General features: G+C 54.4%; 1 protein-coding gene and 1 long non-coding RNA gene across 6 annotated transcripts; one reads left to right on the top strand and one right to left on the bottom strand.

Moving 5' to 3' along the window:
- The first annotated feature begins 19601 nt into the window (after positions 1–19601).
- LINGO1 (leucine rich repeat and Ig domain containing 1) lies at positions 19602–92658 on the top strand. Of its 4 annotated transcripts, XM_079128876.1 has the most exons (3): positions 19602–19771; positions 32159–32244; positions 90469–92658. In XM_079128876.1, the coding sequence occupies exon 3, from the start codon at positions 90481–90483 to the stop codon at positions 92323–92325; it is 1845 nt and encodes a 614-aa protein (XP_078985002.1). In that variant the 5' UTR covers positions 19602–19771; positions 32159–32244; positions 90469–90480; the 3' UTR covers positions 92326–92658. The 4 variants fall into 4 exon arrangements, with proteins under 4 accessions (XP_078985002.1, XP_078985000.1, XP_078984999.1 ...); XM_079128874.1 differs by lacking the exons at positions 19602–19771; positions 32159–32244 and adding an exon at positions 75350–75475; XM_079128873.1 differs by lacking the exons at positions 19602–19771; positions 32159–32244 and adding an exon at positions 85199–85222.
- A 42-nt stretch (positions 92659–92700) lies between these two features.
- LOC306654916 lies at positions 92701–119272 on the bottom strand. 2 transcript variants are annotated; one of them, XR_013762128.1, is made up of 3 exons: positions 119074–119258; positions 110884–110938; positions 92701–92814 (listed from the first exon to the last, which is right to left on the bottom strand). It is a non-coding gene; the product is annotated as an uncharacterized lncRNA (long non-coding RNA). The 2 variants fall into 2 exon arrangements; XR_013762129.1 differs by lacking the exon at positions 92701–92814 and adding an exon at positions 109678–110461 and having other exon boundaries at positions 119074–119272.
- Positions 119273–136576: the final 17304 nt, after the last annotated feature.

The following is a 136576-nucleotide window of genomic DNA, read 5'->3' on the forward strand; positions in this document are numbered from 1 at the left end:
GACAGGAGGTGGGTTTAGTGAAATGGAGGAGAGGGGCCTCCTGGGGGGAACAGGAGAGAGGAGCTGGGTGAGAAAGGCCCAGAGCGGGTGGGGAAGGAGCGAGCGTCCCACCAGAGCAGAAGAGGCAGAAGGCCGAGCAGCCTGGCTCCTGACGATGTCTCAATTCTCTCTCTCAAGATCGGTGAACCAGAGCCCCCTAAGGCTCTCGAACAGATGCCAGCCGTGGGAAATCAGCCAGTGGATCCTCCAAGGCCCAGCTCGCCCCACGCTGCCAAGAGCCAAGTTGGAGGGGCCTGCAGGCTTGGGGGTGGTGGGCCAGCTCGCATATGCCCTTGAGCCCACATGCTCCCCAGAGTGGGGCTACCCCAGCCCTGTCCTGCCCCAAGGTGGGCTGCGGGAGGTGTCCCGCCTTGCGGAGTCTTTTCCCAGAGAGGGGGAAAAATATAAAAGCTGGAATGCAGAGCGGAGGAAGGGAGGTGAAGGCTTAGCTCCCTGGCAGGCGCCAGCGCAAACCCAAAGAGTGTCAGAAAGCAGAGTTTCAGGAGAAACTTTGATTTAGAGAACAAGGTTTTGGCAACAGACTGCGATCACAGAACAGAGGCAGCCCGCCACGCGGCGCGGGTGAGCGCTCTAAACCTCATTAATCTGATGCCTCCGTTCAAAGCGGCACCTAATTAGAAGGAAGTGCGACTCTCTGCTGGCTGGGTGGCCCATTGTTCCTGCTGGACACATCACACCGGTGACTTCAAAGTCATCTCCTCACATCCCTTGGCCACTCAGCGCCAATTAACCAGCATTTAGAGCCAGGCTGATGTGGCGGCCTGCCTGGCACTTGGTGCCTCTGCGCGTGTCTCCAGCTCCTCAGGCAGACACCAGGAGGAGCGGGGCGTGTGTGGTGATCTGCCTGGCACTTGGTGCCTCTGCGCGTGTCTCCAGCTCCTCAGGCAGACACCAGGAGGAGTAGGGCGTGTGTGGTGATCTGCCTGCCCCAGGAGGGGCGAGGGCGCTGCTGTCTCTGGGCTCCTTCTCCTCCCCCCTACCGTGGGGCTGACTGTCCCCGCCCCTGGGTGCCCGTCTTAGGACTACTCTCTAGGCACTTGCATTCTCCTTCTGTCCCCCAAAGGCGGACTGGAATGCTTAGCCAGAGGTCAGACTTGGTTTGGGGATCCCCACTGGTGTCTCCCCAAGTGCTCTTCATGGATTCTGTCTCCTAGGAGATGTGGGCTCCTGCCCTCCCCCAGGCTTTATCCCCGCCCTCCCCTGTGCACACAGGAAGTGCTTGCAAAGTCTTGTTGACCAGTGCAGCATCTCTCTTGGTTGAGTGCCGACTGAAAGGCTGGCTGGTGACTCCACCAGGACACACACATCAGGATATTGGGATGGTGGAAAGATTCAAGGGACATCTGGAAGGCCCTTCAGTAATGATATTATTGCAGTCTGGAGCAACTGGTCCAGGGAGACTGGATTTTTCTCTGCCTTCTAAGATAGTTAATCGCAGTTGAATTAGAAACAGACAGGGTACAAAAGGAAGACAGGGGTAATGAGCCTGAAAGAGCCACAGACTGACTGTCAGGATTCCAGGATTCCAGGCCCGCTCCTGGCTTTGACTGGCCACTCCTCTCGGGTAGGTTATTTGTCTCAGTTTCCCAATCTGTGGGTGGGGATGATAATTCTGTGTGCTGCTTAGAGTGAGGTCAGATGAGAGATTAAATGGCAGCCTGCACTGGAGTACTGGGGGAATTGAGGACACACTTCTCCCAGGGCTGTGCTTGTATTCCCCTATAGGTGGGGACCTTACCCCCTTTGGAGCACTGACTGGCTGGTTGCAGATGGTTATGGCTGTTAGAACTATCATTGTATTAGTTTCCCGGGGGTGCCATAATTACCACAAACCTGGTGGTTTAAAACAATAGAATTCATTCCTCACAGTTTTGGAGGCTGGAAGTCTAAATTCAAGATGGCGACGTGGCCACACTCTCACTGAAGACTCTAGGGGAGGTTTTTTCCTCTCCTCTTCCAGCTTCTGGTGGTTGCTGGCAAACTTTGGCATTCTTTGACTTGCAGAGGTATCACTTCAGTCTCTGCCTCCATCTTCATGGGGCCTCTCTCACCCCTGTGTGTGTCTCTGAGCAAATTTACCTCTCTTCTAAGGACACCAGTCCTTATTCCAGTATCTAATTATGTCTGCAAAGATCGGGGAATCTTTTCAACCCAGAACCTTCATTTTCCTTCTGAGCCCAGACTTCCATTCCATAGGTCTTCCCTCCCCCCCGCCCAGCTCAGTTCTGGCAGCCTTCTCTGTCCAGCAGGAATCCAGTCTCCTCGTGTCCTTGGCCACTCTTCAGGGCCCACTGGACTGCTGATGTCGCAGAAACTTTTCTGGCCAAGTTGCTGTCCTCCCTCCTTGTCCGTCGCGGGCTCTTCTTGCTCGCCTTTTAGATGCACAAATTCCCATGGCTTCACTCCAGGACTCAGCCTGGGTCCCACCAATTACCAACCGCCTTGATGTCTAACACCGTAAACCCCCTCACCTCATTATGGGAAATTTCTTTTGAATGGCCTTTAAAAACCATCTCATTACACAGAAAGAACTGTAATTACCTCGCACAAGACAGAGATTCTAGACGAGCTAGTGTCGTTGCTGTCAAAACCATGGGACCCGGCTCACCACAGTCCAGTTGGCTGCTAGAAGAGAGCGCCTCCCTCCCTCTTGCCACCCTTCCAGCCCCTTTTCTACTGGGACCTGGGCACTCAGATCTCTGTTGGTGGCCCCAGAAGGTCAGAGCTGCCTGGGACACTCCTGGTGTCCTGGCCGACCCCAGTGGTCAGAGCATCTCTGGGCACTCTCAGGCCCACCCTCCTGGAGGCTGATGGAACTTGCCCAGCGGTTCCCAAGTAGCACAGCTGGGTGGGATTCTGGAGCTCAATAGGTCCAGTCCCCTGCCCTCAGCCCACTTGCCCAGTCCTTTTGCCCAGCTGCCTCCTGGGAAGGGCTGGAATCAAGCTTTCTCCTCCACCTGTTTGGGGGATTTCCTTGGCATCTGGCTAAAATCCCTGCTGCCCCAGTGCTGACCTGGTTTTAAGCTCCATCTCTTCCTGGCAGTGCGACTGTGGGCGAGTCACATGATTCCTCTGAGCTATTTTCTCATCTGCAGAATGGTCAGGATCATTTCTGCCTCAGGGCGGTGGTTCCAGGTGCTGGTGCTTGGTGTCGGGCACAGAGCAGGAAGTGAATCGAGGTGCTTCCCTTTCCTGGGGGTGGTTGGCCAAGGAGGCCTCTTTCTTTCTCCTGTCTGTATAATGCTGGATCTGGTGGCCACTGAGGGGAACATGTGATATGAAGAACTGGCTCCTCAGTGTCCCTCCGTGGCACAGGGTGGTGTGGTTTCCCCTCCTCTGTGCCCTGCTCTCCTGCCCCAGCCCAGGGGGTCCTGTGTGTGTATATAGGGAGATGGTTGCAGGGATGGCTGCTTCCCTTTCCTTCACCCTGGTCCCAGACATGCCAGGTCAGAGCTGGGGCACAGCCAGGGCCACCCCTCAAGCTCCACCTGCCTCCGGGGCTGCGGAATGTCCTGGGAGGGGAGAGGCTGCCAGGGTGTCCCCCACTGTGCTGTGGGGCTTGGTTGCCACCCTGACCTTTTCAGCTTTCATCACCCTGACAGGCTCTTGGGACTACCTTGGTCCTCACTGACTGGTCAGGTGGACCACAGCCGGAGGATGGCAGCAACAGAAATGTCAGCAATGTCCACAGAGCCTGGTAAAGTGGCCCCCTTGGGGTGGGGTGGGACTGCTGTCCAGTGATGGGACAGCTGATGGGGAGACCCAGAAGCCTGCGGGTGAGAAGTTGGAGGAGGGTCTGAGGGAGGAGACCCCTGAGTGCAAGCACAGTCTAGCCCAGACCCACCCGGCCTGTCAGCACACTGCACCTCAGCACAGACCCCTTCCTGACTGCCAGCTTGGTCCAGGTACCCTGCCGTGCACCCGCTGGACGGCCACCACAGAGGTCTTTCCACTCACCCTGGGTCCTGAAGAGGCGAGATTGAAGGAAGCATGTTGGCATCTTTGCCTCTCCGAGGGTCCTGCAGGAGTGCTGGGCTCACTCCTCCAGCTCTGCGGAGCCTCCGAGGTGCCCGGGTCCGGGCGGCTTTCTTCAGTGCAGGAATGAACAGCACAGCTGGGCCTCATGGCTGGGCTTCCTCATTGGGCCAGAGACTCCTAGGGGCAGGGACCCTGCCTGGCCCCAAGACTGAGGCTCACAGGCGGAGTGTCTCTCCCTCCCTCCAGCTCCCTGGTCAGGGATGGGCAGGGCTGGTGGAGAGCAGGAGGCACCGAGCAGTTTGCTGTCCCTGCTCTGCACTCAGTCCCCAGCCTTGGTGTCTTGGTCCCTTCCTGGTGTGCAGATCCTCTACTGCTCGGGACTGCAGGAGCGCAGGCTGCATGGGGCTGGGGAGTCAGCACTGCTTTGTGCAGAAGTGGGACTTGGCAGGGTGGAATCTGGACAGACAGGGGGATGAGCAAGGACATTTAAGACCCAAAGGTGTGAGTGGATGTCTGTGGCCTGCTGGGGCGAAGATGAGAATCTGGATTTCTGGGAGACGATTGTAGGGATTAGGCTGGGAGATGCCAAGAGCCCCGAATGCCAGGGAACAGATGCCATTTGGCTCCTCGCTCTGCCAGGACTTCTAGGAGAGGTCACAGTGGTTCAATGCCATGATTCGAGTCTGCGCACCCTGTGTGGGAGGCCTAGCCCTGTCCCACCACCCCTCCCCACAGCCAAGTCATCCTGAGTCCTTGACAGGACTGAGCCAGGGCCTGCTTGTGCCCAGCACTGAGATGGGCATGATCAGAGGGCCAGCTTGGATTATTTTTCTCCACTTTCTCTTCTTCCTCCTTTCCTCTCCTTCCTCCTGTTCTTTTCTTCCTCTCTCTCTCCCTTTTCTGGAGCATCAGAAGACGTGGGCACATCCTGCTCCTGCCCACTGCCTGCCACCTGCCAAGGTGATTTGCTGCAAGAACACCCAGCCCCTGGCACAGTCTCAGTAGCAGCAGGTCCTGCTATGCTCGTCCCTGGCTGTGCTGTCTCTCCAGGGGATCTGCATGGCGTCTGGCATAGCTGCAGCTCTAGGCATTGGCCAGGGAGGCAGATCGGTGTCTCACTAGGTGTCTACGCCTGCCAAGGCCTCCTCTGAGACTCTGGGTATAGTCTGGGACTGGTTGAGAAAGAAGGAGGGTGAACTCTGGTCTGCTCCTGAACCTCAGGGGGGATTCTCGTTTATTGAGCGTCTACTATGTGCCTGGTACTGTGCTAGACATTGGGGATACAGTGAGCAAAGCAGTCATGGCCCCTTTCCTCAGGAAGCTCCCAGTTTGTTGCAGTGGAGATGGGGACAGACACTAAAACAAAGAAATGGATGTATAACTGCAAATCGGGACAAAGGAGTGAGAGACGGTAGAGGTGCGGAGGATACGGGCTCACTGAGACTCAGCAGTCTGGGATGGCGTCTCTGAGGAGGTCTCAGACAGAGGAGGAGAAAGGAGCTGTGTGCTGGGAGTGGGGAGGGCATTCCGTGCCTGGGACAGCCTTGGTGTGTGGAGGAGATGGACGGACCCTCATGGCGTGGGAGGAGGGCAGTGGGAGGGCAGGGTCCGGCCGAACTTGTGGATTGCGGTGAGGTCGGTGGGAGGGGAGGAGGAAGCTGAGGGAGACTGCGCACAGCAACACAGCTTCACTTCCTGTGCTGTGTCCACCAGCCACCCTGACCTGTGACCTCAGTCCTTGCTCACCACAGCGGGGAGGCAGAAAAGATCCTCACCACCCTGCAGATGAGGAAACAGCTCAGGAGGATCATGTGACACCCACTGAGCCCACTGTGTGTCCAGGGTCAGTGTGTCAAGGCTCAGGACTCAGTGTGTGTCCTAGGTCGTAGCCCAGCGTGTGACCAGGATCAAAGCTCAGCATAGTTTTCTAAGTACAGGCTTCTGGGCAGGACTGAGGCCCTGCCTCATCCACACACCCTGTGAACTCTCTGCTTGTCTCTCCGTGGGCCTGTTGCTAGCCAAGTGCCTAAGACTGATGTCACCTGCTCTGAGCTCAAATCCCTGGCCAGGAACCTGGTCATGACGTCTACAGTGCTCTAGAACTTGCCACCTACGAGGTGCCTGAATGGTCGGTATTATTGTTGCCATGTTACATATTAGGAAACGGGAACTCAAAAGGGTGAAGTGACTTTCTGAGGTCACCCAGCTGGTTAAATGGTAGAGCCAGGATTCACACTCTGTTCCTTTCTTCTTTTCCAAGGCTGAAACTCAGTGGGAAGGCCAGCTGGGCCTGAGGATGAACTAGCTCTTCCCCCAAGGTCTGAGGCATAGAGGCAGGACTTGTCCCCCAGCAGCTGGGCACTGGGCAGAGCCTGTCTGAAGGGCCGCCCAGAACCCAGGGATTGAGCCTTGCCTTTTGTTAGTGGGTAAAGGAATCTGTCAGCTCTGAAGGAGGCAGTTTGGGCTTTGTGGTCCTGGATTTGAGAGCTTTGGAGGGTCCTTCCCGGCACCCTTGTCATTACCACAAGTGGCTTCTTTGCTTCCTGGAAGTGGGGGAAGGAGTGCCACCCTTTCCTGCTGTAGGCCCGAACACCTCATGTTGCAGATGGGGTAACTGAGGCCCAGAGAGGGGAGGACACTTGTGTGAAGACACACAGTATATTAATATATTAATGGAGGGGTTGCCCTTCACCATCAATATCCTAGGCGTTCTCTGTCTCTAGCAGGATCTGAGAACCCATGTGGGCATGAAGGGATCATGTCCTATGAGTGGGACTGTGCCAGCTGTTCTCTTGGGTCTTTCTGACATTTCTCAGTGACAAGAGTCCCCCATCTGTGAGTCATTTGGAAGATTTCATGGGGAAGTGTTCCAGAATTTGAGTGAAGTCCTAGCAGGAAGAGGACAGAGGGAGTGTCAGCAGGAGGCCATGGTTGACCTGAGGAAGGATGAGCCCCTTGCGAGCCTTATCGCACTGTCTTATGAAACCCCTGGGGATCTGTGGGATGGACAGGGACAGCTAGCTTCTCAGCTGGCGAATCTGAAATTCAGCCAGGCAAAGGGATGAGCCTTGGTTCCCAGGTTCCGTTCCCATTTGCATCTGCCTGATCCAAAGCCAGTGGCTCCTACCAGTCCCTTCTGTGTGCCCAGACCATGTCATAGAAGGGAGGGAGACTGTTCCCCGCCTTAATAAGCTGCTGGGAGAATGAGATTCAAGTCAGAAAGGAGCTGCATGGTTGAGGTCTCAGTGTTGTGTGGCACAGATCACAGCCACACCGGGGCTCATGAGAGATCCATGCAGCGGAGCAGCAAGGAAATGGGGTGAAGATCAGGTAGTCAGAGGGCACTGGGGAAAGCCTGCAAAGCCAAGGGCGTGTGTGCCTGGTGGGTGGCACAGCCGAGGAGCTGTCCAGGGTGCTGAACCAAACCATGCCTATAGAGTGTCCACCCTTCTTCCTGGACACCTTGGCATGCCCAGAGCCTCAGTTTCCTCACCTAGAGAAGTAGACTATTGACACCTGCACCACGGCCTTGTTTAGAGAATACAGGGGGCCATGGGTTGTGTCACCAAGCATGCAGCCTGTGGCTGAGGCTCTCCAAATGGAAGTAGTAACCAAAGCACATCACACCTCCTCCCCAAGCCCCTGGGTTGGAGGCTAGAATCATCTGTAATGCCCAGGCTCAACCTTATGATCCATCAGGATGTCAGGCCCTGATATCTTCTATGGAATTGGGAGAGGTGGCTTGCCTGGGGCATTTCCATCCATCCTGATATGTCCCCAGACTGTAGACCTGGGTCTCTCATGTTGCAGACAATTGGGGAACAGAGAGGGCAAGACACTTGAACCAAGAAACACAGTGTGTTAATACAGGAGGGGGCTGGAACTCCAAGGTCCTGCCTCCCATGGCCAATGGTCCTTCATATCGTCTCTTCCAGGCTCAAAAGCCTTGTGGAAACTATACACCTTTGAGAGTGCAAAGGAATGATGCTCTGATGTGGGGCTCTAGGCACTGTGACCCCTATTCTCTTGGGTCTCCTGACCCCTCTACTGGCCTTGGCCCACAGGTGGCTGAATTTCCACCTCTCTTTGACCATCTCCCCACCCCATCCCTGGGCAAGCCTTCCCAGGCTCCATTGGCAACATCAGGTCTCCTGAGTGCCTCCCTGCCCCAAGGACATGGGATTCTTTGGGGGCAGGCGTGTACGGGAAGAAGACTGCTGAAAGCCTAGGAGAGGCCTCCCTCTCCCCGGCCACCATCACCTCTTCTCAACCTGCCCAACCACCAGCCCTGGGCTTGCTGCTGCAGCCATGTGCAGCCTCTGACCAGCTCTGGCCTGGTGCTGGAAGAATCCTTTCCCACCCTCACCCTGCACACCCAGATTCAGCAGCAGAGGCCACTTGAAGTATGCTGAAAAATACAGCTGGGAGCCCTTGACCACGGGTGACACCCCCTCACCTGCCTCCTTGCCTGCAACCGGCTCAAGGCCCAGACCCCAGTCAGCCCCTCCACCAGCCAGTACAGCAAAACTGGGAGTTTAGTACGAAGGCAGCCTCGGCCTCAGCTCCACCCTGATCTCTCTGGGCACACAGTGTTCACAAGGAGCCTGGCACAGAGGAGATGCTCAAAATGCTTTAGCCATCCTTGTCATTAGTAGCGATGTGAGAGTCAATGTCAGTAGTTGAACAGTCCCATTTCTCAGAAGGGCCAGATGAGGCTCAAGTCATTGAAAAACCACCATCTCTGTGAAGTCTTCCAGGCTCTCCCCCTTTTTCTGGAATGGGCTCCTCCTTCCTTTGACTTATTTATCTCCAGTGCTGTGACTTGGGCCTGGCACACAGTGAGGTGGATTCCAAGGTTCAGTGCGGTGACTGGAAGGAGCAGCTCACGGGGCTACAGGTGTTGTGTGGACACCCGGGAGGCCCATCTGCCTCTGCTCTGGCTCCACACTGGCCTGCTGAATTACTGAGTTAATGTGCATGGCAAGAGCTGGGTCTCTGCCACCCTATGACCTGGACCTTCACTGCATCCTTGCCCCTGCCCCCTGGGCAGCCTTCTGACCTGGTCACATCACTACCAGTGGGTTAGTGGTTACACTCAGGTCAATAAAAGTTGATTAAGCACTTAATGTGTTCCAGGCACTGGAGGTGCTGGGAGGACCAGACCCCAGGAGACACCACCAGGGTGGGACATACTGTGTGTCAGGCACTGGGCTAGTGCTTTCTTGAGCTGTGTGCTCAAGGTAGGGGCTGCTCCTATTGGCTGACAGGAGAGCAGGGCTCAGAGAAGTGAAGAGACTTCAAGATCCTTAGCCAAAAATGGGAATGCATAGAGGAGACGGGCTGGACTTGAGAAGCTGCTCCACACGGCTCCCATCTTGGAGGCTTCCATCATGGAAGCATGACTGTACTAGGGCGGAGCTAGGCTATTCTTGGCTTTCCCCAGCACATCTCTGGGGCCCTGGGGAACTGCCTCTGAGGAGGTTCTTCCCTTTCTTGACTCTTGGCCCCCCTCCAGCACAGAGCAGCCTGAGGCCTCTCTGTGTAGCACCCACAAGCTCAGTCCATGAGGCCTGCTCCTGCCTACAGGGACTCCCTGACCCCTGGTCCTTCCCCTCTTGTTGTGGCTGCTCTCCGGGGCTCAATCCAGTTCCAGTTCTCCAGATGTGCTCACTCTGACCCCTCTGGCCCTGCCTGTGTGCCCCCTCTACTGGACCTAATTCCCCTGCAGGCAAGGGGCACCAGGAGCCAACGCCCAGTGGCTTGCCATGCAAGTGGTCCCCCTGACCACTGCCTTAACCTCTCGCCTACAGAGGCCAGAGCCCCCCCTATGACCACACCTCCCTCCCCCACAATGTCTGTCTTCCCACCTCACCTGGGAGGAGGACATGCTTCCCCTCTGGAGGCTCATCCTGTCCCAGCCAGTGACCCACCCCTTGTTGGGCACTCTCTTTCCACAGCTCCTTCCACAACTCTGGAGGATGTCTCCAAACCAGACTGTTGCTGGTCATCCTCCTGGAACTCTTGGGCAATATCACTGAGTCTCGGTTTCCCCTTCCATTGAGTAGGTTATACTGATGCCTGGAACATAATAGGCCCTTGTTTTAGTCAGCCATTTTGCTACTGTGACTAAACGATCTGACCAAACAATTCTAGGGGAGGAAAAGTTTATTCGAGGGCTCACGGTTTCAGAGGTCATAGTCCATGGAAGACCTGCTCCATTCCTTGGGGCTGGAGGTGAGGCTGGACATCATGGTGGAAAAGTGTGGCAGAGGAAAACCGCTCACATGAGATCAGGAAGCACAGAGAGAGAGAGAGAGACTCCACTCGCCAGATCCAAATATATACCCCAAGCCACGCCCCCAGTGCCCCACCTCCTCCAGCCACATCCCACCTCCCTCCAGTTACCACTCAGTTAATCCCATCAGGGACTAATTCACTGATTGGGTTAAGACTCTCACAACCCAGTCCTTCCCCTCTGAACCCTCTCGCATTGTCTCACTTGAGCTTTTGGGGGACAAAACCATAACAGGCCTCAACAACAGCTCGCTGAATCGATGAACTGCATCACCAATTCCCAGCTTATCTGCCTCGCCTGAGTGTAGTGCACCTCCACGTCGCTAATGGACTTCAGAGGGCCTTGTAAAGTTTGACAGTGGTGTTTAGACATGAGGCATCCACAGTGCTGAGCAGGATACTGCTGTGGCAGGGTTTTATACCCCAACCCCTCGCTGCCCCCATCTCCCTTCTGCCCCTGCCCCTCTTCTCTGTCCCTTTGTTCTACCCCAGACCCCTTCGCTCTCTCCCGGCCACTGCCTCCGTCCTAATGTGGCTCTCTGCCTCGCATCTTCTGTGTAATTCATCCTCCACCCAGTGGCAGCAGAGTGATCTTTCTGAAGCACAAATTGGACCCTGTCACTCTCCACTTAAAACTATTCAGGCTCCTGATGGTTTTAGGGATAAGAGCTGAACCCTTGGTCATGTGGGGCACTCTCCCTCTCCAGCCATGCTGGAGCCACTGGCCTTGGCTCCAGGCGCCCCTGGCCTGTAGTACCTTCCCACTGCTTGCAGACCCTGCTCCTCCTCCAGGTTGCCCTCTCCTGAAAGCCTTTCCTGTCGCCCACCTGCTACCTTATTCTCCAGCCCTTGGGTTCTGACTCACACAACCCCAGGGTGTCTGCCCTCTGTGGCCCCATGGGACTGAGCCCCCTGCTGCAGGGTCTTGGGCATTTTGTATTCTTAGTTCACAGAAAGTGTCAGAGGTGTTTGCTGGATGGATGAATGAACCAGCAGCTCCCCAGGGGAGACCCTGGGCTGGACCTTCAGGCCTACAGTGGGGAGTGGGCTACCCATGGGCCCCTCCTGCTCTGGGTGGCCCTCCTTTCTGCATGTGCTGCTGGACCGTAGGCATCTTACCTGTGATTGCCCCCAGGTTGACCCTCCCGACCCAGCCATGTGGGCTGCACAGGAGCTGCACCTGTAGGGAGGGGTCCGAACTGTCCCAGGGGTTTGCTGTAGATGGAGGATGGCGTGGGAGCCCTGAAGTCAGAGATGCGGACGAAGAATCGCCCCACTCAGCTAGAGCCGTCTGACTCTCACACCCATGTGTGCAGATCAGCCCTGCCCCTCCTGACTTCTGGGACTTTTTAATGGCCTGAGTAGTAAAAAAAAAAAAAAAAAAAATCCTCCACACTGCCCTGTGCCAGGGACCCAGCATGAGCCCACCTCCATGCTGCTCTGACCTGGCCCCAGCCCTACCTTTTGCCCTGGTCAGTCCTGCTGATGGTTTGGCCTACTCCATCACCTACTCTCAGAGACCCATGTGCTGGGATTCCTGGCTCCCTGGCTTGGCTTTACAGGTGCCAACTGCCTTTCTCTGAGCGTCACCCTCTCTGTGGCCCTAGCCCAGGCCTGACATGCCTCTGCTCGTGGTTCCCGCCAGCCCCTACCTCCAAGCCTGCAGATCTGTGCAGTCCTGGGTGCCCAGGCCTCTGCGTGTGTGTGTAGCAAATGCTGCCCCACTCCACAACCACCGCAAACCAGGAGGGCCCAGAGTGGGGGTTCTGGCTGCAGATGCCTAAGAGGGAAGAGACCCGGGGTGGGGCTCAGGGAGGGTGCCCTAGGTGGACTTGTGAGGGTGAGGAGGACAGGAAGGTCCTTGCCAGTGGGCAGGACCAGGTGCCCACTCTGTGCTGGGCTCTGCCAGCTTCCTACCCACCACAGCCGGCCCTTGGGTGGGTATGATTAGGTCCATCTACTAGATGAGGAAACAAAGGTTCAAAGGGGCTTCAATGTGTCCAGGGTCACCCGGCTGACCAGTGCCATTGCTAAGCCTGGATCCAGGTCTGGCCTCTTTTTTGCCTCCTCAGTGAGGAAGCAGGGGAGAGTCTGGGGAGGAGGGGGAGGGAGACTGGTGCCTGCCACGAGAGGCACAGCTGCTGACAGTGACTTTCCGGGGAGGGGTGTGGGATGGGGGGGCCTTCTGAGATGGTCCTGCCCCCCCTGTGGGAGAGCCCTCACGTCGAGAAGGTTCCCAGCGCCCCTCCCTGGGAGGCAGGCAGTTGCCTCTTCAGAGGATAATTCCCCATTATACAGAGATATTTAGCCTAATAGAAGCCGACAGATCATTCAGGGCAGTAATGTACTCCGGCTTCAAGCGTTTAGTTTCCTCGACCTGAACTCCCAGATTAAAGGCTCCTTGCCTGTGCCCGCCCCGCACCGGTGCCTGTGACCTTGACTACAGCGACGGGGTAGGTTTCTCCCTCCCTCCTTCCCTCCTCCTCCTGCTTTGCTGATTTCCTCCCTCTCTCCCTCCCTTTCTCTTTCTTGAAAAAAAAAAAAAAATAGAGAGATTTTCTTCTTAAATATTCAGTCAGAAAGCTGTTGCTATAAGCCCTGCATGCTCGGGGACAGGCTGATTATGCTCTGTTGCCAGCTAGGCACGGGGACACCTGGCTGGCCCAGAGCACTTGCTCAGCCACATGGGGCACCTGGACCCTCTGGCCAGGCAGATGGCCCCTACTCCCCCACCCACTTCCTGCTGCAGGCTGCCCACAGGGCCCTGGCTTGTGCTCACCCAACAGTTGGGGGATATGCTTGGTGATTGGTGATTCCTCTGGCCTGGGCATCTGGGGTTGGACTCAGGGAACCCTAGTGGCTAGATTTGAGGGCAGATGGCAGCAGGGGCTGCATTCAAGGGCCTGCCTTGATCAAGAGGGCCACTTCCAGAACTGTCTGCTTCTGGCCCCTGCAGGGTCCACTCGTCAGTTTGGTCTCTGCTGCTATCCTTGTGCTATCTCATCTCCTCTTGATCTCTGTCTGTTCACCCCCGTGTCCCCCTCTGCTTACCAGGCTGCCTATTCGAGCTGCCTTGTGCTTCCGCAGAGGCAGTGGGGGGCGTGGCAAAGCATAACATCTTTGGAATCAGTCAGTCCTGGGTTCAAATCCAGGGTCAGCACTTAGACGCTGTTTCCATTCAATTTGATCATGTGAATTCGGGCCAGTTCCTTCATCTCTCTGAGCCTACATTGCCTGCCTGTAACGTAAGGAACTTGCACTTGGCTCCCAGGATTATCTTGAGGGCTCCATGTGTGCTGAGATGCCAATGGGGAAGGCAGTGTCCCCACCCGGTCAGCCCCAGCCCCCAGGGAGACTCTACCTCTTGCCCAGATGCCTTCTTCCTGTCCCTCTGGCAGGAGAGGGGAAGTGGTCAGGAGAGGGCCTGGCAAGAGGGCCTCTGGCTTTCCAGGCTGTGGCCACTGTGTAGGAGTGAGGGGACATGGGTGCTGTGTGGCGTTTCAAGATGTAAAGCTGCTTCTCCCGACTTGGGGCGGGAGCTCTGAGCCTGTGGCAGGTCCTGCCTTTCCTTCTGGAGCTCATTTCTGGTGCAAAGCTCAGTATGTGACCCTGATCTGGTGTGAAGGGATCAACTTATGGGTCTGTGGCAAGACCACCAGGGGAAGACAGGGATAGGAGCAGGGCCCATGTAACTGGGGGAGAGAAGCCTTCTGGGCTGGGCTCCCCCTCCCATTTTTTTTTTTTTGTGGGGGGGTGAAGAAAGAGAGCCCCAAACCTTCAGGGCTGAGGTGCCCTGGCAGCTGGGGAACTCTGGGGAGCTTCCTGCTCCTCCTAGGCAGGGATGGCACAATAACCTGGATCATGGATGATGGCCTAGGTCTGAGGCCATCAAGAGACTCTGGGGGTGATAAGCTCTGGGGCCCAGAGCTCCCTCTCTGGGCCTCGATTTGCCTTCTGCTAAGTGAGATCTATCATCTTGCCCTGTCTGCCTCACAGATAGATGCGAATGTTCTGTGCTCTATAATGTAGTAATGGTAAGAATGATTATTCTGGGCGTTCCTTTCCTTCCCTTGACTCTCTGTAACACCCACTTTGACCCACACAATCAAGCCCTGATTCATATGTGGACAGAGTTAAAGACACTCGTGGCAAGAAGCAACTTCTCCATTTAGCAAATTCCTACCTAATACACGTGGTCTCCAGACCTCTGTTGCATGCCTGTAGGGACAAGGACCTCACTACGCCACACGCTGGAAAGAGATTTCTCTCTCTGAAATCTTTTCTCACTGGGTTTGCTCTCTGGGCCTGACATTTGTCATGTCACTTTGTCAGGGACCTGAAATCCTGACCAGGGGACATAGGCTCCTCTTCCTGATAAGGCCCCTTTGAGCAGACCCCATCTTCTGGACAGGTGCATTGATGACTGGACATGAGACTCCAGAAGTGGCTGGACCATCTCAAAAGTGGCTGGTCACTGTAGCCCCAAGACCTCTGGGCCACCAGATGATTCTCACAGGCTACACCCTATGCAGCGGATCCTTGGAGCTACTCAAAGGACCCCTCCCGTACCCTAAAACCCTCTTGCTACTCTGCTGTCATAGGGCAAGTAGAGGACTCCGGACAGGGACCCTGCCTCCCTAAGTGGCCCCTTCCAGGATGGATTTACCTTCAAGACTCCGTCCTAGTCTCTGCAAAACCAGTTGTTCCAGGCAGGCCCAGGGAGCAGTATTGCCAACGCCATGAGAATCCTCGTGGGGTGCCAGTCCCAACCCCTCACCCACGTTCTTGGACGTGACTTTTTAATGAGTCACTGAGCACCCAGCCCTTTCTTCTGTCTTGTCCACGAGAATGTCATGCGTTCTCCTGGCTGGAGCCATGTCATCTTTGATGAGCAGTTACCCCAGCAAGACTGGGAGTGAACTCAGGCTGCCCACGCTGCTAGTGTCCAGTGTCGCGTTTCCACAAGTTCTTATTAGAACGATGCGAAACTTATAGTCTAAGCCCAAATGAGCTTTTCAGCTCCTTTCTGAAAACAGGGCAGGTGCTAATATTTATAAACGCCCGTTATTGACGTCCATCGTTCCTCTGAATCTTCATCTCAGTTGTGTGGGAGGATGGTGGTTGTTCCATTCACGATGAGGGAACAGAGCTGGGGAAGGGAAATAACGTGTGCAGTTCCCCACAGCCAGCAAGGGGACGGGCTGGGACTCAAATCCAGACAGGTCTTCCCCTGGCTCGTGCCTTTCCCACATGCTGCTCCCTGTCCTGAGCTCCTGTCCTGTCCCTGTGAACAGTCTTGTCTCCTATCAGCCTGAGGGTGAGGCCCAATCTCTGCCCCTCCCTGCGTGCCATGCACAGGACTGGGGAGCAGAGCGGGGTCTTGGGGGAAGGAAGATGTTCCCCCAGGGGATGTGAGACTCAAGGAGGTGTGGGCGGCTCCAGGGGCGGCTCATCTGCTTGGTATTTTTTAATAGTTATTTTTAATTGGGGGGGGGGGTCTGGTTGTAAAAGCAGTACACTCTGGCTGAAGATCTGAGAGTCATCCTTGATTCCTCTCTTCTTACCCCCACCCCCTCGCATCCAACTGGGCCAACTGCAGATGGTTCTTCCACAGCACACGTTCCTGGAGCTTCTATTTCCTCCCTCTCTGCACCCTCAAGCCTGACCTCCTTGTCCTTGGGCAATTGTGGGAGCCAACCCACTGGTCCCCAGCTCTTGGGGAGCAACCCCGGTTCCACTGAAAAGCTCCAGAGAACCTGTAGCAAGGAAGGAGACATCACCACACTTCCCTGGTTAAAACCCTTCAGTGACTTTTTGTGGCGCTTGGGATATAAGATCCAAAGCCCTTGCCTTGGCCCTTAGGATTCCAGCCTCCTTCTCAGCCTCAGTTCCCACCGTGTACATTCACAGGTGACCTCTTCAGGAAGACAGTCTCTGATCTTCTGGCTAGAGGAACCCCCATCCCCATCCCAAGTGTTCTCTCACCTCACCGGGTCTTACTATTGTCATCGCACTGGTCATTTTTTGCAATTCTTTATTTATTTGCTTATCATCTGTGTCCTTTGTCCTCATGACAGTATCAAATTTGTCTGTTTTGTACCCCAATGAAACCCCAGGCCCTCTAGTACACCTACCATTTAGCAGGTGCTCGTGTTTTGTAAATGAATGAAAGAAAAAGTAACACAGAAGCCGGCGCAGTGGTGCACGCCTGTAATCCCAGTGGCTTGGGAGGCCGAGGCAGGAGGATTGTGAGTTCAAAGCCAACCTCAGCCACTTAATGAGGCCCTAAGCAACTCAGTGAGGCCCTGTCTCTAAATAAAATATAAAAAAGGGCTGGAGATGTGGCTCAGTGGTTAAGCTCCCCTGGGTTCTATCCCCAGTACCAAAAAAAAAAAAGTAACACAGAAACATGTAAAAGAGAAACAGGAGATGATGTGATGGTGGTTACTGGAGCAGTTAATGATATAACAATTGTGCGCGCGCATGTGCTTGTGTGTGCGTAAGCTGGAAGTCACCTGCCTTTTAATGACAGGCTTGGGGTGCTTGGGCCGGAAGTGCCACAGGCATGGGAGACACACATGCATGCACACATGCCTAGTTCCTTCAGCAGCCGTGTGACCTCTGGCGAGGTCTTTCAGCTTTTGGCCTTGGTCGCTCACCTGTGGACCACAGCTGCCTGGCTGGAGGCAGAGGCCTGGATGCCACCGTCTCCGGAGGTCAGACTTTGCCTGTGGCTGGAGTTCTGCAGGCAGGGGGCCCAGAGCCTGCCCGCAGGAGCCAGAGGTGTTGATTGAAGTCTCCCTCCACACAGGGCTGCTCCCTGCTGCCCTCTGAGGTGAGGATCTCTCCCGGGCAGAAGAGTACGGTCCCAGGCCAGGAAATTGGCAGAAAAGCCAGAGACACGAGCTGAGCTGCTGGAGGGTGGATTACATTTACAGTCAAGGTCTCTTGGCTGCATCAGTAACATCAGTTTGATAAGTTTTAATTTTGTGTGTGTGTCCTTGTTTTTTCAAAAACTTCCCTTTGATGTAGTCATTCTTTGGCTTTTTTCTTTGACTTGCTATAAAAAAATTTCCGTGAAATAAAAGAGAAAAAAAAACAACAACCTGGTACATTCCTGTTTCCACCGCTCCAAGGCAACGACTGTTCCCTCCAGGCCCCCCTGTGCTTTTCCTGGGAAGACAGTAATGGAATGTGACAGAACATTCTGGAAGTAGATGTAGCCGTTGACCTCAGGTGAATGATGTCATCTCTATGTGCCTCAGTTTCCTCATCCAGACGATAAAAGGGAACAATAATTGCTCTTCGTACGGTCATTGTAGGAGTTAACAGTAGAGGGGGCCTGGCACTTAGCAAGTGCCCTGTATGTGTTCGTTAGGTACGATGTGTGAAGAAAGAGAAATGGCAGGGTACCTCGAAGCCACCACCGGGGCAGGACGGGCTGGCTGTGGAAGTCTGTTAGAGTAGAAATCACAGGTTCCAGCCCTGACTCTGCTCACACCTGGCTGAGACCAGGCGCTTCTCCAGGTCACGTGGCTTCTCCAGGCCTCAGCCCCTCACCTGTGAAATGGAGTGCGCCATGCTGCAGCCACACGGGTGGAGGTGGCAGGTGTGAGCGCAGCAAGCAGAGCCCGGTGCACCCTGCACCTCAGCCCCACCCTCACCCATTTTCTGTTTCCCGCTCAATATTATTAGGGGATCATGGCTCTGCATCACACAGCATCATTTTTAATGGCTGAGTAATAGTCTTCTTTTTTTTTTTTTTGGTACCAGGTATTGAACCCAGGGGCACTTAACCACTGAACCACATCCCCAGCCCGTTTTTATATTTTATTTAGAGACAGGGTCTAGGGCCTCGCTAAGTTGCTAAGGCTGGCTTTGAACTCCTGATCCTCCTGCCTCAGCTTCCCGAGCCACTGGGATTATAGGTGTGTGCACCTGGCTTGAGTAATATTCTTTAGAGCAGAGCCATGATTCCCTTTGTCCCCTCTAGTGTGGGATGTGTAGGCAGGCTCCAGTGTCTTGTTCTGTTAAATAATTCTGCAGTGAACAGGGGGTCTTTCCTTCGTAGGAAGATCTCCCAGGACAGCCTTGGGGACTTTCACTGAGTGCAGGCTAGGGGCAGCAGCTGGGAGAAGTAGATTCCTTCAGGAGTGGCCTGACACCCTTCCTCAGGGGCAGCAGTGTGGGGATCAGGGCAGGGAGACTCCCGTGTGACAGTGAGTGCTAAGCACCAGGAGAAGGGCAGTGGGGGTGGGGGATGGGAACTGGAGGAACCAGGCTCTGGACCTGCCTCTGTTGCCCTCCTGCTGTGTGACTATGGGACAGTCCCCTCTGCTCTCTGTATCTCAGTTTTCCATACACTGTGGCTAGAGGTACATAAGAGTTGACCAGAGCTGTGTTGTCCATTATGGTGGCACTAGCCACATGTGGCTGTTGAAATTAAAATGTGAATTAACACAATGAAATAAAAACTCAAATTAGTCCCACCGTCCACATTTCAACACGTGCAAGTGGCCGGCAGCTGCCACGCAGGACAGAGAGCAAGACACATAACATTTGCCTCATTGCCCAAAGTTCTGCAGGGCAGTGCTGGTCTGGAGAGGCTTCCCGGTCCACTCAGCCCTGATGTGCTCTGGTTCTGGATCTCAGTCATTGTGCCTTTTTATGAAGCCAGGGAGAAATTGAGCGACCCTGAGCTCAGAGGACGAGTTAAGATCTAAAGAGTTCCGTGACTTTCCAAGGCCAGGACCTCTGGAAGGTCCTGGTGTGAAACCACCACCCCGTTTCCTTCCCAGAGGCCCCAGGTGGCCTGGGAGAGAGGTTGGGAAAAGCGTGGGATCCATGAGATGACCCCCAGCCAGGGACGGGCCCAGGGAACTGATGTGAAGGCAGAGTCCAAGGCCCCTGATCCCAGGGCCCGAGGGCACTTAGATGCATAAGACTCGCTGTCCATGCTGGAAACAAACCTCGCTCCCTGGTGCAGCTTAGGACCGTCCACCGTGGGATGTTTCCAGCAGCCTAGGCTGGAGAGCCCAGGTCCACAGGGCCGCTCTGGCTGCCTGGGCCCTGGGCTGAGTTCCCGCCCTCTGCAGAGGCTGTTCCCCAGCCTGGAGGGATCTGGGGAGGAGCACTGAGACGCCAGCACGAGGAGCTGACAAGCTCGGCTGAAGTGCGGCCCCATCTGCCCGACTTCCTGGGCCCAGGTGCCCCTCTGTCCTGGGTGGAAATGCGGCTGCTCACTCTCGTTTCCCCTCCTCTCTAGGATCCTGTGGCCATGACCTGGGTGCCTTGAGTCTGGCCTGCGCGGCCTCCTGCCCATGTCTCCAGGGCTCTGCCCTCTCCAGCCCCAGACCAGCTCCTGAGCCTGCTCTTCCCACACCCCGTTCCACAGGGGACCCCTGGAGCTTCAGGACAGCAGAGCACAGCAGCAGTTACGGTAGGTGGCCTCCCCGTGCTACCCACCCCTGTCTTGAAGGAATACCTGAGCCTTGTTGGTCACTGGAAGAGGAAGGACACCTTTCTGAATACTACCTGTCACAATCTTATAGGTTGTAAGTAGCAAAAACAAAAACAAACTGTTTCAATAAAATGAAATTATCAGCTCATGTAACCAAAGTGGTATGCTGGGCTTCAGGCAGGGCTTGATCCAGTGGTTCATGTGAGCAGGATCTAGTTTCTGTCTATATTCCTTCATGCCTTTTCCTTGGTGATGGCTCTGATCCTAGTGACATTTGATGTGCTATGTTAGAAAGATGTTGCTTCCGGGGCAGCGTGCTTCTAGGTATAAATCTGGGGTTGAGGGTGAAGGAAAAAAAAATCTGCTTCCATGCTAGAACAAATAAGTCCAAGGGTTGATCTCCTGGACCTTACTGGCAGTATTTGAATCATCCTAAACCTTTAACTGTGTTCACAGGACTTGATTTGGAGTCAAGGTCTGACCTTCCCTAACCATGTGATCAGTAAGGAAGAGTGTTTCCCAAAGGACTTTCAAGGACCCTCTGACAGGAGAAGGGAGACTCCCCTCTCACTTTGGAGAGACAAATAACAAATGATCATTATAGGTGGAGTCTGCCCAGTTTGGACAGCTAAGGCCAGTCCTAGACTGAATATGCTGTGTATCTTTGGACAAATCCCTATGCCTCTCTGAGCTTCTGTTTCCTTACCTGATAATGTTCTTAACTAGCTGGGGTGCTATAAGAACTACCTGAGATGATGGATGAAAAACACTGGCTTCCAGCAGGAACTTAGTAAATCCTTCTTTTCCCCTTCCTGCTTCCATCCCCAGGGAGTTCGGGACATCTCTATTTCTTCAAACTTGGAAGGTGCTCCCGGGGACACGTTACTGGTCAGAGTTCTTAGAAGCAGAGCCTGAGACGAGGAGTCGTGTCTGAGATCTCTCGAGGGCAGGGTCCCAGGGGACGTGAGGAAAAGAGACTGGGGCAGGAATGAGAGCGAGTCAGGTCATGGTCATTGGAAAAGTCCAGCCTTGGGCCTTGGAGCAAAATTCACACCCCAGGATCACAGACAAGGGGTCCTCGTCCTGCACTGGTCAGCATGGGCTGCGGGTCATTGTGGGGGGTCCCTGTGTGGCTCAGGCAAGGCGACCCCCCTTTGTGGAAGGCAGTTCTCTGGGTAAGGGGGAACGGTGAGCTGCGTGGACCACACCCAGCCCCTGGGGAGGGGGTTGTGCTAGCTGTCGTGGGCTCTGTCCAGGCCACCAGTTAGCACAAGGTGGCAGAAGCCCGTGTCTGCAGCCTGTCCTGTCCTGGAGTGGCCAACTCTCTTGTCTCCTCTGGCTTTGTTCCTGCTGCCCCAGCCAGGGATGCCAGCACCTTCCAGCCTGGGGTGTGGTGATGGGGTGGGTCCCCTGCCCCTTCTCCTCCAGTGATTCCTTTTCTCCTCACGAACCCTTAGCCATGTGGTTCCCCCTACCTGTTATGCCTTTCCTTGCTCTCTACTCCATCCTGTTTTTCAAGGGCTATTTCAGGGCCCTTCTTTTCCAGGAAGCTTCTGCTGACTGTTCCAGCCAGTGGTGTCCAATGGGAAGACCAAGGCTCAGTGTGCATTTCCTCACAAATACCCTACTGCTTCCCGCTTCAGTGCCAAAATGTGTTGCTCTTTTTGCCTTGACTGCTAGGAAGCTCATAGACAGTGGGAGGTCCATCTCTGATAAGGACTCAGGGTGCAGTTATCCAATAACCTTATCTCTTGTTCTGCCTTCCTTCTTCTAATTTTTAACCTTGTCCAGATTTTTGCTCTTACTTTTTAGCTTGTGCTGCTGATACTGTTCTCAGCAGCCTCAGAATCTTTGGAAGGAGGTGGGTATAAATCACCATGAGTGGAGGTGAGTGAAGCATTGAGCTCAGCCTATAGCCAAATGCTAGGCCTTGGCCTTTCTAGGGGCACCTTGGGTGGGGCCTCTCCCCAGGCCAGGGTGGGGCCTGTCTCCAAGAAGACACCAAGGCCTGACCGTGGTGGCCCTGGTACAGGCCCACCGTGCCCTCGTGGGCTGGGAACAGCGTTGTTCTGCTTTCAGTCCTCTTCCCTCCTCCCTCCCGGTCTTATCAGAAGCTAATGAAAGAGGCTGGAAACCCAATCCTCTGGTAATTAAATTTACTTAACGGGTATTCAAGTGGAGTAATGAGAAGTTTAATGCAGTGATTAGATTTTTCTTTAATTAATTAAAATGAGAGCCATGTGTCTTCCCAGCAAACCAACTTGACCCCGTGCTTGAGCGCGGCAGGCAGAGGAGTGGGTGCTTGGCCAAGTGGTGGGGGTCAGGGTGACGCTGCCCCCGCCCTGGCGTGACTGTCCTCCAGAGTCAGCCTGGCTTGGATGTCCACTCAGACCAGTCGGCTCCTGCCCTGCTCCTGCTCTGAGCCCTGCGAGTACCAGGGACTGGGTCACACAGGGCCCAAGGATCCACAGTCCTGGCTCCAGGGAGCTGACAGTGAGCCTGCGGGGAGGCCTCAGACAGGAGGGTCAGCAAGGGGTGCTGGAAAGCAGGAGGGACTTCAGGCACCGGCAGGAGGAGGTGGTTCCAGAGGCACACCTCACTGCCCCCAGCCAGCCTGCATGTTCCGCCAGGCCTGTGTCAGTCCTAGATCATCTGGGCTCACAGACGTGGCGGGGGGACAAGGAAGAAATCTGAGATGACCCACAAAGCACGTCTCCCTCTGGGCTTGGAAGTACCTCCCTGGGAGGCTGACCGTCCTCGCTGGCTCCTGAAGGCCAGGGGGGCTGCAGGGACGCACTTCCTCCTGGAGCCCCTTTGCTGTGGTCAGGCGGTGGCCAGGGCAGAGGGAAGCTGGGAATCCAGCTGTGCTGTCTGGAGGGGCCACAGGACCTAGCCAGGGTGAGGGCAGGCAGAGTAGGACCCCAGAAGACAGGCCCTGGCCCCCCAGAGAGGATGTGTTACTGTCAAAGCAGGAGAGAAGCTGCTGGGGAGTCTTGGGCTTCCCTGGTAGAGGCAGGAAATGTCCTTCATTGAGCTTGACCCTGGCCTCACGCTGAACCCTGACCCTGGACAGACTGGACCATGATCCTGGTCCCGCACTAAGCCCTGACCACAGCCACCCACGGAGCCAAGAGAGGAACAGGTGCTGGGGTGGGAGGAGTGGACGGGCCTGTTTGTCCATCCTGCCAGCTCTGCTGCCTGTGGGCAGGACTTCTGTGCCAGACCCCACTCAGGAAGGGCCAAGATGAATCAGGCACAGTCCCTGCCCACAACCACAAGGCTGGTGGGGGAGGCAAGAAAAAAAAATCACCAAAAGCACCAGGGATAAGAGCACCAAGTGATCAGAACTCAGGAGGGGGTGGCCCAGGCATGGGTGGCCCATGGCTCTGCATTGAGAGCCGTCCTGGCCACAGGTGGGAGGCGAAGGTGCTAGAGGCTGAAGCAGGGCCACTGAGGGTGAGGAGGATGGCAGCCTTCTAGGACCTGGTTCATCAGCTTGTGATGAACCAAGGGACTCGTGCATGAGGTGTGGTCACATGCTGGGCACTGGGCTGGTAAGGACACTGTTCGAGGAAGCCACGTGTATCCGTTTCACACAGGAGGAAACAGCCGTGGGGGCCGTCCAGCCTGCTCCGTCTGAGGCAGCCAGGTGGGGTCCCTTCCAGTCTTGCTGGCTGCAGGCCGCACGCTGCTGTTCCCAAGGTGAACTTGCTCTGTGAGCTGGAGCGCTCTCCTTACCAGTCCTTCTCCCTGGCCTGGGTGGACAGCCCCTCAGGGGAGGCTGGGCTGGTCAGACTGGCCTCTTCCAGCTGCAGCTGGAGTCATCAGAGTGGGGGAGATGAGGCGGGCCTTGGCTGGGCAGGGACCAGGCACAGGCTGAGGGACCAACCAGGAATGAGCGTCTTCTGCTTCCTTCATCTTCCCTCTGACCCCACACACCGCTGCCCTCCTTCCAAGGCTTCGCCCTTTCTGAAGCCATCCAGGAAGCTGTCCACCCCCACCTAGTGAAACTGAGGCTCTGAGAGGGACAGGGACCTGCTCAAGGTCATGGCTCTGCCTTTCGTGTTGCTGTAAGCCAAGTGCCTGAAATCCAGTATCTGGAGTTGACTCTTTGAATACAAGGTTTGTGTTATATCCCGGGGGCGGGGGACCAGCAGTTCACTGTGCTCAGGTGGGGACCCCGGGACCATGGTGCCCCCTGGGTGCCCACCTTCCCTGGGTTCCATGCACTGTGAACCTCTGGCTCTCACCCTCAGGCCATCGAGGTGGGTCACCAGTCCCCAGATGAGGCAGCCAGGTGGGGGAACTAGGCCAGGTCACACTGTGACTGCCAGGCAGGGCTGCCCAGGTCCTCAGCTCCAACCAGCCCCTGTGTGATCTCCCTCTGTGCCAGGGTGGTAGGCAGCCCCCACCCCCGTCTCTGTCTCTCTTCCAGGGCCCCCAGCCTCTCCTCCCCACTGCATCTCCTGCTGCTTCCGGCCTTGCCCTGCGCTCTGGCCAAAATCAGTGCCTCCTAGCACCCCTCCAGCTGTCCCTGTCCCCTGGAGGGCCTCCCCCCTGCTCCCTCTGCCCACATCCCTCTACCCTTTTAGTGTGGGTCCTGATGCCCTATGGACACTGTCTGCCCGCCCCCCAGGCTGCCCCTTCCCCAGGCCCCGTCTGCAGCTTCCTGCCTGCCCCCTCTTAGGACCTGGCCTCCCTCCTGACTTGGGAGCTTCACGGAGGGCAGGGGAGTATTACTTACCCCCACTTCCTGGCCAGTCACTGCCAGGGCCTGGCACATAGTAGGTGCTCAGGAGGCAGCTGGAATCCTCCACAAACCTGTCCCTTCCTTTGCCCGCGGCTCCTCCTCGGCTGCCCTGGGTCCTCTGGCCCCTCGAGGGATTAATCTCAGCCCCACCCACCAGGTGACCAGCTCCAGGACACTTCTGTGCCCTCCACTGCCCCAGGGCCTTGGGGCAGGTGCAAGGCAAACGGGCTCAGAGGCCAGTCCGAGAGCCCAGCAGGTGCAGGGGCTGGGGATTCCTGACCCTGCGCGAAGCTTGGTGGAGGCTGCATGGGACGCTGCCTGGGCCAACGTAACCTGCTCTGCTAGTGACTGGCTGTGTGACCTTGAGCAAGGTGTGTAGCCTCTCTGCCTGGATTGCCTCACCTGTCAAATGAGGTGACCACTGACCCACCTGAGGGCTGCCGGGAAGATTAGAAGGGTCAATACCATGCAAGGCTTGTAGCACCACCACTGACAGCCACACTCCCTAGATGTCATCTGTCACCACTGTCACTGAGCAGTGGCCCCATGAAGGCAGAGTGTGTGGTGTTGGTGCTGGTGGAGGGTTCAGGGAAGGTTTCCAGAAGGTGGGGACACAGGAGCAGCAGCTTGAAAGACGAGGCACAGAGAGGGAGAGGGCGTTCCAGGAGGAGGACAAAGCGATATTTACTCAAGCAAAAAAAAAACTGCACCAAAGTAGGAGTGTCTCTGGTAACACAGGAAGGTCCCCTTTTGTCCTTACATCACCCTCTGCCAAGGTCCCACTGATGTTGGTCTGGTGTGTCTCCTTCCAGAACTTTTTCTCTGTCTTTACAAACATTTATCATGTATTATTTTTTTAAAAAATAAATGGAATTGGATTTTGTACATCACCCTACAACTTCCATTCTTCACTCACCGGTGTATCGTGGGCATCTGTCAATGTCACGGCACCCAGATCTGCCATGTTCTTTTTAATCGTTGTGTAATATTCCATTGTTTGAACAGAGTGTAATCTATGTAACCAGTCCCAGGTTGATAGATATTTAGGTTGGCTTCCATTTTTCACTCTTGCAAATAATGCTTCAGGGAGCTTCCTTGTCTATCTATCTTGCTGACACACGTAGGCATTTCTGTAGGATAGATTTCAAGATGTGGAGTTGCTGAGGGAAAGGTGTGCTTGTTAAATTTTGACAGTTACTGCCATATTGCTTTTCCAAATGATTGAGCCAGTTTAGACGCCCACCCTTAGTATCTGAGAGTGACCATTTCCCACACCATCCTTCCCACTGAATGTTGTCAATATGGTTACTTTTTGCCACTCTAGAAGAATCTCTCTCTGTGGTTCCAGCACTCACTTTGCTTCTCCCCGGCGAGGCCACGCATTTTTTCCTGCAGTTATTGGTCATCTGTATTTTTCCTCTGTGAATTGACTGTTCGGATCCTTTGCCCATTTTTCTTTTCTTTTTGCCTTTTTCTTATTGTTATAAAAGAGCTTTTAGTATATTAGGAATTTTAAAACTTTTGCCTGTTACACGTGCAGAAATATTTTCCCTAGTCGGCCATTTGTCTTTTTAACTTTGTTTATGGTATCCTTGGCCATATAGAAGCTTTAGATCTTTATTTAGTCAAATCTGTCAGACTTCTGGGTTTCCAAGTTCTGCATCTGGCTTGGCGAGGCTTCCTGAAAGGGTTTATAAGTGGAACGGGGATGAGGTCAGATTTGCGACTGGGAGAGGTCATTCTGATTTCCGATGTGTGGTGATGGATAGAGGGGGGACAAAGAGCAAGAGGACAGATGCAGTGAGACCCTTAGGCCCAGAGGGGGCTGCGGGAGGATTGGGGAGAAGACGAGTTTGAGGAGTGTTCTGGAATTGGCTGACCGTGGACATGAGGCCGAGGAAGGGAGAGAGGTTGAAACTGGGGTGTCTGGCTTGGGGCCTGTGTGGCTGGGGCCGCCCCCACCCTGAGCTGGTGCGCACACACGTCTGAGCTCCAGGAGCATCTTGAAATCCCAGAGACGGGTGCCTCTGTCTGTGGCCTCATTGAGGAGGGTGTCTGCTCCTTGTGGGGTGTCTGCTCTGTGGCAGGTAATGTCCGAGTCACTCTCTGCCTCGCTTGCTGTCTCTCTTTAATCCCGGCTACCTTATGAAGCATGTTTTGACAGGTAAGGAACCGGACCCAGAGACACGAAGGAACCTGCTGAAGGTCACAGAGCTAGTAAGTGGCAAAAAGAGGATTTTTTTTAGCCAACTTAGATCCAACCATCCACACACAACTCCTGCCAATGGCATCTAGGAGACTTTCATTCATTTCTAATGTGACCAACCTAATGTCATCGGGGACTCTTGGGGACCATGGCTGGAGCTATAGAACCTGAGTTTGATATTCAGCCCCATTCCTTACGAGGCAAGTCATTTCACATTTCTGGCTTCGGTCTCCCCTTTCCAAAAATGGGGGCACTGATAGTACCAGCCTCCTCGGCGTGCTGTGGAAGTGTGCGTCGGCGTAGAGAGTGATTGGCAGGGCGCTTCCCTGGGCGCTCCCTGTGACATCACGACGGTAGCGGCGATGGCGATGGTGCTCACTCAGCTCCCCAAAGCAACTTCTCCCACCATTAACCTTTGAACGTCTGTCCTGTTTTCAGTCCAAAAACCTTTGGTGGACTCTGAGTTAAAGCCCAGCCAACCAGCAAGAACCATTCAGAGAAAACCATTCCGTTGCCTTCTGGGACTTGTCCCCCGAGCCATTCCAGTCAGGCGTTTTCCAGCCGCCTGTGCATTCCTCCTCCACTGCCCGGCCTCTGCGAATACACCAGCAAGTTCACATTTAAACCCCTTCCTCCCTCAGGAGGATCCAGGTGTACTTTAGAGCCAGGGGTGTGAGCTGACCCCAGCCCTGCTGACCCCACTCCAGCCACGAGCCATGCCCAGATACCTGACCCTAGGACAGTCATTCTCAGCATCACCAGCCCAGAGACTCGTCCACAGGGAACAAAGTAGAAAGCGGCTGGGGGCAGTGGCACACACCTGTAATCCCAGCAGCTCGGGAGGCTGAGGCAGGAGGATCGTGAGTTCAAAGCCAGCCTCGGCAACTTAGTGAGGCCCTAAGCAACTCAGTGAGACCCTGTCTCTGAATAAAAAACAAAATGGGCTGGGGATGTGGCTTAGTGGTTAAGCACCCCCAGGGTTCGATCCCTAGTACCAAAAAAAAAAAAAGTCAGAAAGCACAGCAGAATCCAGAGCAGGGCTCCTCCTCTTGAACTTATCTAAACAAATCCTGTGGCCTTGAGACCCCATGGATGTAAGGTGCCCACGCTGGGTGAAGACCTGGGGCCAGTGAACAACTTCTCCCTTACCCACAGAAATCACCAGACTACCACGGTGGGTCCCGCATCCTCTACATGAGTCCCCAGGTATTTCTTAGGAAAATATGAAGCCATTATTGCCATTTCCTTGTAGGACGTTGCTTTCAGTGGTGGGGCATCGGCCACACCCTTTAATTCTTAACCAAAAAGGTAGGAGAGCCAGTTCAGTCCTCCCCAGGGAGCAGCCACGCCCAGCAGCCCCCCACCCCAAAGCCTCTGAGGGGACTCTATGGCCGTCTTTTGGAAGCCCCCCGTCCCACAGGTTCCCAGGGTCTCACTGAGCCTGCCTGTGTCCCAGGGGCGTCTTCACTTTAAATAAGCACTGCCCACCCCACCCAGTCCCCGCCACAGCTCGCCAGCACCCTGCACACCACAGTTTACAGCTACCCTGGCCCAAGTTCAGCCCCAGGCACACAGTGGGTGTACAGAGACAAACACTGGAGTCCGCATCCAGCACTCACCGAGAAGCTTCTCCAGGCTGCCTGGAAAGCCCTCATGGTGGAAGAGCCTTCCAGGGACCAGGGGCAGCTGGGCTGTCCCGGTATTTTTTGGAGGAGGAGTGTATTTCACTGCAGCCAAGTCTCACTTCTTGGAGAAAGTGAAAACAAATTTCTGGGTGTTTATGAACGTTTAACACTTTCCCTCGGTTGCTGCCAATGCCCTGTCGTTGTGGGGGGCTGCCTCTTTCCCCTGTTCTCGTCACTAGCCCACTGGAGCACACAACACTTAAGAGTGTAATTGCCAAAGTAAAGCGCCAGCAAGTTCACAATATGAATGTACACTTAAGCTTGCAGCTCATGGCCACCACAGGCCCCCGCCCCCGCCTGCCCAGGCTACCCAGGGCAGGTGGGCAGGGGCCCCAGGGCCTTTCTGAGAACTGGTTCCAGACCCGAGTCAAAGAGAAAGTTCTGAAGAGGCCTCAACCTTCTGAAGTCAAGTTCGGCTCCTTGGATGTGGGCCAAGGCCCCCACTGTCAAGGAGATGCCACCACCTGCCTCAGTTCACACCTCCTTCTCCATGTGGGATTGTCCTGCTGGCGGATCCCAGTGCAGGGCCTGGAAGCTCCCCCGCTCTCGTGGATAGGGAACCCTTCAACTTGGGGACTAAGATTATCCTATTTCCCCTGAAATCTCAGTTATTTAGAGGCTCCCACATGGGGCTTGAGCTCAGTCACACAGAAAATCATCCAAACATGTCAAAGCAAACACACACAGTTACGGGCCCCCAGGGCCAGTGGAGGTGTGGCGGGACAGGCGAGGCGGGGCCACTCACCCGCGGGTGGCGCCCTTCCTCTCTCCTCCATTACCATATGGACTCCCATTCCATGTCCAGCGTGGGAGCGGAGAAGATCTGGTCCACACAGTCACTCAGGGACCCAGGAGGCTGGAGCACTGCTGTCTTGTAGCTGCTCTACCCTCTGAAGCGTGGTCTGCAGTCACTGTGGGGAAGAGACAATGGTAGGGGTCAAGCATTGGCTCCTAAGTGCTTTGGCCCAGCATAAAGCATGTGACTTTGGTTCCCAGCCCATTGGCCAGAGCTTTTCATATGGCCTGACTGTGGAAGAGCTAAGGAAATGTGGAGGGAGTATGCTGACATTTGACGCACAGTGAAATAAATTCTCTGGTATGAAGGTTGTTGTAGGAAGAGCCAAAGCCATGGCTTCCTGGTCACTCTCTTCACCAAGGGTGGACAAGTGGCTGTTGTAGGCCATGCAATGTCCTGATTATGACCGCAGACTCTGACTGCAGAACACCTGGGATCCAAGCACGACTCAGGACCTCATTAGCTGTGTGACCTTGGTTGAGTCCATCTCTCTGCCTCGGTTTTCACCCCTGTAAAATGGGAATATCGGTAGCATCTGTCTCTCTTCAGATGGTGCAAAGATGAAATGAGTTAATATTTGAATGGTGCTCGGAACTGTAGTGGGCACATGATAAGGGCTCTATACGTGCCAGCCTCCCCCACCACTACGTTCCAGATAGAGTTCTAGGTATTGGGAGAATAGACGGTAAGTCCCCTGCTCTCACATTTGATGGGGAGATGGAAAACAAACAGGTAAATAATTAAATGAAGACGACAGTTTCCACTAGTGATGGCACTAAAAAAAATCACATGAAAATCACTAAAAAAGGCACATGAAAAGATGTTCCTTATCATTAGTTATTAGGGAAATGCAAATTAAAACCACACTGAGGTCTCATTATACATTGTTACATTGACCTTTTAAAGTGTTAACACAACCAAACTAGGTTCTACCCAAATGTTCTTCAGCTAACTAATGAATGGATAAACAATGAGTACTACTCAGCAATAAAAAAGAATGTGGTTCCGGCGTTTCAACAGATGAGTAGATAAAGAAAATGTGGTATATATCCACAATGGAATATTACTCAGCCATAAAGAAGAATGAAATTATAGCATTTGCCAGTAAATGGATGGAACTGGAGACTATTATGCTAAGTGAAATAAGCCAATCCCAAAAAAACAAAGGTCGAATGTTATATCTCTGATATGCGGATGCTAACACACAATGGGGGGGGGGCAGGGATAGAAATTCATTGGATTAGGCGAAGGGAAATGAAGGGAAGGGAGAAGGATGGGAATGGGGAAGACAGTAGAATGAATTGGACATAACTTTCCTATGTTCATATATGAATACATGACCAGTGTAACGCCACACCATGTTCAACCACAAGAATAGGAAGTTATACTCCATGTATGTATAATATGTCAACATACATTCTAATGTCATATATAACTATAAAGAGCAAATAAAAATTTTAAGAAATTGGTAACACCAAGTCTTGTGGAAGATAGAGAAACTAGACCTTCCTAGGTTGCTGGTAAGGATGAGGAATCATACAACTACTTTGGCAAACAGCGTGGCAGTTTCTTACAAAGTTAAAAAGATGCTCACCATACAACTTGGCAATCCTACTGCTAGGTACCTACCACAAGAAATAAGAACTTAGTTCAGGCAGAAACTCATTTGTGAATATTTGTAGTGGCTTTATTCATAATCTCCCCAAACTGAACAACCCAAATGTTCTTCAGCTAACTAATGAATGGATAAATAATGCGTACTACTCAGCAATAAAAAAGAATGTCGTTCCGGTGTGAGACGGCACACTAAATCGCGAATGCCTTGTGCTAAGTGAACCAAGCCCAACCCGAGGCTGCAGAGAGATGCCCCCCGTTTAGACACCAGAAAAGCAAAACTGCAGGGCCAGAAAACAGATCTGTGCTGCCAGGGACTGGGAGTGGGACGGGACTGCAAAGGGACAACCCTTGGGACTTGGGGTGTGATAGAATTGGTCCCTACCTTGGTTGTGGTGGTGCCAACTTGGCTGCGTGTCGTTGTTGAAACTCAGAACTGCACACGGGAGAGGGCGAATTTTACTGTGGTTTTAATTACACCTCAGTCAGCCTGCCTGGAGGAAAGCTCACTGTGGGATTGTTGAAACAGGGATGTGATAAGTAAGTAACGGGGCAGGGCCGTGTGTCATGGCGAGGACCCCCACCCTCTGGGGTCAGCAGGGCTTTCTGACCAGGTGCCTGGACTGAGGCCTGGCTGAAGAGGAGCCAGGCAGAGAACAGCAGGGGGCGGGAGCCTTATGGCCAGAGTTGAGTGAGTGGGAGACAGGTCAGGGCGCAGGGGTTAGTGCCCTGCAGGCCAGGTTAAGGGCTTCTGGGCATGGCAAGTCCCCAAGGGGGTCTGCAGGGTGAACAAATGGGTCCCCAGGAGAAGAGCCAGTCAGGGCTGAAGCAGGAGGATGGGTGGGGGTGCAGGAGGGGTCCTTAAGGGTGTTGTGGGGCTGGCGAGGCAGAAGCCAGACATCCTGGGGACTAAGAACATGTACCCAAAGCTTCCAGAGGCAGGGCGTGGACTTGATGGGCAGCAACGGAGCCTCAGAGAGAACAGGGTGAGGCCGTCCTGTGAATTCCAGAGTGTGACCAAAACTTGCAGAAGTGGGGCTGGCCCATGGCAGACATTGAGACATGGGGAGAAGGGAGGGACTTGGACAGGTAGACAGGGCCTTGGGTGTCAGGCCAGGGAGTTTATGCTCCTGGGCTCTGGTCAGTCAGGGCTGGTCACTCTAGGGTGCTGAGAGGCCCATGCTGAGGTGGGAGGCAGTGCTGAGCCCCATCAGACTGGGCCACAGGATTGACTCAGCAACCTGTGCTGAGATGGGCCCACCAGGGTAACAGGAAGCCATATTTATTGCACTAACCTTCCTGCTCTTCTCCACAGTGCATGCTGGGACCGCGTTGGACAGGCTGCTGCTCCCCAGGCCCCCAGAGGCCAATCTGTTTGCCTCCAGGCACCGTCTGACCCAGGTAGGGTGAGATCAAGGCGGGCTTTCATGCTCCATGCCTCTATGGGGTGGGAGGGCTCAGAGCATAAGGAGCAGGTCCCCTGACCCATGCTGGCCCTATGAATGAGCCCCGGCCAGGGGCAATGGTGGGGGACACAGTGTGGGCTCTGAAGGCCCCTGCAGCAGGGAGCCCCCTGGGGAGGAGCTTTCCTCCTCTGAGAAGGTGGGCCAACCCTGCAGCCATCTGTCCTCACCAGCTGCATCCTGGGGCGCTGAGAGGGGCATGTTGTTCCTGCAGCCCATCTAGGCGCCTACATGCTCAGTGTCTGTGGTTGCTCAGGATCCGTTTCCCGACCCACATCTGCCAAGTACTCTGTAGGAGTTTTGCATCCGGGGTTCCCCCTGCTCTGCCCTCACTCCGGCTTTTCGCTGCCCTGCATCGTGGTGCCACACGGCTCCTGCTCTGGAAGTTCCCAGCTCCCTGTGGAACTCCTCCTGGAGGGGATGCTCCTTCCTGCACCAGGAACGCGCCCATCTCCGCTTCTGGTCCCTTATTCCTGGGTATAGCAGCTGAAGGCCCTCTTTTGGGTCCATTGCCCCCTAAGGGATGGAGTGGGAGTTGGGGTTGCAGAGAAAAGTACACATTCCAGTTGATTTTGAACTTCAGACAGACAGCAAATCAGCTTCTTTTGTGTAACTATGTCCCAAATATTTCTTGGCACATACACTTGTGTTTGCTAAATATGGTAATCCCGTGGGGGCTGGATCTCCAGTCTCCCTCTTCACCTGGCCAGTTCTCTCCTGGGTCCACCCAGTCTCCTCAGATGTGCTGCCTCCAGTGAGTGTGGCAGGTGTGCTGGGGCCAGCGGTGGCCCAGCCTGCTCAGGCCCTAATCAGTGGGCACTTCTTGGTGCCCTGGTTTCAACAGGCCGTCCCCAGGGCTGGTGGGGGCAGCAGCTTTGGCCTCGGGAGTGCAGTAGGATTCCTTGTCGTCCCTCTGGCTGTCTAACAGCAGAGTCGAGGCTGCGGAGGTCATGGAGTGGGGTGGGCTGGGCCTCTCTGTGCCTGTGAGCAGGGCTGTGAGGCGGGTGCGGGGCTGTGACAGAATCAGGAATAGAAAACTGTTCTGTGGGTTTGGAGCCCAGAGTGCTTTGGCTTGGCTAAGTGGGGGAGGCCACATGGACGAGGCAGGGCCACAGCGTGGGGCGTGGAATGCTCTACTGGTGTGTCCATGAACACTGTAGGGACAGAGGAGGTGTTTTCTCTCCAAACAGAATCATTTTTCTGGTTACTAAGGTATAAGTTATCTATGTGTTATTAATCTACCAACCTACCTACCTGTCTGCCTACCTGTCTACTTACCTACCCATCTGTCTACCTACTTATTTCACCTCCCTCCCTCCCTCCCTATACCTGCCTACCTAACCTATCTGACCTGCCTATCTACTTCCTAACCTACCTACCTACTTACCCTGCCTATCTACCTTCTAACCTATCTACCTAACCTACCTACCTACCTATATAACCTGCCTATCTACCAATCTAACCTATCTACCTAGCTAACCTACCTACCTTCCCACCTACTTACTTAACCTGCCTATCTACCTAACTATCTAACCTACCTACCTACCTATATAACCTACCTATCTACCTGCCTATCTACATATTTACCTGACCTACCTAACCTACCTAACTTCCCTACCAGGAAGGCTTTAGAAGTGTGCAGCCGGAAACCTTCCCATGATCCTTTCTCTCTTCTTAGATAAGTCTTCTTCCAGATTTTTCCTATGCACTTATAAACAGGCCTGAAGGGAAAACCCGGGCTCATGCTAGTCCCCCTCCACTCCACCACTTGACTGTTTCACTGAATGACGTGTCGTGTAGACCATTCCAGGCTTGTCCAGAGTTCTTCCCTATCCTTTTCTATGTGAATTCTTCATCAATTATTCATGCTGTCGGTGGCCATTTAGGCTGTTTCCAGCAGTTGGCTATTTATAACCCTAACTCGGGAAACTCTAGTCTGAGCATCTGTGTGCTCTTGCATTGTGGGTCCGTCAGTGTTTCCGGAAGTGGTCTGCCTGGATCGGAGGGCATGTACATTTCCACATTTGATCTGTTCTGTACAACCAGATGAGCCCCAAAAGGTTGTGCTGACTGAGGCTTCCACCATGCAAGGGGTATTTGCCCTTGCCAATCATGGGCATCACCAGCCACTTACAACCCTGCCAATCTGTAAAAATACTTTCGCTTTACATTTCTTTGATCATTTAAGGAAATGATCACAGAGCGCAGTTGTGCGGGCTTTGAGGCCATTTCTATTTCTTCATTTGTTAGTTGCCAGTTCCTGTCAGGTGCTCTGCTCATTTTTCTTTGCATGTGTCCACTCATTCAGTAAATATTTATTGAGCACCTACTACATGTTGGACAGTGTTTTGGTTGGAAACCTAACAGTGTACAAAACTGACAAAAAAAAAAAATATATGTATATATATATATATATATATATGCCTGCTCCATGGAACTTAAGTGCAAGTGGAGGGGAGACAGCCAAGGAAGGAGGATAAGTATGTGAAATGCAGCGTGCATTTGAGATGGTTGAGCGCTAGGAGAGAGGAAAAGAAGCAGGGGGATGGGAAATGTGAATCTGGTCATCAGGGCAGACCTCGCTGAGGGGTGGCATGGAAGAGAGAGAGTTGTGTAGATGTCTGGGAGAAGTGTGTCCCAGACGGTGGGAGCAGTGTGCATGAGGACTGAGTCAGGAGGGCCTGGGCTGGGGGCACATGTGAAGCCCCGATTATCTAGCCCTGCCTCACCCAGGGGAAAGGTCCTAGTGGCTGCAACGGGGTGAGCATGGGAGGCTGGGCATGGCTGGGGAGGGATCAGCGGGACCTGTGGACCCGCAATACTTGGCTTTTACTCAGAACGCAGCGGAGAGCCGCGGAGTATTCTGACTTAGTGTTTGCCCAGATCCTTGGGCAGCTGTGAAGCAGAGAGATCAGTCTGGGGGCTGTTGGTTGCAATGCTCCAGGGAGGACATCGTGGGGACTTGGACCAGGGTTCTGGATGGAGGTGGGGAGGACTGGGCAGGTTCCGAGTGCAGGTTCCAGGAAGAGCCAATGGGATTTGCTGAGCGATTGGATGAGGGGGTGTGTGGGAGAGAGAAGGGAGTGGAGGATGACTTCTAAGGTTTTGACCCGCATACAGATTGTGTATCCCCTCTCTGAAATGCTTGGGACCAGAAGTGTTTTGGATTTCTGATTTTTTATTTTCAGATTTTGGAATATTTGTGTATAATGAGATATCTTGGGGATGGACCCCAAGTCTAAACATGAAGTTCATTTATGTTTTATATATACCTTATGTAATACTTCTAATGATTTTGTGCATGAGATGAAGTTTCGCAGTGTGTGAACTTTTTCATTTGTGGTAGCACTTCAGTGCTTAAAGAGTTTGGGATTTTGGAGCATTTCAGATTTGGGATTTTTTAAAAAAAATTTTATTCTTTTTAGTTATACATGACAGTAGGGTGTATTTTGACATAGATTTGGGATTTTCTGATTAAGGATGCTCAACCTGTAGTGTAGGGTGCCCCTAGCAGAGATAGGAACTGCAGAGAACAGCGGGTTGTGTATAGGTGAGAAGGAGCTCAGCTTTGGATGGGACCAGCTGCGCAATGGGTGGGGCCCAAAGCACAATGGAAATATGTGGCCCTTTTTTTAAAAACAAATTTCAGAATTTCAAAGTGGTGGGTGATGACAGAGAATTAAACCAAGCCTGGGTTCAGGTTGCACACCATGATCCAGCCAGGTCTGGACATGTAAGGGGGAGATGCCAGCAGACCTGTACTGGAGCAGGTCACTGACCGGTGGACATAGGAGACAGCAGTTCAGGGGACAGGTGTGGACTAGAGATACAAATTTAGGCTCCTCAGCTTAAATAAAGTATTTAATGTCATGAGATGGATAAGAGTATTGAAGGAGTGAAGGTAGATAAAAGAGAGAAGGACCAGAGATCCAGACCTGGGCTGCCATCAGCTAGAGACTGGGAAACAGGAGGATCAGAAAAGGGGGTGGTAGGACCAGGCAGGTGTGATGTATTAGAAGCCAAGGGCAGGGAGTGTTTCAAGCATGTCAGCTGGACTGAGAGCTGATCCTTGCTTCTGTGACACAGAAGTCATAGGTGGCCTTGGTTTCAGTAATATGGGGGGAGGGGCAGTGAAATGTATCTTATTGATTTGTAAACACAAATTGATGCATAAGAGGTTAAGGGATTTAACTCTTTATCTATTATATGTTGCAAACAGTTATTTACAAGTTTGGTGTTTGTGCTTTTTTTCCTCCTTAAATTTGAGTTTATTTATTTATTTATTTTTAACTCCTCAAAAGGTTAATATTGGGCTGGGGAGATAGCTCAGTGGGTAGAGTGCTTGCCTTGCAAACATAAAGCCCTGGGTTCAATCCCCAGCACCGCAAAAAAAAAAAAAAAAAAAAAGAGTTGTTCTGGTTGTTCAAATCTACAACTCTTTTTCTTTAGAGTTTCTGCTCTAACCACTGGTTTTTAAAAAAATGTCCTATATTGTTTTGTAGTTGCTTAGAAGATTTTTAAATATTGAAATCTCTATTTCCTCTGGAATGGGTTCGTGTGTGTGGTTTGAGGTAGGGATCCAAATGCCCAGCCAGTCATTGCGACGGTATTTATTAAGTGTTCTTTCCTTGCTGCCCTGGATCGCCGTTCCTGCCATCTGATTAGTGTCCCCATAGGCTCATGTCTGTCCAGACCTCGCTGTTCAATTCCATTGATCTTTGCCTGGGGAGAGATTTAGGAAGTGAGATAATAGTCTCAGTGATCCACCAGGCGTAGCGCGAGGAGGCGGGGGAGTGGAAACTGACAGTCACCTTCAATGCAGGAAGAGGCAGAGGGAAGCTGGGGGCTGGGAGGGCTCTCCGTATCTCAGGACTCCTGTGTGCCAGGCATGGGGGCTTTGCTGTTCCGCTTGGTCAGTTTGCACCCAATTCTGCAAAGTCAGCGTCCGTTTTCCCGTCCACACGTGAGGTTTGGGAGGTTTCATTTCTTGCCCAGTGGCATCACCTCATTGGTGTGTCACTGAGACTGGAAGGCTTTTGGCGTCCACGCCTGTATTTGTCCTCCTTAGGTAAGGGGTTGGTGAGGAGCCGTGCTCAGTGAGGTTGAAAGGGCCGCAAGACAAACTACCCATACCCGCCCCTTGCATCCCGGCCTGTCTTTGGCTGGGTCTTGAAGGTTTTCCCATTTCCAAAAGCAACCTGTTAAAACCAAATATTCCTGGCAGAGAAGCTAACATCTTAATTATCAGTTAACGCCTCTGCAGGGATTAGCAGCCAGCCAGCTGAGGACACTGAGTAGGGGCCCTGTGATGTGCATCTGGGTCAGGAAAGGCCTGAGGGAGGGAGGGGTGAAGGGAAGGGACAGACACTCAGCAATTCACAGCTTCTCCTGGCCCCATGGAGAGAGGGAGGTGGCACTGGGCCAGTGTGGTGCGGGGGGTGAGGAAGCACAGTGGCCGCCTCTGTGAGGAGACCTGGGGCCCGGGTTCAGAGAGGAGCTGGCATCCATTAGACACTCATGGCGCCGGGTGCCAGAGAAGGCATGCCAAGTGCTGGTCTCAGGAAGGTCAGAAAACCAGCTGCCCGTGAGCCACCCTGGGCCCAGCCACTAGCAGTCACTCAGAGCTGGGACCTGTCTCTGACACCCACACACCAGATCTGTCACCCTTCCCTGAGGAGGAAGAGAGCTAATGAAGCATCTGCAGCCTCCTCTAGTTCTCTGAGAGCCAATCGACCCTGCCAGGGTCAAGGCACAGTCTGTGACCATAATCAGGTTCAAGATTCAGGGTATGCACAGGATTAGGGCTCAGTCTGACCTTAGAGGTCATGCAGGAGGGTGACTGAAGATGGCAGGAAGCCCAGGTGGGTGTCAGGTGACCACTTCCTTCCCACCCTGCTGCTGCTTCCCCCACCACTGGGCAGGGATGACCAGGGGATGCCTAATGCTGGAGCTCTCTCCTTCTTTCCTTTTCTCAGGAGGACTAAGCAGTGCCTTTGGGGGTTGTCATGTATCTAGAGGTGATAGCTGCCCAACTGCTTTCCTCACTGTGTTGGACTCTGGCTTGGACTTCCTGGGACCAAAAGCAGTTCCCCACTTCCCCTCAGTGCCCCTTTCCCCTCCCCTGCCAGTCGACCCTGGCCTTCCATATTGCTGACATTCAGACCCTGAGACACCAGTCACCTTACTCCTAGCTTGAGATTGGACAAGGTCCCGGGTGACCCCGTAGCCAGGTGCTATTCTTGCATCTTGGTCAGGAGGACATCCCAAAGGGGCTGCAGAGCCTGCTGAGGAGGGAGCCCTGTGGGAGGGGCAGCAAGCAATGAAGCCAAACCTCGGGTCTGCTCAGGAGCAGAGGGACGTGCCCAGAACCAGTGCTGAGGGAGAACTTCCCAGGAGGGGGACTCTGAGCCAGGGCTGGAAGTGTGACGGACAGACAGGACCCGGGCTGGAGTGGCTCAAGCAGTATTCGTCTGTCAAAGGGAGTTGAGGCCATGCCCAGCAGGTGGATTTGATTCGGAGGTCCCAGGCATTTGGAGGATACCAAGACAGCAATGGCAGAGCTGTCAGCCTTCTGTGTTCACCTTCCTCTGCCCACCAGGGCTGGCCACTGGCTGCCCTAAGTCACATTGCATCAGAGGGCCTAGCTTCTCTTCCCAGTTCTGCCTCCAGCTCGCCATAGGACCTTAAGGCAAGTGACCTTGAACCTGGACCTCAGTGGTCTCACCTGAGACGTGGGCTGTGTCTGGAAGAGAGCCTGCCTGAGGGAGTTTGCAAAGTGCGCAGTGTGGCCTGGAGAGCGTGTTGCTGTGGTCTCTGTTGTGGCTCAAGGACCTGCCTTGGGGGAGCTGCTCTGGGGACATGGCCAGACTCAGGTAGGGCCCCGCCTGCAGGAGCTCCCACTCTTGTGAGTAGACAAACATGTAAACTGCAGGTTCAAAATAATTTTTAAAAGGTTAAAAAATGTAGGACCCAGGCAGGCATATGGCTTGTGGATATGTTTTGTTCCATTTTGAACAATTTGGGTTTTAAAAAATTGAGATATAATTCACATACCACAAAATTCACCATTTTGAAGTGTACTATCCAGTGATTTTCCTATATTCACAGGATTGTGCAGCCATCGCCACTAGCTAATTCCAGAGCACTGTCATCACCCCGAAGGAAACTCTGTCCCCGGGAGCACTGACTGCCATTCTGTTCTGCCCAGGCCCTGGCAACCACTACTGCACTTCCCTGTTTTGGGATTTGCCTATTTTAGACATTTCATATAAATGGAGTCAGATCACATGCAACCTTTTATGCCTAGCTTCTATCACTTAGCATAATATTTTTTAAAACTATTTTTAGTTGTAGATGGACACAATACCTTTATTTTATTTATTTATATGTGTGGAGTGAGAGAGAGTTTGTGGCGGGTGGGGATCAGGCTCTCCATGGACCAATGGAGATGTCCTCCCTCCCTTCCTCTGGTACTGGCCTGTCCCCCACCGCTCTCCCCTCCCCGCGTGCCTTTTACTCTGGAACCACAGTTTGACTGGCTGGAAAGATGGGGAAGGAGAAGGAGGAGGAGGTGGCGGCAAAAGGAGGGGAGACTTTCACCCTTCCCCAGCTGGGAACTGGCAGAGTTGGAGAACCTAGGACAGAAGCGACCCTAAGCTGGGACACTTGCTCCACCTCCCATCAGCTTTCCTCCCTCTGCGCCCCGATGGGGGCAGGTGAGAGATGGGACAGGCCTGGCCAGGCACTCCAGCCTGCGGCAGAGACAGGCAGAGGCAGAGTGACGGCCAGACCAGGCGCCGCGCATGCCCCCAGGTTTCTGCTCGGCTACCTAATGGGTAATTATACCCTGACATGCACAGAGGCGAAGAAGGGATTTTCTGTGAAGCAAAATCTCCCGTGAAATATTCAGGCCACGCTGGGCTTCGCTTCCCAGCCAGTCTAATCGCTGCTGCTTGGCTTGGCCACGACTCCAGAGGCCACGTGTGCCTGAAGGCTACATGGGGCTTTTCATTTCCTTCTCAGCAGAGAGAGGTTCCTAAGGAAGAACCCGGCTTTGGGCCTTAGATGCTGCGTGTGCGGATGTGTGAGAGAGAGGGAGACAGACGGACAGACACCACGTCACATCTGTGTTCCCACCTCTGTGCTCTGGGGTGTGCTTGCCTCTCTCTTGTCTGCGCACACTGGATGGGTCACCCTGGCATCCAATGCGCATCCTCCCGGCCGAGTCTGAAGGTGCTCCTCAACTGTGCCCCGGTCCTCAGATTAGGTGTGGGTCTCCAAGTGGTCGCCCTGTGTGTGAGTTTAGCCTGTGATGGGCCTTTCTTGCAGCGGGTGGGTTGTGACTCAGAAGCCTGGCAAGGCCTGTGGGCCCAGGGGCACCAGAAGGTGGCTGGCCTTGTGCACAGCTGAATCAATCTGCCTCTCTGTCCTTACTGTTTGTTTGATTTCCACCACATCTTGAGGGCGTGATGGGGATAGGAGGAACAGATATTCGCTTCTGAGAGTTCACTGAGCTGGGAAATGTCTGTCCCTGGTTTGGCACTCCCAATTTCTTAGCTATCCCACCTGTCTCCTCCAGTCCACAAAGCTGCCCCTGTGCACCATGGATCACACTCCTAAAGCCTTGCTTTGGCCCTTCACTCGCTCCTTCACATTGCATGATAGACAGGACTAGAATTATTGTACCCATTTGGCAGAAGATGAAACTGAGGCCCAGAGAAGCAAAAAGAGATGTATCTGAGGTCCTTGGAGCACAGTGCAGGGAGCAGGATCACTAGTCCCTACTTTGCCCTCAGCCCCAGCCCAGGGCCCTCAGTGGGAAATGAATGATTTAAGCTGGAGGGTGTCCCTTCTCCACAGAAGCTCTGCTCCCCTCTGCCATCCCTCAGCAGGGTCCTGGAGAGATGGCCTCAGGGCTCTTTTCATCTCCAAATAAACAGACAGGGACATAGGAGGCAATAATATTGACGTCCATCACTGATATTTCCTTATTGTGGCTGTAATTAGCAATTCTTCCACAGGCGAGGCCCAATCTGGCAGACAAATGGAGAAGCTCTGGCTTATTAATGTCACCCATTAATGTCACACTGACAAGGCTGATGATGGGGGGCTCAAGTAGGGAGAAGGAGAAGCAGAGGGCTGAGCAGGAGAAAGCAGCCCCCCTTCACCCTACCACCCCCCACAAGGCATTTGCGTGCCTAGAACATAGCCGGCCGGAAGCCCCCTTTATCCCGTCTGTTGCCAGGTTGCCTCCTTCCCCCTCCCATCCCTATTCTACCAGGATGGCTTGAAGAGCCACTTCCACGGCTCTCAACCGAGGCACCTGCATCCTGGGAGGGCAGCGTGGAGGGCCTCCCAGGTCACTGGAGGTGAGAGTGTTCCTCAGCCTCTGCCCTCCTCCTCTAGCAGGGACGATGCCCTCCCCTCCCTTGGTCCCTGCCACACTCAGATCTGCACCCCCTTCCCATGGCGCACTACACAAGCCCCCTCCACATACTCTTAGGAACATCACGACAGCGATTAGTGCTTCCAGAGCCAGGAGCCTCCTTGTCCATCCACTTCAGGATCACCCCAGGGAATCCTCGGGCCTCTGTCCTCTCCCCAAACCATACTGCCTGCCTCTGTGCTCCTCCGCCTGGATGCGCTGGATCCTTGGGTTCCGTGAGCAGAGGAAGCCAAGCCTGACAGCAGCCAGGCAGGCAGAGCTGCTGGCCCTCACCACCCTCCCGCCTGCCGACTGCCGCAGGCCCAGCCAGGAGCTGCTGTGAACGAAGGATGAAACAAACAACAGCAGCACTTCGGCTTCTTGAATGCTTATTATGTCCCAGGCCCTGTTGAAAGCAGCTCGGGAGGCTGAGGCAGGAGGATCGCAAGTTCAAAACCAGCCTCAGCAACTTAGTGAGGCCCTAAGCAACACAGTCAGACCCTGTCTCTAAATAAATATTAAAAAGGGCTGGGGATGTGGCTTAGTGCTAAGGTGCCCCCAGGTTCAATCCCTGGCACCAAAAAAAAAAAAAAAAGCATCTTTACCTTGTGGGGTAAATACACCCATCATGTTCATTTTACGGATGAGGAAAACTGAGTTGCAAGGAGATTAAGTGAGATGCTGGAGATCCCTGAGCAAAGTGGTGAACGGCATGGATCAGGCTGTGACTCCCTAGTTCTCCCACTGAGCCTCTGCCCTCCTTGGCCTCCAGAATTAGCCCCTCTGTCCTTTCCTCCACCTATGGAAGGTGTCCTCTGTGAGCTTCCAGGACAGGTGGCTATGCCCCAGCTCCAGCCCAGTCCTGAGCTCTGCGTCACAGGCCTTGCGTTCCCTCCTGTGTCTCCGTGTGATCCACTGTCCCCAGGGGCACTGCGTGCTTTCTGAGAGCGAGTTGTCCATCACACAGCATACACCTGCCATGGCATTTGCTGGACCAGGGGCCAGCCTGTGACTGCAGGGCCACAGAAGCAGGGAGAGCAGCCCCTTCAAAGGAAAGTCGTGTCTCGGCTCAGAGCTGGGACCTGCCAGGGATGTCCAGGTGTCCGCATCACCCGTTCCTTCAGCACACTTGCTGGATGCTGCGTGTCCTCTGGCGGGCCTGTGGAGATGAGCAGGCCCTGGCCGTTCCCTCAAGCAGCCCATAGTCTACTCAGGAAGGAAGCTTGACCCACACGGGGGATGGGGACTGGTCAGCAGGCGTGTGCACCAGGGGAGGAAGGGTGGGGAGCCGGAGGAGGCTGCCCAGGGGAAGCGTTGGAACAGACTCCCTGCAGAGGAGGTGTGTTCAGTGATGGAGAGTGACAGGTGCCACGGGCAGAGGAAACAGCCTGTGCAAAGGCCCTGAGTCTGAGAGCAGGCCTGGGGCCCACTGCAGGGCACCCTGGAAGAGGGTCACCTCTGGGTTGCTCCTTGCCTGCCACAGGTAGGCTGAGCAGTGGGCAGGTCAGCACTGGTGGGTGGGCACTGTTCCCCAGCATGGTGACCAAGCAGGCTAGCCATGGAGGGAATGTATGAGGACGAAGGACGCCCTGCCCAGCTGGGGGCTGCCGTGGGCTCAGGAAGCAGATGCACTGGGCAAGGGCTGGCCCAGAGGACAGTGTGACTGGCTGCCTCCTCCTGTGCTGGGCCCCATATCCTCCAACAGGCAGAATGAAGACAGAGGACCAGAGAGGGAGGAGTCGTACAAGTAGTGGGTGAACGTAAGGTACCCCTCATGCTCAGTGGGGTGTTGGGGTCCTTAGCAAGGGGCAGGACTCCAGCTCTCAGGAGTTGGGGCAGAGCTGGGGTGTCCAGCATGCATGGACTGGTGTGGAACAGGTCCTCCCTGGAGAGATAGTGTAGCGCCCGCTGCCCCCAGGGCAGAGGCCCACACAAGGAGCCTGGAATGGGGGCAGAGGAGGGGTTTCCTCTGGTCTCCCCTCCAGGAAGTGTTCTAAGAATCTGGCATGGACGCCCAGTGGCTGCTCTTGGGGAAACCTCTCTCACACATATACACGGGCCCAGAGTAGCCCAAGGGGAACTGAGCAGTCTACTCCCTGCCCATGTGCAGGGTACATGTGTGCCACTATGGGCAATCTCAGGCTCAGGTGTATACAGGTGTGCTGTGCAGGTCTCTGTGTGGAGGGTGTCCTGGTGTGTCCAGCTGTGTCCACATAGCTGAAGGAGCGTGCCCCTGGGAGTGTGATTCTGCATCCACGTGTGTGCACAAGAGCCGGGCATGGCCAGCAGCTCATGGGCACCAACCTCCTCCTCCCACCCAAGCCATGGCTCCAGAACCTGCTGCTCTTGGGCTGGGTCCAGCTCTCCCTGGTCCCTCGTGGGATGGACCTCATGGTTCCTGAGGTCTGGCCTTCCAGGGACAGGTCAGGTCCAGCCAACTTCTGGGGAACAGGGTTCCTGGTGGTGAGCACCATAATTAGAAATGAACACCAGGGGGACAGATGGGGCTGGAAAGGGCCTTCCAGATCTTTTTGTGCATGTCCCTTCCCCACTCATCCCCACTTACCTGGCATGAGATTCTGACAGGTAGCTACCCCCACCCCAGCCCTGCCACTTGTACAGTCCCCACATGGGGAACTTACTGCCTTCCAGAGTGGCACCAGGAGAACCTGGGAGACATTGCCCAGAAAGGAGGCATCAGGAGGCCAGAGGTGGGGTTAGGGCTGGCCACACCCCCTGACCACCCAGAGCCTGAGCCCCACCTGACAGCCAAGCCTGGTGTTCCAGCTCCCAGGAGCGAGGCCAGACCCGGTCCAGGGCCTTTCACTTTCCTGTCAAGAGCATATTTCAGCTATTAGTGACAGTGGCCAGGGATTTGGGAGGATTTCTCTCTCATTTCCCAGAGCTTTCAGCAAGCCTCCTCCCTCCCCTCCTCCGCCCGCTAGGACTGAGAACATGCACTTCACACACACACACACACACACACAAATACGCAAGTGCGCGCGCTCACGCACGCACGCACGCATGCTGCTCCTGTGTGGCAGAAGAGAGAGAGAATCTGGGTCACTCTCCCAGGGAGGGCTCCTGGCCCCTCCCCACCTTCCCAGCAGATGTTTGTTGTAAACTCCAGCTGTGGTCTGAAGGCTGAGGCTGACCCCAGTCCTGCTGGAGACACCCTGCAGTGGACCCCAGGCTTGCCCCACCTAGCCTCTTCCTGGGCCTCCCCATCCAGGTGACCTCACCCTAGGGGCCTGAACATCACCCCCATGAGACCCCAGGACTTGTGAGTCATTTTTTGCCACACTGAGCAGATTGTGTGGAGGGTTACAGAAGCCCCGCCCGCCCCCGGTGCTCTAGCTCCAGCCCCTGGGGTTTGGGGGATGAGGGGCAGAGGCCCGTATCCCCTCCAGGGAGGCTATATCCCTGGAGCTGGGGCCGTGCAGTGCGGTGCCCTGCGGAGGGCTTCTGACTGCAGAGGGCTTCTGACTGCAGAGGAGGACCCCTGGCTGTGGCATTCCAGGCAGGGTGGCAGGGGGCGGGTTCTGGGCGACTTGTCTGAAGGAAGGGGCTCCTGAGAGGAGGAAGCAGAGAGACAGCTAGCCATGTCACTGCTGTTTCAGGATGGAGCTTGGAGTGGGGACTTGGTTCAACCCTGAGTGGTTAGGTGGGTCCCAAGTGCAGGGTGGATTCCACTCCGCAGTGAGCCCAGGGAGACTCAGTGGGTCAGAGGGAGGTGATGGCGTTTCCTGTTGGAATGAGGCCTGTTTAGCTGGACCCTGGGGAATTAGTGTGGTGTACGGCACACAGGGACCATGGAAGCCTCTGCACCCATCACCCACTTCCATCTTACCCACAGTTCTCAGGGGACCAGCACATCTTCCTTCTGCCAGGGCATCCTGGTGTCAAGAATGTTTGTTGAATGAAAAAAATAGGAAATTGATTTGATAAGTTAGATTTAAGAAAGGACTTCCTGATGCCACTGGTCCAGGACTTGATGTTAATGGAGGTGAGCCAGATGCTCAAAAGGCCCGTCAGGTGTGTGGAGGGGTGGCCCCGGGAAGGCCAAGTTTCCTCCACAGGCCAGTCCTGCTTTCTGAGTGTGGCGATGCCCCGTGCAGGGGCTCAGTCTGTCCCAGAACCTCCACATACAGAGCGCTCTGCATGCCCATCTTTTTCTGAGCAGTGTGTGTGTCCTGTGTGGGATCAGCTGTTGACATGTTGGCATCTGTGTGTGTGTGTGTGTACTGAGTGTGGACCTGTGTGATCAAGCTGAGGGCCCATGCACAGGGTGGCTCAGGAGTGGGTTCATGAACTTCTGAACTATCTTAGAGTCTGAAACTAGCGACGGTCCAGGGGTTACTTTGGAGCTACAGAAGGACAGGCAGATTCCAGCTGGGGCACTGGGGAAGCCCCAGACACAGGAAGGAGGTCCTTGACCTTGAGGTGGAGGGCAAGGAGGTCAGGAGCGGGCAGGGCATCAGGAGAGAGTAGAAGGCATTGGGCTGGGTGGGGGTGAGGGTGGCTTCTGTTCTCCTCAGATGGGACCTGGGCAGTCTGCCCCTCCTGAGAGCCCATGGAAAGAGCTTCCTGCCCCCTTGTCCTCGAAATCCCCAGCCAGCTCCTCTTTCCCATCACTCCCCGCAGCCCCAGCCAAGCCACGCTGCGCCCAGTGCTCAGAGGCCCCTGGGTAGAGCCGGAGCACCAGGGGTGGGGAGGTTGGGACAGCTAGGGAGGAGGGCACAGGCGCTGCCAGCACAGCATCTCTCCTTGGCTAACCTGTCCTGGCTCTGTGCATGCGTCGGGAGCCCCCAGGACCCTGCAGGCTGGGGACACATGCAGGCACATGTGGACTCACGTGCGCTCTCTTTGATCAAAAGGGTAAGAAGCCGGGAAAGGTCTAATTCAGTCTGTCAGCCTTGTTACTAGGTGTGGGGCCAGAGGTGGTTCCCGCCTAGTCCCCACCCTCTAATCTCACCTCTGTCCAGGCCACGCAGGCCCCGGGCTGGCAGGGCATCTGAGCAGAATGGACTGAGCCCATCCTGGGGCAAGAAGAGCCCGTGAGGGCGGGGTGGCATTCCAGCACTGCTCTTGGGAGGGTCCCTGAGACCTTTTGGGTCAACGCAGCCATTGTCTGGGCAGGTCCAACAATAGTGGAGGCGGGTGCCGTGCCTGTGTGGTGAGGGCCATGCCGTCCCAGCTTGCTTCGTGCCGGCTGGAAAGGCCAGAAGGGAGAAGCAGAGGGTGGGAGGGAGGCGGGAAAGCGGGGCCGGCTCGGGTGTTGTGAGGCGCGCCTGTTGGCCTGATCCCCCAGCAGCATCTGAGGCTCCTACCCTGACCTCAGGATGGCAGCAGCCAGGGAAGAGGACAGACACCTGCACTGCGTCTCATTTGGAGCCTCAAATCTCAAATGGCAAGGCAGGCGCTGCTATGTCCATTTCATAGCCTCACAAATGGACCCAAATGGTGGCCTGTCCCCGTGGGGGTGTGTCCCACAGCTGAACACCCTCCGCAAGGAGCCACTGTCTAGGTACAACTGGGACCAGGTCTGGGAGGGTCGGATGCTTGTCTACAGACCCCAGTCTTCCCAGCCTTCTCTTGTTCCCCAGGCTAGGAATTTCTTCTACAGGTCTGACCACAGTCCTTCACACTAACTTCATCCAAGGGCCCCTCTGCCTCTGCTCTGTCACTCTGCCTTCTGGACCAGCCCCTTCAAGCTGGTGGGCCTCTGAGGGCAAGGAGTGAAGCTGGCCGCCCCCCCCGGCTCTCCCAGCCAGGCCTGCTTGGAAATCCGTTCACCTCACCCTTCCAATGAGTAGGAAGATGAGGGAAGAATGTCGAGGGACGGGCGGAGCAAGGAGAAGGGCAACCTCTTCCTCCCCGACCCTCTTCCCAGTGCCCACTGGGTACCGAGAAGGGAGTCCAGTCGTCAGCACTTCAGACCACGTCAGGGTTTGCTCAAGGTCACTTGGGCCATTCTTACACAGCCACTGCCCGTCTCGTTTCTCGTAACTCATTTGCCACACGAAGGGCTTCATTTTCTACTCTGTTTGCCCATAATCACCCCAGCTCCGTCTCCCTCTCTCTGGCCTGTCTCTGCGGTGTCCCACACTGTGGCGAGCAGGCAGCCCAGAGCCCACTGTCCCTCCCTGCTGCCTGTCCCGGGAAGAGCTCTGCACTCCAGGCAGGCGTCTCAGGCCTGCTCTGTGCATTACCAGCTCCCAAACCAGAAGCCTGCAGAATGGAGGGGACGCTCAGCCCCCACTCTCCACCTTCCCCACCCAGCTAGGAAGGTCTGGGCATCGCCCTGTGGCCAGATGCTCAGAGGTCCCTGTCTTGCCCATGATGCCTCCCACACAACAAGCTCCAAAATGACTCTGACCCCCAAACCGGCTGACCTCAGAACAGGGCGAGCAGGAGAGCAAGGCGGTTTTTAAACCAATTCATTCTAAGGTATACAAGACTGGCAGGAGCTTTTCCCGTCTGTGGTGTCTGTAGTTTGAATAGAGGAGGAAGCCATGGTATTAATAATAATCCCTAACAGCGTCTTTACTGTGTGCCCAACACTGTTCGCACACTGGACGTGTATTAAGTCCTTTAATCAATCTATGAACCCAGATGGATTTCTAATGAGTTGGAAGATGAGGGAAGAATGTTGAGGGACGGGCAGAGCAAGGAGAGGGGCAACCTCTTCCTCCCTGTCCCTCTTCCCAGTGCCCACTGGGTACCTAGAAGGGAGTCCAGTTGTCAGCACTTCAGACCACGTCAGGGGTTTGCTCAAGGTCACTTGGGGGGACAACGAAGGTTCTGCTCCACCCCAAGACTGAGTTCACCATGGGAAGGTGGGTGGCAGGTGGGGCATCCCCCACCCCAGGGTCTCAGGATGCCCCTTAGAAAGGCCTTTGATACTGAGGCCATCACAGAGTCCCCTGAGGAATCAGAGGGGATGTCCTCAGTGTTATGAGAAGCCCCAAGGCCCACAGTGGCTGCATCTCCACTGGGATCCTCTGGGGTCACACCTGGGACTCCGCTGCGGCTGGGCATGCCCCAGAGCCCAGGTCTAAGCCTGCTTCCTCTGTGCCTCATGTGAGTGCTGTAGGATGAGTGGAGCTTGGAGGAGCCCATTGTGCAGGTGAGAAGACTGAGGCTCAGCAAGGAGACACAGCAGTGCTGACTCCTCTTCTCCAGGTCAGCCCGAGCAGCCCCCTGCCCCACCACTCCAGGAGTGGGGTGGGGAAGTGTTTACTGACCCTGGCAGGACAGGATGTTCAACAAATCAACATGCCTCCTGAGCTCCATTTTGGGACTTCGAATCCTGCTCCTCCTGTTGCTATCCCTGCAGACGGTCTCCTGGCTCCCCAGGGCACCCCGTCCAAGGTCAACTACCTGCTAGTACAGTAACCGATCCAAGAGTCTTCCATTATAAGTCACCCACCTGCCACACCCCACAGCCCACTCCATCCAGCCAACCATGATGACCACTCTTCCATCTCTCTGTGGGGAGCTGACTGACCAGTCCCTGTTTCTTCTCACCCCCAACCCCATGGCAGAAACTTTGGTGGCAGAACCTTTGGGACTGTGGATTCACAGGTGACATAGTTCTGAACTGACCTCAGCTGTCAACTGCTGTGTGCTCTGGGGCAAACTGCTTCCCCTCTCTGAGCCTCTGTGTCCATACCTGGGATGTGAGTCTGGTCAGATAACCTTGAGATCAGTGTGGCAATATGTGGGAACTGACAGGGTGGATCCCTGCTTGGGGGTCCTCAAGTGGGGGGATTCCAGGTAGGGCATGATGGCACTTGCCTCTCGGCCAGTCAGAGGCTACTTCTCAGAGCAAGTGGCATTTGGATTGGCGAATGGCCAGACTCCTCAGGGCTTAGGGCCAGTGGTGGATGGTGTCCCTGCAGAGGGCCTGGCAGCTGGGCACCTTGGGGTTTCTTACTTGCAGACCTGACCACATCAAGCCCTGCTTTCGGCCTCCAGCTGCTCCTGATGTCCTCCGCCAGGAGGCGGGAGGACTCCAGTACACCCCACTTTCCCAGGCCTCCAGCCCCTGCCCTTGCCCCAGGCTCCTGAATGAATTTCCTGTAATTCCCTGTAGTCTGACCTTTGTGGCTCCTGGTCCCTAATTTACCTCCATGACTATAATAAAATCTGACCTGTCACAAAGTACAACCTCACTCCCTTCCAGAGCCCGCGGGGCCTGTGCAATCTGCCTCCCCTTCTCTCCCAGGGTCCCATTCTTCTGTGGTCCCCCAGGTCTTCACATTGGGCTCAGTCACATTCAGGACTCTGCTCCAGTGCCATCAGAGTGACCAGCCGTCCTGGTGTGCCCAGGACCCAGGCATTGTCCACGATGCAGGACCCTTAGTGTTGAAGCTGACGGGCCCTCACCTCCGGATGTCACCTGGAGGCCCACTGCCAGGTGTCTGTCTTCTTTAGAGACTGGTGTGAGGTGCCAGCCCCTGCCCAGCCGAGGGGATGGGAGGCCTGGACAGGACTCTGCTTCTGTGCCGACCAGGCAAGCCTCTTCTCTTTGGGCCCCGTTTCCCAGGAGGGTGGGCTCTGGGAGGCTCAGGGAGAGCTTCCAGCCCCAGAGCCCCCAGCTGCAGCAAGTGGTGGGGAGGACCTATTCAGCTCTGTGCAAAAGGCTGGGCGGGGCAGGACTCTGGGGCAGGCAGAACGGGTGTGCCCAGCAGCGGGGCAGGTGGGTGTGGCCCAGCCCTCACCTCCTAGGCATCCCGCCATCACCTGGGGCCATCTCTGGGCCAGGCAGTCAGTCCAGACCCTGGGCTGGGGGCGTCCAGAGTGATGGTGCCGACTGCCAAGCCCCACTCCCCTCCCACCCCCGGGAAGCAGATGGCCCGAGCTTGGGCGGGCGGCAGAGACGGGGACTGGCATTTGTGTATGTGTGTGGTTTTTAAAAAATCTGACACATTTTTGTCACGTCTTGGTGCATCAGAACAGTAAAGGAGGCGGGAGTGTGAAGAATGTTTTAACTCGCAACTTTGTAACAGTTCCAGTTTCTCCAGGCCCCCTCCCCCACCTTCAACCCCCGCGGCGGAGCCTCCAAGCCCATCTGTTCCCCAATCCCTACTCCCTGCCCCCCACATCCATCTAGCCATCCTTCCTTCAGTCGAGGGGAGACATAATTAGAGGAAGCATCTAGAGACTCTGAGAAAACCCTGGTTGGGGAAGCAGAGACCTGCGTCTGGATCCACCTTAACCCTAGACTCACTGCGTGACTTTGTGTAGATCTCACCCTCTCTGGGCTTCATCTATGGGGTCAGACCCATGCCCTTTCGGGTTCCCTATCTCTAATGCTTATGGGAATGTCTGGTTAGAAGAATTAGAAATGAGAAGAATGCAGGAGGGATCCAGGTCTGGAAGTCTGGAGCTTCAGAGACTCCAGAGAGAACGGCCCCGAGGTGGCAGAAGGAGCCTCATTCAGGAAGCCAGGCTGAGTGGCCCCAACCTTCCCTCCCACCCCTACCCTGGGCCACCACCCCACTAATCCGTCCATGGTGCCTGAGGTCTAGGGCAGCTGCCCTGGGGTCAAGGGAGAAGAGCTAGCAAATACTACGGACCCAGGTGTCCCTCCACTGCCCTGTTTGCTTCTTGGTCCTGCAGGGCCCCAGGAAAGGAGGTAGGGTAGCTGCCAGGCCTAGAAGATTCACTCCTTAGCTGCCAGCCCTGCAGCCCCCTGCCTGCCTGGCACTAGCTTCCATTTCATTAGACATGGAAGTGCCCACTGACCTGGAAGGACAGGAGCCCACAGGGCGGGCTGCAGGTGGGGAGCTGAGGGCTTGAAGGCGCAGCGCCCCAAGGCAGTGTGGCCAAGGCCCACACGTAGGCCCTCACCCTCGTTCCCCAGCTCGGAGGCCAGGGCTGCTGGGTACCTGTGTGCTCACTTGGGGTGGTGTGGGGCTACAGCTGGGTGCCACTGCCAGGGACAGAGAAAGAAACACTTGGCTTTCTGCCTCCTTCCACACCTAACATGGGCTCCTGAAATCCAGGGCATGTTTCAGAGAGCAGAGGTGGAAGGTCCCCCACTGGACTAGCCCACACTGTTCCACCTTTGGGAGCCACCTGACCTCTGCTGACCACAGAAAGTTCCCCCACTTCGGACTGAGGCAGTTCCTAAGAATTACCCCCATGTTCCTGCACCATGGATAGGCTGGGGGTGTCCTGGGAGGAGGTGATCTCACGGGCTCTGGCCAGGGCAGCTGATGGGACTCATGTGGTCCCCATTGCAGCCCTGGTCTGGACCCCAGGCCTGGCTGAGTCAGTGCCATGCGAATCTTGCCATATGGGCACGGGGTGGCTGCAGGGGAGGAGCCGGAGTTGCCATGGGAACCCGCACGCTGGCATTTCCTCTTTTGGGGAGGCTGAACCATATTTCGCAGGCGGTGTAGGCTTCTGAATCCCATTTCTCAGTGTTTTTTAGGAAGGGAAAAAGGGCAGGGGAAGGAGGTGGGAAAAGGCAGGAGGAGAGAGATGGAGTCAGACGGAGGGGGTGGGAAGGGCGCAGCCTGACTGTTGGGACTGCTGAGGGTCAATCAGGGACCTCTGTTCCCCAGAACTCAGCCCAGGACCTAAGCGGGGCCTGGGTTCTCTCTGGTTCTTGTTCAAGCTTCGGGTAAGCCTTTCCTTTAAATGGCATGAGCCTGTGCCTTCCCTGAGGATTCATATCAACGCGCCAGACACTTTCTGCATTTCTTACTCTTATCCCTGTCCCCTGAGTGTCTGTCCCTGTGGACAGCATCCCTGGGAGCAGTGGATGCAGGAGACACAGGCCTTTCTCTTGCTGGTACAGGGCAGGAGCCTATGCTTGCCAGAGTCCATTGCAGACTCCCTGGGCTTTAGTAGGTTGGCCATGGACCTCCATGTGGCCGGAGCAAACATGGAAGGCTTCACAGAGAGTAGAGGACCATGCAGAGTGTGGGGCAATGAAGAGGCGATACTCAGAGCTTGTGGGGCACTGCCCTGAAGAGTGGTTTCCGTCCACCCATCTGGTCAGGGGCAGGGATTGTATGCTGAGAACACATGTCTGGGGACAGACAGACTGCCTGTGAACCTCTCTGTCTCTCCCTGTCTCCTCTCCACTCCACCCCCTCTCTCTTTCTCTCTTTAACACCACAGAGTGAACCCAGGGCACTTAACCACTGAGCCACATCCCAGCCCGTTTTAGTTTTCACTTTGAGACAGGGTCTCACTAAGTTGCTTAGGGCCTTGCTAAGGGGCTGAGGCTGGCTTTGAACTTGGGGTCCTCCTGCCTCAGCCTCCCAAGCCGTCAGGATTAAGGCATGCACCGCTGCTCCTGGCTCCATCTCTTCACTCCTGCAGCACCTCTGGCAAATGAATCTCCTGACTCAGTTTCCCCACCATGTACAGTGGGTTGGTAGCACCACCCTTGGGCTTCCTATGGTGTGCACACTGGGCAGAGGCCAAAGCAGAGTCATGGCCCCAGATCATCAGGTGGGGTTTTGGGGATGTGGTCCTGATCCTGGAGGAAGTGTCCCCCTGAGCAAAGATATCTTGTGGGACCCAGCAGGGCTGTGATCTGGGGCGAAGAACCTGGAAGGGAGAAGAGTAGGATCATGGGAAGAAGGTGATGGTCCACTGATGGAGCGCTTGGTCAAACATGATCCTGCCTGCGCTGGGGCAGCTCTAAAGCACACCTGTGCCCAGGGAATCTCTAACCCTTCCCTGAGTGCGCTCTCCAGGAGCCTTGCCTGTTGGGTCTGAGCTCCCTTTAGGAAGCCTCTCCAGACCTTGGAAATGGGGCGACGAAGCAAGGAGCCGCTGTGACACTGGTGCCTCAGAACCTCCCCTATGCAGGGTCCAGAGGTACACGTCTATAATTCCAATAACTCAGGAGGCTGAGGCAGAAGGATGGCAAGTTCAAGGCCAGTCTGGGTAGCTTAGTGAACCCATGTCTCAAAATAAAAGTTTCGAAAAGGAATAGAGATGTCAATCTATAGCAGAGTATCCCTGGGTTCAATGCCCAGTACCTCCAAAGTTAAAAACAAAAACCTTCCTCCTTGTGTAGACCCTGGTGAGCCTTTACCTTCTGGACTCTCGTTTCCATGGGTTATAAACTATTGTCCTCGCCTGTCCAGGGGCTGGGTATGAGCCCATGTGATGACAGGGAAACCTCTTTACAGTGGATCTAGAGGACCCAGAGGTGTGAAGTCTGGCTTTATTCTCATGGAGCACGTGGGCAAGGAGGGTAGGGCAGCAGGGCCTCTTCAGCTCCGCCACCTCCAAAAACAACAGAGTCCAAGTCCCCCTGTGTGCCAAGATCTCTACCTCTGTGTTCATTCTTACAATAACCAGGGAGTAGCATTATTCCTGTTTAACACCGGAGAAGACTAAAGCTCAGAAAAGGTCAGCAACTTACCCAAGGTCACACAGCTAGAGAAAGCAGATCCAGGATCAGAATTTGGGGCTGTGTAGCTCTGGAACCATTTTCACGCCCCCTCTGGTCCTCCCAGACTGAAGACCCTAGTCCAGCATCTCCAGTGGGCCACTGTGAAGGTTGCAGGGGCACCGTTCCCAGCAACAAGTAGAAGATGAGGAGAAATGGATCCTTAGCCCTGGGCCCCTTCCCTGCTGGCTGGGGTCTGACCATATCTCACCAGCCTGGAACAGCCACCCGAGCCCAGCATGGGCAGGGCAACGTCTTGGCAGCCAATGGATTGGGATGGACTCTTTTTCTTTTTTAAACTCTACATTTTTAAAATTTGAGGTTTTTGTTTTATTTTGTTTTTTGTTTTTGTTTTTGTTTTTTTGGTTGTAGGTAGACACGATATCTTTATTTTATTTTTTTATGTGGTACTGAGGATCGAACCTAGGGCCCCATGCATGCCAGGTGAGCACTCCACCACTGAGCCACAACCACAGCCCTGGGATGGACTCTTGACTTTGCCATTTACTCACTCTGGTTCTCCCAGAAAATTTCTGAACTTGTCTTAGTCTCCACTTTCTCATCTGGAAAATGGAGGCATGGAAGTTCTATATCAGTCTGACTAGATGAGGTTTTGCTGCAATAACAACCTTAAAAACCTCAGAGATGTCGAACAGCTCAGGCTCACATCTTACCACTGTGACATAAGTGGATAGCTGCTGCTCACTTCACTTGGGATCCCAGACTGAGGGCACTATCTCAATATGTGCACCTACGGGTACCTTAAAGCCAAGGCCACACTGGCTCTTAAGGCTTCCTTTTGGAAGTGGGCTTGTCACTTCCACTAACATTTTCCTTGGACCCAAAGCAAGTCATATGGCCGCACTTAACTTCAAAGGTGACAGGGAAATGCAGTTCCCTACCAGATGCCTGAAAGAGGAAAACCAGGATATTCATAAACATTCTTTAATGGTGGTCACACAGGGATTCCATGAGCATTGAATAAACTAAAGGGAACAGGGACTCTGGCACACAAAACTTTATTAATGAATGGTAGCTCTTTTCCTCTCTGCCCCCAACTCCAAGGAGACCCAACCTCCCTTTCCTTTCCTGGTCATCTCCCCAGATTGATTTTCAGGGTTGCTGGTTAATCCTTGAGGATGAATACCTTTCCTCTGGAACAGAGACAGGTGGCACCTGCCCCAGGAGAACATGGTGAGGTGGCAGCTGAGGCAGACAGAACAGATAGGCTCCCTCACTCCTGGCTGAATGCCCCCGCCCCACTGCCTCCTTTAACAAATGAAAAAGCAGCAGATACCAGTAATACCTTAACTTTATTAAGGGCTTCATAAGACCCAGATCAAATTACATCTCCTGCAATCGAACAGTAAATTCAATTCTGTTCAACAAATGTTCCGTTCAACACTGAGAGGGCTGGTAGTGGGGATCTGGGTGGCCCACCTGGCTGGGGACTCAGTGCCTCGCTCTGCAGCTTCCTTCCCCTCTCAAGAAGATGTCCTCTCCCTGGCTTGAGGCCACAGGTTTGCCCTGGAGTCCACAGCCAGTCTAAGATGAGTAAGCAAGGCTTGGTAGGAGAGGACACTGGAACAACAATGACTTGGGACTTGGGCCAGTGGAGTCTCAGTGAAGCCAGAAGAGCAGACTGGGCCTCAAGCACCACCACTGGAATCCAGAGCCACTTTGAGTCTACAGCCCCAGGGACAAGTCCCTTTCCCTCTTGAAGTCTCAGTCTCCCCCATTAGAGAATGGCAGAGGTCCCCATTAGCACCTTTGACAGCAGGTTCTCAGAGCCTCACTGCAGCCAGCATTTGCCCCTCCTCAAAGTGAGGAGGCTGGAGTGGGAGTGAGGGCCTCACCTGGCCATGGTTCTCACCCTGAGGCAGCCACAGCCATAGCAGGAGACAGACGAGCGCCTGGGCAAGAGCAGGGCTGGCGGGATGCCAGAGGAAGCCTCACTGGTCAGCATCCACGGCAGCTTCCTCTCCTCTCCCTCACTGGGCCTGCCTTTGACCACCACTGGAAATCCAGGAGGACTTGCTGGGGAAGGAGGAATTGGAACCAGACCCTGAGCCACTCAGCCAGGGGTAGGTGGGAGCAGTTTCCAGGTGGAAAATAGTGAGCAGCAGCTCCGGGGAGGGGCATCTGGAGTGGGCATGAAAGAGGTCACCTGGAGGATATATGGACACAGGGAATATGACTTCCATGTTCTAGGATGGTGTTCTAGTTCGTGCGCACACGTGCGTACACACACACACACACACACACACACACACACACACACACACACACACCCAACTACTTCCCCAGCTGCTGCCACAGACAAGAGATGGTGGGGTTACCAGGAAAGACGGATGGCCATCAGCCACAGTCTCATAGTGCAGAGGACAGATGCTTCTGGAAGGCCCAGGGAGGCCTCCAAATCCCCAGGGACTCTGGGAAGGAACCCTTTCTACCTAGTGGGTCAATATCAGCAGCAAGAATAATAGTATTTTGGACCCAGCTGTTGATGAAGCACTTGGCATGCATCCTCCTACTGGAGCCCCATGGTGGCCTGTGATGGTGCTCTCATCCCACTGACTTCTTGATTTATAGAGAAGACCAAAGCTTCACCCAGGGCTCGTGGGGCCACACGTGCCCTTGTGCTGGTTGAGCGCAGGGTCTGTCTGTGTTAGCCTTTTAGTCACAGAAGCCTCTCCCTGTGAGTGCAGGGAGCAGCATCCTGCACAGATGAGGAACGGCTTCATGTTTTCCACCCTGGTTTTCCTTGGCTTCTCCAGAATTACAGAAGTGACCCAGGGCCTCCTTTGCTCAACCTCAGCCCAGAATCCCTGAAAACCTGGCCAACCCTGAGACCCAAAGATCCCATGTCCTAAAACCTCCAAGCTCCTGCAGAGCCCCTTTCCCTGGACATAAGATTGGATAAAAGCAGCCAGTCCTGCAGGTGGACGGCTGAGCAGGACGCTGCCCTGACAGGATGCCTTTGTTGGCTGGGCCACCATCCATCATCCATGCTGGGTTTGTATGTGTTTGCTCTTCACTGGCCACGGTTTGGAAGGTGTGATTTCAAGGCCTTTGAACAGGCTAGCCTGTGCTTCAGAGTTCTTGCTTACTCATTCAGAGAACGACTCGAAGAAATCAGAACGCTCGGGCACACACGGTGCCTTTGTGGCGGAGCGAATCATTGGCAGTCACTACCTGATACTGATTCGGGCTTTGGTCATTTGACTTTAAGAAGGTACCATTAGCACCTTCCCAGGTTCAGGTTACCAAAGGCCCTGAGCCATCTGATGCTAAGATTCCTGTGGCCTCCCAGGCCAGCAATTTTCTCACTTGTCATTTTTAGGTTTCATTAGCCTGTTTAGCTCTTTCAATACTAGTCTGCAAATGATCGGAGAGAAGGTGTTAACTGCCTCCCAGAGCTTCCAAGTGACTTTCTGAGCCATGTTCATTTGGTCCTCTGTCATTCATTCACTTATTCAAAAAAATATTTATCAAATGTCAGGCTCTGGGATGCCACAGTGCAAGAGGCAGCAAGCTCACAGCTACTTTTCCACAAATGGAGAACTCTCCCTCCTTTTCCATCAGAAGTAACCTCTGGGGCTGGGGTTGTGGCTTAGTGGTAGAGCACTTGCCTAGCATGTGTGAGGCCCTGGGTTTGATTCTTAGCACCACATAAAAATTAATTAATTAAAATAAAGGTATCGTGTCCATCTACAACTAAAAAAAAAAAAAAAAAAGGTGGCCTCTGTGAGCACCCGGATGCACAGGGCAGCTTCAGCTGCTTCTTCCTGATCTGGTTCCTCCTGCTCTGTACTCCTCTTCTACCTGACTTTGGAGCCCGCTGTTGGGGCCAGGTACACCCAGACCCAACCTCTAAAACAGCTACTCAGTAAAGGCCCGGGGGTAGCCCCCCAGAGAGCCCCGACCCAAGCTGCCACTGGGTCCCTGTCTACTCCAGCACCCGGACCCTCCCACCCCCCCGATCCTCATCCCGTCATTTGGGTCAGCCACACAAGGTCTCTCCCCTCTGTGACCAGGCTGCAGGGTTCCCTTGCTCCCTGACAGCCCTCCAGCCCCCACCTGCACCCCATCCCCATCCAGAGACTTCTGTGTCTTTGTCCTGGCAGTTTCACTACACAACTCTGATCTGTCCTCTTCCCAGATATGGCTTCCAGAGCAGGAGGAACTGGGAATCCAGGACAAGGGTCCTGCCTGGATTGGACCTGCCATGGCCTCTGGGCTCTGATGGGCTGACTCACCTCTCCGCGCAGACACAACCTGCAGAGTCCAGGCCGCCCCCTGCTGGATGCCCAGGGTTGCCATGGCGACCCTCTGCCAGTCTTCCCTGCATGGAGACAATCGAAAAATAACAGCAAGGACTCTTTTATTCTGTGTCCCACCTGGGAGCCATTTAAGCCTCCCCACTCCTTCTGACACATAATAATTTTTTTTTGCTTTTAAGATTATCCTGAAATCTCACTTCCTCCTCCTCCCCGTCACTTCCAATCTTGAGAGCCTTGGGTCTTAAAACACATACGCACGCATCTGCAGGCACACGCTGTGCACGTGTGTACACACCGCGCTGTGGCCATCAGACTGGCCTCCCGGGCCCTCATCCATTGACAGCAAGGTCGCCAGGGACCTCACAGCCCCTTCGTGTCACCTTCCTCGCCTCTTCGCAGTTCAAAAGCCCTCCTCAGTACCCCCACCCCTATGTCACCTAGGACCTGCATGGGCAGCATTGTCACCCCTCTGGTTTTTGTGAGAACAGAGGGATTTTAGGTGCACTGACTGATGTCACCTGGTGACACTGGGGATTTTGTCATTTGTCATTTTGACATCTGTGGTGGCTGAGTGGGTCTGGAACTAAGCCTGCTTGACACTCGTTCTGTTTCCGGCTGCTGCCAACTGGGGTGGTGGAGTTGGGGGTGGGGAGTGGAAGGACCCTCCCTCTTCTGCCCCCAGTGCTCCCTCCGCCGGGCCATGGGCAGTGCCACCAGCTGCAGTGCGTGGGACGGGCGGCCTGTGGAAGCCCAGTCTGGGGACAGCCCAGCCTGCCACCCTGAGTTCAGCTGACCAGCTGGCAGCACACGGTCCCCTGCTCCCTGGTTTCATTCTGTAGCCCCTCCACACTCAGAACCCCCGCTCCTCCCCCTTGCGCCCTGGCCTTTGCTCTCCCCACGTGTGGATGGAATCGGCCCCTCGTCTCTCCACGCACCTCCATCTCTGATGGCCTGTCCCGTGTTACAGATGCCCGCAGGAAGTCTCCTGGACCTTCCTTTTCTGTGTGAGGCACAGGTGCTGCCCTGACTGCGCACAGGTGCGTGTCCACCATGCTGATGTGGTGTTCCTGAAGCCCTCAGGGAGGAGTGGCATTGGCACTGAGCACAGGCGTCGCCACCCAACAGGTCTGCTGTGAACTCACCAACCTATACGTAGACCATGTGTTTGCCTAGAATGTTCCACTCACGCAACTGCATGTGTTGCTCTGAAAATACATTTACTTCATCAGCCGAGGACGGACAGCTGTCCTGTGTCCCTGCATGTCTGTGCGCTCAGCCTTGTGGCACCGAGGAGTGAGTGGTGCCTTCAATGCTAAGACACTTCCCTAACTTTGGACTTGGGTTTCCACAGATCAAGAACCACCATAGCAGGTGCAGAGCCGAGAGCCCCCTGGCCCCATGGGGCTGGCTCCAGGGCATGTGTGTGTAAGTGTAGGATTCCTGGGGGGACACGGGGAGTGTGACAGAAGGTTTGAGGCCAAGGTCTGCTTCCCACTCTCCCTCTCCTGGTCCTCTGTTTGGCAGGGCAACAGGTGGCACCCTGGAGAACAGGGTGGGCAAGGGGTGACCCTTGGGAAGCGGGCTTGGGGGGGTGTCAGTATGGCTCTGGGGTCCTCAGTCCCACTTCATGTGTTGCTATCTAAGACTCACCCCATCCAGTCTCCCCCTTTCATAGCAGAGTCTCTGAAGCCAAAAGAGGGCGGGCCAGAGGCCGAGATGGTTTGGTGGACTCTGCAACTCTTGGCCCAGGAAGCAGGTTGGGGTCAGGATCAGGCTGGGTCGTGCTGCGGTTAGGCTGCTGCTTGAAGTTCTCATGGCATCAGCAACACGGGAGTGTGACCAGCCTTAGGGTGAGAACATGGACAAATACGTATTCAAATCTCAGCTCTGCCCCTTGCCGGCTGGGTATCACTGGCACAGTGGCATAGTTAGGTGGGTGGACGTTCCAGCTCTACTGGCCCAGGTGTGTGACAGGCTAGTGACTTCCCTTCTTGAGCCTCCAATTTCCCCTTTGTAAAATGTCACCAGTAATGTATAGGCCTCATAGATCAAAGGCACGTGAAGTGTCTAGCATGGAACCTGGCATGCAGTATACGTTCCGTAAATAGTTGGTCTTCTGGTTAAATTTAATATTATAAATACTGTATCTGAGTGATCTTGGGGCTCAGTTTCCTCATCTGTAGAAAGGGGGTGATGATGATACTGAGGACTCCAGTGGCCCACACCTGATACCATAGTCCTCCCCACTTACCACCCCCCTCCCCTCCCAGCCAGTGTCTGACCCTGTCTTTATTAGATACTCCAGAACAGAACCCACAGAGAGGAAGAAAAGAAGAAGCAAGGAAGTAGATACCCCACCATCCACCTGTCCCTCAGTTAGTAATGGTGGTATCCATTTTCATAGAGAAGGGGAATCTGCAAAGTAGTCAAAAAATATATTTCCTCTGCAACTCCAGCAGCCCAGCTGTTCTCTTTCAGGAAAAAATGCTGAGGGCTGAAAATGAAATCAAGGAACAATGATAGAGAGATACAAGGAAAAAGAGCAGGAGTGGCAGGAGGGAAGGGCAAAGCAGAAGGGAGGAGCCTGCAGGGCAGGGTAGCAGAGAGGCTGCAGGGCTTTGCCAGGGCCATTCCTGGGCTGCCTGGAACAGCATTCAGCACCTGCTCCCAGCTTCCAGAGCCAGCCAGTGCCTGCCCCTTGATGCCTGGGTTCAAAGGCAGTACTAATGAAAGAAGACAGCTGTGATCCTTAGCACTGTGATTGCATTTGGGGACTGTCCTGCTGCACCTGGAGGAGGCCCTCAGGCCCTTTGGCTCTTTAATCACAGGTGGTATTGCAGCAGAGTGTGACCTGGTCCTGGGGAGGAAGACCCTGGAGAGCACTCCAGACCCCTGCTCAGCTTCTGGCTATATTCTGCCTCTGACTTCACAGTGGGCAGCGTGGCCACTCCATGTGCCTTATACAGAACCCTCTCTGCCAGCCTCAACACTTGCTGAGGCTCTTCTGCCTCCTAGAATGTCTGTGCCCCTCTCTGCATGCCAGGCTCCTACTGCTCCCACGAGACTTTCTCCTCCAGGGAGACCTCCAGGATTGCTCCCTCCCAGGCTGCCTCTGTCCTCCTTGCATCTCTGATCACTGCCCACCTAGTGTCAAAGCCTCTTGTAAGTAGGGCCTCTGTCTCCTCTGGCCTGGGCTCTGACAGATGGACCTGGGCCCTCTCAGTATAGGCTTCCTCCTGATTCTGGTGGGGTTCCAACAGCCTAGGGACATAACTGGGACCTGATTTGAGAACCTCATGGGACCTTGGGTTCTCAGGTGGCCATCCTAGCCCCTGCCCATCCCTAGACTCCCACCCATGAAGCCACAGGGAGATAGACTGGCCTTCTGGCTCCAGGGTCAGTGCCTGCAAAATAGGCAATTAGACCACCTGAGTTCTGGGCGCCTGGCCACCTGCCGTTCAGCCTCCCTGCACCTCCACAAGCTTCAACTGGAATCTTTCTGGGGGTGCCACTCACTCCTCGGGGACCTGGGCGTCTCTTGTGCCTCTGTTTCCTCACCTTACAGAACCTTCCTTGCAGGACATGGAGAGCATGAAGTGTCACATGTAGATCCTGGGGCCCTGGCGCTCGCCGTCATATTGTAAAGGCCTGGTAACTGTGGGCCAGTGTCACCTTGGCAGCGTCTGTGTGGGGGGCCAGGAGAGCCGGCAGCCACTCCCTCCTGCTGCCGGGTGCCTCGGGCCCTGTGGAGGAGCCCTCTCCTGCGAGCTCTTCAGGCTGTGGCAGACCCTCAGCCCTGAGGTATCTGGGGCGGGGCTGGCCTTGGGGCTTGCCTGGCTGAGTCTATACCCCCAGGAGGGGAGCGGTGGCCCCTGTCTGACCCGCTTGGAATAACCCACCTGCCTGCCGAAGGGTGACCTGTATCAGGCTGCCAGAGGAAACAGGAGCTCGAGCCTCAGCTTCACCCCACCTTGGTTCCCAGCCCTTTTCTCCTCCCCACCCCTGCCCCCCACTTAGCTCTCCGTTGCCATGACAGCAGGGTGCTAGGAAGCCCGACTCCTCGTGGGGACAGAACCAGAGTGATCCCACATGTGTGCTGGTCTCTGGGTGCACAGGCACGTGCCTGGGTGGGCGGGCGTCGCTCTGTACACTGCTGCGGGCTGGGCGGGGCAGGTGTGTGGGCGAGGTCCCTTCCCGTCCACGTTTCCTGGACACGAAGCTGGAGTGCAGGCAGCAGCCACCATGGCTTCACTGGACTGGACGGTGGGGCAGGGACTGGGCACACGTTTGCCCTTCGGCAGCTAGGTGTCTGCCCATCACCCCACCAGGCCATGCAGAGGCTTCTGGTGCCACCCTGGCTCCCCAGGAGGCGGGCACGACAGGCAGCACCGTTCCAGCAGATGGGGAAACGGAGGCCTGCCTGTCATTCATTGGGCTCACCCTGGGCTGCCAGGCAAGGCGAGGCTGTACTGCCCCCAGGCAGCAGAGGTGTCTGAGGGGCATTTGGTATCTTGTACCCTTGGGTTGTCCTCTCTTCCAGGTGGGCCAGCGTCCACCACAAGGGTGGCATTACCACAGGATCTTTATCTTTGCTCCTGTTCATTCTTCACGTCCCACAGCTAACTACTGGCCCTTCAAAAATGCGGCCAGAGGCGGCTCTCCAGTGGACCCGTACTGAGTGCAGGTGTCCCTCAGAAGCAGTAGTCCTGCACTCAGGGACCCGCCGGCCCGGGGATGGGAGGACAAACACAGGAGGCTGAGTTTGTTCACGATGCTTCCCACACTTCAGACATTAGCTGTCATTTATCATTAGCCATGACAGAGGCTCATACCACCCCCCAACCTCCAGCACACTGAGTAAATGTGAAAACACCACTGCCAAGTTCAAGGGTGGAAAGAACTGGGCACTGAGGGAATGAGTGGCAATGAGAATGAGGGCACCTTCTGCCTGCTGCCTGGGAGAAGGAGTGGCAGGAGTGGACCTCAGCCCACATTTTCACACTGTGCCTGGGGACCGTCCTGCCCAGCTTCCCCACACGTGGTGTCTTGGCAGTTGACCAGCTCCCTCCGCTCAGGCCCCTCAGCCCCTGATGGGGAATGGACGGTGGTCTTCCCTGCCCTGCGTGCTCTGGATGGCGGTGGATCAGTCTCCTGGACGGGGCTGCTCTGAGTCAGAGGGTGGGGGAGGGGTGTCTGGGTGTGCAGAGGGGGCCTGCAGCCTGTGAGTCACTGGGAACTTCCTGAGGGCACACCAGGCTGTCTCCCCACTTGCCTGATGAGCTACCACGACAGTTCAGGTATTTATGGCTGGTTTTCACGCCCCAGCAGGTGGTGTGAACACACTGCTTCTGAGTGTACACACCCGTGTTTTGATTCGAGACTGTGGGGAGCCCTCCTAGAGTCTGAGACCTTCTAGATCTTTCTACCTCTGACTTGCCAGCCTGAGCCTCATCATCTACCTGATGGACAGGACTCCCACCCAGTCCTGCCTCAGGGCTCTGGGTATCCCTGATCCCAGGGACATCCTTGCTCTCCTGCCTGGCCCAGTCCACACAACTGCCCTGCTCCCAGGACTATCCAGAGACCAACTCAGGTCTGCCAGTCACATGCCAGGGGTCTGGCCTCCCTTGCTCTCCCCTGCCCCCTGATGGCCATCCTGCTGCACCTCCGTGGGCCCCTCCCATTCAGTTTGATAGAAGTTTGGAAACCAGACAGACATGTTCCTGATTCTAGAACCTGTATTATCATAGACAAAAGATGTCCTCTCCTGGGGGTGGGGAGCTGTCCTTAGGGCCCAGAATGGGCACCCAGTCCTGAGAGCTACCTCTACGAGATGCCTGTCTACTCTGACCAGACCATCCTGGCTGACACTGCAGGCACCCGCCCCAACTGCCCCTGCCCCGATGGGCAGTGATAGGCTCCCGGAGTTTCGGGGCAGGAAGAGCGCCTGGAAATGCCACCCTGCCACACCCAGCAGATGTCAGAGTGCTGAGCCTGAGAGTCGGGCTGCTGTGGGGAGCAGAGGAGGTCCAGGCTGCAGGTGCTCAGTGGTGCTGACTTGCTGCACAACCCCGGGCCTCTCTGTGCACGAGCAAAGCAGGCCGGGGGGGCCTCTCTGTGCACGAGTCTGCCCGGGACAGCACGAGGGTTGGAGAGGCACCCTGGGAAGAGGCCCAGCCCTTGACATAATCCATAAGAGCTTTTGGGATTCCTTCCTTTCCTCAGAGAGAAGGAAACCACTTAGAGAATTAATGCTCTCCTGGGTACCTCAGGAGTGGGAAGAAGGGCCTGCCTGCTGACCCAGCCAAGGAACAGGCCCAGTCCACGCCCTGTGTGGCACTGAGTCAGTTATGGGAGGAGGATCTGGCAGCTTCCAAGGGCCAGGTAGGGACAGGGATGCCTCCCCTGGGTCTAGAGTGGCCCCCTCGGCTTTGTGTGGCCCTTGCAGAGCTGAGCCTTCCGTGGCACCCACAGGTTGCCTCTCTGCCCCTCCTGCAGGGGTCTCAGATTGCAGGCCCTGGCCTGAGGGACAGTGGTCTTCCAAGCTCTTCACCATTGAGGAGAAAAATCCCAGCAGCCCCACCCTCCTCCCCTCCCCCAGGCCTCCTCTGGCAGCTCCGGCTGGAGACCAGGAGCCCCGCCTGTCCCCTTCTCTGCTCCCTGGGGGTGGAAAGCCCCTATGGATGGTGGAGCCGAGGATGGAACAGGTTCTGGCTTCTCCTTCCCGCCAGTCCCCCTCCCATTACTGTCCTGGGCTCGGGCCTTAATGGAGCGTAAACAGCCTGGCAGAGGAAAGCCTCATTAGGCCTGATCTAATTAGGAGTCCCTGTGAGATGGGGCGGGCAGGGGAGGTGGGGGGAGCACCCACGCATGAGGGCCTACTGTGCACCCGCATTGTCACACATGTGCACGCACACTCCTGGGACCCTCCCCACAACCTTCCAAGGTACCCCCAGGTGACCTGAGTGGACAGCAGCTCAGAGAGGACAGGTGGCTTCCCTGGGAGGTGCACCCTGTGTCTGACCCCAACAGCTCAGCATCGGAGACTGGCAGGAACTTGGCTTCCCAGGCCGCCCTCGGTCGACGCTTGCCCCAGTGATGGCACGTTTATGCCATTTCTGGCTCTTTGTGTCTCTGGTCCTCCTCCCTCCAGCACCATGTGACTCCATCGTGGGTCAAATGGTGGGAGGCAGGGCCTGGGGCCAGCCAGGCTCTCAGCCCCGCACCACACCCACCCCTCATCTGTCCCCCTCTGTAATCAGGGAGGGCGTGGGGGAGCTGATGGGATGCCAGGCGGTCGGCCACCCCTTCGTTAGTCTTAGCTAACAAGCTGTTTATGGGCGTGACATGACACCTGCTTTCTTCTTTATAAGTTCAATAATTTATAGGCATATTAGTGGCCAGGCGGCCTCCCTGGGTCCCAGCCAGACGGGACAGGGCGATGCAGCTGGGTGCCTCTGCTGATATTTACTCTCTCCCACCATCAATTATGAAGGAGCCCGCCTTCGTTTTTGCACATAATTACATGTGCCGTTATGGTTTTAACTCCCCTGCTCTTAATCCCTCTAGAGAGGGGCCCAGGGCAGGGGTACCCAGCCGGCTGGAGCGTGAGGCAGCCTCAGCCTGCACCCGCCTCTCAGCCACGCTGGAACCCCCTTCGCCAGCATGGGCCTTCCTCAGGGCCAACCGTCTTCCCCACGCGGGAGGCAGGCCCTCGCACCCTGGCATTTGCACAAGGTGCCACCCTCACCTCTGTACACCTGACTGGCTCCTTCTCATCCTTCAATTCCAACGCCATCTTTGCTGCCCCCTGGGTTTCTGCTGTGACTCTCCAGGACCTGCTGTATGCTGTGGGTGCACAAACACCCCCCACTTCTCTCACCTTGACCTGTATCACTGGGTTGAGCCTCGCTTGCTAGACCGTGAGCTTTGTGGGCACGGAGAAAGCTGTAGAAAAGGGGTAGATGGATGCTAGTGAGGCCACTGAAGCACCTGCTTTCCATCCCCATCCAGGAAACCTGTCCCAATGGCTCCCCCTCCTCTCAAATCCCCCAGACTCTCCTGCTCTGGGCTGGGACCCCCTCTAGGCAGTAAGGCCTGGGCCCTCCTTCTCCATCCCCAGCCCCAGAGGGCAGGACAAGAGGGAGGGAGGGCATATCCTGACAGTACTGCTGAGTGACCTGGGAAATTGCTCCCCCTCCCTGATCCTGTTTCTTCATTGGTTAAATGGAGAGAGTAAAAACATCCCAGCAGTCCCTACTTTACAGAGCCTGGCAGAGACTTACATGAGATAACTTATAGGAGCACCTATATAGGGTGTCTCGTATCATAGAGGTTCCGTAACATTCCTTACTTCAACCTTTATCTGACTCTGAACTGAGTCTAGGTAAGGTTGAACCGAATTGTGTCAAATCATCTTTTGCACTTTTTCTTGTTCAAACTTCCTTGTTTTTAGTCTTCTCTGCTACGTAGCCCATATGATCCTTGGCTCACAGGGGCTCTGCAAACATTCCAGGCTGATGAATCAAGAATTGCCCAGACAGGCTCGGTGGCGCACCTCTGTAATCCCAGCAGTTCCGGAGGCCGAGGCTGGAGGATTGCTAGTTCAAAGCCTGCCTCAGCAACTTAGCAAGGCCCTAAGCAACTCAGTGAGATCCTATCTCTAAATAAAATACAAAAACTGGGCTGGGGATGTGGCTTAGTGGTTGAGTGTCCCTGGGTTCAATTCCTGGTACCAAAAAATAAAAAATAAAAAAATTTCCCAAACTGTCAATTCACACCTAAATAGGTGGTGGTGGTAGGGTGTCTTCCCTATGATAGAACAATAGAGGCCAAGGACAGTGAGGAACCAAGCCCTGGCCTCCCCTGAACTCAAAAGCCCAGGAGTAGCTGCCTGGAGACCCCGTGCCTCAGTTTTCCCTGTAAGAAGAGATGATAATAGAACGGGCCCCATGGGGTCTTTGAGAGGATCAAATGAATCTCTGAGCAAGTGATAACATAGTTAGAACCACACCAGAGTGTGGGGGTCAGGACGGGCCACTGTCTCCCTTGCTGTCTCTGAAAAGCGACGGTCCCTGGAATTGGCACTGGTCATTTCCACAGTGTCTGTGTGTTTCTGGTGTATGCAAGTATTTGTGCTCAGTGTATAGGAGTTGAGGCTTGTTTTTAAACTACATAAATGGCACCACCTTGTAGGTACCTTTGGTTGTTCCCCACATGGCATTTTTGACATCACTTGTGCCCATAGGGGTAACTCCAGCATCTCCATGCTCAGGGCTGCATAGTGTTCCCTTGGGTGGTTATGCCAGAGTGTGTCCATTCCCTCTGCCAATGATGGGCATGTAGCATGTTTTTCATTTTCCATTACGGACAAAACTGCTATGAACATTCCCCTACTTGCCTTCTTGTTTCTCAGGGACACATACTCAGGATGGGAACCATTGGGTCATAGGATGTGTATTTTTTCAACTTCACCAGAAAACTGCCAAGTTGCTATGCCATTGGGAGCACTTGGCCTGAATTATCTCAATGCTCCCAGCCATTGGGAGAAAGGAACTGTTAGGCCACTTAGCAGATAGAGCATGTATTGGTTAGCAATTGCTGCATAACAAATCATCCCCAAACATGGTGGCTTAAAACAAATAAGTATCATCTTGCAGTTTCCATAGGGCAGGAATTCAGGAGAGGTGGCACTGGGCACCCCTGGCTCCAGGTCCTACAAGGCTGTAGTCAAGGTGGCTGCAGAGTTTGCCTTGAGGCTCCGCTCAGGGAGGACCTGCTTCTATGCTCATTCAAGTGGCAGCTGGAAGCCCTCAGTGCTCATGGGTGTTGGCTGGAGGCACAAGTTCCTTTCCATGTGGAATTCTCAACAGAGCCATTCATAACATGGCAGGTGTCCTCCTCAGCGTGGACAGACAAGCCATGGACAGAGCGCACCATGAGCAAAGCCTTAGCTTTTTTTGTAATCTAACCTCAGAAGTGACATGCCATCCCCTCCACCATATTCTGCTCTTTAGAAGTGAGTCAGCTGGTCCAGCCCGCACAGGGGAGGGGGTTACACGACAGGGGAATACAGGAAGGCAGGGGTCCTTGGGGATCATCTTAGGGCTGCCTATCACAGGGCAGCTGAAGCTCAGAGAGGCGAAATGACTTGTCCAGGGTCACACAGCAGTCAGAGACAGAATCAGAACTGGAACTCAAGGCTGCTTGGCTCTGAAGCTGACCACATCCCAAGCTGCCACACTGCCTTTGACTCTAGTTAATAACAGGTTGTGACTTAAGTTAATAAACAAATCTCCAGCACAACCAAACTCAAGACGACTGCTTAATGAATGGATTTGCTAATAGTGCTGCCTGTTTGCACATATTACCTTACGTCCCCCCTGACATGCTCCACGGGGACAGCGGAGCCCTGGCTCTCAGGAGGAGCTGCTTTGCCAAGCACAGAGCCCAGTGTCCCAAAGAGCCAGGGAGTGGTCCCTTTATACAAATTGCTTTTTCTCTTTGCATTTTTTGTTTGGCTTCCAATTCAGTCAGTCTCTCTCTCTCTCTCTCTCTCTCTCTCTCTCTCTCTCTCTCTCTCTCTCTCTCTCTCTTTTTAATGGAGTACACACTTCCCTGACTTCTTTTTTTGTATTATAGATGGACACAATACCTTTATTTTATTTATTTTTATGTGATGCTGAGGAACAAACCCAGAGCCTCACCCATGTGAGGAAAGCACTCCACCACTGAACTACAACCGCAATCCCTTCTCTGACTTGAGGACAGTTAATGGCACCCTCTGGTCACTCGAGGTTAGGAACATCAGGTAATTTCCTGGAGGGACTTCAAAGTGGGCAGGATGGGCATGGCCCATACATTGGTCAGCCCCAGACAAATTTCTTACATCTCAGCCACCACAGATGCGACAACAAGACAGCTCCAGCACCTGGTTTCTCTGCCAGAACTTCTACCATAAGTCCTCCGAGAACCTTCCTTCCCCCACCCCAATCCTCAGTGTGATCCCATAGAGAGAGAGCTGCTGACTCCATTGCTTCTAGATAGTGGCATGCCACTCACACTGGAAGCTTTCCAGTGGAGGCATGGGTGACCAAGGTCCTGAAGTGAGCACAAGTAGGAGTTGAGGATTCAAGAGTGTCCCTATCCCCATGCCCTGGCCCCTTTCCCTAGAGAAGCCATTGGTCCTGGCTGAACAGGGAATTTAGTTGGCTTTCATTTGCACATAGTGGAGGCTTCGCAGGCGGGCCTGTGGGCTCAGTGGAAATGGCAGGAGACCCAAGAGCAATCCATGCCCTCCAGGTGTTCTCAGTTCTCAGAGGACAAAGAACTCAGTCCAGGCTTCTCCAAGGAAGAATGCTGAGAGCAGTCTCACAGCCAGCCCCTGGCTAAGAGAGGAGGTCAGGGAGCAGAGAGCAACCATCACAGTAATCGGGATGACCTTAAAAATACCCACATTGCCAGGTGCAGTGTCACACACCAGTGATCCCAGAGGCTCAGGAGGCTGAGACAGGAGGATCACAAGGTCAAAGCCAGCCTCAGCAACTTAGTGAGGTGCTAAGCAACTGGGTGAGACCCTGTCTCTACACAAAACAAAAAAGGTTGGGGATGTTGCTCAGTGGTTGAGTGCCCCTGGGTTCAACCCCTGGTACCCCAAACTAAAACTAAAACAAAACAAAAACACCCACATTCACCAAGCGCCAGCTGTGCTGTGGGCCAGGCTCAGCATCCAGTACCTGCTGGGGTCCCCACATGGCCCCATGCTGGGGGTCTATTTAGAGTCTTATTTTACTCTAAATAAGAGGAAACTGAGGCCCAGGGTGCTCAAGGACACGAAGCCCAGAAGCCCAGTTCAGAGGGAAAGATGAGGCTTTCAGAGCAGGTTTCTGGAAGAAGGGAGCCACACAGAGCCCTGAATTGAAAGAGGAAGAGAGACTTCAAGGGTCTGAGAAACCTGTTGATGACAAGAAATGCCTGCAGTAGGTGCCGGGGTAGAGGATGACCCAGTTAGGTGAGTGGACTTGCCACAACCCTGCCCTTGGACTCTGGGCCTCCACCTAGACCCGCCATGGATGTCCCTCCAAGTCCACCAGCATATTTCCAGTTGGGCCAGCCACGGGGTTAAGTTCCCACTCACTGAGCTCCAGTGCCCCTCTCTGTACTGGCTGCCCCACAGTACAGGACGTACAGGAGGAAGCACCTGCACAAGACCCTCTATGCCACACTAGGTAGGACCCTGTGGTTCACCAGGAGGAAGCAGGAAGGCCTCCTGCCCTGACACAGCTTCAGGTCCACCTCCAAGTGGGGACTTTGCTAGTAGCCCCACCAGGTGTCCCCATCCTGTGCTGCATCAGCCCAGGGTGCTGACACGGACTTCCTGCCAATTCTCAATCCACTTCACTCCAGCTTCAATCTCTAGGACTTTATTAGACCAGTGACCTCAGCAACCCCACCAGAAAGACTATGAGAGCCACGGGGGAGGCTGGGGCCTCTACTATGACTCCCAGGCGCTATGTGCCCCCCACCCGGGTTTCTGGGCTTCTGCCTTCAAGCAATTAACACTCCTCCAAAGAGCCACTTTGAGGCTTCATCCCACTGTCCCCAATGTCTAGGCAGGGCCAGGAGCCTTGAGCTTAGCGATACCCCAGGGCAATCCCCCCAGGGCATACTGGGAGAACTGTGGCCCAGAGAGGGGCAACAACCCCCTCAAGGTCACACCGCAAGGTAATAAGTTAATTTGTGGCATAAAATGGAACATGGGGTTTGCCTGAGCTCTTAGCTGTAAGCTAGGGGTCTGAGTGCCATCTCCACCCAATCCCCTGACCCTGCTCCATGCCCCAGTGCTGCTTGCCCAGCCCCCACCGGCTCCCAGCTCCTGGTCTCCGTTTTTCTTGCTAATTAGAGGTCTCAGCAATGACTCCGCTGTCCCAGCCATTTTAGAGTCGTCATTAATTTCAAGTGCCTTCAGAAATAATCATCATCGTAAAATCCTGTAAGCTGCTGGCCTGCAGGCAGGGCTGGCCAGAGCAGGCATGCAGGCAGGCCTGTGTGTGCCACCCTCTGTCCCGTGCCCCAGCGGACCCCGTCTCCACCAGGGCCCCGCTCCTGCATCCTCAGCCACCCAGAGAGAGAGGAGACCAGGGCCTGGGATCCCACAGCAGACAGAGCTTCGAATCCCAGCTCTCCCTCTTCGGCATAGATGAACTTGAGCAAGTCACCAGCTCTCCCTGAGCTTCAGTTTATCTGTGCATTGGGTTAGCAAAGCCAATCCTGGAGTGAGATGAAGAATGTCAAGCTCAGCTCCAATCTGGGCTCTCAGAAGAGGCTGAATAAGTGTTAGAGGGCCTGTCCCTCCCTCCAGAGTCCCCTGGCACACGCATTCCGGGCTCTGTTTGGCTGCAGCAGGCTGGCTTCTTGCAGCCATTGCTCCTGCTTTTGGGGGACTGGCAAGTTCTCACCTGAAACCATGATCTGCTATGTGCCAACCCATGAGACACACAGTCTCAGACCTGCTCTTGGGAGCTCTGAATCTGAGGACAGAGAGGGAGGAGAGAGGACCTTGCCTCTAAAGCCACTTCGTCTGGGGAGGAGAGGCAGAAATAGAGACGATCTTGGTTTGATTTTGAAGAATGGACAGAAACCAGGAAGAGGGCCTGCCCAGACAGTGCCCCAAGGAGAAAGACTTGGACATGTGGGCCAACATTCCTTGGCTGTGGCTCTGGGGTAGGATCTCCTAGATGTGTCAGGGAAGTCTTCCACTGGGCCATCCTGACTTTTCACACTGTCCATGGCTCTAGGCCACCTGAGAGTGCCATGTTGAGGACCACACCACCAGGCGGGATGTTGGGAAGCCTTTTGGGAGGCATCAGATTGCGGGATTCTCAGGAGTAGACTCCATACACTCGAGGTCAGGGCCTAGGTTCCGGCTGAGACTTTTAAAGGGCATCTCCAAGTTCTCACCCCAAAGCCTCCCAGTCCCCATTATTTCCGTTGGTGGACTAAGGCGGGGACATCTGAGAGGCTCATTTCTTTTGGAGACAGGGAAGAGGAAATGGCTCGGCTACTGTTGAGATGGAGGACTAAGTCTGTGGGGCAGTTCCTTGCAGACAGTTCTGCGTCATCCCTGAAGCCTCCAAGACGCAAAGAGATCATTGTGGGCGCCAAAGACCCCACCCTGGGATGCCAACTTCCTCAGCCAGCATCTGGGACTGGGGGCGGGGACGCTGGGCTCTCCCCCATTTCTCCGCCGAGATCACTGAGGCAGGGAGCAGGTGAGTCGGGGGCGGAGATCTGCTGTGGCCGCGCCTTGTCTGCGTCAGTCGCCGCACCAGGAATAGCCCCCGCCCCCGCCCCCGCCCCGCAGCGGGTCTGGCGGAGCCTTTACGCAGGAGCTAGGGAGCGTCTATTCCTGTCGGGCTGGTGGGAGGAGGAGGCGCGGGAGGGCGGGAGCTCACCGGTAACTCACAAACAGCCAGGGTGGGGGAGCTGGAGCCTGGAAAAGGGGTCCGGGGAGAGCGGTGTTGATGGGCCGGGGAGCCACCTTCGCTGGACTCTGGAAGGGAGGGGGACTCCTGTGCCCGCCTCCCCATCTCCCCTCCCACCTGTAAGTCCCTCTGCCAAGCCTGCCTCCTACTGGTTTACTCAGCCTTGGAAGGCGATTCAAATTCCCTTTCCAGCCCTTAGAAGCTGTGTGACCATGGGCAAGTCACCTAACATCCCTGAGCCTGGGGTTCCTTCTCTCTGTCACAAGGAACAGTAGCGCCTCTTCCCAGGGTTTTTGGAAGATGAATGTAATGACCCAGCGTGGACACCTGCTGGGAAGGGGCTCTAGCTAGGCTTGGGATGAGGATGGACTTAGTCATAGAAGAAAGGAGAGTTCACCAGGCCGGACTGTCCAGAGCAGTGGTGTGGCAGTGAGACAGAGGTATGCAGAAGCGGTTTAGCTGGAACAGGTCTGTGCAACTCTTTGGGGGGGGGGGGCGGGTGTGAGACTGAACTGTGGAAAGCAAGGCAGTGCTAGGGGGTGCAGTGGGGAGTGACCTCTCCTTGCCAATCAGGCATCTGCAGAGAATGTCAGACAAGCTTCTCGGGAGAAGGGTGAGGCACGGGGAGCAGGGTCTGGGGGTCTGCCCCAGAGACTGACAGGCCTTGGGCTAGTCTCCCTCCCTCCCAGCCTCAGCTTCTTTCTCTGCCTGCAGGAGTTCCTATCCCTGTGGATTCAAGGTATCAGGAGCACTAATGTGCTAATGGGGAGAGCAGTAATGTGCTAACAGAGAAGGGGCCACTGTGCCTGGCGGTGACAGTGTTGATGATGATTCTAATAAAACTGGTTGGTATTAAAGGGCATCTGGCTTCAAGGAGATGGAAAGGGTGTACAGTGGAAGGAGGTGAGGTCCCAAGGAGGTAGCTTACTCTGCAGGCTTTGCCAAGGCATCCTGCCTGCCTAGTCTCTATCTGTGGGTCAAGGAGGATTTGGATCTCTAAGGAGAGGTCTCATTCTTTGGGGGCTATTTCAAGCCTAGACCAGGATTCTCCCTCCCCGCAAGACCTTTTGGGAGCCAGGTGGGAACCGCCAAGCCCAGATTGAGGCTCTGCACTGCCCTCTTCTGGTTACTGGGTGCAGTGCTCCCCTGCCACAACCGGTCAGAGAAGCCTGCTGCCCTCTGCTGGACAGGAATCCAGGCAGGGCGGGACCCCCCAACCCCCAACCCGCCGCAAATGCGGAAGCAAGACCCGGCACCGGGTTAGAACCGCGGAGTCGGCGCGGCTTCCTCGGTGTCCTTTGGGGCTTTTAGTCCCGCCGGCCTCGCCCCAGGACCGCTAGGATGTGGCCTTTCTAGGGTTTCTCTGACATTTCGAGAAGCGCAGGCCAGAGGCTCTGGGTCTGACCCTCTCTCATGCCGCCCTCCAAACAACCCTGGCCAGGTGGGGAGCCCTGTCCGTTCGCGTGTGTGTTCGTCCACATGGCAGTGTGCGATGGTACCAGTTAACACGTGTGATCACTGGCGCTCATATGCACACGCATGTGGCCAGACCAATCACACGCGAACCGGTGCACACACCCAGGGAGAACCGCAGGCCCGACTCTCCTGGGCCGGGCTGACCCGGGACTCGTGGAGAGCCAGGAACCCAGAGGGGCGCTGCTTTGTGCAAGATCAGAGCGCGGGGGCGCCGGTTCCGACGCGAGACTGGCGCGCCCTCAAGTGCGCCCCCCTTGCCAGTTTCATTGCCCCATCGGTGCAGGGCAGTGGTTGGGGCGCTCCTCGCTCTCCCCCTCTTCGCCAAAAGGAGACCTTACCGCCCCCCTTGGTTTTGCGGCCGCGCCTTCTCCTCCCCCGCCCGGCTCCCGCCGCTTGCTCGCTCCCTCCCTCCCTCCCTCTGTCCCTCCTCCCTCCCCGGCTCGCTGCTCGCTCCTTGCGCTCCCTCCCCGCGCCGCGGCAGAGCGCGGAGCCCGAGCGGGAGCCCGGGCGGGAGCCGGCGCGGGAGCCGGAGCGGGCGGCGGACGACAGCACAGGCGGCGGCAGCGGCCGGTCCCGGAGCGCGCGGAGTCCCCACCCGCGCCGCTCCGGCCCCTCTCGCGACGCGGGGCTCTGAGCAGCATGCGTGGCCGCTGCCCGCCGGCCCCAGCCCTGGCCCTGGCCCCGGCCCCGTTGCGGAGCGCGCCCGGCCTCGACCCCGGCCCCAGCGGCAGAGGCGGCGGCGGCGGCTCCAGGCCCGCCGGGCGGGCAGAACGAGGCTGGTGGAGCCCACGTCGCACGTCCTGAGCGCGTCCGCCCCTCTGCCCGCCGGGGCTGCGGCCTCCGCCTTCCCACTTCTGGGCCCCGGGTCCGGGTCCGGGTCCCGCTTGGCTCCCGCCCGCGCGGGGTACACAGACTGACCGCCAGCCCCGCGAGGGTGCGTGGACGGCCGGGCGGAGGTGTCGGAAGAGGAGGAGGAGACGGAGGAGGGGGCTGGGCAGGGGCTGGGGCCGGGCCGGCGGGAGAGACATGCGATTGGTGACCGAGCCGAGCGGACGGACGGCGCGCCCGAGATGCAGGTGAGCCCCGCGGTGGTGGCGAGCCAGGAGCGGTCAGCCCGCGGCGAGTGCCCCTGGGGGCCTCCAGCGGCCCAGGCTTCGCCCTCCTGGGGATGCAAGCCACTCTAGTGCCACCCGGACCTCCTTTGGGAGAGTCACAGGCCTGATCCCCTCCCAAGCCTCAGAAATAATTCCTCCTTTCTTATTTCTGCTGCCCTAATATTTCCAGATTGGTAAATTGGGACGGGAAGCTGTGAAGGGTCCCTTACCGGCATCCCATTCCTGCTTTGGTGTCCCTCCACCACTCCTCCCATTCTGAGCATTGGTCATCCAAAGGATAAGCCCCTGTCTCAGTGAACCTGATACCTCCAGGCAGCCCTCTCCTGCACTAGGCACTCCCAAGCCAGTGGACACAGGTCAGGGACTGGGATTCTCCTCAGGCTCCAGCCTATATGTCAGTTCCCTCCCCACAGGAGCTTGGGCCCCTTTCCAGCTCCAGCCCTGGGAAGGGAAATTGAGGAGGGGCGAGGTGAAGAGGAGAGGAACTTGGGCAGAGGAGAACCCAGGAACCCTTTAGGGGCCTCCCCTTTGTCTGCCTTCAGCCTGGATTCTCACCTCCTCCTGCCCCACTTTTCGTTCTGAGGCAGAGGGTGGGAGGTGGGAACAAGCCTCTAAGAGGAAGGTGAGGAAGGAACCTCCTGATCCCCACACAACCTCTTTGGGTGGGCTATGGTGCTTTCTGCCCTCCATGCAGCCCCAGGAGACTTGTCTTTCTGGGTGGATCCCACTTTGAGGAGGAGGGGTGGGGCCAGGCCAGTGGACAGTCTCCTCTGGGCTTTTGGTGGGGTCCCAGTCCAGTTCTGGTTGTGCCTGGACCTCCCCTTTGTTCTCAGAGGTCCTGGGGTCTGGGTGGGGGAGAAGGGTCATGTGGGATAATAGAAACAGCTCTGTCCTGTTGGGTGGGAGTGCCAGAGGCCCTGAGATGGGGGCAGCTCCATCTGGGCTAGCCCCTTCCTGCCAACCCTCCCTGCTTGGCTCCCTGCTTGGTAGCCAAAGGGTGCAGCCCAGCCTGGGCCCTGGCTCTTTGCTCAGCCCTGCTAGCCACTATGCCAAAGGCTTCAGCACTGGGGCCTCCCTTGCCGGGAGAGCCTGGGGCACCCAGCAGGCAGGGAGCCGGGGGCTTCCCCACATCCAGTGAGGAGTGCCGGTAAGGGAGAGGGTCCACTGCTCCGGGGCTTGTGTCCTTGTGTGGGCTGGGAGGGGCTCCGAGTCCTCCCACCACTGGGAAGGTGCTCGCCTTTGGTGTGCTGGGACAGCATACCTGTCCTTCCTGCTTTCTACCTATGGCTGGAGACAAGGGATGGCAAGAGAGAAGAGGCCGAGAACTCCTTGAGCCCTGCTGAAGGGCTCGAGAGCGGGCCAGGCAGCACCTGGAGGTGGTCTGGCAGAGGTGAGAGAGGCCCCCCAGACCTAGGGGTCTAGTCTCTGTCTCCTGCCATCGGAAGTGTGTGGTGGCCCTGGCTGGGTTCTGGTCCTGGTCCTGTAGTACCATTCTGTTAAGGCTTCAGTGCTCCCCAGGCCCAGAGTTAGGGTGGGTCCCAAACCTAAGGGACCAGCTTTTATGGATGGGTGTGCACTGCAGGCGGGCGGGCGTTCAGTGACTTGTGGGCCTGGGGCTGGGGTCACGGGGGTGTGACTAGAGGAAGGTGGAGACACCACTTTACCCAGCCATGAGCCTCTTTGATCCTGGGGGTCTTCTCCATTCCCTGCCTCTGAGCACCCATTTTTCCTATACTGGATATTGTTTTTGAAAAACCAGGATTCCAGAGGGACATGCCTGCTTCCCTCCAGAATGAGCTGCTGTTCAGCCTGAAGTAAAGTGGCCCCTGGTAGCAGGGGTAGCTCCACTGGTGCTGCCCCTTGGGAACTTGCCCAAGAAGCTGGAGCCATGTGGCTGGGCTGGGGGCAGGATGGGGGAGTGTTCCTGTTGAGAGCGAGGCAGTTCGTGACTTGGGCAGGGTCCCACAGAGGCATGAGGTTTCGTGTCAGGCACATGGTGAGGGAGTGGGGCCAGGAGGGACCAGGGAAGGGAGGCAGTAGGTAGTCATGGTTTCAGAGTTGGGGCCTTGGTTTGCTGGCAGAGGTCTCTTGATTTAGCTGTCCTGTGTTGGCGCTTTTTGGAAGGATGGAGGCCTTTACCCCCAGAGTCCCTCTTCCCTCTGGTGCTTACCCTCTGGTTGCTCTCTCTTCTGTTCCCATCAGTTCCTCCACTTATGCCCCCATCCTCACTTGGCTTGGTCTAGCATCCCTACCCAAAAGGCCCTCTCCTCTCCTTCTGACCCCTCCTCCCAGGAGCCTTCCCTCCGAGTCACTGGCCCTCTTCCCCCAGGGCTTAGAACCTCACTGGTTCACACCTAATGTTGTACCACCTCATTCCTGCGTTCATTTATTCAGCGCCCTCTGGACGAGCTGCCTGCTCGACTCTGGGCTAGGCCCTCCCATGGTTCCCTTTGAGTGCCTTGAACAGCTTAGACAAGACTAGTACCCATCCCTCTGGCTCCCCTGCCTGGCCCTTGGGATGGGGCAGACTTTGGGAGGGAGCAGCTGTTAGCAGCTCTTAGTGGCAAGAACTACCTGGAGGGGACACAATGTTCTCAGCCTACATGGATGGGCAGAGCTGGGTATCGCATTGCTAAGGATGCTCCAGGCAGGAACTGGAGAGCCGAGGCAGGGGACTCAGTGGCATGTGCAGGCTTTCAGAGAAGGGGGCTTTCCCTGGGGGTGGAGCTGATCTAGTTCTTTAGGAGGGGAGACTGCCTGAGTGCTGAAGTAGTAGCAGGCTTTGCAGAGACACAGGAAGCAGGGCTTCCAGGGTCAGGGAAGGTTCTCTGTGGAGAGAGTGTGAAAAGGCAGGGTCATTTCCAAATGGATTTGAGGCATTCTTGACATTGGCCTTTGTTTATGCATCAAATGAATGAATGAATATCTTGAAGTGCTGTGGGCCAGCAGAGCTGTATGACAGCAATCTACCCCTGTGTTTTCAGTTTATTCAATGTCATTTTGTAATGATGCTGTTAAAGAGTGTGGACCCTGGAGCCAGAGACCTGGATTCGAATCTTGCCTCTGCTACTGCCTAGCCCCATGACTTTGGGCAGCTTAATCTTTCTGAGCATCAGTCTCCTTTTCCATAAAGTGAGGACAACAGCAACAATATCTACCAGCTATGAATGGGTGACCGTTAAATGTGCTAATATATGCAAAACACTTAGGAACAGAACCCAGCACACAGAATCACTTAATGAATGCTAGCTGCTCAGAGTTTATATCAGTAGGATGCTCTCAGTCTGATCCTTGTAGGTGATTCAGAGGTTTGATTTGATAGCTGAGAAAACAACCAGAGAGGTGGCCTGACTTGCCTCAGGCCCCAGTCCACAAGCCTGGGGCTCACTCTAGAATGCCCCCCGGCCTCTGGGTCAAGGCTCTTGCTCAGTGGTTCAGGCCGACCCGTTAACTAATCAACCCATGTATTTAGTATTAGTACTGGTAATAGTAGTAATAATCATATGATGAACAGAGTGACTTGCTCTCCAACTTGAACACTGGCATCTTGATGATGAAGTCCACCTCCTGTGCTTCTCCACACCCCATCACTTGGTCCCCTTTTCTGAGGCAACTTCCACTCTCAGTGATGCTCTTTGAAATCATATATGTGGGGCTGGGGATGCAGCTCAGTGCTAGACCCCTGCCTGGCATGCAGGAAGCCCTGAGTTCCATCTCTAGCACTGAAAAAAAAAAAAATTTAAATTAAAACATTTTTTAAAACAAAATAAAATCATATATTTAAATGTATATAGATTTGTTCCATTTTGGTTATTTTTGAACTTAATAAGAAGAACAGCTATGTGCCATCCTTTGGAATTTGCTTTTTTTCTTCATCATCTTAAGCTTCATCTATATTGTTGCAAATAATAGTAGCTGTAGTTTATTCATCTCCACTGACACTTAAAGCTCTGCTGCTTGAACATAGTCCAGTGTATTTCTTCTTCTCCTGTTGATGGGCATTTGGGTTGGTTTCCCTCTTTGGTGCTTTTAAACAATGTCACCACAGACCCTCTGGTCCCATCTCCCACAGCAATATGCAGAGCATCTCTGGGGCACGCAGCTAGGAGCAGAATTGCCAGGTCATAGGACATGCTAGTGTTTGGCTTTCCTAGGAAATGGGCTAAAGTATTTTCCCTATTGGCTGGACCAGTTTACATCTCCCCTAGCAGGATTGAGTGTTCCCACTGCCCCCCATTCTTGCCATGTCAGCTGTCATGGTTTTTACTGATTGAGTGTAAAATGGTCTTTCATTATAGCCTTGATTTGCATTTCTGGGATTCAAGGCTTCTGGTAGGAAATGGGGTTGAGATGGGCAGTAGTGGTGTGTAATGATGCTCACTAGGGATCATCCCCTCTGAACCTCAGTTTCCCAGTTGTAGGGATACTGTCTGTACAAGCCCTGAGTCAGGGATGGGCAGGAACCATCAGGGAAGAGTCCCCAAGGAAATGGGAATGGAGGAAGGGCCAGGAGAGCTTAAGTCCCTGCACACTGAATATAAAAAGAGAACAGCAAATTCCAGGAGTCCTGGTGGCTCTGTGTCCGCCCCCAGGATGAAAAGGGGTGGTCCCGGCTTGAGGGAGGGAGGGAACCCATGCTTTATTATTTGAACGGCCCCCTTCTTCCACAGTGCTCTGCAGCCTGGCACCTGGCATGGGGCCTGGCATTGGTGAGTGCTTAACAAGGGTTTGGTGACCCAGGGAACGAATGGTGGATGGAACAAATGTGTGTTTGTTCCCCCTCATTCTCACTTCCTTGGGGAGCCCTCTCTGATTGTTCTGCCCATGGAGTGAGCAAGGGGCTAAGCAAGGTGACTCCGGGGCATTCAAGGGTACCCAGTCACAAGACCCAAAAGCCCCCTGCCCATCCAGAGGGCTGCAGAGCCATGCTGGCAGGCTCACTGGAGTGGCTCCCTCTGCCAGCCTGGTGCACCAACGATTGATTCCACGCTGCCTTCCCCGCCCGGGCCTGGGCCCCTGGAGCTGGTTAAAGACAAGCGCCAGGGCTGGCGGAATAATTATGCCTATTTCATGTGACACCCAAATTGATTGCCGCCAGGGTGACATTACCAGGGCATTGTTCCTCATCTCCAACCTCTTATTACGTGTTATTAGGGTGTGTGGTGTGTGTGTGTTTTTCTATTTTTTCCCATTTCGGGAAATTAATCTCTCGCTGCCACCTCCTCTGCTTCCCTCTGCAGAGAACCAGATCTGGGCCCTGGGAGGGGGCAGAGCCTGGCCAGCAAGCTTCTGGCTGGGCTTTGCAGGGCTACTGATGCCCACAGGGGGTCATCTCAAATCCTTTACTTGGGGGCAAGAAGGGGGCATCTCAGCGCCCAGAGGGGCTGCTGGGGTATGTCCTGCAGTGTCCTTGGTCTGCGGTCTCTGCTCACATGCTACTTGCAATGAGCTGCTCACTTCGAAGGTAGGTCTTCCTTCTTAAGCCATCTGATCTTCCATCTGATTCCTCCCACTGAGCTGAATGGGCCTCCCATATGATTCCACCTGTGGGTCCTGGCTGTGCTCAGCCCGCAATGAATACCTGGCACTTCGGCCTCATTGTGCCCCTTAGAGATTCACAGAGGTGCCAGTTCCCCCCACCAAGTGTGGGCTTCTCATGAATGGGACAGTGGGTGATGGCATCAGTTGTGCCTGAGCCGGGCACAGCACCTGTGTTTGTGTGTGACCAGAAGGCGCATCACCTCCTTGAAACAGAGCTCAGTTTACCCACTTGGAAGAATGGGCAGGGAGATGGCCAGGATTCAATTGAACAGAGAGGACTTTGAACAGCCAGTGCCAGAATGGCTATTTTTTATTGATAGTTTGCCAATCCATGTTTTAAGTAACTTGTCAGACCTTGTTTTTAGATGTATCAGGGGGTTGTTTTTGAATCTTTGCATGATGTTGGGGAGAGAAGGTGGCAGTAGTTAGGAGACTGGGGTTCTTCCTAAGCCCCAGCCCTGAGGTTCTTTCCCAACCCTATGCTGTGGGGCCTATGCAAGTCCCTGATGCTCTTAGACCTGTTTTCTTATTGTGTGATGATCTCTAAGGTTGTCATGCCTCTGGAGTCAGATACACTCAGGGCATTGAACAGGTGAACCAATGGCTCAGAGCTCAGTTTCCTCATCGGTAAAGCAGGGTTAATGTGGGAGGACTGGCGGGATCATTTGGAAGACACTTGGTGTGTGTGCTTGCTGTAAATGTCTTGTCCCTTCCCCTGCCTGAACTCTCTGCCCCCAGCCCTGTGAGGGCAGCATAAAGTCAGCCATCCCTTTCCAGATGAGGAGTTTGTGGTTGTAAGGGCTGAAGTCACTTGCCCAAGATCATGCAGATCATCAAGCTTGAACTTGAATCAGAGAGAGGTCATATGCAAGAGTGGTCAGTTCAGCCTGAGGATAACTGCCCCCAACCTAATCCCAGCTCTGCCACTTATCACTGTGTGAACTTGGGCAAATGCTATCTCCCCTCTGTGCCTCAGTTCCCTAGTCAATAAAATGGGGCTAATACAACCAGCCTCCTAGGGCTGTTGTGAAGATTAAACAGATTCGTTCCTGGCACCTGGTCAGTGTTGTGGGAGCATCTGTTCATTTTACCAGGCTCCGTAAGGAAGCGATGCAGAACATGGACTCTGGAACCAAACTGTTCAGGTTCACATCATGCTAATTCTGTGACCTTGAGCAAATTTACAGAATCTCTTTGTGCTTCTGGTTTTTCCACCTGCAAAATGGGGATAATGATAGTATCTACCACTGGACTGTTGTGGGATAAGATGAAGGATTATATGCAACATGCTTAGAATAGTGCTGGCTCACCAGAGGCCTCTAGAGGGGTTCCCCAACCATCATCCTCATAATTATTAGGTCTCTGGTGATCCCAGATCCCATCATGCTAATCCCCCGACTCCCTGCAGCTCCCCCTGCCCGCCCTGGGTCTATGAGACTGTGCTCTTCTATCCCAAGCCCAAGGCCATGGCTATCCCAGGCAGTGGTGCTAGTTTCCAGGTCAGACTGACCTGTTCCCAGGGTGGAGGAACCCTGAGAGCTGAAGTATCCAGGAGGAATACCTGGGGGTCACAGGAAGATGTGAGGAAGTGATTATATGAGGCAGGAGTGTCCTAAGTCATTGGCCTGGGCAGGAGATGGGGCACAGAACTTCAGGAGTGCCTTCCTGTCCCCAAGAGCCTGAGTTGGTGTCTTATAAGAAGGGAAATGTGGGGGAGCAGGATCTGGGTTTTCCTTGGGCCACCTCATGTCACCCCACGTAAGACACTTGCCTATCCTTCCACTTCTGGGATAGCACCCATCCAGGGGGATGCTGTCTGCTGAGCAGGCCCAGCACAGGGAGCCTGGGAGGGGGCTGGCAGGGCCTTGCGCAATCCCAGGCAGCAAGGCACATGTGCTGGAGGGCAGCCTCCAGCCCAGTGCCCTTAGCTCCCCCAGAATCAGCCTCCTCTAGTCCCTGCCCCACCCCTGCTTCTCTCCACCAGGCTGGCCACTCCTGGAGGGCAGAGCCTATATATAGAAGCCTTTAAACACTAAGATGCTTTGACAATTAAAATTCATAATTTATCCCACAAATGGCCTGGGGCTGCGGGCTGGCCGGAAGGCTGACTTCTCCTGAAATGGGCTGTGCTCTGGTAGGGTGGGTGTGGGGTAGGCAGGGACACTCCTCCCTTAAGTGCAGGGACCAGTGCTTCCCAGGGCGACGCGGGGAGTCCAGGGCAGTCAGGGGTGCCTGGGAAGCCACTTCCCTAGCAGCAGCAGGCAGGCCGGTAGCCATACCAGGCCCAGTCAGCACCCTCCAGCAGACCACAGGTAGCTGAGAGACCAGGTGAGCTCTGTGGGAGAAGATTGAGTTTCCACTTGTGCCTGAGAGATGGGGCTGGTGGCTCTGGGCCAGGAAGAGCCAGAGAGTGGCGTGAGGAGGGATAGTAGTGCGCGTGCGCACATGTACACAGACACACATGCACAGATGCCACACACTGGTGTTCTCTCTCTCTCTCCCTCTCTCTCTCTCTCTCTCTCTCTCTCTCTCTCTCTCTCTCTCTCCCCCTCTCCCTCTCCCTCTCCCTCTCCCTCTCCCTCTCCCTCTTTCTTTCTCTCTCTCTCTCTCTCTCTCTCTCCCCCTCTCCCTCTCCCTCTCCCTCCTCTCCCTCTTTCTTTCCCTCTCTCTCTCTCTCTCTCTCTCTCTCTCTCTCTCTCTCTCTCACACACACACACACACACACACACATACACACACACACACCCCAGGGGCTCAGCAACTCTTTGCCAGAACCAAGAGCAAGAGAAAAATAAAGAATTATACACGACAAAGGACATGACCTCAATTTTCTTCCAGGTTGATTTTTCTCTCCCCGTGGGGGGCAGCTGGAGGAGGAGAGGGGGAGAGGGGAGGGCCAGTGGAGGCAGGCAGGCCAGCTGAGGAGGGACACAGAGACCTGAGGCCATCCCAGACTGGCTTAGTCAGCCTGGATTTCTCCTGCAGGAGCTCTGCTGGGACGGGCCCCTCTTTTCAGGGTCCCTAGAGCACCCTGTCCCATCCCCCATGCCAGGAGATGAGCCCTGCTGCCTTGGATACCCCAGCCCAGCCAGATCATACTGGCCGCTGACTGAAACTCCCCTTTAGAGCTCACACCTTAAGCCATTACCAGCCATTCACACCTCAGCAGGGATCAGCCCCAGGAAGCCTGGAAAGAAGCCTCTTGAAAAGGAGTCCAGGGATGGGGTCAGGATTTGGGGGTAGGAGAGAAGCCATTAAGAGTCCCTGGATGCTCTCAGACTGACCAGGCCACAGGTCAGCACCACCAGAGCACCTTTGCTTGCCCTGTGCTGTCTGGACACCACCCTCCCCTGCCTCTGGCTGGGGGGCCTGCTTGCTTCAGCCTGAGCCAAGTGGGCTGCTGCCAGCTCCACCTCCTGGAGGCCGTGTGGAGCCTAGACTGGCAGCCGGAGGTCAGGGTACAGTCCTGCACCCAGCATTCTCACAGGCCACCCCCATAGTCTCATGGGCAGTCCCCACAGGTGTCTGGTGGGCTTTCTCTGTCCCTGTGAGTGGGAGGCCAAATGCAGGGGTGCTGAGCCGAGTGAGGCCTAGCTCTGTGTGGGGATCTCAACCTTGGGGCCCCAGATGCTGGGCTGGAGGGAGGAAAGGAAACACACGGGCAGTGCCTGGCGGAGGGTGGCCTGAGGCCCAGAGAGGACCCACAGGAGGTCGATGCCTTCTTCCTGGGGGTGAGAAGAGCTGCTGGATGGGGAGGGGACCCTGAGCTGGGTTGTGAGGGCATCGCAGATCTCTAGCTTGGAGCAGCGAGAGGAAGGGCCCAGGCTGGGGCCCTTCCTTTCTGGAAGGCTCTCAGGCCACCTCATCCACTTGGTTCTGGCTGCCTCTGAGCAAATGCATTTTCTTGTGACGGGCATTATCATGCCTTTAAATGTTGGATCCAGTGGCGCCTCGAGCTGAAGAAAGAAGGGTGTCGGACAGGCAGAGACTTGGGAACAGACGAGTCTGTGTGCCCAGATCTTCTGTTCTCTGGTGACCTAACTTGAGTATCCTCACTTGTGAGTCTCGACCTGCCCATTTGGAAAAGGACAACCAGACCCCTGTGGAGGGATGACAGTGAAGACAGGATGCAGTAACAGGTCCAGGGCTCGAGACACGTGCCACGAGGTAGGAGCCCAGAGAGTGCAGTTGAGTTGCCAGTGCAAGCGCAGGCCATCTCCCTGACTTCTGCCACCCGTTCCTGCCATCAGCCCTGGTGCCTGGCTTCCTCCTGCCTCCACCCGCTGTCCTCCCTGACTCTCTTCCCCTCTCTCTTGTTTCACCCACCCTGTGTCTCCCTGTATATCTCTGTCTCTCTGTCACATCCCCCTCTCCTGTTCTCCCAGTGTGTCCTTCCTTGGCAGTGGACCTGGGCAGCCCTCGGCAGACTTGCAGAAGCCCTCCAGCCCCCTTCCAAGCTCTGCCTCCCTCCTCACTCCATCCTGTGGCAGACCTAGCCACCGGAGTGCTGAGTGGCAGGTAAGATGAGCTCATGTCACCCGCCTCTGCTCCCAGCCAGGCTGAGAACCCAGAAGCCCTGTTGCGCTGTCGGCCTGGTCCCTGGCCTTAGAGCAGACACCTCGGTGCCAGATCTCATGCTTGTGTGTGCTGGGGCTCCCCGCTATCCCTGGAGAATGCTGAGTGGTGGGCCAGGAAATATTGATATTGCAACCCCAAAAGAACCAAACATTTCATCTTGTGCTGTGGCCCACCCCAAATTAGGTGAGAGCTGAGCACAGGCCGCAGTGGTGGGCCTGGGAGAGGGTGCGGTGGAAAATCACTGAAAACCCACAGGCTGCTCCACAGGCTGTTTTCTGGCCATTGTGCCTGGGGAAGCAGGATGCCTGCATGCCGCTAGGACTGGCACCTTCCTTCAGCACTAGGACCTCAACCTAGCCCAGTGATGACATGCTGGCCCCTCCCCAGGGTGGCCTGCAAGGTCCTGTCCTGGAGAATCCTTCTTCACACCGGGAGGCTCTGGGGACAGGCAGACCCACCAAGGGATGGAAGCTCTGCTGCTGCCCAGCTTTGTAGCCTTGGCCTGGGGCAAGCGAGTTCCCTTTCTGAAGTCTCAGTTCTCATCTGTGAAGCAGGTTGTGCTGGTGTGAGAGTTTCTGAGGCAGTTTGTAGAAAGCCCCACGCTCAGCCCATTGCTGGAGGTCTCCATATGTTTGTCCCTCCCCTTTTCTGATTGGCATGTGTGGGCAGGGCTGAGTGCTGTGGAGGAGGCACAGTCCTGCCCCCTAGGGTCCTCCAGATGCTGGTCATGGAACAGGGTGGCTCTTGGCCTTCCTCAGTGGTTCCCAGAGCCCACCCATGGGTGACCCTTGCCCGTTCCCCACCAGTTACTCTCCTCACCCTGAGCCCCTCGGGCAACAACCCAAATGTTAGCCCCCAGCCAGCCTGGGGCCACCTTCACTTAGATTCTTCCAGCCCTGGTGAAGCTGCAGTGTGGGGCCCGAGCCTCTCTCCCCTGCCTCCCCTAACCAGGCTTAAGGACCTTGACTGCCCAGTTGGAGAAAGTCCATTTTCTAGCCAACTCCCTCAGGGACCCTGGAATTCAGCCACTCATGGTGCAGCAGGGGAAGTAGGCTAGAGAGGGCAGGCATTGCCCAAGGTCACACAGTGACCACAGTGGCTGCAGAGAACTGCTTATGGCCCTTGTCAAGCACATGAGGGTGTAGATGGTGACTCGCAGCCTGTCCATCCCCACTGTGGGGTCAGTGCAGAGCCCGGGCTCGCCCTGTGCAGAGCAAGTTGATGGCTCCACTTCTGTGCACACTGCCCCACTCCAACAACCCCTGACTGGGACCAGAGAAACGCAGGCCACCACAGACTCTGTGCATCATGCCCTGGACATGGCTGTCCTAGGCCACCTACCTGCCTGCCTTTGATGTTTATATTTTCTTTTTATTTACTAGTTTAATTTTTAATTTTTGCCCTTGTGGAAAGCCCTTCGGGGGGCAAGGATCCAAAATAAAGCACTGATTAAAATGCATAAAATACCTCTCTGCAGCAACACAGGGTAACTGGCAGGACTGACCGTGCCAGGAAGGCAAGGGCGGCACGTTGCCCCTCAGACACGATGCCCTCAGCATCCACAGATGATTAGGCCTGGTAGACTGTGATCTTGCTAGGCCAGGAGGGCATAGCCTCTCCAGGCCTCAGTGTCCACACTTTCCAGTCACCTCCAAAAGACAGGATGAGATGATTCAGAGGATGTGTCCACCAGAGCTGTCCGGTCCTGTGAAGCATGGCCCATCACACTGAGGGTGTAACTGCCTGGCTTGTGGGTGGCAGCTACACAGGGCAAGTCAACCAGCTTTTCCACCAACACATTTAAATTCCCTAGGTATCATCAGGGCTGAGTGGCTCATGCCACTCAACTATAATCCCAGCAACTTGGGAGGCTGAGGCAGGAGGGTTGCAAGTTTGAGGCCAACTTCAGCAACTTGGTGAGACCCGGTCTAAAAAAATTTTTTTTAAAGGGAAGCACCCTTGGATTCAATCCCCAATACTGGAAAAAAAAAAAAAAAAACCCTAGGTTCTATTGTTCCAGGTCTAGCCCCATTAGAGGGACTTCTTTCTACCCCTGCAAAAACCCACTCATGCGTATGTTTCCCTTCAAAGAACATTCATCAGGGCCTGTCCTGTGACACACCTTGGGCCCTTCATACTAGCAGGTAGAACAAATGCGCCAGTAATTATTTGGCCCAGGATGAAGCATACATTACAGGGGAGGCACCAAGTGCTGAGGCTTAAAGCAGGTTTCCCTCTTTGCTCAGGTCACTAGGAAGCTGCACTTCGGTCACTATGCAGGGCTTTGTGGCATTCTTTCCTGACTGACCTCCTTTCTTTAGCTTTATCTCTTTATCATCTTGTAGCATGATTTGTCTGCCAGCAGGATCACATCACTTTTGGAATGAGGAATGCTAAACAGGATTACACAGTGTCCTCCTAAGGACAGGAAGAATGCCGTAGGTGGGAGGCTACCTGACGGAGTGGCCCAAGGATGGTTTCACGGAAGAGAGGGCTTTTGGAGTGGAAAGCCACAAAGGTTGCTGTGATCAGAGGCTAGGACAGTTCTCCAGAAGGGGATGGCTTAGCAATGGGAGCATGGGTAGGGATACCTGGATGGGAGAGTGATAGGAAAGGAGGTTGATGGGCAGGTCAAGGTCAGGTGGTAACAATGTTGAATGCCAGGTACTTTCTGTATGAGGGACTTACCAGCATCTCAAGGGGCCTGTGTCCTCACCACCCCTCTCCTTCCTCAATCTCCTCTCCAGCAGTTCCCACACCACCCACCAGCCCAGCCCTGAGCTGGGTGCTAAAAGTCCTATTTACCTCTTGAGGTCCCCAACCTCACACCCGCGCCAGTCCCAGCTGCTGGCCCAATTACTTATTGATTGCCTGTCAGGATGTTTGCTTTTCTGGTGGGTCACTGGAGCGTGTGTGACTGTGGAAAATGGGGGTGGGGTGGGGAGAAGCTGAGCCACAGAAGAATCTGGTGAGAGAATGAAAGGATTGGGGACAGGGGGAGGGGGTGGACAGAGCCCTTAGGGAAAACAAAACCTTCCAGATTCTATAACACGTCACTGACACTCTTGAGTCCTCTCTGGTTAATCGGCCACTTAGTCAATCAACAACCAGGAAGCATTTGTCAATTCTGGGAGGCTAGTGGAGCATTCCAGTGCATGTGGCATCATTGGAATCTGACAGATAGAGCTTCTACCCCACATCTGCTCCCTCTGCTGGCTAGGTGTCCTTGGACATCCACAGCATCTCTGAGCCTCAGTTGCCTTCACAGCTGACGTATAGCTAACAAGTATGGATGATCTGTGGCCTTGAAGCAAAGACTGTATACAGGTGGGGAGGGTGGGAGGGATGGAAGAGGGGCTGAGCTGAGACAGAGTGGGACACCCAACATGGGCCTCCCTGGCATCCAGTGAGCCCTTCTAAGGGCCAAGAGTATAGGAAATAGACACAGCCGCAGAGTTTCAGGGATGCTGTGCTAAGGTGGAGGAGCAGAGGTGTGTCTCTACCCACCATCAGCAAGAGATCTCCGCAGACTGGTCCACCCGCCAGCACCTGGAGGCAGCGGCTCCTGGAGCCTCTCCTCAGCCTGCTTGCCAGGCCAGTTTCCCACGGAGGTGGGCAGGGAAGGGCAGGCCGGGGCAGGAGGGATCTGGGGGATTCCTCTGAACATGGGACAGGAGGATAATGAGGGGCTGTTCCCACCCACCCCAGCTCACCACCCGCAGCCTGTACTCAATCCCTGGCACCATCTCTTGTCACCACACCTAAGTGCCATGTTTCTTCAGGGCCCAACTTTAACAAGCCTCACAAGCTTGCTGTGCAGTGTGATCCAGCCCTTCCAGGGCTGTCCGTCTGGGCTGTGGGAATCTGGCTGCTTTTCTGGTTCTAGCAGCTGCACAGAACCCTGGTGCTAGGAGGAGGTGACTGCAGCCCTGAGAGATGGCAGAGGGCGGGAGGGTCTTTGGAGGAGGAGCACTCTCCCCGTGGGGGGTGGTCAGAGAACGCTTCACAGAGCGGTGGGCTTCAAATCAGGCCTTCCGAGTGGGATTTCAACAGGCAGGGGAGCAGTCTACTGGGAGGACTATGGCACCAAGGCTGGGAGGCAGGAGGGCATGCTCCCTGGGCTCTGGGCTGAGCGGCGTAAGCTGGGTCAGTGTTGGGACCCAGAGGAAGGGGAGAGTCTAGGGGATTCCACAGGGAGGCCAGCTGGGATTCGCAGGGCCGGTTACTGGCTTCTTGATGGGAATGCCCAACCCTGACCCAGGAACGCCAGCAGGAACAGATTTGTGATCACTACGGGTACTGTTAGGTGTGCTGAGTGCCCAGGACTTGCACTCAGATGCAGTACTGGTGGAGAGGGGTATAGTGTTTGTGCCCGGGGAAGCTCAAAGCTAAAGGCTGAGGGCCCATCTTGGTCTCAGGGCTGCTTCAGAAGCCCTCGCCCAGCCTGCTAGGGGCCAGGCAGGCTCCTCCTCACTCCTCTCTGGGCTTTTTCCAGACACCTCTGCCCTTGAGCCACCTTGATCCCCTCTGTGAGCCCCCGGGGATGGCTTTATCCCTGAAGGCGCAGCGGGGTTCAAGAGGCAGCACTGCCCCTTCCCTGAGCCATCCTTATCCTCAGGATGCCCAGTGGGACCTTTGAGAGGGCTCTGGGCAGGGCAAGAGGCAAGGGGGAAGCAGTCTGGGCTCAGGAGGCCCTCTGACCTGGGTGTCTGGATCTCACTATGGGGCCCAGAGCGGTGTCCCAGGCCACTCTGCACCAGAGGGGTTAGGGTGTGGTCCAACCAAACACTGCCTTCTCATTGCTACCTCTGTCCTGTGCTTGCTTCCGGCTGCAGGTGAGCGAGAGGATGCTGGCGGGGGGCGCAAGGAGCATGCCCAGCCCCCTCCTGGCCTGCTGGCAGCCCATCCTCCTGCTGGTGCTGGGCTCCGTGCTGTCAGGCTCGGCCACAGGCTGCCCGCCCCGCTGCGAGTGCTCGGCCCAGGACCGTGCTGTGCTCTGCCACCGCAAGCGCTTTGTGGCGGTGCCCGAGGGCATCCCCACCGAGACCCGCCTGCTGGACCTGGGCAAGAACCGCATCAAGACTCTCAACCAAGACGAGTTTGCCAGCTTCCCGCACCTGGAGGAGCTGGAGCTCAACGAGAACATCGTGAGCGCCGTGGAGCCCGGCGCCTTCAACAACCTCTTCAACCTCCGGACGCTGGGGCTCCGCAGCAACCGCCTAAAGCTCATCCCACTGGGCGTCTTCACCGGCCTCAGCAACCTGACCAAGCTGGACATCAGCGAGAACAAGATCGTCATCCTGCTGGACTACATGTTCCAGGACCTGTACAACCTCAAGTCGCTGGAGGTCGGCGACAACGACCTCGTCTACATATCCCACCGCGCCTTCAGCGGCCTCAACAGCCTGGAGCAGCTGACGCTGGAGAAATGCAATCTGACCTCCATCCCCACCGAGGCGCTGTCCCACCTGCACGGTCTCATCGTCCTGCGGCTCCGGCACCTCAACATCAATGCCATCCGGGACTACTCCTTCAAGAGGCTGTACCGGCTCAAGGTCCTGGAGATCTCCCACTGGCCCTATCTAGACACCATGACCCCCAACTGCCTCTACGGCCTCAATCTGACATCCCTGTCCATCACACACTGCAACCTGACTGCAGTGCCCTACCTGGCTGTGCGCCACCTGGTCTATCTCCGTTTCCTCAACCTCTCCTATAACCCCATCGGCACCATCGAGGGCTCCATGCTGCATGAGCTGCTAAGGCTGCAGGAGATCCAGCTGGTGGGCGGGCAGCTGGCCGTGGTGGAGCCCTATGCCTTCCGCGGCCTCAACTACCTGCGCGTGCTCAACGTATCTGGCAACCAGCTGACCACCCTGGAGGAGTCGGCCTTCCATTCGGTGGGCAACCTGGAGACACTCATCCTGGACTCCAACCCTCTGGCCTGCGACTGCCGGCTCCTGTGGGTGTTCCGGCGCCGCTGGCGGCTCAATTTCAACCGGCAGCAGCCCACATGTGCCACGCCCGAGTTCGTCCAGGGCAAGGAGTTCAAGGACTTCCCGGATGTGCTCCTGCCCAACTACTTCACCTGCCGCCGCGCCCGCATCCGGGACCGCAAGGCCCAGCAGGTGTTTGTGGATGAGGGCCACACGGTGCAGTTTGTGTGCCGGGCGGATGGCGACCCGCCACCTGCCATCCTCTGGCTCTCGCCCCGCAAGCACCTGGTCTCGGCCAAGAGCAACGGGCGGCTCACGGTCTTCCCCGATGGCACGCTGGAGGTGCGCTACGCCCAGGTACAGGACAACGGCACGTACCTGTGCATCGCGGCCAACGCGGGTGGCAACGACTCCATGCCCGCCCACCTGCATGTACGCAGTTACTCGCCCGACTGGCCCCATCAGCCCAACAAGACCTTCGCCTTCATCTCCAACCAGCCGGGTGAGGGAGAGGCCAACAGCACCCGCGCCACCGTGCCTTTCCCCTTCGACATCAAGACCCTCATCATCGCCACCACCATGGGCTTCATCTCCTTCCTGGGCGTTGTCCTCTTCTGCCTGGTGCTGCTGTTCCTCTGGAGCCGGGGCAAGGGCAACACGAAGCACAACATCGAGATAGAGTACGTGCCCCGGAAGTCAGACGCGGGCATCAGCTCCGCCGACGCGCCCCGCAAGTTCAACATGAAGATGATATGAGGACAGGGCGGGGGGCAGGGACCCCCGGGCGCGCCGGGCAGGGAAGGGGCCTGGCCGCAGCCTGCCCACTCCTGTCCCTCCCACCTCCTCCGTGCCCCTCCACACACAATCTTTCTCCCTTCCACCCCCCACTGCCCCCCGCCAGCCCTCACCACCTGCCCTCTTTCTACCAGGACCTCAGAAGTCCAGGCCTGGGGACCCCACCTGCACAGGGGCTTGCATTGACAGGCTGGAGTGGAGAGCCAACGAACCGACAGGCAGCAGAGTCAATAATTCAATTAAAAAAAAGTTACGAACTTCCTCTGTAACTTGGGTTTCAATAGTTATGGATTTTTATGAAAACTTGAAATAATAAAAAGAGAAAAAAACTATTTCCTATAGCTAGTCGGAATGCAAACTTTTGACGTCCTGATTGCTCCAGGGCCTTCTTCCAACTCAGTTTCTTGTTTTTCTCTTCCTCCTCCTCTTCCTCCTTTCTCTTCTCTTCCCCTATGGGGAGGGATCTCTCAGGAAAACAGGAAAGGAGGTTCCAGCCCCACCCTCCCACCCCGTGCTGGGGCGCCATCAGGAGCAGGCTGGGGGGCAGGTCTGGGCCCTGCTCTGGGCTGGCTGTTTGCAGGGAGTGAGTGGAGGGGACAGGGCTGCCCCATGGGGTTGGGGGCCTGTCTGCCAGGCTGCCAGGCAGCACTACTGTGGGGAGGTGGGGGGGGTCTCAGCTTGGGTGTGGCTAGGACTCTGGACAGGGGCTGGGGTCCTCCTGGGTGATAGCACAGTCAGTGGAGAGAGCCAGGAGCCAGAGGCTGGCCTGACACCTGGCCTTTGGCCCCAGCGCTGCTGCTCACTTGCTGTGTGGCCTCAAGCAGGTCACTGGCCTCCTCTGGGCTTCAGGGACCACATCTGTACAAATGGGAGCGTTCCCTGCCCTGCCTACCTCACAGGGCTGTTGTGAGGGACTGATGAGATGATGTATGTGAAACACTTTGTAACCTGTAAAGCCTGTGCACACGTGTGGGTGACTGTTCTCATTATGGTCATTATTATCTCACTGGGGGATGGGCTGAGGGGACCTCCATGGGGGCAGAGGTGTGGGGTGCCCGGGGGAGGGGCAACTCCAGAGGCTCCTCCTAGGACACTAGCCTGGGCCCCTGCCAGGCTTGTTGGCTGGAGAGACAGAACTCTTAACCCCCAGAGCACTGTAGATTCTTCCACCTTCAGTCTGGGAGGCCTCCTAGGCAGAAGTCCCAGCCAGCTTTGGCCTGGATGCATGCAGGGATTGCACACAGGTCTCTCCAACTCTTCTTTTCACATGCATTTATTGGGCATCTACTGTATGCTATGTCCTTTCTAGAGAGCCCAGTCTGGGGGGCTGGAGATACCCTCAGGACTGTCCAGAGCCAGCTTGCCTTTCTGGTGTCACTCCTGTCACCAGGCCATGCTCTGGGTCTGTCCTTGCATGTGAGCTGACCAAGAGGGCCAGACAACAGCCCCCACCCTGACCAGGCCCATTCAGATCAAACCTAGATATTCCAAACTCAGCCCCAGAGAAGGGATGCCCTAGGTGACAGAGTAAAGACCAGGGTGGGTCAACTGTAACTTTCCCAGAATCCAGTGGCCTAGCTGAAGAAGCTGGGCAGCAGCTCGACCTGCACACCACATGCTGCTCACATACCCCTCATTTCTGTCAGTCAGGGAGGCCTGACTTCTCCAAGTTTCCTTTTTCTCCTGGAGACATCTTGAATTCAATCCCACAGACCCAATATGATCCTGTAGCCCATTAATCCTCAGGCCTAGGGAGAACTCCCATGAGGTGAGAACTGGTGGCACAGACTCAGCGGAACAAGGAGGGACAACAATAGGAAAGTGACCCCTTAGCAACCAGAAAGTTCCAGAATGTTTCAGAAGAGCCTCCTTTCAATCAGGGCTCTTCTCAGGGCTCTCCCCCGACCAGAACTAGCCTGAACTATGTAGCCACATGCCTTGCACCTTCGAAACCAAGTCTGTGGTGGATGACATGGAGTTGGCACTCATTCACTTATTCATTTATTCTATAGGCATCTCTGAGAGGCCACTCTGCTCCTGGCTCCAGTCCCAGCAGTTTGTAGCCAACTGCTGGGTCACCCTGTCTCCTAACCACCACCTAGGACTCCCCAGTTCTGGGGTATGCCCAAGCCTCTGGTCTGTGGCTTTATATCCTGGGCACAAACAGAATCATCTTCCTATAGACCCTGGAATGTTGACATGGAGAAGGTTGAGGTCATTGGTGACAGCCTAGACTAGTGCTTAGAAGGCTCTATGAGGTCTGAGGTCAGGTCTGAGTTCAAATTCTAATTCTAAGACCAGCTGTGTGGGATTGTTAACTCCTCTCAGTCTTGATCTTCTCACCTGTAAAATAAAGCCAATCATACTACTTTTGGTCATTGAGAGGATCAAATGAGGGAGCAGAAGATGTTTATTGACTGGAGCAGTGCCTGGCACTCAGTGAGCTCTCCTTAGATGGTAGTAATGATTATTATCAAGTCCAATTCTTGTGTAAGGGCAGAGGATGAAGACCAGAGAGGGCGAGAAGCTTAGCCGAAGTTGCATAGTTTCTAAATGGCAGGACCATCTGGTTTCAGAGTCCCAGAGCCACAGACTTCTTTACCTGGATCAGGGCTTCCCAGAGCCATCCTGAGGCTGGAGACCACTTTGGGGAGCACAAGAGACAGGAAGAAGGGTCCTGAGGCACGTGCCACAAGATCAGTCCTAACACCTGAGGCTTGAGGAACCCAACAAGCCATGTACCTCCTGAGAGACCAGCACGCAGGCTCTCCAACAGCCCAGCCCTGGAAGCCCCAGCTGGCATGTCCCCGACAAGAGGAAGCCCATGGGACCATTATTTAACCCCTCTGGGTTTCTGCTAAGAGTAGGGGTATCAAGAGGCCAACTTACTCCTGACTACTGGGAGGCAAGTGGGCCCCTGGGGAGGCTCAAGGACTTGGGATTATTAGGTAGCTTTCAGTTAGGGAGAGGATGGGTTTGGGGGAATGTGAGTGCCCAGGGTTAGGGGACTTGGTGGGCCTAAGCAGAGGAGCTTGGGAACTGGGCAGAGCCCAAGCTGAGAGCCAGGAAGCCTGGTCAGTCTAGAGCAGCTCCCTGCCAGCTTTCTCCGTAGAAGAAGGTGGTGGACTCCAAGACTTGGAAGAGCCCTGCCAGACTTACAGGGGAACATTCACGGAGCCAGACTAGAGAGGCCACTTGATCCATGGCTTTTCTCCAGGGGAAACAGGAGGAGCAGGTACCTCCCTGCCCTGACACACCCATGGCTAGGGACCTGAAGCCAGGGGTGGTGTTCGGGCAAAGCGTTCCCAGCCACTTACAGACCCCCCTAGTCCAGAGGGCCCCGCTCTGCTCAGTCCAGATGGAGCTGTGGAACCTGCCACACAGCTGACTTTTCAGCCTGGGGCCAAGGCGGGTGAGGTTGGCAGAAATTACTAGGAAAAATGCAGGATCCTGAATCCTGAGGGTCCAGCCTGCTTTCCAGGAGACCAAGAGCAGAGCAGCCCCCAGGCCTGCTCCTCCAAGAGACAGCACACCTTAGAGAGGAAGGGTGACAAGAGTGAGAACCTGCCTTTGTCCAGCAAGTGGCCCTGGTCACAGTGACACCCAGGAGGGTGAGAGTTGGAGGGATCAGCAAGCCCTGGGACCCTCCCTGGTCAACCCCTCACAGTCAGACTGTTAGGCCCAGAAATGGGAAGTAGCCTGCCTGGAGATAAGAGCAGAGTGGCAGATGGTTCAGGTTCGAATCCCATCATCACCACTGAGTCCTGTGCGGAGCACGGCGTTAAGAGCACTGTTTACAAGGTGTCAGAAATTAGTGTTGTAAAGGCACCTGTTTGGGGTGCACTAGTGACCATTTTTATTAGCGTGGCATCTTTATGGACGAGTAGGGGAGCAGTGGCTGAACTCAAGGACTGGGAGTGGCAGGGACTATGTGCAGGACCACTGGGGTCCCAAGAGCTGGAACTCCAGGTGGGGGCTGGTCCTGCCCTCTGCTTTGCCATTGAAGGCTTCAGGACTGTGTCGGGAGGATGGGAGCACACTCTGGGGTTATTACTCTATCTGCCCAGGACACAGAATGGCCATACCTGGGGCCCTGGAGGAAAGGCCTCAATCTGTGTATGTTGCAGGGTGGAGATCAGATGGTGTCACAGAGAACCAGGTAAAAGGGGTCAGAGGAGAAGTGTAGACCTCTAACTGGTATTATGAGTCCCTGCAGAAGTTCTATGACCAGCTGACCGAGGGACCACGAGCCTTGGAGTTCATGGGCTGCAAGAAGCAGACACAACACAGACCAGCTGGAGTTAAGTGATTTATTGGAGCCTCACGGAACCCAGTTCCATGGTCTGTTGCCTTTCCTGCTTCTCTCCCCAGTTTGGTGTCCTCTGGTGACATGACAACCTGCACAGGGCTGAATGTCAGCCCCGCCCCTAGTTCCCATTGAAAGTTCCCAGTTCCCTCCTCCTTGGTCTGGCTTGCTAGAGTCTCTGATCTCATCATTCATACTCTCCAGAGGGAAAAACTGATTGGTCACTTGCCAGCCAATAGGTTGGCTGCTTCACAGTCAGATATCCATCCCCTTGTCCAATCAGAGGTTGCCAAGGAGCTCAACCTTGTGCAAGTCCAGTTTGAGTACAGATGGTACAGAAGGATGTAAGGGACTGCCTCGGTTATCTATTTCCACACAACAATCATTCCCCAAATCAATGATTTAAATCCTAACCATTTATTTATGTTCCTAGTCTGCAACTTAGGCAGAGCTTGGTGAGGAGAGCAGCTCATTTCTGTTCTGCAGGGTGATGACCGGGGCTGAAAGATCCAAGGTAGCTTCTAATATGTCTGTCGCCTCAGCGGGGGAGGCTGGAAGGGCAGAAGGACAGCTGGCTTCTCTCTTTCCACATGGTCTCTCCAGGCTAGCTAGACGCTTCCTGGTGGCTCAGCTCTACCATGACCAGAAGGGAAGCTTCCAGGACAAACTGCTGCATCACCTGGCCACATTCTATTGGCCAAGGCAAGTCACAGGTTCCCCAGATTCAGTGGGAGGGAAGATAGACCCCAGCTCTTAATGGGAGGAGCTGCATGGTCACATGGCACACAGGCTTCGAGGGTCCTTGTGGCCACCTTTGGAGATAACCCTCAGCACTTCCTTCCTTTTTCTTTTGATAATCAGTCATTGCTCCACAGACTGCTACAGTTTTCCTGGGAGCAGGGGCTCAGGGATGATGACTGGCCCAAGAATCTGCAGCCAGTAAGTGATGAGCCAGCACTTGAACCTGAGTTTGCTCCCCTGGATCCTATGTCCTCTCCACATTGGGCAGAAGCGGGTAAGTAGTGCCATAATTCCATTAGCTACTGTTTATCAAAGGCTCGTGCCAGGCAGGCCAGTTGCTGTCCCAACATTCTATGGAATCCCATCTTGAAGAGGTTCTAACATGCTTCCTTTCAGACCAGAACACAGAGGTTTGGAAGGAGAAGTGACCTCCGGGTCCTACCTCCAGGTAGGTGCTGCACCAGGACCTTTGAACCACCTCAATTCAAACTTCTCTGTGAACCTGGTGTGGCCAACTGCCTCTTGTGGCCTCTCCTCTGTGGAAAGGGAGGAGAATATGCCATGGCAGGTGTGGGTGAGCACCTGGGGCCTGAGAGCCACGGTCAAAGCTTCTGTCAATCAACTTCCCCTTGGGGCTCCCAGTCCACCTGACATCTCTGTGGGGGCCCCAGGACCAGAGCCTAATATACAAGGCCCAGTGGCCTGATCCAAGGGCCTGGCAGTCTCCCCCTGGTACCTGCTGGGAAACTAGGGATCACAGTGGCCATGAGCACAGCCCTGGGGGAAAGAGTTGTCCCCAGGAGCCTAGGCCTCTGCCTGCCCAAGGGAGTTTCGAAGGAACCCACAGCCTCCTGGTAAATCTGTTATGGCTCAACCTGACCCCCTGCCCTGGCCCTGTCATCATGCCAGGTGACAGTCCTCTGGCAGAGAAGACGGTGGGGGAGGGGCACAGAGAGTCAGAGACGCCCTAGTGCTTAGTCCCAGCCTCTCCCCCATCCCAGCTCCTCACACTCCTGCCTCATGCCAGGATGTCTGGGAGGAACAGAGGAAGGGGAATCTGGAAGCATGGGGAGAGGACAGGTGTGCCCTGCGCATGCTCTGCCTCTCTCAGCCCAACGTCAGTGATCAGCATGACTATCTCCCTATTTTGATGATGAAAAGAATGAGTCTCAGAGGGACTGAGCCACTGCACAAGGTTGCACAGCTAAGGCATGTCACAGAAGGCACACAATGTGCAAGGCGAGGTGGCCCATGCCTGTGATCCCAGCAGCTGGGGAGGCTGAGGCAGGAGGATCATGAGTTCAAAACCAGCCTCAGCAATTTAGCAAGGCCCTAAGCAACTGAGCAAGACCCTGTCTCAAAATGAAAAAAGTGCTGGGAAGTGACAGGTCCAAGGTCACAAAGCAATAGCTTCCACTCTGACTTAGCCAAACTGAGAGGTGACCACAGGAGGCAAGCACCCCACCCCCAGGAAACCTTCCCCTGGGAAACACACGTCAGACGGGTCCCAAGGCGCCCAGTCCCAGAGGAAGGGACAGCTGGAGGCTCTGACTTTGCTTTCTGACGCACAGACATTTACATAGCTCGTTAAAAATAACATGGCGTCGTAAAGAGGAGAGAGGCAGCCACAGTAAAGCCTCCTGCTTTCCATTGCCCGCCAGCCCCAGAGCTTCACTTGGGACCCACCAAGGACACAGGGAACACACGGGGTGGGAGGGGCATGCAGCTGCCCCTCAGCAGTACCCAGTGTTGAGTGGGGGTGTCCATGTCCCCGGGCCTTGTCCACAGCCCAGCATTGTTGGGTGACTTTGCACCAGTCCCTGAGCATCTCCGGACTGACCTTCCCAAGGGCCAGAGAAAAGCCTACCCTCTCCAGGTTGTCCTCTCCCTTCCAGACCTCAGTGATGTCCCCATCACACTGCTGCTGAAGTGAGACAGTTACGGCCTCTCCAGCAGAAGGACTTTTATGGCCTGGCCCTGTGCCTGGACCATAAATCTCCCCTGTCTGTGCTCACACCAGCCACACCGCCAATCACCAGAAACAGAGCTCCGGCCCTGGCCACCCAGCATGCCTCTGTTCACCCCCAACCTGCCTCAGGTGCTACTCTGTCCAGAGCTGTGACAACCAATGTCCCCAGAGACCTTGACATCCAAGCACACAAATACTCTGGAGGTGACCTTTCCAGAGTCTTCCTGTGTCCTTCTTGGGCAGCCTTCCTATCATCTGCCACCTGGGGCTAGTCCCTGCCCCTCTGCCTTCCTGTCCCTTTCTGCACAGCTGGGGGTGGACCAGATGAGCTCCAAGAGCACAACCAGGCAAGACAGCCCAGGAGGAGCGGCCAAGGTCCTCTGGTCCACGGTGAGTCCAGGTGATGCCACCGGCAGGGGAGCAGGGACTGGCGGAAGGTCCTGCAGCCAGAAGCACAGAGCCCGGCGGCCTGACCACAGGCTGGCACCTGACTGGCCAAGAGCCAGGGGACAGCTGTTCCCTTTCTCCAGCAAGGTTGATGGGCCCTGCAGTCACCCAGAGGCAAAGGGACTTCTAGAAGTGCAGAACAAATGTATGGGAAGATTGTTTTGTGGTGAGGACAAGACTTGAAGAGGCCAGGAGAACCCAGGGTGGATTCCTGGACCCCAAGCCTTCTGCCCCACTGACCTACCTACTGTCCCCATCAGGGGAAACTTCCCAAACATGCTAGGGCTGGGGTAGAGGAGGGGACACACCTGGTAAGCACCTGCAGCTGTGGAGCCCAGTATCCCACAAGCAGTGGTAGGCCTGGAACAGAAAACATTCATGTAGAGAGAAGATGGGGGTCAAAGACAGGCGCCAGCTTGCCAAAGTTTTCTAGATCCTCCACTCCAGTTCCTCTGGCTTGGGATAAAGAAACTCTGAACACGTTATCCTTGTCTCTGAAGCCTCCCCTGTTCCAGAGACAGAATCCTCCCTCACTGTCCCCTGGTACTGCTGTGGAGGACAGGGCAGGTGGCTGGGAAAGTTGAGGTTGGTTGGCTATAGAGCAGCATCTGAGCAATGGGGAGCTATGGTGAGCATGAGAGGGGAACATCTTAGAATTTAAGGAGGAAATCTGTGAGGTGTGGGAACAGAAGAGGCAGAGGCCAAAGCTCCTTCTTTAGAGTGATAATTCACACCTCTGTTCACACACACACACACACACACACACCAGCAGGTGCACATGTTCACGTATTTGTACAGCCTCACATGTGTGTGGCAGTTTGTGTCCACACACATTTTCAGGCACCCATACAAACCCCATTGTGTACACCAGATAATGTCACACTGCAACCCCCACACTCAGCATTCCCATTCTGTACAGTCACACTGATGTACAGTCCCACAAAGCAATCCCTGTCCTGTACGCACACAGATACCGACAGGTGCGCAGCCTGGTGGATCCTGGATGAGCCACGCCCCAACCAAGCTCCCAAGCTGCAACCATTGGGGGTTTCCAGAGATCTGCAGGGCATCTTCACCTCTTTCTGGGATCACAGTGCGGCCAGGCTGGCCCCTGTGCCCTGTGCTCAGGCACCCTGCACACACGTGAGACCACGAACACACGTGCATGCACGGGGACAGCATCCTGGAACCGGGCTCCCACCCTCCTAGCCCCTGCCAGCCAATGAGAGCATGCCAGGCACTGTCTCCTAGGCGACCAGCCTGAGCTGCTAGGCTAAGGGCCTGGAGGGACCAGGCAGAGGCGTGGCCATAGAGACCCTGCCTCACCGGACCCCTACGCCCTGGGCCCTCCTTCTTAAAGGGTTAGAAGGCAGAGCTAGGCTGAGGGCGGCTGTGGGAGGGGTGCCCCAGAGGCTAGATATTGAGACTGGGATAAATCCCAGAGACACTAGTTCCTCTGGATGGACTGGGGACAGGTGAGTCCTGGCCAGAGACTCCATGTGTGGCTGGCTGCACCAGGTCTGCCAGGGAACCTGGCCTAAAGGCTCTAGAGAGCCTGGATGACTCAGTCCTGTCTAGAGAATTCTGAAGAGATTGCATTGACCTCCTTTCTCTTCCTCAAATGCCCAAGCTGCTTGCCCTCCAGGCCTTACCACAGCTCCCCAGTTCTTCCAACTCTGCCTGGGATAGTCCCAGCCCCTCCCCCGTCACTGGACATTCATAGTCTCTCTCCCTCTCTCTCTACACACACACATACACACAAACCCCACTTATTTTTCTGACAATCTTCAGCTCATGGTATAAGTTCCCCTCTCCCCCTTTCTAAATCAGTCCTCTCTGTTAGGACTCACCAAGATGGCGACAGGCAAGACCAAACCCTGAGGTTTCGAATCACATTGAAACATAACATTACATGAAGTCAGGCTGAGTGCAGGGGGTTTTAAAGCATGGGGGCTGGGGCCAGCTGAGCTGGGTCCAAATCCTGTCTCTGCCACCTACCAGTGTGTGACTTTGGGCAAGCTGCCCATGTGGCTTGTGAGGAATAGATTAGGTCATGCCTGCGAGGTCCTTAGAACAGGCTCTGGCATAGAATAAGTGGCCAATAAATGTCTGCTCCTAGTGTTATTATTCTTATGGATTCCCCACACAGCTTCCAGTCCTCAGCCTTCATTCAGAACAATCATGGGTCCTTGGCCCCGGTGACTCACAGGGGCAGTCCCTGCCATGCAGCCTGACCCATTCCAGGAACAGGTGCCCTGTTCAAAAGGGAGACCTGTCCCATCAGAGAGGAAATTAAGAGCCTATGGTGATGACGAGTCTTAATTATCTTTTTCCTGCAGGATGGACGAGCTCTGTCTTTGTCCCTCTCTCTCATCCTTAAAATCCAGCATAATTTCTAGCAGGCCTTATATTAAGGCCCTGCAGGCCATTTATTTCTCCAACTCGTGGCCCATCTGTTGCCCACTCTGGGAAGGGCCACAGCTCTTGACCTTGAGGAGAGCTGTCACTGTTCATTCCACTGGCTCCAGAAGGGCACGTTGTTCCTGGTCAGAGGGGTCTTGGCTGTGGGAAAGGGCTTCACCCAGGGCCTTCTCGACCCCTCACATCCCACATTCGGTCTGTCAGGAGGGCGTGTGCCTCCATCCATCCTGAAATCTCACTGTTGCTTTATCCTTTGGGGCCTCCTCGACCCCCCCAGACTCTGGGTCAGTTTCTGGCCCAGCTCAGCTTTACTCACTGTGTGACCTGATCAGTTTCTCCTCCCTGGGTTTCACTTTCCCAGTCTATAAAATGGAGTAAACATTTTTGTTCTGTAACATTCCTTTCCTCCCTTCCTCCCACATGGAGCACCTACTCTCACCAGTCACTGGGACAGGCACCAAGAATATTAAGGAGAATGAAATGAGTAAAGTTCCTACCTTTAGAGAGCCTAGTGTCTGGTGGGGGAGACAGACCCCAGCCCCTGAATCACTCAAGTAACATTTAAAAATTTGATCAGCGATATGAGCACCAGATGTGATGAGAAGTCACAGGGGCTAGGGCAGGAGCAGTCTCTGTGGGTCACAAGCACTCTGTAGCCCATGCAGCAGCTATGGTAACACAGGAGTGATAGCAGCTGTCCTTGCAGGCCCTGTGTGTGGACCTGGGGCCCTTCCTCTCCAGCAGCTTCTCTCCCATGGTCCAGGCCCAAGAGAGTTGTCTTCAAATGGTCACCCTCAAGTCCCCTCTCTTCTCTGGGGCGGGGGCAGGCCAGCAGCAGCCCCCCCACCCCACCCCAGCAGGCCCTCCACTCTGCCCTGCTTTGCATAATTGGCTTCCGGTGAGATGGGTTGGAAGTGATTTGGCGCACCCCGGTTTATTCCTCTGCTCTACACTAATCAGCCAGGCGCCCTGGGGCGCATTACTGTGCTTCTCTGCAAAAAAAAAAAAAAAAAAAAACGAGAATAGTCATTCCCCCCTTACAGGGTTGTTGGGAAACTTGGACACAATGCCCATGGAAAGTACCTGGCTGGTGCCAGCTGCTGTCCTTCCCTGGACCCTCCAGGGAATAGAGTGGGACTCTGGGCTGAGCCAAGTGTTAGCTTTCAGCGCTGTCTGTATCTAAAACTATTTAACCCAGTTACAGATGTCCTCTAACAAGGTGGTTTCTGAAGGACAAAGGCTCAGGGAAGCCTGAGTCAGGGGATGAGGGATGGGAATGCACTGCCTCTCTTTCCTCTTTGTTTTTTGGCGCCCAGGATTGAACCAGGGGTGCTTTACCTCTGAGCCACATCCCCAGCCCTTTTTATTTTTTTATTTTGAGACAAAATAAATTGCTGAGATTGACCTCGAACTTGTAATCCTCTTGCCTCAGTTTCCGGAGCCGCTGGAATTACAGGTGTATGCAACCATGGCCAGCCTCTCTTTCCTCCTGATTCAGCTTCTGACTGCACAATAGCTTGGATCACCTGTCCCTCTCTTCAGGAGTGGCTCCCTCAGCTGCCAATCAAGGCTGACTGACTGAACCCAGTTACCCTAAGGTGACAGCCTCCATTTCCCCATAGGAGCTCATAGCCTCCCTATTCAACTCCAGTTCCCAAGAGAAATTGTGATGAGCCAGGATCAGGTCAGGTGTCCAGTCTTGATTGAGGCAGGACCAGAGGGCAGGGAGAGCCACCTCTTCCAGGAGGGCCCAGGTCTTGAAGTAGGAGTATAGGTAGAGTAAAAAATGAGTGGTTCCCAGACCAGTGGTTGTCAACCCTGGCTACACATCGAAGTCACCAGGGGAAGGTAAATTTTAAAAATGTGGCTAGCTAGCTCCCATTTGCAGAGGTTCCGCTCTTACTGCTTTGGAGTGCTGCCTGGGTAAGGTAATGGGGTTTTCAGGAGTTCCCAGGTGTCTCTGGTGCACAGCCAAGGTACAGAATACTGCTCTAATGACTTCCTAGTGACTGAGTCCACGCTGCAGGTGCCATCCATTCTTCTAGTTTGGTCTCATTTTAGGCCAAGTGAGGTTTACCCTCTAGGGCCTAAACCAGTGTTTCCCAATAAACCCTAGGAGAGGATACAGTCAAAATCCAGATTCCCAGGGCTGGGGATATAGCTCAGTTGGTAGAGTGCTTGCCTTGGATGCACAAGGCCCTGGGTTCAATCCCCAGCCCCACCTTAAAAAACAAAAAGACAACAACAACAAAAAAATCAGATTTCCAGGCCTCGTTCAGCCCTATTGGATCAGAATGTGGGAAAGGGGAGGAGACTTTCACCAATTGTGGAGAGAAACCAGCCCAAGGGACTGAAAATCTCCATACGGCAAAGAGGGAATTGGCTGAGTTTTCAGCCTAGCACTGCATAGCTGTCATCAGCAGAGCCCAACCAGTCCCCTTGGCTTCTCCTGAGACAAGTAGGAGTGAAAGTTGGGCTGACCCTTCCTCAGATCCCCATACCTGAAGACATCGGTAGTTTTGTCTGCTCAGAGAGCCCGTTTTTGTGGGTTCCTCCTCCCTCACCCCCATCCACATAAGCTGAGTAGAAACCACTGTCTTCATATAGAACCCACTGCCCTGGACATGGCCTGCTCTAGGGAAGGACACCTGACCCAAGCTGGGCCAGTCACACCTACACATTCTCTCTGCTGTGAGTGGTTGAGGAATCGGCATTGCCCGCAGTACAGCTCGTCAGAATCCTTTCCTACAATACTTGAATTTGGAACCAGAGAGTGCCAATATACATTTTTTTTTTTTAGATCAGGCTGGAAAAGGTGAGTCTGAATTACCAAGAGCCATGATTTCAGTTCACAGAGGATGCTTGGAAGAGCAGAGGCAAGCAAAGAGAGTGTCCTGGCAAGAAACGGGTCCTTGGGCTATGGTTGTGGCTCAGTGGTGGAGCACTGGCCTAGCATGTGTGAGGCACTGGGTTCGACCCTCAGCACCACATAAAAATAAATAAATAAAAAGGTATTGTGTGTCTATCTACAACTAAAAAAAAATAAAAAAGAAAATGGTTCTTGAATTCTGCTTTTCTCTGTAGTCCCCTGTGCCTGGCTCTCAGTGGGCCCGAGGTCTGTGTCCTAACAATTATGTGGCACAACAGAATTAGCAGCTTTGCTACCACATACCATGGGCCAGCCCCCACCCCACCCCCTTTAATTACTTTCCAACTCGTTCCACACTTTACGAGTATGTTTTTTGTTACTTTACTCCACCTGTCTGTCTGTCTTAGGGCCATTTTCAGGGAATTTCTGCCTCTTTCAAACAAAGTGCTCTTTGTAAGGTTACGGAGAAATTTTAAGAAGCACAACTGTAGATTCAACTGCTATCTTTCTTCTCCAAGCTGTAAAACAGCTGTCTGTGTCTATCTCTACCTGAACTTGAAGGTCTCTCATCTCTGGTCCTCTCTGCACATCAGCTCCACCCTCCTCCCTGTCCCTGTCAACCAAGCTTCTCTTTCGCTTAACTGAGCTTGACCACCCCAAAATGGCAGCCCCTGCCTGGAGCCAGAACACCTTTTACTTCAGTTCCCTGCAGCTAACCTAATCTTTGTGCCCTGATTTCAAATTCCCACGAGACCCATTCTGATTGGCTAAGTTTGAGTCGGGTGACCTCAACCTGGTCCAATCAGCTGAGACTGGGGGAAGGGCTGCCATGGAAAACTAGCCATCCCTTCCTGGCTGGGGCGAGGGGAGAGTATAACAGGAGTGTTGACTTCTCCGGAGATGTCCAGAGAGCACAGGCCTCAGCAAGGCCCTCCCTGTTCACTAGATCCTGGACACCATCATTGGAACTCTGGGACAACGAGGGGGGTTACTTTTGGACAAATGTCACTGAAGCCTTACTTTCTCCATGAGACCTGGTTCCTCAGCAAGTCAAGGAGACAATGGAGGTGGATATCTCAGTCGGGGGGTCAGTTGGTTCTGCCATCAGGGCCTAGTGGCTGCAGAGGAGGGACCAGCAGGGGTGACCCTCACCCTCAGGCACCAGCTGCAGGCCTGCTTTGCATCCTGTCCAGATATTTCCAGTAAATAAACATTGACGCTTTCGATATCATGTTAATTTCACAGGCGGCTGCTCTGCTGACAGTTTCCACACTCTGCCAGCGCCTCTTGTCAGTTTTATACTCACAGGCGGACGCCAGCCCTGCTCGCAGGCCACCCGACGTACAGACATAAAAACAAATGGCTCAGAAAGCCCTGGTGAAGTGACGGGAGCAGCATGGCACCCAAGCTGAGGAAAAGCAGCCCTGTCCAGTGTCCTAAAGTCAATTGGGGCAAGGACCAGGTCACAGGTCTTCGAATCTACCAGTGTGACCTATGGCAAGTCTTTCTTCCTTTCTGGGCTGCAGTTTTTGCATCTGTGAAATGGGGTTTATATTGCAGTATTGCTTCTTTGGGACCCTAACTGAAAATTCTGCACAATCACTGCCTCTTAAATCCCCGCCTCTTAAATCCCCTTCTCAAGCTTCACAGAGAAATCCAATCTAGTGATGGCTGTTGCCTGGCTTTGACCTTTAGCATATCCCTAGGAGGCAGTTTAAGCACAGACATGTCACCACTGTGCAGATGGGAAAACTGAGACCTGCTCCAGGGAAGTGACCTGCTCCTGCTCCTTCAACACTGTCAGCCACATAGCTGGTAGGGCTACCTTGTCCCGAGCCCAGCTGAGCCAGGCCCTTGGAGCATTTAGGCTTCTTCCTATCATGCATAGTCATGAGGCCTCATGCATATGCATGACTTATTCCTATTCTAGGCTGAGTTAGGCAGCAGTTTCCAGCTAGCCCCTCCTCAACTCAGGGTCCCTCCTGTGCTCTAGGACCTTCTTATCTGCAAAGGTTCCTGGGCTGTGGCCTCTCCTCTTACTGGTGAAAAAGAATGAATTTGGAATTTCCACCATCACCACCAAATTGAGAGGATGTAGATACTGGCTCCAGGAAGAAGGCAGTGAGAACCTGTAGAAGTCCTTTGGGCCACAATGACATAATGGGACGAAATGAAGGAAGCTAAAGGGCGGCAACCCCCACCCTGACAGGCGCCAGAGAAGATGGAGGTTATCTACTCAGGCCAGCCCGATGCAGGCTGGCCAACCAAATCCACTCGCAGAAGTTTCCTGCCTTTTGTCAGCAATCTGACTCCTCTTTCAAAGTTCTGCTAATTTTCAGGGATTTCAGAGATGGGACTTTTGAAACAATTAAGTTTCTTCCATCTTCCTTCAAACCTGCCTTTGAATAAAACCTCTTTTCCTACCAATTTTCACTGCAAATGTTTCTGGAACTTCGAGCATTATGACTTAGCCTCTTTCCTCCTGGCAGCCCACTGATACTGTCCCGGACCCAGGGAATCAAAGGTAAGGGTGCGGGTAGGCAGCCAGATGCAGGGCAGATCCCTTTTCTCCTCTGGCCACTCCTGCACCTCCGGCCATGTGGGAAGAGACACTTGTCCAACTGGGCTGGTCCCGCCTAATATTTCCCCACCACGTCAGTGCCCCAAGAGGGACTGAGGTAGGTCCCAGGCCACTACAGTGACCGCTCTCTTGTCTGCCATCTACCTACTAAGTGAAGCCTTCACTATCCTGGAGGGATGTCTTAGGGCTCTCTGTCCAGAGATGGTGACAGGGACAGGGGAAACACCTAGGTCCCCCAGGTCACCGTCCAGGGAGGCTCAGATGGCCATCTTTGGGGCAGAGCTTGAGGCGCCTGCACAGCAGCTCACACCCACGCACTCCCTGGCGCCTGCTTCTGCTCAATAAAGAGTCGTTAATGGACTAAAGTGAATTAGAGTCATTAATGCTGTTATCAGAGGCAGGACGAGGCCGGCGCCTGCCCTCCAGGCCCAGCCCTCAGTCTGGGGAACTTGGTCAAGGCCTTCACCATCCTGAGCCTCAGGTCCCTTAAACGGGGGCACAACATTTCCCTCCTCAGAAAGCTTCCCATCACTTACTGGCCAAGACACCCACGCTCCTCAGGTTGGCATTGGAGGCCTCCTGACGCAGCTCCTTCCCCACCCCCTCATAGGTTCCAACGTGGATGCTCACACACACAACAGGATGTCCATGTCTAAAACAGCCTTCGCGGGCACCGTTCCCTCTGAGCAGAGGCTCACCCTGCCCCGGTGCACCCCATTCCTGAGAAACCTCTCAAACCCTGTGCCACAGTTAGCTCCTCCAGGGAGACTTCCCTAAAGCAAGGCAGTCTCCTTCTCTGGTGTCACCTGCAGGAGCCACGCAGGAGGGAAGTTATGTTTTGGACAAATTGAAAAGAAGCCCCAACTTCCCCATTCCTCAGCATGTCAAAAGGAGAGTAGGGGCCCTGGGCCCAGGGGTCGGCATCCCTGCCACTTGCAATGCTGTTGTCTACTGAGATGTCTGCTCCCCACCAGGCTGCTGTCCCCATAGGGAAGCCAGATCGGTCTCACCCAGGGCTCAGCACACAAGGCGGGCTTCTGGGAGAGGTGGAGCAGAAGTGGACATGGGAATTTCAGGTCTTCCTTCCAACCCTGTCCCCAAAGGACCAAAAAGCAAGGAAAAAAAAAAGACAATAAAAAGAAGGGACAGAAGCAAGGACACAGCCCCCCCCCCCCCCCCCCACTGCCTCCTTGTCCTTGCTCAGCCCCTTCAGAATCACTTAAATTTTACAGATTTTTCTTCTGTAATTGCAGCTCATGTGGGGAGGAGGGAAGGAGAACACCAAAGTTGGGGATCTCTGGCTGCCACCCTGCAGAAGCTCTGAGCCCCGAGGGACAATGGGAGGGAGGTTTTAGGTAGGAGAACAGCATGCGTGTCTCTCTCTCTCTCCCCGCCCCTCTCTCAGTAATATGCCCCTAGTTCCCCAGCTCCAAGATACTCCTCAGTGGGGCCTCTCCAAGCCAAGGGGAATTTCTTGGCCTAAGCAAATAGACCTCTCCCTCCTCCAGCCCCTAGTGAAGGAATTGTTTCCTGAATAATCGATTCAGTGGCCATTTATGGAGACCCTTTCGTGCACTGACCACTCTGCTCAGCCACTGCTTCTGACCCTCACAACCGCCCTCGCCATTAGATATTCCATAGAGGAGGAAACTAGGTCCCAAAAGGTTAAGTGGGTCCCCACTAGAGAGTGGGGGGCCTTCCCATCAACCCATCCTGCCTCCCACCCAAGTGAGTCTGTCCCCCTGAGCCATCGACAGCCCCTCCTCACTTGAGGATCTCTTGGGCTTTTGCACCATTGTCCCTGCTGCCCTGTAGGGGACACATCTCTCCTTTTTCTTTCTAGGCTGTGTATGAACAAGGCAGCATCACCAAAATCATCCCCCTGAACATGCAGGAAAGTGGAGAAGGTCAGAAGGAATTTTATTTCAAGGGATGTAAAAGTTCAGCAGGAAGGTACCAAAACACAAGCCTACATATATATATATATTAGGCATCAATGGACCTTTATTTTTTATTTATTTATATGTGGTGCTGAGAATCAAACCCAGTGCCTCACGCATGCTAGGCAAGTGCTCCACCACTGAGCCCCAGCCCCAGCCCCCACAAAGCCTACTAAAAAAGATCATGATGGCCAAGTCCCCATTTCTAATCCACTGAAGTAGCAGCGTCCTGTCCAGGGCAGGCAGGACCAAGTGCCACTGGACCTGGATTTGTGGTCTTAGAATAGCCTTGCTTTCCAAGTCCTTGAAAGAGAACTGGACCCTGAAGAATAAAGTAACCCAAACTCCAGCCTAGGCTAAGGCTGATTCCCTCTCAGTCCAGAGCCCTATCTGGATTTCTCAGGTTTGAAGGGTGGGTGGCTCCCTATCCACCATCTCCACCCCACCCTAAGGCTCTTGGCAGCAAGATGGACAGTGATGACTTTAGCCTCTAAAAGCATGGGAGGAGGCACGCTGCCCTGCGTGTGTTGTTCCTGCCCGGCCCCAGCCCTGGGTGCAGCCCCACACCTGGCCTGGAGTGGGATGCCGGGTGCAGGCGTTCCTCTACCCTCGGGAGCAGCCAGGGCAGCTGGGAGGCAGTTTCTCAGGACAGAAACAAAAGGCAGCCAGGTAAGGTCTGGCAACGCATTCATTCATTATTTATTAAACACCTACTGTGTGCCCAGCAGTGGCACTGGGGACACAGTGACAAACAAAACTAATGAAAGTTCCTGCCTTGGTCGATTTTACAGCCCAGCGCAGCAGTAAATGCAGCAAATGTTTTCTGTAAAAGGTCAGAGAGTAAATATTTCAGGCTTTGTGGGCTACATATGGCCTCTGTTGCATATTTATCTTTGTTTGTTTTCTTGTGATCCTTTAAGAATGTAATAACTATTCTTAGTTAGTGGCCTCTCCAGAAACAGGGGGCTGGCCGGGTTTGGCCCACAGGCTGTAGTTTGCCAACCTCTGGTCTGGCAATGCTCTCCAGTCATAAAAGAGTGGAAGCCACATAGTGAGATTTAAATTTCTACTACCCACATTAAAAAAGTAATGGTAATATGACACTGATTTTAATAAGACAGCTCATCTAAGCCAATATATCCATAATATTATCTTTTTAACACGTAATCAGTATTTTCAGATTAATGAATTCTTTTACATTCTTTTTGCACAGTTTTTAAAATCCACTGTGTCTTTTATACTTACGACACATGGCTCTTCAGATAGGGCACATTTCTTGTGATCAAACAGCTACCCATGGCTCCTCGCCACCGTATTGAACAGCATAGTCCGAGTGGAAAAAACAGAAAATGAACAAGATAAACAAGTAAACTACACCAATATTTGAATGTGATTAGTGTCATGGAGGAAAACGGCAGGGAAGGGAGAGGGAGTCCCTTTGATTCCTGGGTCACTCTGAGGTCTGGGTATTCCACTGAGGTCGAGGATCTTCTAACTCTCAGGGAGGAGGCAGGGAAGTAGTCTGCAAACGTGTAGTGGGCAAGAATTGAGAGGTGCCATCATGCCCAACCCCTGCCTGTGGCATGGGATGCCTTCCCAGCCCCTTGACAGATGACAGGAAGTGCTCCTTTGTCCTTTCCCTGATGGAGAACTCACTGTTTCCCCATATAGACTGTTCCTCCCAGCTGAGGTCTCATTTCACCCTTCCTTCTCCTTGACTTTGCACTCAGAGTAATGTGTTTGTCTCCGTTTTTTTGTTTGTTTGTTTGTTTGTTTTTGTTTGTTTGTTTTGTTTTGTTGTTTTTGGTACTGAGAATTGAACCTAGGGACACTTAACTGCTGAGCCACATCTCCAGCCCTTTTTTGTATTTTATTTGGAGACAGGGTCTCACTGTGTTCTCAGGACCTCACTAAATTGCTAAGGCTGGCTTTGAACTCATAATCCTCCTGCCTCAGCCTCCTGAGCTGCTGGGATTACAGGCGTGCACCACTGTGCCTGGCTCCATTTTTTGTACTGTGATAAGGTAACATAAAATTTACTAACCATTTTTAGGTGTGTAGGTCAGTGGAATCAAGTTCATTCATATTGTTGGAGTGATAGTTTTAGGAAGAAAATGTTTTCATGTTAAAATTCTTCCGTGACTCCCCACTGCTCTTAAGGTAAAGACCAAGGTCCTCACTGTGGTCAAAGTGGATCCATTAGTCAGGCTGCTTTGGGCTGGAAGCAACAAAATATCCAACTAGTAGTAGTTTATTCCACAAAGAAATTAACTAGCATGGAAGAGTATTGGGGAACAAAATCTACCAAATTATGCTATATCTGTGTACAAATATACTGCAATGCATCCTGTTTATATACATAATGATAATGCACTAATTAAAATAATAATAATATAAGGAAGATCAGTAGAGTAGAACAATTACATGGGAGGAGAGGGGAAGGAAGGGAGTAGGCAAGCAAACTATGTTACATGCATGTACAAAAACGGCACAATGAATCCCACTGTCTTGTATAATTATAATGCACCAATTATAAAATATTGGCCTCAAAAAAAAGAGAGAAAGAAATTAAACAAAATGGCTCATAAAACATGAATTCCAGAAATAGGCCTCAGAGCAGTAGGGTTAGCAGTTCAAAGATGTCCTTCTTTATCTCACTCTTTCATTGGTTCAAACTGGACCATTTCAGCCCTTTCTTGAATCAGTCACCAGTTAGGGAATAAAACTACCAGTTAGCAACCTGGTTCCTTGATCTGCAGTCAACTGTCCAAATTGCATTGCTGGGAGAAAACAGGAGGAGCCTGCAATGCCACAGGCGTCTTGTGTGCCACAGGCTCTTGCCTTCAGCTGGGCCCCAGCCACACCTGCCTCATTCCTTGATTCGGCCTCCTCAGGTCCACCAAAGTGCCCCTTGTCTCTGAGTCTTCAGCATGCTGGTTCCCCTCCTTGGCATGTCTTCCCTGCTCTGCCTCCACCCCTGTCTCGGCTTGGCTACTTTCTCTTTCTCTAAGCTTAGACCAGTTGGCATCTCCTCAGGAAGACAAGGCATGGTTCCCCAGACAAGGCTGAGGGTTCCATGAAGAAGGTCCTAGACCACAGCAGACTCACTCCTCAGTGCCTAGAGAGCAGAACTGTGCACAATAGGTGCTCAGTAAATACTTGCTGAATAGGAATGTCTTTGGGTACTTCTCAATATGGAGTCCTGGAGAGACAGGACAGAGTAAGGTCCCCCTACCTTCCAGAGAGCCATGCCCCACACAGGAATGGATCCTGTCAAAGACTCAGGTTCAAGGCCCAGATCTGCCTTTAACCTTGGACATGACCTTGGCTCTATCATGGATGCGACTGGGGTTTGGGATAGTAGATGGGTTAGAGTGCTGAGGGCTGAGGCAGGGAAGAAAACCCAGCTTTGTGGCCCAGGTCACCTGCTGTCCCCTGTTCAAGGCAGGGCTAGAGGTGCCACGTGGAGCCAGGCCTCCTCAGCAGGGGAAGCTCCAGGCTGTGAGAGAGTGGGAGGCAGGGAAAGAGCAGGATTGAAATTCCATCAGGCACTCACAGAGCCTGCTCCCGGGAGCCCCCGCGCCTTTGTTCCATTTAATCAATATGTAATTAAACTGAAATCCCAGCTTAAGAATTTCCAACAGTGCTAAGACCAGGCTTTCTGAGGGTCTGGCAGAGCATGGGCTCCTGGGTCCTCCAGCTTTTAGCCCCTCACCAGTCTGGCCCACCCCCACGCCACAGGGCCTCAGGGTCACCTTCCCTGGCCTGGACTCCAGTCTTCCACACAGCTTTCTAGGGGTAATGACAGGCACCTCAGGAGGAAGGGATAATCTCACTGGACCCCTATCCCTGCCCTGGGTCAGTGGGGTCCTGGTGACCCTCTGTGACCAGATGGAGGAACTCTGAGGGGAGTAGAGTCATGGCAGGACTGGGACTCAAGCCTGCCTGTCCCATCCTGTCCCCTCCCTCCTCTGAGTGACCCAGACAAAGGCACTGACAATGCTGGTTTGTGTGTGTGCCAACAACTTCCTGGGTGCCATACAGTATTTGGACTCCTTCACACGCATTAACCCATTTAATTCTCACAACTACTCCATGAAGTTATAATGTACTCCATTTTAAGATGAGGAAACTTAAGCCCGGACCTCTCCTGGGGCTCCAGTGTTTTGTTGGTGCGGCAGGCAGAGCTTGCTCCAGAGCCCTTGAGCACTAAGGACCCGCGTCTTGGGACCTCACTGCTCAGGGCTGCCTTGGAGGGCACGGTCTCTCTGATGCCCCATCACCAGCAGCAGGCGAAGCCTCTCCCCTGTACTTGGGCCGATCCTACCCCTGCCACATGGCCTTCCACAACCCCAGAACTTGCTCTCAGGAAAGAGGTGGACACTTTCTGGGGTTCACTCTTAGCCCCAAGGGTCCCAAGCTCCCTCTGTGTTCAGAGAAGTCTGGAGCCCTGCCTCAGACCAACACCGGTCAGTACAACGACCTCTGATGTGAACCAAGCATGCAAGGCACATGGAGTTTACACTTTGTAGTAACCTCATTTTAAAAAGAATTAAATAAATTTAAACATAAATTTTACTTAGGCCATCCAAAATACGATCATTTCAATGTGTCGTCAATATTAAGAATTATTCATGGAATGTCTTACATTCTTGGATCGTGCTGGGTCCCCAAGATCCAAGGTACATTTTACATTCTCAGTACAGCTCAATCCAGGCCAGCCACATTTTGAGTTCTCAGTGGCCACGTGGGGCTGCTACATTGGACAGTGCAGCCAAGGACAGCCACACCCTGTGTCGTGTTGGAACTCAGAGAAAGGGGCTGGGATGCCTGCTCTGGGGCCACAATCTGAACTCACTCAAGCAGGCGATGTCGGGGAGAAGAACCTTAGGGAGGAATGTAAGGTGACAGGTGTTCCCAGCTTTGTGGGTTTCTAGATGGAGGGTGGGGAGACAGCCTTGGGGAATTTAGGCAGGGGAGGGGAGCATAGACTCCCACCCCACTTCTCCCCTGCCCGCTCATCTCCCCTCCACCCAGCAGCTGCCATTTTGAGACCTGGGAGTCTTTTGGGAGAAGAAGAGAGAGTCAAGCCCAGGGGGAGCCCTGTCTCCCCGAAGGATGGGAGAGCCCTTGGACCCAGGCAAGCAGAGATGTCTCCCTCAGTCCAGCCCCATCTCACGCCTCCTGCGCTGGCCCCCTTGGCCGGCAGGGAGAGCCACTCTGAACAGAGTGATCTGATAAGCATGCTGGGCCATACTCTCCCTCCACAAGACTGGGCTGCACCTAGTTCTCCAACAGACCTGGTCCAGAGCAGTGAAGAAGAAAAATGGTGCTGTCTCTTCAGAAAGCAGAAGCTGTACTTTCCAAATAAATCAGTGCTTCACCTTCAGAGATGTGAGAAGCTCAAACCAACTATAAACGTCTTAAGGCAACTCCCCGTGCCCAGGGAAGATTGGCCAAGCACATTACAGCAAGGGAAGGGCATTGGGACCTCAAGAGCCGGGAAGCTTCTCACTGGGACTCTTGGAGTCTCTCACTCTTTTTAGAATTAGACTCACAGGCCAGGCACGGTGGCACACGCCTGTAATCCCAGCGGCTCTGGAGGCTGAGGCAGGAGGATCACAAGTTCAAAGCCAGCCTCAGCGATTTAATGAGGCCCTGTCTCAAAACTGGGGATGTGGCTCAATGGTTAAGCACCCCTGGTACCAAAAAAGAAGAAGGAGAAGGAGAAGATTATCCTTGCATCTTGGATTCTTCTTCCAGTTTGGTGTTGCAAAGCTACCTGGAGCCAAAGTGTCTGAGAGCGTGTTTGAAGAACTCCTACCCAGACGGCACAGAGGGCTGCCCTCGCCTTCCTTTTTCCCACTGCCCACTTTGTCTGAAGTGACTGCTCTGGCCCAGGGCCATCCCACATTTTCCAGCCAGAAAGGGTGTTCTTGGAAGATTCCCTTTTTCTTTTTTGATGCTGGGAATCAAACCCAGGGCCTTGGGCTTCCCAAGCACATCTACCACTGAGCTCCACCCCAGGCCCCAAGTCCTATTTCCTTTGCATGGCCTTGATCACGTTTTGTGAGTATCTAAGCCCTGGGTTCTGGTGACCTAGGGTATTCTGGAAAGACACAGCTACTGCTTGGCCTCCTGCTCCCACACTTCCTTCATCCCAGGCTTCCTGTGCTGCCCGTTCCCAACGCCACCACCCCACCACCTAGCCTTCTGGCCTTTGATCTTAGATCCTCCACACACCCTAATTCCTTACGGCAGGAAGGTTCTTGGAAAGTCTCCTTGCCATCTCTGATACCAAGAGGGGCTGCCCCAGAACACCCCAGAAGATTTACAGACTGTCCCCCAGCTGTCCCCAAGGAAGAGGGTTCAAGAGCAGGGACACCTTTCAGTAAGTGCTCAGCTGTTCAAGAGCAAGGGCAGTGAGACCCAGCAGCTTTTGACTCGCCATGGTCTCTGATGACTCTGCCACCTAGGTCACATTCTGGGGCCACGAAGGGACAGCCCCCCCCCCCCTTAGCTATCTGACAAAATCTGGATAACAAGCGTTCCAGGCAGCCGTCTGGGATTCAATAACCAGAGGAGGTGGCCCAGGCCCTAAGAGCCGGTGATGCACTGGGGAGGGTCCAGGAGGTGGGGCTGCTGAGGCCAGAGGAGAGCCTAGACAAAGACTGAGACCAACGGAGAGTCCGGGCCAGCCAGCCCGGGAACCAAGCTGACACAGCCATCCAAGGCCCAGTCCGTCCCTCCCACCCACCCAATTGATGTAGTGAGCTGATGGCAGATCTGGGGCAAGAAAGGGTCCTGGTAGAAGGGGAGGCCTGGAGGGAAGTTCCACAGCTCAAGAAGAGCCAGAGGGGAGGCATTGAGAGGAGGCAGGGAGGCCTTAGTGCTGAGCAAGGCATGTGGAGAAACTGCACGTCCTCTTTCCTCCTGGTCCTCTGGGGATGAGGACATCTCAGGTAGGATGGACCAGTCAGGGAAATCAGGACCAGAGTCCGAACACCACACTGGGACCTTGCCCATGAGGGAGGCTGGAGGCTGGGTCCAGGGAAAACAGCCAGGACAGCAAGGGTGGGCGGGCAGCAGAAGCCACTTTGATCTTCTCTGGGCACAATTTCAGAGATGCCAAAACAGTCATGGAGTCCTGGAACAGTCTTTCAGAAAGGGTGATATTCATGGAAGCATCCAGAATCTGGAGCACAGAATTGCTCTCTGAACCCAAATCCACAGGGATCCTGAGCAAGCATAAGTATTTGAGTGCCAGAAAGGAACAAAGGGCCTAGAATACACAGGTGGGCAGTAGGTCTGCACTGTGACAATGACCCAGTGCAAAATGACCTGGTTGGGAGTGTGGCTGGCCAGACCCATCCTTCATGATTGGAGCCATAAGACAGATAGCTGCTCTGGGGCCAAAACAACTCCTCCTGGGGATGTCCCTGAAGGCTGCTCCCCTCCTGGCCTCCTTCCCTTCCAGTCACCAACCTCTGAGGACGATCTACCAGCTGCACTGGAGAAAGGGCCAGTGGAGATGAAGAGAGGGCTAAGGAAATGTGACAACGGTCCAGCTCCCAAGGGGCACTGAGCAGGGGAGGCTGGCTCCCAGTGTGACAGTCATGGTGATTAATAGTCCCCGGCCTCCTCCCCCGATCAGGACTCCCCTCTGGAGTAGGTGTCAAAGGCTGTTCCCCCAGTTACAAAGTTGCAGCAGGAGGGTTGAGCCCTGCTTCCTGAGCCAGCCCTGCGCTCCTGGGACTTCATCTCCCAGGAGCTGCCACGTTTTGGGTGCCACTATCTTCCCTTAGCAAGGCCAACAGGAGGGGAAGGTGGTTAACAGAGCAGGTTGGTCATTGGAGGTGATTTTGGGGATTCATTAGCCAGCAGACGTCTGGGAGGCACTGGGAAGTACAAAGTATCACTGAGAGCCACAGGGCCTTTGCACGCCAGTATCTGGGGACAGTGGGGGATGGGAAGCTCTATGATTTAGCTCAAAAATCCCCAACCCCTTGGTCATTCAGGGTCCACCTCGTGATTTTTGCCAAACCATCATAACTATCTGTATTATTCTTTAAATCAATTAATCTAGGTAGAAAAAGAATTTTTTGTACTGGAGATTGAACCCAGGGATGCAGCACATCCCCAGCCCATGTTATTTTAAACTTTGAGACAGGGTCTTGCTAAGGTGCTCAGGGTCTTGCTAAGTTGCTGAGGCTGGCTTTGAACTTGTGATCCTCCTTTCTCAGCCTCCTGAGTCACTGAAATTATAGGCGTGTGCCACTACACCCAGCTATGAAGAACATTTTTAAATCAATAAAAGACATCTTTCTGTCAGTACCTTGAGAAAATTTTTGTAACTACAAGGCAGATATAGGACTGGGAGTATAGCTCAGCGGTAGAGTGCCTACCCAGCATGCCTGAGGCCCTGGGTTCAATCCCCTGGACTGGAAAAAAGGATGAGAAGAAGAAAGTAAATATAAAACCAAATGTGGGTCAATGATTAGAAACAAAACCAAGTTCCAAAACATCAACTCGGCAGAGGAGCCAGGAATCCTTGAGTTTGAAAGCTGTTGTTTTCAGTCCAGGGGAGGAGCTCTGGCAGGGTTAGAGGAGTTGAAGTCACAACAGCACCAATGCCAGATTTTTTTTTTAAGTCAACAACTTATATTGCCAGTCACATATTTTATAGAAAAAAAAAAAAAAGAAAGAAAGAAAGAAAAAAGAAAAGGAAGGAAGAAGGAGGAGGATAGAAAGTTCAAAGCCAGTCTGAGAAACTTAGGCCCTAAGCAACGTAGTAAGACCCTGTCTCAAAACATTTTTTAAAAAAGGGCTGGGGATGTGGCTCAGTGGTTAAGCACTGCTGTGTTCAATTCCCTGGTACCAAAAAAAGAAGAAAAAAAAAAAAAAAAAAAATCACCTCCCCTGCCGCCCATCATCCATCACCTATTCTGCCTTCACTCATCCAAAAAAAACACCATCATCTTTCACAATGGCTATTGCAAAGCCCCCTGATGGTCTCCCTGCTTTGGCCCCTGGCTTTGGTCCCCACAGCAGCCAGACTGATCTATTAAAACGAGTCAGATCCTGTCACGCCTCACCTCAGAGCGCAAGTGGCTCCCACTCACTTGGAGTAAGTCCTTCTGTGACCTGGGACCCCACTGCTTCTCTACCTTCTCTCTCCATCTCCCAGCCCCCTGCAGGGCCCTGACCCCACCGAGGGCCTGGCACTTGCTGACTCCTCTGCCCAGTTACCTTCTCCCCAGGGTCCTCACGACTTCCTCCCTCCCCTCCTTCAGGTCTTTGTTCTAATGTCCACCCCCTCTGTTGCAGTACTTCCTGGCCACCTTCCCCACCTCCACAGGGACTTCCTGGTCTCCTCCTCGGTTCACTTATCTCCTCAGTGTTTATCAACATCTATCAGATATTGGTATAGTTCACTTACCCGTGTGATGCTTCACTTGTTGAGGGCCAAGAACTTTGTCTGCTTTGTTTACTGTCGTGTCCTCAGTGTCTGCAAGGTCTTTGTGGGATGGACAAGTGTCCCTTAGCCCTTTGTCAGCAGAGGGAAGCAGTTCTGCTGCTAGTATCCCATGTTACAGGTGAGAAAATGGAAGCTGAGGTCACAAGCCAATCAATAGTGGAGGCAGGATTTGAAGAAAGACTTTGAAACTTGTGCTTTTTCCAAAATGAGATTCCATTCAGGCCCCTGGTGAAATACACAGTGACCAGATCCTTGCCCAGAGTTAACAGTAGGGCAGGCTCAGTGAGGAATTGTGTCTCCAGTTTGAAATAAATTACAAATTCAATACAGAGCTGTCCCTGGAGGTGACAGGCCTCATGCCTCTGCTTCACTTGAGGCAGACATCCTCGCCCAGGGACCCCCAGGACCTCGGGGAGTCCCTCTTCATGCCCTTAGCCTATCTTCCAGATCCTGCACACCTGGAGCCACTTCCCCAGAGTTCCCACCACTTGAAGGATGACTCTGGCAGACCCCAAGGCCACCTGTCACAGAGCTGGGAGGCGTCCTTCTGGTAGAAAAGCCCTTGCCAGAACTTGCCTAGGGGGTGGCACCAGCACTCCAGGAATCGCAGGAAGCAAGAAAGTATTCCACAATTCACATCTTTTCCTCTCAGCAGCTTCCTTGGGTTATAATGAGAAGCTTTGCCTCATCCCCAGCCAAACTCCCCGGAAGTGACTGAGCCCCTGGGCCCCGCACCCGCTAGGCGAGCACTTGGCCGCCCAGCTCGTCCCCAGCCCTTACAACATGTCTGTTAAGCAGTTTGTTGGCCTGTTGTAGGGAGCCTCTGTTTGCACCATTGCCCAGAACCCACAAATGCTAGGGTGGACCTGGAGAGGGCGCCTGGAGCTTTAGGCCCAATTCCCTGTTCCCTGAGATGACCTCTCTCAGCAGTAGGGCAAAGCAGCCCCTCTACAGGTGAGCTGCCAGCAGGCTCCAGACTGCGGAGTCTCTCAACTGGTAGGGATCTGAGGTCAGCCATCAAGGCCCATTGTACAGATGGCCAAACTGAAGCCCAGAGTGTGGCAGGAATTTGCCCAATGATGCATGCAAACCCTGTGAACAGGCATGCGTGCGTGTGCAAGCGTAGGGCGCTGAAGTGTATGAGAAGAGTGAATGCACACATGGGCGTGGGTGTCCACGAGCACGTGGATGTGTGGATGGGTGGGTTTTTTTCTTTTCCACATTTTTTCTGCTTCAGGGAAGATCCATCATTTCCTTTTCCTGTGATTTGACCTGATTAAAATTTTTATTGGATTTCACAAAATAATTTCATATACAACATTCCCCAAGGGCCCTGCTAGAGGAGGTGATGGCAGAAGATAGTGTGAAATGAAGGGTTGGGGAGCTACTAGGAGAAGCAGAAGCGACAGGTAGATTCAGAAAAAATTGGAGTCAGAAAATAATTCCCACCCTGCTGACATGATGGGGGTGGGGCAGGCCGAGCAGGGGCGGGGCTGAAAGTTGTGCCACTTAAGCCCAGCTCTCGGGGGCTGCAAGTGGGGACGCTGATGTAAGATAACATCAGATGGCCCTGGTCCACTAAAGGGCCTTGCTGGGGACAGAGGACAGGAGTAGACCACAGGCTGCAGGGACAGAGGATGGACAGACACTTGTATATCTGCCAGGCATCCCAGGGCTCTGGTCCAGTGCTGAGCTGGAAATGCCAGTCTGCAGGTGCACTGGTGTCCCAGGGCCACAGCCAAGTGAGCCTTCCGATAGCAACAGGCATTGGCAGAGCCTCCTCCTGCCATTGTGACCACACTCTGGTCAGTGAACTTGCAGTTCACCTAGCCTGGCTCAGTCACACACTGACTGAGTGACCTTGGGAAAGTCATTTAACCTCTTCGGCCTCAGTTATCTTAACCGATGAGGCGTGGGAGTGTTGGGAGGACTTCAGGAAATAATACATGCCTTTAAAGGACCTGGCACGAGTGCGTGCCTGCCCATGGCAGCTGCTATTTTTGTGGTTTCTATTGTAACTCGTTCATTCGTTCATTGATCCTACAAGCTCCCGTTCCTTCTACCTACTCTCAGCGGGGCTTTGGGGATCCAGCAGTGAAAAGCACTTGACCTAGAGAGGCTTGCCTTCTGGAGGGACGCCAGCTCCAAAGGAAACAAGAAAGTAAGACAAGTCGTGCTTCAGATGGAGATAGGTACTATGGTAATTGGGGGAGCAGCAGTGAGATTGAGATAGACAAGTGGACAGGGAAGGCCTCATTGAGGTGGCCCTTGAATACAGATGCAAAGGGGCGAGGCGTGCCGTGCGTGATGGAGTACGCCTGTAATCCCAGCAGCTCGGGAGGCCGAGGCAGGAGGATCGCAAGTTCAAAGCCAGCCTCAGCAACTTAGCAAGGCCCTAAGCGACTCAGTGAGACCCTGTCTCTAAATAAAACATTTAAAAGGGCTGGAGATGTGGCTCAGTGGTTGAGTGCCTCTGGGTTCAATCACTGGTATCAAGAAAAAAAGGTGGGGAGAGGTGAGGCTGTGAGTCCTATAGATCCTGAGCCCAGAAAATCTGAGGTCAGGGAACAGCAAAGGTCCTGGGTGGACATGTTTGCCATGTAGGAAGAACATCAAAGAAGCCAGGGTGGAGGGTGCAGCGTGAGTGGAGTAGGGATGCAGGGCAGGAGGGTAAAACTCGAGGTCAGAGACGGATGCAACCAAATCAATATGACTATGTAAGCCACTGTGAGGACTTGGCCTTTCCTCCAAGTGTAACAGGAGCCACTGTAGAGTTGTCCTTCTCCCCGTCAGAAGCTTGAGTGAGTGGGAGCATGTCCCCTTCTCTGAGCCCCACTGAGCCAGGTACTTGCTCCCCGCAAGACAAGATGGATCCACCAGAGTTATTGACAGAATCCCCAGAGGCAGCTGTTACTGCAGCAGGTGAGAAATGGGATGGGTGAGGCCCGAGGAGGCCCAGGCCACAAGACGGCATGGCCAAGTTGCCCCTCCTGTCCGGGCCTCCTGCCCTTCCTTACCAGCCCCCTGGCTGTCCTGGGAGGGTGGGGAGATGGGGAATGGAGAGAGGGGTGGCCACCAGGGAACAACCTGACAAGGCTCCAGAGGCCTGGGGTGTGTGGATTAGACAACCACAAATGCACAGAGCACCCAGATTGGTTGGGGCTGGGGGCAGGGGGCCTGGGGAGCTGAGCAGGGCATGGACCCTGCTTGCAGGGGGGCCAGAAGCCTGCAGGAACTTAGAGGGGATCCCATAACCATTTCAAAGTAGGCGCTGTGGTTCCAAAGTGGAGGTTGAATTGGAAAGACCAAGAGAGAGACCCACTGAGGCATCCCAATAGAGATGGGGTTCAGGAGTGGAGCAGGATAGGGGTGCAGCACAGGAGCCTCTGGAACAGAGAATACTGCCTGAGCAGGAGGGAGGAGCCAGGTTCGAGCTGGGGTGACCAGGGGGATGCTATCGGCCGTCCCATCTGGGGACTGAGATGGGGACAGAAGATCTGAAGGGAGGGGAGAAGTCAGGTGGGGCTTGGGCATGTGCATCTGAGCATTTGGGGCTCCACTCGGACACATCTGCCAGAGGCAGTGGAGCAGGTTGACATTTGGGCCTTCTTACCCTGAAGCCCTGGCTTCCTCTTGTCACTGGTCTGTGTCACCTTCTCACCCTACCCCCACAACCCCCCAGCTCTGCCAGCCTCTCTCTGCCTTATCTGACTTCCCAAATAGAAAGCCCTGGACAAGAAGCCAGTAGAAAGGATTTTGCCAAGGGGAGTTATTTTTATGAAGTGCCCAGATAGCTTTAAAAATAGGCAAAACCCATGGGGTTGCATGCCTTCTAGGGTCTCACTAATTCAAGGGATGGGGGCACAGACCAGCCTGGCTGGCCCAAATATTTGCTGCGTTGCTGGGTAACCATCAGTGGGCCCTGCAAGCTGGCATTTGCAGAATTGAGGACTTGGAAGCAAATTCACACACCAGCCCAGGGCCTGAGTCCAGAAACTGCGGAGTGAAGCCCGGAAGCGCCCCAAATATCTCTTGAGAGGGGGCGGTCAGATCCTCCGGAAGCTGCCCCCCAGGAGACTGGTGTGACGTGGGATTAGTGGCTTCCTAGGGAGACCTAAGTGGCTGCTTGAGCCAGCTCACAAATGAGCCTCCTGTGGTGCCAGCTGTGTGACAGACTGGGGAGGCCAACTCCCTGTTCCAGACTGGGGCCTGTGCTCTCTCCCCCGCCTCTTGCTCTGGGCATTGGCCCTGGTCACCCACAAGGCTGTTTCTGTGAGGGTTGGACCCATGTCTAACCTACAACCAGGGAGAACCTGGGGCAGGAAGAGGCACACGGAGAGGGGAACCATCAGCCGGTGGGGGTTCATCCCCACACACTCACAGACACACCTCTGGTCACTGGTCTGACTGTAATGCCACCATTGAAGCAGTTTTTCATTTTTAAGACAGTTGTGGCTGGTAGAAAGTTCCTGAATCTGAGCTTGGCTCTTTCCTTGGGGGAAGGTTGTGGGAGAGAATGCTAGTCCATGTCAGGCTGGGTGATCCTATGTGGCCTTCCTTTCTTCCCAGAGAGCCTGGGAGGGAGGGATGCCCGAGCTCTGGGAAAACAGTAGGATAAAGTGCAAAACTGGGGTCTACCTGTGTACCCCAAGCATAGGGAATAGGTAGCGGGCAGGAAGAGAGCCCAACTCTGCCCTGTGTGAACTCCAGACCCAGCGGCCCCAAGCTGGTAGGACCAGCATGCTTTGCTTCTCTGAACCCGTTTCTGCTCTGTAAAACCAGCCCTGCAGGGGACCACGGTGAGTGGTCAAGGAGCTGCTAGTGGGGGCAGGAGGTGAGGTAGTCCTCCCCTTTCCCGGTCCAGATGGTCCCTGCTCTGAACTATGTGTGCCCCCTTTCTTCTGACCTCCCTACCTCTGATCCACCTCCCTCCTTCCTTTTTCCCCTTGCAGCTAATCACCTCCATAGTGATGGTGATGTCCGGCCTGAGCAGCTGCCCTCCACCCACCTCCCCCATTCAGCAAAGGGCCCTGTCCTCCTCCATCTTCCTTGACACATTTTGTTCACCAAGGTCTTGGGGGGCTGCAGGCTCCTGGTTTCCCCTGCTTCTGGCAGTGAGGACAAGAACCTAGAGGACACTTGCTCAAGGCCTGGCTTCTACAATCCTGTTTGTTCCTCCCATGCTTCTGGCAGCAGGGAACCCATTTAATATTCTGCCCATTGTACAGATGGTGGAACTGAAGCACAGGGAGAAGGAATGAAATACAGTGAAGATTCCAGGGAAGGTGGGGTTCCTCTACCATTTGCTAGTAGCACCACCTTGAACGAGATGCTTAGGCTGTCTGGTTTGTGAACTACCATGCAGGCAGCAGACAACGAGAACCCTACCTTTCTAGTGGCATTGTTGGGAATTAATGATAAAGCCCTTAGGCCCATGCCTGGTGGCTCTTTGCTGGGACAGAGTCCCCACAGAGAACTGCCAGCCCCCAGACAGAACTGGCAGGGTCTGTGCCAGGTGGGCAGCAGCAGCGTGGGCAGGGCGGGAGCTGCTGGCCACCCTCAGCCTCTGCTGCACTGGACAGACAAGGACCTGAGTGAGCAGGGAAAGTGCTGAGCTGTCCTGGGCAGAGGCGGAGGGCAGACTCAGCAGTTCTGGCCTGGGGTGCACTGGCTGCCGGGCTGGACAGTTGGTGAGGGATTGTGTTAAAATGGGGGCTTTTTTTTTTTTTTAAATCTGCAATTACTCCCTTTATCTCAGCTTCCCTGGCTTTAAAGGGCCAGACCGTGCTCAGCATTCAGAGGAAAGAAACTCAGCATCCTTCCTGCCTCCCTGCTCTCAGAGTTCAGAGACAGAGCCCCGGAGCGCCCGAGTCTTTCTGCTCCACCGTGCCCATCGTTGTGTTTCTCAGAGGTCAGGTGACTCAGGGCTCTGCAGTCATGGGGGGTCATGACATCACACCCCACGTAGTGCCCAGGTTCCCATGGGGCTGAGTTCCAATCCTGCCCAAGCCCTGCCTTCACTCCAGGAACAGAAGGAAGCCCCCTATGTTGGAGGCCTCCTCCCGCTGCCCTGTCCTCTGAGGTTTCTCAGTTTCCCCCAAGATATCTCCACCTTCTCAATTCTGGTACTGGGCTGACTCTGTCCTTGCCTCAGGGGTGGACATATGACTTGGGCCTGGTCAACAAGAGGGCCACATGCTTCTTTGGTGCATGAACCAAGCTGAACCCACAAGACCACCTTCTGGTCTTTAAGCTGAGACTGGTGGAAGGAGCTCTGGTTCTTCTGGACTTGGAACAAGTAGGATATAACACTGGAGCTTCCAGGCACCATGCCAGAAGGGAAGCCACCACTGAGGAAAGCAGAACAAAGAGACAATGTCCTCGTGATAACCCTTGAGCCTCTGGATCCAGTTGCACCTGAAGTCCACATAGCTCAGTGACATTGGACAGTACCCTCTCTCTCTTTCTCCCTTTTTCTTTGGATGTTGCAGGGGTCAAGCCCAGGGCCTCGCTCATGTTCAGCACATGCTCTACTGAGCTCCACTGCTGCCTCTTTTTCTCTTTTGCTTAAGCCATTTGAAGTTCAGTAGGTGACACTCAGACCTGAGAGTCCTGACTAATCCAAGAATAATAAAAATGTTGAGAGGGCAGGGACACAGTCCTGCACGAACCGAGTCCTCCATGAGCCAGCTCCCCTGGGGACAGCTGCAGTCAGTCATAGTCTGTGCCCGGTCTTCTGGAGCCTTGGGGCACCTTCCCAACCTCACAACATCAAGGGCAAAGCCGCCGAGCAACCCAGACACACCTCACCTCCTTGTGCTCTGTCAAGAAAGAGGATTTAGTCACCCGGGCCTGACCCATTCTTGGTGAACTTGGCGTGGAACTTTCTCAGGACCCCACACCTCCTTTGTAAAGACCTTTCAGAGGGTTGGGCTGGGACCGCGTCAGGTTCATGGGCAACTCCGCTCAACAGCTGCAGAGAGGCTTTCTCCAGGGACCCAAAACATCCGTCGAGGCCCATCCTCCAGCCCCAGGAAGGTGGGCAGCGGCAACAGGATCTGACAGGCCAGACACACAGAAAGGGAAGCAGGGGGGTAGTGGGCAGGAGAAGAAAGGGCTACTTCAAAGCTCATAAAATCACAGAGAATTGGACTGCCCAAGAGGAGCTCTGACTGCTTTCTAAATTATGCAGATTTGTGCAAATATTATGCAAATTAGCCACACAAAGGTGTCAGGGGGCACTTACTGACAGCCTGGCTCTGAAGCCTTCTCCTCAGTCAGCCTCAGCCTCATCTGGGGAGTAAAGAAGCTGTTACCTTCTTCAGGAGCCAGAGGGGAGGGACAGGGTCTGCCCTTATTCAAACCCTTCTCACCTAGGCCTCTGGGAGGCTCCTCCCCAAGTCAGACCCTCTGGCTTCTGTCCTGGACTGTCAGGTCAGAGACAGCCACGGACGTCTGGGCCTTTCTGGCCGTCTGATCCAACTATCCCTTCCCATTGTACGGACAAGGAAATAGAGGCCCAGACCTATTGAGGGACCCACGCTGTCCCTTGAGGATCTGTTGGAGGACTCATTCCCACAGAACCACCTTCACCTCCCAGGGGAGTTGGCCTTCTGTCTGTTCCAAATGGCCATCCACCTATTTCCTACCCCAACCCAGGCTGCAGGTAGTTTTGTTAATCTCATGCCTGTACCTAGAATTCTACCATTTGTGCACCCCAAAGGGTGGGTTCAGTCATTATAGAGCTTGGGGTTAAAAGCTAGCAGATTCTGGTCCCTAAGGCATATGCATTGGATGCTGGGGCCTGGGTCACCAGAAGGGGGAAGGTCCAAGCTGGACCCCTTTGTGCCCAGAGAGGCGGCGCCCCCCTCTGAGCTTACTCCAGCCGTGGTGCTCTTAGCCCTGCACTTTGGCAGCCCCCTGGACCGCCCACCCCTCCTTTCCCCACATTTGCATATTATCCCCATCCTTCAGTCACATGATAGACATAGTAACAAAAATGCCCCATGGTGCCAGACAGCATCCTTGCCACGCCCCTCTGGGTTAGAATTTGTTTACTTCCATTTTACAGACAAGAAGACCATAGAGCACTGCGGCCAAGTCAGTTGGTCCTGGCCATACGCCCAATAAGTGATGTGATGGGAGCGCTACCTGTGGGCCTGGCACCAGAGCACAAGTTGTAAGCACCGTCACTCTCCTCCTCCAGGAAGCCCACCCTGATTGAGCAACACTGAAGCCATCTGTCAGCATCAGGGCCTCCATCACTGATTGCCACAGCATCCAGAGCTGCTTCCTTTTTGAACTCCTATGACTCAGATCCTGTGGCTTGGCCTGAAATTTGTCCACCAGATCTGGCAAGAGCTCTCTGAGGATAGGGCAGGTGTCCCCTCCTCTGTCCCCACCAGAATATTCCCCCATTTTGGCCCAGCACAGAGCTGGGCACTCAGGGAAATTCCAATCACTTCTGGGACCTGAGAGAGGGCTGCAGAGGGGCCTGGGGTCCCCAGGGCCGGAGAGCTTTTCCAAGACCTGGAACACAGAACTGTGCTGTCCATGTTGGGAGCCTCCCTCCCTGCTGAGTTCCCCTGGTGGAAAAGAAAACGGTGGGGAGTGGGGAGAAGGGCCTCTCTTGTTCTCCCAGCACTTCTTATTTCCCAGAGTGACTTGCAACCCTCCTGTTCCCCTAGAGCCCAGGGACCCTCAAGGACATCCCTCCCAGGCCTCCCAGAATGCTTTGCTCTCCCCTAGAATAGGAGGCGGAGTCCATCTGGAGCTTCCAGGAGGGTCCCCGTTAGGAGTGCTCTAGGCTAGCCCCTGATAGTACAGATGGGGACACGGAGTCAGGGGGTTGAACTGGGGCTCCTGCAGTCTTAGCCCTGTACCTGGAGACTGTCCGAGTCCCTAGGCTTGGAACACCTCTTTTAGGGTCAAAGATACTTTGGATAATCTGAGGAAGGCCCTGAATTCTGTCCTAACACAGGGATGAAGGCACAGTAAGCAGGGGGAGGAGGCTTGGCTCTTCACACCCACCCACTGATGGCCTTTCCACCCCAACTCGGAGCCCCTGGCCGGGCCATCCCTGAGCCCCTCCTGACTCTCTTCATTGCTGGTGTCTCCGGGGCTGCTTCTTGCTAAGTCAGGAGATGCCGCAATGGGACAAACTCAGGCAGTGTGTCAGCCTCGTGGTGACCTGCTGCCTCTGGAAAAACCCCTAGTTCATCCATCACTGCTAACTACTTCCCCCCTGGTGGTCGGAGGCCTGAGGGCTCAGACCTGTTCTCACTAGGCAGGGAACTGAAAGGGAAAATGGACAGGCAAAGCAGCTGTGTGACCTGGAGCAAGTCACCTCCTATCTCTGAGCTGCTTTAGCATGTCTGTAAACAGCATCATCGCTGCTGCAAAGCCTTGAAGTAAAATCATATCAAAATGTCCCCAATAGTACCTGGCACACAGTGGGACCTTAGACATAGAACTCCCAGCTCCCTACCCTGGCCTATGAGCTTAAATGGAGTCCATCAAGTCCCAACCCAAGATCCCCTCTGGCTCTTCTGGCCAGCAGTCAGCCCTGACATCATCGCCTTCAAGTCTCCTCTCCCGGGCTGCCTCGGGCAAGAATCAGAGAGAGTGGCAACTGGGACCTGGCATGGTATGAGGGGCAAAGAGGTGGACCCCACTGCTGCCGTCTCACTGCCTGGGCTCCACAGTCTGCTTCTCCCGTGGGAAGGGCATAGCCTTCCCATAGAAGCCTGTGGGTCAGACACCTGCCCTGGTCCAGGGGGGCCCTGCGTCTCTGGGGCTATGGGAAGGTATGAACTGGGCCGAGAAAACGGAATCATCAAGGATGCTTCCACAGTGTGGAGATTCCTCAGAAAGTTTGGAGTGGACCCACCATTTGACCCAGCTATCCCACTCCTTGGCCTATACCCAAAGGACTTAAAATCAGCATACTACAGAGATACAGCCACATCAATGTTCATAGCTGCTCAATTCACCATAGCCAGATTGTGGAACCAAACTAGATGCCCTTCAATTGATGAGTGGATAAAGAAACTGTGGTATATATATATACAATGGAATATTACTCAGCTATAAAGAATAATAAAATTATGGCATTTGCAGGCAAATGGATGAAAGTGGAGAATATCATGCTAAGTGAGATAAGCCAATCTCAAAAACCAAAGGACGAATGATCTCGCTGAGAAGCGGATGATGACACATAATGGGGGGTGGGAGGGGGGCAAGAATGGAGGAAGGAGGGACTATAGAGGGAAAAGAGGGGTGGGAGGGATGGGGGGAAGGAGAAAATAACAGAATGAATCAAACAACATTACCCTTTGTAAATGTATGATTACACAAATGGTATGCCTCTACTTCATGTACAAACAGAAACAACATGTATCCCATTTGTTTACAATAAAAATAAAAAAAATAAAAAAAAAAAAGGATGCTTCCAGGGCCTGTTTTTAGTAGCAAAGATCGAGAAACAACCCTTGGAAAGGGGAATTGATAAAAGAACTAAGGCTCGCCTTTTGTAAGAAATATCTTGAAGCAGTTTTAAAAAAATGAGGATTTTTTTTTTTTGAAGAGTAAATATCTACATACAACAGAGAAAGATTCCCTGAATTTATAGGAAAACACAAATTCCAGAACGAGATAGATCAAGTAGGATTCTGGGGCTGAGGATGTAGCTCAAGGGTAGAGCGTTTACCTAGTACAGGCAAGGCCCCGGGTTCAAGCCCCAGCCCTGTGGGGTGGAGGGGGGAGTCAACTAGGATTCTATTTACGTTATTAAATGGTGCATGACTGTCATCACAGTGGCACAGAAGGATCCCAAGTTCAAAGACAATGTCAGCAATTTAGCAAGGCCCTAAGCAACTTAGTGAGACCCTGACTCTAAATAAAATATTAAAAAGAAAAAAAGGTTGGGGATGTGGCTCAGTGGTTGAGCGCCCCTGGGTTCAATTCTCAGTACTAAAAACAACAACAACAACAACAACAACAACAAAACATCACTGTTTGTGCACTTGTGGGTATTTTGTACATTAGCATAATCTGTGGGAGGGAGCACGAGATATACATCAAACCGTTGGTGACTGGAGGGAAGGAAGCATCCTGTGTGATTTGCTGGCATGTGGTTGGGGTTTTGGGAGGTGAAAATGTACTCATGGATTACTTGAATCCATGTGAGAATATTTTTCGGATCATAAGACATTACACACACACACACACACACACACATGCTTCTGAAGGCTGAACAGGGCAAGGAGGGCCCGCAGCGCAGCTCCCCTGGTGCCGGGCCACCCCCGCCTGGCTCCTCTGGCAGCCCCCTCGCTCACCCCATCACAGCCAAGCTTATTAGTGCTCCTGGCTGCCCTGGTTCTGACCTCGGGGTTGTGGAACCGTCAGCTTGGTTTTCACAACCTTCCATCAACCGTCCTCTGTGGCCAACCCTCTCCCCCGTCAGACTCGCATCTCATCAGCTGCAAAACAGCTGCTCCCTTGGGCCCCAGTAAGAACCGTGAGCCAGGGAGAAGTTGGGATGAGGCCCAGGCATCCAGGCTCTCAGGCCACAACCCCCTTAGATGGCAGGGCAACAGCTCTTCTCAGAGTGACAGAGCCATGAATCTGCAAGGCTCTGAGGAAGACGCCTGGGTCCGAGCTCTGCCCTGGATCTGGCATGTGGCGGAGGGAGAGAAGAAGGGAAGACCTAGCCCAGCACTTTGGAGCCCTGCATGGAAAGCCTCGGAGGCTCCCCTGGAGCAAGAAGCAGTGATGGAGCTCTGTGATTGGCCGGACTTTTCATTTTGCAGATCTGGTGACTGAGGTTCAGGGAGGGTGACCATGATTCAGACTTGCCCAAGGTCCCAGAATGGGTCTGTGCAGAACTTCTGCCTGGCCCCAAGATCTCAACCTAGCCTGAGGTTTGACTTCTCTGTGCCTTTCCCGGGCAGCTTCGATAGCAGAAAGGTTGAGAGCCATCAGCAAGAAGCTGACAGCAGCAGCCAGGCTCCAGGCCCAGGGGCAATCAGGAGTACTGTGTCTCTGCTGTGGCCTAGGGTAAATATTGACCTTGTGGCTGGGAAGATCAAGTTCCATGAAGGCTCCAACTCCAGACTGAGAAAATCCACCACTGTTTCATAAATATTTGAAAGTATCTGATTGATTATCATCCTAGGATGGCTGCAGCCCTGGGTCAGAGGGTGGCAGGGACAGAAGGCCAGGCACTCACCATACCACGAGAGCCCCAGGGTCATTCAGTAATCCATTCAGAAGCTGTGTTTGTCTTTGCTTCTGAAGGGACTCACAGGGGCTTGGAGTCTATGGGGCTGGGCTGGATGCAGAGACCAGAGAGACTTCTCAGTCTATACTGGGCTCTTTTTTGACTCTTTTTTTCTCCTTAATATATATTTTTTTTTAGTTGTCAGTGGATTTTTCATTTTATTGATTTATTTATAGGTGGCACTGAGGATTGAACCCAGGACCTCACACATGCCAGGCAAGTGCTCTACCACTGAGCCATGACTCCATGTGACTTTCAACACATGTAAATATACGCCCTTTTCAAAATAATAAATAAAATTTATAACTGCTCCTAGGGCCACCATCTCCCTTGTCTGGTTTGAGGTGCAGTAGGAAAATTAGTACACTCGGGGCCTGTCTGGGACAATCAGCTGAGGGCAGAGGTGACCCAGTTGTCCACACCAAGTTTTGAAATAGTTTTTGGCTGTGATTCCTTCTGTGTCTCCTCCCTGCAGACCTGTGAGTACTGGGAGGCCCAGTTCAGATGAGTGAAGGTGTGGGGGACACGCTGAAGACGTGGAGCAATGACAGGTCATGGAGGGCACTGGGGACGACAGCATTCTAGAATGGCTTCCTGCCGAGGTGCCCCCTGGATTTCCTGCCCATGCCCTCCCTCCTCATGCCGCTGGGGTGGTCTTCAATGGAAGGGTTGCTTGCCTCATTCTCGGTTATGGTGGAAGGTGTAGAACTGGACAGGCCTTCAGGGGCACCAGTACAAACCCCTTCCATTTTATGGGTGAATAAACTGAGAGGAGGGACCTGTCCAGCATCAAAGGGCATGCCAGTGGCAGGGCTGGGCTGGGGCCCAGATGCATTTTGGGGGTCTAAGCCAAACGTCATTCTACACTGTATCTAAGCCCTCCCCATCTTTGGTGAGCAGGAGATTGCCGGCCTGCAGCTCCCCAGCCAGAGCTCTGCCAAGAGGCGAGGAGACAAGCCAGACTCTGTCCAGGGTCCTCGAGACCTCGGGAGGTGCTGCTGAGGAACACAGCTCTCTCACCGTCTTGGCGTGGATGCCAGCTCCAAAGCACTAGCAGCTTCCGCTCACAGGTCCTGGGCCCTCAGGCCTCTGCCCCAGCACAGCCCAGCTTCTCATCACTGCTGTGTGTGGCAGGGGCCAGGGACCTGCTGACAAAAAGGAGCAGAACTTCTGCCCTTTCCAGGGCAGCAGAGGGTCAGTCTGAGGTCTGCAGCCTGAGGCCCAGCCCCAAGACAGGGACTGCAAGTCCAGCATCAGGAGCACGAGGACAGAGGGCACTGTTGTGCCTGTACCTATATAGGCATGTGCCTGCTCGGGTGCAAACCTGTGTGACACACACTTGTACATGCATGCACCATGCCTGTATTGCATGTGCTCAGGTGTCCACAGGAACAGAGAAAACATACAGCCTCCAGAGTGCACAGGGGGATGAGCAGGCGCAGAGGAGCTGGAGGCTGGAGGGGGTTCAGCCCCTCCCAGGGTCCCTGAGTCCTCAGACAGGGAGCCCAGCCCAGGCAGAGTAGGCGACTCTGGCAAGCCCAGGCCTCCTGCTTCCCAGCTCAGCCTTGGCCCAGGTTTCTCAAGAGGAAAGGGGAGGGGAAAGGAGGACCTGGCATCCCCGCCTCTAGCACAGGCTCTGTTCACACTCCCTTACACAATGTGGTGTGGCCAGGGGCCCAGAGTCAGGACCCATCGGAACACTGTACTGTGCTAATTAGTTCCTGCAGCCCAGCCCTGCCTGGCGGAGATAGGAGACCCCCTTTTTGCCCTGGCCCAACTCCCTGGCTGCCTCCTTTGTGCTCTCAGCTCACCACCCTCTTTCTCTGCCCCTCTCTGGCTCCCACCACGTCAGCCTTGAGTACCCCATCTTTTCCATGGGCTCCATGAGTCCCCCTGGGTTCCCATCTGCAGTGTGAGGTGCCCCCACCCACACACAAACCTCCCAGGCGACACGGACTCCTGACTTTGAGCAGACCCCAGGGTGGTAAGGATATTGTAGGTGGGGCTGCCTCTGGCCCTGCCTCTTGAGGGACAATAGTAGCTGGGTGGGGTGGCACTCGTCTGTGATCCCAACAGCTTAGGAGGCTGAGGCAGGAGGATTGCGAGTTCAAAGCCAGTCTCAGCAACTAAGCAAGGCCCTAAGCAACTCAGTTAGACCCTGCCTGTTTCTAAATAAAATACTTAAAAGGGCTGGGAATGTGGCTCCGTGGTTAAGCACCCCTGGGTTCAATCTCTGGTTAAAAAAAAAAAATCAAAGGATTACAGCAGCAGCTGCAGCAGCATGTCTACCCAGGAGACTGAAGAGGGTCCAGAGGGACTGACACTTGACACTCCTTGTTCCTGCCTCCCAACCAGCTGTGCTTGGAACTTTTATTCTAATTTTATTAGCAATGGTGCAGAAGGGCATTTGGTCACAGAAGGTCTGAGCTGGGATTCCCACATGTCCACACACCAGAGTTGTCTCTAGACAGCTGTCTATTCTCAAATGCCATGTGCCTCAGACACGCATCCCAAATCGCCCCTCCTGCAGCCACGCCCACCTTAGAAATACGTCTGTCCATCAGCGCCTTTGACTACTTCTAGCTCTTCCCAAAATCCAAGTCCTGTCTTCCTTCCAGAGCTCTCTCAGCCCTCCCTTTCCCCTGTCTACATGGCTACTGTCCTTTCCCAAGCCACTGTCATCTCTCTCAGGGATGCCATAGCCTTCCCCCTGCTCTCACCCCTTCCCACTCCTCCAGCTCCTCCAAACCAAGCAGGGAGAGCTTTCAAAACCACAAGTGAGACCTAACTCCACCCCTACCCCTTCCATTGGTTCTTATCATCCTTCCCCACTTCTAAGGGTGGCCTTCAGCACCTGAGAGTCTCTACAGGCCTGTTGGCACTACACCATGAAGCTTCCTGCCTGCCTACCTCGGGGCCTTTGCTTATGTCATTCTCTCCATTTGGAATACCTGCTGCTCTGCACCCAGCAAACTCCCACCTGGGGCCTGAACTCAGACAGGCCTTCCTCTCCCCCAAGAGATCTTTCTTAAACCCCCAATCTGACCAAAATTCCCCACTCTCCTTTTTCATTCTTTTCCTTCTAGAGCCCTTCTCCTAACTTATTATATATTTATTCTTTTTAAAAAGCTTTGTAGTTGTAGATGGACAGAATGCCTTTATTTTATTTGTTTATTTTTATATAGTGCTAAGGATGGAACCCAGTGCCTCACACATGCTAGGCAAAGTGCTCTGCCCCTGAGCTACAGCCCCAGCCCTATACATTTATTCTTATATTTTTCTAGTATCTGTCTCTTGCACCAGATATTAGTCCTGAGAAAGAACTAATGTCTATATTTTCCTGACCACAGTGCCTGGCACAAAGTAGTTGCTCAAGAAATGAACGAATGAGTTAGGTGTGGTGGCACATGGCTATAATTCCAGCTACTCGGGAGGCTAAGGTAAGAGGATCATAAGCTTGAGCAATATACTGAGACCCTGTCCAAAACAAAAGATTAAAAGGGCTGGGGATGTAGCTTAGTGGTAGAGGCTTGCCTAGCATGCACACAGTCTTGGGTTCCATCCCCAGTACAACAACAACCAAAAAAGGAAAAGAAAGGAAAAGAAATGAATGAATGAATGACGCTGAGCTGGCAGGGAGCGCCCCCTCAGCTGGAGATGGAGGAGTGTGGACGCTCCACAGAAAAAGGCAATCAGGACAGGGCGCTCCACAGAGACAAGTGCCCTGGCCAGCCGCTCCTGGCTCCGGGTCCGAGGGCGCTGAGCCCTGCCGGCAGCAGGGTCCCGGCGGAGGGGAGGGCAGGACTGCCCCGGGGCTCCCAGCCTGCGCGCGAGGGACTGGCGGTCGCCGCGTGGGGAGGGGAGCCCTCCTCGTTGCTGCAGATTTGTATTCCTGCCGACTTTTATTTCAGGCCTTGTTTATTTCTCCTTAAAACGCGGCTGCTATGCCAAGAGTCGCACCCGAATTAGCTGCGAGTGTGTAATTTTACAGCGATTACCCGGTGTTTCTGTGACTCGGGTAATAACGAGGGGGACGCAAACAAACAGGCGGTAAGCAAGAAGGCCGAGCTCGGCGTCCTGGGCTCCAAGTGGACCAGCCCCGTCCCTTCCCTGTCCTCCCCCCAGCCCCAGTCACATCAGACCCAGCAAGTGGGAGCGCCTAGCCCAAGGGTCCCCAAGGTCCTCCTCTCAGCCCCTCCCTCTGTCCCAGTAAACATACCCAATCCCAAGGCACAGTCCCCGCCTCACAACCAGCCCCTCTTCCCCCTCCACAAAGGCAAACAAAGGACCGGCCTAATTATATGATATTTCCCTTCTCTGGTGGCTAATGGCACCGGAGCGCGTGTGACATTTTGCTCTCTTTCCTCTATTATTCTTGCTTATTATCTGCTGCTGCCGGAGGCTCTGGGCTGAGGCTGGCACTGATGCCCACTCTACCCTCTCCCTCCTCCTCTTGGGTTCTGGCTCTAGACTCCCTCACGGCCCCTCCTTCATTTCTCAAGAAGGACAAAGCTTGTCCCTGGAGGGAAACAGGGCCCAGTGGAGGGCTGGGTGGGGGTGGGGCCTGCCTTGGTCTTCTGAGGTGACCGCCCCCTCAGGACACTTTGGTCTTGTCTCAGTTCAGCTGCAGCCTCACAGACACCTCTGATGTGTCCCTGTTCCCTCTGGACCTCAGTTTGCCTGCATCTACACCAAGAAGAGGTGGGACTTGATCCTCAAAGGTTCTCCCTGCTTTAATATTGAAGGTCGATGCCTAAAGTGCTGTGTGGTGGTGGCAGAGCCACTGCAGGGGTATGTTGGGGCGGGAGGGTAAGGGGAGAGTTCAGGGTGCAGGCCTTTCCTGCAGGAGGGGGTGGCTTTGGGCCAGGAGGAGAGGCAGAGTGGAAGGCCAGGGCAGAGGAGAAAGAGCTCAAGAATCGGAATGGGGGCAGTTGGACTCAATTTCAGCAAATACAGTCATTGAAAACACCAATTTGGGTTTTTGTTTTTTTTTTCCAAGTAATCTTCATTTTTCTAAAAAATTATAAAAGCAAAACTCATTTCAACTCCCTCTTGTCTCACCTAGAGGCAGCCCCTGAGAAGAGTTTGCTGTGTACCACTGCCAATTTTTGCCAAGGTTTATCTTTTCTATATATTCTTACACACAGACTTTGTTAAAAAACAGAAGTGGGGTCATGGCA

Source organism: Sciurus vulgaris (assembly GCF_902686455.1).
Source record: "Sciurus vulgaris genome assembly, chromosome: 2".
Classification (NCBI taxonomy): domain Eukaryota; kingdom Metazoa; phylum Chordata; class Mammalia; order Rodentia; family Sciuridae; genus Sciurus; species Sciurus vulgaris.